This window comes from Mytilus edulis, chromosome 4 (genome assembly GCF_963676685.1).
Source record: "Mytilus edulis chromosome 4, xbMytEdul2.2, whole genome shotgun sequence".
Taxonomy (NCBI): domain Eukaryota; kingdom Metazoa; phylum Mollusca; class Bivalvia; order Mytilida; family Mytilidae; genus Mytilus; species Mytilus edulis.
The window spans coordinates 18926226-19048121 of record NC_092347.1 but is presented as its reverse complement, the minus strand read 5'-3'; the positions used below and the strand labels follow the sequence as shown (position 1 = coordinate 19048121).

Genomic DNA, 121896 nt, shown 5'->3' with positions numbered 1-121896 from the left:
AAATGCTGGACAAAGCCACATCCCACTGAATATAACACAAAACAGGATAGAATGCTTAATAAGGCTTGCCAAGTGTCAATACTAGACAACACCTATCATTGTGCTTGTTAATGCTTTACAAAAACCTGGTCTTCTACCGGTTACTGTTAGACAAAGCCTTGCCTTCTACCTAATACTGCTGGACAAAGCCATACCTTCTTCCTGTTAACACATATTCTCATGTTTATACAATGTAGGTTTATTCTCTATTTTCAGACAGATTTTTTACTTGTCATTAGTTACATGAATGGTGACACTAGATAATCAATAAACAGCTGTGCCACGAGCGCATGATACGCCCGTTGACTTGTGTGTGAAGTTTCATGCAATAATCATAAATATTTTCTGAGATACAGTGACATGTGAAACCCGCCCCCCTCTTTTTTTTTTTTAATAAAAAAACTCAATAACACCCAAATAAAATTTTGAATCATTACCAAAAAGTATACAGATCTTTAGATTAATATAACTATGCAGTGATTAAAGTTTAAAGCAATAATCATAAATCGTTTTTGAGATATGAGGCAACATGTGAAAAAAAACCATACAGATTGTTCGAACATCATAAGAAACAACTATATAAAGTTTCATGAAATTTGGATAAGTTGTTCTCTAGTTGCGGTGCAACATGTTTACGCCAGACAGACAGACGCACGCCGAACATTGGTATACCATAATACGTCACGTCACAATTTTAGACAGGCGTTTAAAAACTGCTTGCTCTTCTAGACCACCTGAATCACCCATCTGTTTAACATTGGGTGCAGCCTAATCGTTTATTTTCTCTGATTTGTTTAAAGAACTTGTTTTTCTGATCCTCTTTTTTTTATTTTAGCACTGGTGTTCTATGTTTTTCCTTTTTTGACTCATGGGTTTTTATGGCCACTTGGAAGTTTTTAAATGGGTGGGGGCAGGTCATAAAATTCATATTGTGTGGGGTTATGCATAGAGTAAAATGCAAATGTATGGGTAATGGTCATAAAAAAAGAGTGCCTTTCATCCCTCTATTGTTTTAACTGGAATAGACTTAAGAAATAACTTTGACTATAGTATTAATCACATTCAATGTGTTGCTTTCCTGATAAACTACTCTTTCAGGTAAGTGAGAAGGTGAAAGAATTTTATTTTTACTATTAAATTTATTCACACCTTTTAGACTAAGAGACAATTATCTATTTTTTACATATTGTCTGTCTATAGAGACCTGTCTAATATTGCCGACTGTATGCTATCCTCAAGATGTCTTTTGGTTATTTTTTTGTTGTTTGGTAGCTATCTTGATGAATACCCAACATCTTCTTTTATCTATAATAGATCAGTATTTGTTGATCCTGCATAAAAGAATATCAGTCTTTTCATTGAGGAAAGTTCTGACATGGAAAAGACAAATATCAGTTGATTTTTTTTTATAAAAAATATTTGTATTATAAACTTATTTTATTAATGCCAAATAGTTAAAATGCAATATTTTAATGGAATGTTTAAGTATTGAAGAAAGACTCAATGGTTCGGATGTCAGTTTTGGTCTTTTGTCTTTTATTTCCTTGCTTTCCTGAAGGTGAATACAACGATCTGAAAAATAATTTGAATCATTATATAATGTGAATATAAATATTTTCGATCTTTCTGTCAAGCAGCATTTTTTTTAAAATTTGGAGACCTTTAGTTTATAAGCAGTTTTCAAAGTTCTTCTACATGTCTTATTTTTTTCAAATATTTTCATATGCCTTAGCTTTAATTTGATTCTCAAAGTATAATTGAAATGGATTGGATAGTAGTCTATATATACATCATGTTTATAATGACAATTCACAATCTAAGGGAAATAACTTATATCAAATTACTTAATAATAAGCATCTCACACAATGCCAGTCATTATCAGATGAATAAATATTTGTGATTTGGTCAAAACATGTCGAGTTCTATTTTGTATCCTGTATGGCATGTATGGTGTGAGATATTTAATTTGTACCTAGGGTTATCCTTGAATATTGTTCCTATTGTTTTTGGCTTTCATTATGTATTTTGTATGTATGCTGTGTTTTCTTTGAGAAAACTGTAGTATTGTTTCAGAAAATTTGTTTTCCCAATTATTGCATCATATTTTCTACCAAATGTAAGTGTGGCATCAATTTTGACACAGTTTTGTTACCAAAGCAAAGGAAGAATGACATATTCAAGTTTTTCTTTCTGTCTTTCATTTTTAAATGGCAAACATGCATTTAATGAGTAATTTGCATGTTTGTTTTCAATTTCCTTTCATCCTTTCCTTTGTGATATTTCAACTGGAACTGTATGTATAGACTCCCTGTAACACATACCTTTTTTGTGAGTTTGACATGATTTTTTTATCACTTTTCTTTGGTTTTAAAGGTGCACTGTTCTCAATTTTAACAACTTTAGAAATCTCATCTTTAGATAAACAGGTATCTACATGTTCATTGAAAATATCCAAATCACATCCTTTCTGTTCCATAAAACATACTGGACAAATCAAGTATTTAGATGAATTTAAGTTCTCCATCTCATCATTGGTTGATTGAGAATTGCTTAATTTAACAGATAACATTGAGTCTGCATCTTCAGAAGGCAAACATGGTCTGTCACTGCAATCGGGGAACGATACTTGACCTAACAGTTTTTGGTCCACTTTGTTTTCTATGTTAGAACTGTCACCTTTAGATGGAGTCTTGTCTTTCTTAGACTGTTTTCCCTTAGTTTTTTGGCTGATACTTCCAGTTTTTATTGTTTTCACTAATACAGGTTTTTCTGAATCATTTTCAGAATCAGAATCAATGTCAACAACCAATCCTTTTGAATTTATATATTTGTTCTCTTCGTCTGGAACTTCCTCCCTTTTTTCAATATTTTGTTTACAAAACTGTGACACCAAGGATGATGAAATTGGGGTAAATTGTAAAGTTTTGTTCTTGGCTTTAGATTTCGGCAAAGATTTAGATTTCTTTCTTGGGGATAATGATTTTTTCAAAGATTTATCCTCATCATTTGCAATCTTTGTACAATCCATTACCACCTTCTTGTTCAAGCAGACATCAATGTGCTGATTAAACATGGTAAGGTCTTTACATTCTATGCATTCCTGACACACAGGACAAACATAACTGTCGAATGCAGTATTTGTAGAAGTTGTACATTCTTGATTATTACAGCTCTTATTACTCAAGTCTTTACTTTCATGAACGCCATTTTTTAATCCTTTTTCTTTCACATTAGCAATGTTTTCCCTAATTCCTTGAATTAATGTACTAGTTTCTTGTAATTTAATATCGTCTTTCTTGCAAGGAATATCATCTCTTTTAAACTGACCTAAATCTTTCTCATTGGTGCACCTTATCATACTTATATCAAAATCTATAGGCCTTTCATCATTTTGTTCACTGTCAGAGGATTCATCCTTGACAGGTTCATCACCATTTTCAACTCGTTCAGAAGAATAGACATGTGACTTTTTCAAATTTTGTTCTGTGACCACACAAGCATGAGACTTTTCTAAGGTTTGTTCCTGATACACAGTGCTCTCTGCATTTTTACTTTCACTTTCACTTTCAGACATAGCACTGTCACTGTATTCCTGTTGTTTCTGTTTGACTGTTCCCATACGTTTGATAAATCCAGTTATAGTATTCTGCTTCTTTTTACACAGGTTTTGATGTAACAAACTTGACATTCTTACTCCTAAAATGATTATTTTAATTAGTAAAAGTAAATAGACAATCTCTATTATCAGTGTTAGGGTACAACACATAGCCAAAGGGCATATTTATCAATGCATGTATAATATATAAAAGATCAAAACAAATGTGTGAATTATTATGTTGGGTATAACACATGATATGGTAACCCTTTACAGCAAGTAATTTTCCCCAAAATGAAATAAAAGCATCAATCACCTATCCACAGAACAATTCAATTTATATAATAAGCAGAAGTGTCACTCATAATCTGTGCAAAATGGGAAATTTGCATAACTTATAACATGAAAAATAGCATGGTGATCCACATTTCTTATAACAGTTTGATAAAAAAGCATGGTAAAATCTACATTTTAAAAAGGTATAAAAACATTCTATCTGAAGAAATATATAGTGATTATTAACTTGCAACCATAGACTGCAGACTCTATGTCAATAAACAAATGAAACTTCTTGTGTAAGAGATTTCAAAGATGTTTTTGCAACAATCCATAAATATATCAAAAGTTTGTGTTATAGGTAGTTTGGCTATATTTCTACTCTATGAACATTAAAAGAATGAGGGGCTTAAGTGCTACACATTATATTTCTACAGGATCAATACATGTATACTTGTAAAATATCTAAGACTGAGAGGTTAAGATGTGTCATTTTGTATTGTACTCTATAAATAACATATATTACCCATAAGTCTAAGCCTAAGAGGGTTAGGTGCTATAGCCTGTATTTCCACCCTTAGTAATTCCTTTGCTGCAGCATAAATTAAATCACTGTCGCTTGTGTAGTCTTTCAAAGTGTGTGCTCTTGTCTTCACTTCAAATTCAACTGTCTTTATCTTTATAGAAACTGTTTTACCCTACAAATTGATAAAAAGAAAATGTTTGTTAAATGTTTCCAGGCACAAAATTTACAAAATCAATTTAAAACCCAAGTGTCTAGAATGTTTACTTGATTTTATCATTTATAAAAGCTGTAACTCAGATATCATGGCAAAGTTCAATTGTTTGTGTGTTTGCAATCTTTGTTTGTGATGGAATAATTGATAGTTGTCTCATAAGTTGTCTCCCAATTTTTATAGTGACTTTATAACACAATCACAAATCTTCATTATTCTTAATGTCTGAGTTCTGAGTGAACCAGTTTTTGGCCATGACTTTGAAATATATATAAAAAAGAAGATGTGGTATGATTGCCGATGAGACAACTCTCCACAAGAGACCAAATGAAACAGAAATTAACAACTATAGGTCATCCTACGGCCTTCAACAAAGCCCATACCACATAGTCAGCTATAAAAGGCCCCGAAATGGCAGTGTAAAACAATTTAAACGAGAAGACTAAAAGCCTTATTCATGTACAAACTAGATGTGTCAAAACGACACAAAGGCCCCCCGTCTTAAAAAGTAAAAAATGTGCAATTTCAACAACCCATGTGGACACAAACATGACGGTAGTCTCACATATAAAAAATCAGCTCAAAATCTGAAGGCATATATATCTATAGGAAAAAAGTCCTGATTTCGGCCCAACCCTGCCTCTAACCTGGGACTGTGGTATAACAGTACAATATAAGAACCACTATAAAAATCAGGCTCAACTCTTCAGATGGATAAAAATACAAAAACAAGCAGACGTGGCAGGGTACTTGTACATCCCAACAACATAAAGATACTAAATTTGTTTTTGTCCCGGCCGATAAAGCTGCTAATAATATTATTATTGTTTGACGTAAATTTTATATTGAGGTTCTGAAAAAAGAAATCACCAATTCACCAACATTCCAACTGACTCCATTTTCAGAAAAGGACATCTGTATCAAACATAAACTTTTAGCTACCGTTTTACAAGCAGAGCCAAATACAATGAATGTCCCAACTATGTACTGGCTTCCGAAGCTACACAAAACACCTTACAAATATAGATTTATTTCGTCTTCAAGCCATTGTTCCACTACTAAATTGTCTATTCTTCTTAACAGCACACTTGGTACAATTAAAAACCTGATAATAAATTGTTCAAATAAGGCCTTCGAAAATAGTGGAATTAATTACTTTTGGAGTGTCAAGAACTCGTTGGAAGTACTTGATAAATTGCATGCTTATATTGGTGATTTTAAATCTGTTCAAAGTTTTGATTTTTCTACCCTGTATACCACATTGCCGCACATTCTCATTAAGAAAAAATTCACACACCTAATTAAATGGGCATTTAAAAAGTCAGAATGTGAATATATATGTTCAAACTCTTTTAGGTCATTTTTTAGTAGCAATAAACAAAACTAAAGGCTCTCAAGAGCCTGTATCGCTCACCTGATTCTACTTGGGTTTTTGAAATCATATAAAAAAATATAAAATTTGGCTAAAAGTGACAACACAACCTCATTTATAAGGAAAGGAACATGTTCAATTTCATTCAAAAGTCCCCCACTGGCGGCCATCTTGGATGACGGATCGGCTACAAAGTAACAACACTTGGTCAGCACCTCATAAGGAACATTCATGCCATGTTTGGTTTTATTCCATTCAGTGGTTCTCTAAAAGAAGTCATTTGTATGCATTTCCTATAGGGTCCTATGTTAAACTAAGTCCCCTGCTGGCGGCCATCTTGGATGATGGATCGGCTACAAAGTAACAACACTTGGTCAGCACCTCATAAGGAACATTCATGCAATGTTTGGTTTTATTCCATTCAGTGGTTCTCTAAAAGAAGTCATTTGTATGCATTTCCCGTAGGGTCCTATGTTAAACTAAGTCCCCCGCTGGCGGCAATCTTGGATAATGGATCAGCTAAAAAGTAACAACACTTGGTCAGCACCACATTAGGAACATTCATGCCATGTTTGATTTCATTCCATTCAGTGGTTCACTAGAAGAAGAGATTTGTATGCATTTCCAATAGGGTCCTACGTTAAACTAAGTCCCCCGCTGGCGGCCTTCTTGGATAATGGATCAGCTACAAAGTAACAACACTTGGTCAGCACTCCAGAAGGAACATTCATGCTATGTTTGGTTTCATTCCATTTAGTGGTTCTCTAGAAGAAGTCATTTGTATGCATTTCCCATAGGGTCCTATGTTAAACTAAGTCCCCTGCTGGCGGCCATCTTGGATGATGGATCAGCTACAAAGTAACAACACTTGGTCAGCATCCCATAAGGAACATTCATGCTATGTTTGGTTTTATTCCATTCAGTGGTTCTCTAAAAGAAGTCATTTGTATGCATTTCCCATAGGGTCCTATGTTAAACTAAGTCCCCGGCTGGTGGCCATCTTGGATAATGGATCAGCAACAAAGTAACAACACTTGGTCAGCACCTCATAAGGAACATTCATGCCATGTTTGGTTTCATTCCATTCAGTGGTTCTCTAAAAGAAGTCATTTGTATGCATTTCCCATAGGGTCCTATGTTAAACTAAGTCCCCCGCTGGCGGCCATCTTGGATGATGGATCAGCTACAAAGTAACAACACTTGGTCAGCACCCCATAAGGAACATTCATGCTATGTTTGGTTTTATTCCATTCAGTGGTTCTCTAAAAGAAGTCATTTGTATGCATTTCCCATAGGGTCCTATATTAAACTAAGTCCCCTGCTGGCGGCCATCTTTGATGATGGATCGGCTACAAAGTAACAACACTTGGTCAGCACCACATAAGGAACATTCATGCCATGTTTGGTTTCATTCCATTCAGTGGTTCACTAGAAGAAGTCATTTGTATGCATTTCCAATAGGGTCCTATGTTAAACTAAGTCCCCGCTGGTGGCCATCTTGGATAATGGATCGGCTACAAAGTAACAACACTTGGTCAGCACTCCATAAGGAACATTCATGCTATGTTTGGTTTCATTCCATTTTGTGGTTCTCTAGAAGAAGTCATTTGTATGCATTTCCCATAGGGTCCTATGTTAAACTAAGTCCCCCGCTGGCGGCCATCTTGGATGATGGATCGGCTACAAAGTAACAACACTTGGTCAGCACCCCATAAGGATAATTCATGCTATGTTTGGTTTTATTCCATTCAGTGGTTCTCTAAAAGAAGTCATTTGTATGCATTTCCCATAGGGTCCTATGTTAAACTAAGTCCCCTGCTGGCGGCCATCTTGGATGATGGATCGGCAACAAAGTAACAACACTTGGTCAGCACCTCATAAGGAACATTCATGCCATGTTTGGTTTCATTCCATTCAATGGTTCTCTAAAAGAAGTCATTTGTATGCATTTCCCATAGCGTCCTATGTTAAACTAAGTCCCCCGCTGGCGGCCATCTTGGATGATGGATCGGCTACAAAGTAACAACACTTGGTCAGCACCTCATAAGGAACATTCATGCCATGTTTGGTTCCATTCCATTCAGTGGTTCTCTAGAAGAAGTTCAAAATGTAAATTGTTAACGACGACGACAACGGACGACGGACGCCAAGTGGTGAGAAAAGCTAAAAACTATGTCAATTGGACATGCTTTGATACTATATATGCCCTTGAATTTTTACTACATAACATTTTTGTTCGCTTTGGGGATTCCGTATATCGTCAGATTATCTGTGCACCACTTATTGCGGACCTGTTTTTGTATTGCTATGAGTTACAATTTATGACAAAAATAAGCAAAGACCCATCGAAACAACATCTGATAAACAAATTTAATAATACTTTTAGATATTTGGATGATATTTTGGCTCTCAATAATGACGACTTCAGTATGTATATTAAAGAAATTTATCCTGTTGAACTTACTTTAAATAAAGCTAATACTAACAATGACCACTGCCCTTTCCTCGATCTTGATATCTATATCACTAATGGAAAGCTGAATACTAAAATTTATGATAAAAGAGATGATTTTTCATTTCCTATCGTTAATTATCCATTTTTAGAGGGTGACGTTCCCTTGTCACCATCTTACGGTGTTTATATATCTCAACTTGTACGATTTGCTCGTGTATGTAACAATGTTTTAGATTTTAACGAGAGAAATTTATGTATTACTGAAAAATTATTACACCAGGGTTTTCGATATCACAAACTAGTCAAAACATTTACTAAATTTTATCATGTCAGTTAACTGCTAGTAGTCTGTTGTTATTTATGTATTATTGTCATTTTGTTTATTTTCTTTGGTTACATCTTCTGACATCAGACTCGGACTTCTCTTGAACTGAATTTTAATGTGCGTATTGTTATGCGTTTACTTTTCTTCATTGGCTAGAGGTATAGGGGGAGGGTTGAGATCTCACAAACATGTTTAACCTCGCTGCATTTTTGCGCCTGTCCCAAGTCAGGAGCCTCTGGCCTTTGTTAGTCTTGTATTATTTTAATTTTAGTTTCTTGTGTACAATTTGGAAATTAGTATGGCGTTCATTATCACTGAACTAGTATATATTTGTTTAGGGCCAGTTGAAGGACGCCTCCGGGTGCGGGAATTTCTCGCTACATTGAAGACCTGTTGGTGACCTTCTGTTGTTTTTTTCTATGGTCGGGTTGTTGTCTCTTTGGCACATTCCCCATTTCCATTCTCAATTTTAAGTACAGATCTAAGAGTACTGTTTATAAACTATTGTAAGTAACCCAAACATTAAAAACAAGTGCCTGTCAAAAGAAAAGTACCATGTCGATGATTATATGGTCTCTATCTTTTTGTAACCTTTCCAAATTTCTGTATTTGCATAAATGTTTTTGATTATATCTATCTAGGTGATTGCAGATTTTACGTTTGCCATTTAGTTTTGACACTTGTTCATTATTGAAGACTGGTATCTGCTGTGTTTACTTCATTTTGTGTTTGCTGTCTTATTGAAGTTAACCCAATATCATCTTTTTTTCCAGCTATGTAAACAAATAATTATGAATTGACCTTTAACTCTTCATCTTTTAAATCTTCTGACAATGCTTCACTTAATTCTTCACATTTAGCAAATAGCTCTACTGGTTTACTTATCTCGTTGAATGTCCTGTAAAAATAATGACAAACATATAACTCTACTGGATTACTTATCTCATTGAATGTTAAAAAAATAACACAAAGTAAAAAAAATCTGGCAAGAATTGTACCTGTGAGAGCACTAACAGAGCCATTTTCCATTAATTCAATATGTCAAAGGGGCATAACTCTTTTACAAGACTCTACTATAGAACTTGTTCAAGATATTGCTGATATTAACCTAGTATAATTTTTACTTTTTACGTTTAGTGTAGGTATACCAACACCCTGTATTTCCATATCCCCTGCAAAGTGTTTAGATGGGGGACAATAAATGCACATATTAATTTTTGAATTTACAGTAACATGATGAGTGGAGTAGACATGAAAGAGACATGGAGTTATATGTAGATTCCATTCACCTACATTAATTATTAGTTATTGTATAACATCCTAACTAGTTTTTAGGCTTCATACGTAATGTGTACAAACCTTTCAGTACTGATGCTTTTTCTTTCACTGTCCCTGAAACAAACAAAACAGTTAATTTAAAACAGTTCAGTACAATAGTCAATGAGCTACCTTAAAAGACAGCAATCTAAAAGAACTTTAACCCTATGTGAAAACATCCAGTCTCTTGAGTTGACGAGTCTATATTCTTACTTCTTGATGGTGCATATTAAGTGGTAACCAGCAGTAACGATTTTAAAGTCTGAGGTTTGACTCAGGCAGATATTTGACTACATCCCATCACAACAACACACACATGGTTCAAAAATACAACTGATGTATGCAGTTATATTTTGAAATTGACATTTATTTTTCATTTATTTCAAACCATATACTTGGAAAGGATAGCAAGTTCATCCAATAAAACATTTTTTGAATCAAAATATAGTCACAGAGATAATTCAATGTGCTTGATGGCATGGTATCCACAAGAACTGTAATAACCCTACCTGAACAGTATGGGAAATTACTGATAGTTGGGACTAATTTGAATTAAACAACTGGGACTTCGAAGTATTGACAAGTCAAGCAACACAACAATTGTGACTTCTTACAAAATTAAAATTACCTCTCAACAAACGTAGAGCCTATACCAAGACATATTCTCATGAAGTAGTTAAATGATATTGGTGAGTACAAGTGATATAGGAGTGCTCTTTGCTCGTACAAATCTTTACATGTGTAAACACCTAGTGCATTTAGCATGGTCTCACTCACTTTACCAATACCACTTATCTGAAAATATAAAGAAAACAAGGAGATGCATTTCTCAGGCTGTTTATGACGTCTCACTTAATATGTTGGATGTGTATTAACTAATAAGGAAAACTTAACATTGACAAAAGAACCATAAAATGAGTCAAAGGTCAGAGGAGCAATGACAAACAGGCATGTTCACATTACAATTAATCTTGGCATTAAATATAGTTGGCATATTGCTTGGACACAGACCATGCCCCCACCTGCATACAACATTATAAAGGGACATACCTCAAGAGCTGTAGAAGTGAAGCTACCAAATTAAAACTGAATCTGTAAAGTGGTAATAAACATTGTGTGAAGGATTCATAATGTTTAGCTAAAGCAAACTCAAGTTAGAGAACAGAAATGAAAAAAAATTCTACAACTTTTTCCATTAGAAAAGAGGCATAACTCTAGAAATAATCAAAGTGATGGAAATCACTCATGGAAAGATTAGAAGAGTAGTTTGAATTATTTCATATTAAATTATGGTGGGGAAAAATAAACATTTATAAAGCACTATTGCTGAAAATTGCATTTACAGCAGGTCTTTAGAAGGAAACTTGCTTTTCCAGTATGAGGATAAAACTTTAATGTGTCAACAACAAAAAAATGAAAAATGGTTTTGGGGCATTTTGTAAGTTGAAACAGAGGTTATATATTGTATTGAAGTTTAAAAGTTTTAGAATGCCTTTTGATCAACTTTTAAAGTATTTTTTCAACACAGAGCATTGAAAATGTACTTTTTCAAGATAAACCAATTAAAAAACTTATCTTATTGATATGTGGATTCTTTCTTGATTGCAAAAATATATATTCACTTCTAATAAAAATTCAAATGACTAAAAAAAGACATAATGATTGATGGGAAATAAACTAATAAACAATGGTTTGTTATAATTAAAAGTTTTTTTGACTGTTTCAAGTCAATTCCTGATAAAAAAAAAAGTGTACTAATTTAATTGTTGATTAATTACAGATGATTATTGGAAATTTATTAAGTAAATTATAGGCCTTACTTGAAAACCTTTTATTTATTCATATCTATATTCATATTTCATTTTTTCTTAGATCTTGTTAATCCATTAATCATTTATCTTTCAGATATAATTTACAGAATCACTTTATGTAATGTAAATCAAAAGTAATTGGCAATAAATAAATCTATTATCCTTATAAATATCAAACATATAATATACACATTTGAATATTCAATTATGAGTTCAAATACTTGTGTATTAAGAATTATATGTATATTGAGTGGTCTGTATAATTATGTAAGACTGAGGTTGATATGTAATGTGGTCAATTTGATTGGCAGTTTAGGAGGTGGGGCATTGTAATTAAAGGTCCACCTTGTCTATGATTACTTAGTGATAATGACAGTTGTGAATCATTCTCAGTGGCATAGCTAGGTCATTTTAACGTGTACGCCCCAACCTTGGCAAGGGGTCTTACGGCCCCAAGTGGGTCCAGATAAAACCACCGGGTGGTAGTGGGCTCGAGGGGGCGAAGCAACCAAAACCTAACGAGTTATTGATAATGAGAAACCTTTCCTGTCTTTAAAAACTCGTCAATAGCAACATACTTAAGAATCTAAATGGTGTATTGTTATGTCCCGTAGGGCATTATATTTTTTACAGTCTGTACGTCATTCCAAATTTCGGGACAATCTATAAAGGTTTATAAAATTATCATGTAAACAAAATATTCCCAGATTTCTGTTAATTGTGTAAATATAAGTTCGTTAGTCAGTATGATACTGAAAAATGAACGAAAAAAATCCTTTTAAAATTTTGCTTCAGACATAAAATAATAAAAAGCTTCTGCCAAAACATAAAATTTGATATAGGTTTGACATAGTAAAAGTACTTGTTAATTACAAAAAGAAATCCTTTTATTCGTAAAATACGTGAAAATTTTACATATAATTCCACCTTATATAATAATGCTGTATTTTTACTTAATAAAGAAATGATATTTTTTATACATTTTTTCTAACAAATTTACCAGTTGAGAGGAGAGAAATTCACTCGTTAAACAGATCTGAAAATTGCTAACCTTTGAACCGGTATGTTTGGCAATTACCCCTTGCAAGCATGATATATTTGTAAAAAAAAAATAATCAGTATGCTCTGGATATTGTTTTGATCATAAACAAACCTCTGTTTAACTTCCGTAAATTTCACGAAAACTTACCAACATACTGAACTAGATATTGACGCCGCCGACAAAATTGAGTATTAATATGTCATAGGTTCAACAAAAGTGCAAACCACATATCAAATCTCAGCAGATAATGAATTGCTTTAAACAAAAGGATTCACAGTAGATTCAGATTTTAACAGAACAATTATATATTATAATACCATTTGGTTAAAAAGTCAATTTCGTCACTTTAATTCGCTATTACGAGCCGTTGAAGAAAGAACTACATGTGCTTTTTTAATCAGATCTTTTTATTCTATATAGATTACATTATTTTTTTTTTATCAAAAATCAAGTGTACGCACGGGCGTTTTGACGTAAACGTAGCTACGCGTCTGATTCTAGTTGAAAAAATACCCAGTTACCTAATCAAAATGGTTTTTTTTAAAAAGCCTGCACATCAACACACCTTCATGACATACATTCTTGAATGAACTGCTCCAATAATATACCAGTTTTTTTTCAGTTTATATGTGTATTATGTGCACATACATGAGAACCATAGGGAACTATTTTCAGTGTGAATACATTTAGTAACAGTAGCTAACCTGTCCTGTTGTTTAAGGAGGCTGGTACCTAAGTTAAGATTTAGAACAAGTTCTAATTTTTCCAAAAAAAGTGAAGCCCCCAGCAATTTTTCCATTTGTAAAGGGGCATAACTGTAGAATGGTAAAATTGACCTATAACTAAAGTTAGAGAAGACATACAGACTCAGTATGGAGGGAAAAGGGTCAAACTTAATGCCCCCTTAACTAAGGTGGAGAAATAAGATGGGGGGCATAATAACCTTAACCACGAGAGAAAAATTGAGGGAAGAAATATCCACCAAATCTACAGAGAAAGACTTAATAAATACAAAATATTGATAAGACATCATCTCTTTATACCTTTCTTGTTGGTAGATCTGTAATAAATTCCATAACTGTATCTCTATCAGGTAAAATTCTGTACTGACCATTTGGCTTGTTTTTGTCAGAACAAACTTTAGCCAACATCGTATTTGGTGCAATACCTATACAAAACAGAGTAAAACTGTATTAATTTGATTTTTAAATTAATATGAATTTCAATTTTTATCATCCCTATTTTGTTGCAATTCAATGAACTAGCTTGCAACTTCCCAATATAATGAATATTCAGCTAGTTTGTTCATAAAAAATAAAGTTTCAACAGCCTTAAAATTTTTAATCATTTCCATCTTGAAATGCTTATGATCTTCACCTTTTTATACAATCCACATATATAACAAGTATGGTGGTAGCTATTTTCAACAAGCTTATAAATTTAAAAGAACTTTTTTTGCTGCCTTTCAATTGAATTTCTTAGGATTCTGGAATATTTTTACAATCCTGATAAACACATAATTTAGCTTTTATGATGACATTTGAATCATCAAATTTGTTCACAATTTTAAATGCATACTGCGAAATATTCTGCTACAGACAACACATTTTTAAAGATAAATCTATCTTTAACTGTATCATAAATTTACTTTTACAAAATTCCATGTCATGAAGAATATCTATCACTTGAAAAAACTGATTCAAATTACCTGCACTGGCTGTCAAACCAGTTTTCTGCTCTATCTTTGCTCTCATTTCATTCACAGAATCATCAGGTGACATACCAAAGGTCACAAGGTCATATGGTGGATAAGGTCTTCCACAAAGAAGACATGTTGTTGTCAACAGTTTTTCACTATGATCAGTTTCACCTGCAGTATCATTTGACAGAGAGCTGTTATGTTTACTGAGTTTATGTTGCAATAGTAAAGGTTTTAATTTCAAGTTTAAATCACAATTACATAAAGTTTTACTACAACCATCAGTTTTCCTGCATACAACTGTCCGTTCATATTCCGACAAATAAAATCGCTTCTCAAAATGCTCTGTCATATCTAAATAGGCTTCATCTAAACTCATTGGAGAGAAGTTAGGATCATATTCAGCTAACACTTCTCGTACTTGTTTACTGATGTCTGTATATCTATCAAAGTGTGTCGGTACAATAATAAGTTCTGGACACAATTTTTTACCAATAAATCCTGGCATGGCTGCTCTCACTCCATACTTCCTAGCATGGTAGTTAGAAGTAGACTGCAATGACACATACATAGAAAAATATGGGCAATGGTAAATCTGCATTTTTCTCTAGTTAGTGATATAACCATAGAATTTTACTTTTATCAGATATATATATAATCTAGATTAAAATTTGTTTTTAAAAATTAGTTGTCTTTGTCAGATTTCAAGCAGTTAACACCAATTTTGTCTTATGAAAGAAATTGGTGCAACTTTTATAATAGTGCTTGTTTTTTTTTTTTACGGCAATACAATGTTGGTAGCTACAATATTGCTTTTGGCCACATGTACCAGCTGTTTGTTTGTTTGTTGTTTTTTTTTTAATTTCTTCTCATTTTTTTTAAATACATATATATACAATATCTTTTTTATGCCTTTCAAAATAAACCTTATTTTCATATTTTTTCTCTATTGTTTTTGTCATTTTTCAAGAAACTTTAATATCAATTAAAAGTTAAAGCTCAACATTAGCTTTAAAGAATAATGACATATAAGAACATTAGATTTAAAGAGTAATAACAGATAAGAACAGATATGTAATTAGGAATTTATTTTGTTTTATAGATCATCATTACATTGCATCAAAGAATGTTTTCAACAAATCTAAATATTGGAATTCAAAGCATAGAAACAATGGATTTACACGAGTATTATGTATAAAATATCAGCCAATGTGAATGTTCCTAATATTAAATATTTAAATCTGTATAGCCTAAACTAAGATATAAAAGTTACAAACCAACATAGACATGCCACCGACAGCCATTGGTTTATCTTTCAGTGCTGGGTTGTCTTTCATCTCCACTGCTGCATAGAAAGCATCCATATCAATGTGAACAATGGTTTTACTTAAATCTCTCGTGTTCTCAAATTCCTCCAGAAGTTTATCTGCCTAAAGAACAATACCATTCATGTTAATTTTTTACCTAAGCTTTTTTCTTTCTATTTGATCCAGAAGCTTCTCTGCCTAAACATTAATAATACTAGTTAGTTCTAGTTAGATAAAAAATATCAAAACTTTGTATTAGTTTTTCCTTAAATCTGTTAGATTTTCATATTTCAGAAAACTCCTTTTGATTGATTGATTGATTAATTGTATTTTTAGGCCACTTTCAATGCTTTTGTTCTATTTCGTGTTGTTTTATTGGTGGAGGAAGTGGTAGTCCCTGGAAAGAATCACTGACCTTTGGTATGAAAACTAAAAATTCTAAAATTAAGATTGGAAATGTGTGCACCTGCTCCAAGCAGGATTTGAACTCACAACCTCAGTGTTGAGATGCTAGTAATACAGTAGTTCACCTTCTTAGACCAATTGGCCATCAAGTTCTCTACACTCCTTTTGAAAATAATAAAGTGTCTTTAAATTTCAAATATAAGTCCATCCATTGCTGTACACATAATCATATTCTACAATGTATCATTTGATTATTTTTACATATTTTTGTAGTGAAGAAAATTAGTGAAACTTTTAATATTGTTCACATACTTCAATTATTCCCTGTTTAAGCTGAATTTCTGTTATCTGTTGTAACTTGATTTTCTGCTCTTCAATTCTTTTATTCATCTGTTGTTCTTTCTTTCTTTCATTTTCATAAAATCTTGATCCTATCATGACAAATATAATTACATTTTGCATAAATTTAATGCTTTGATATCAAATACAAATGCATGAATAATATACCCGATGTTCTTTTATTTTATATGTACTGTTACTAGTATTAATGCATTTATATATGAATGTTCAAATCATTTGCAAATTGAATCATATTTATGATGATTGTTATCTTCTAAAATAGTGTATCATAAAAGTGCTCATTTCTATCTAACTACTGTTAGAAATAATCTAATTACTGTTAGAAATAATCAGATAGAAATCTTCAAGGATTGTGTGATTTTTGAGAAAAGTATCTCATTAATTTTTTGTAGTATCATCCCCTATTTGATATATTCAAGGTTTAAAAAGAAGTGAATTTCCATTTATATTAAGAGTGTAAATTTTATTTTAGGATAAAGGACATTGAGAAAATAATCAAAACAAGAGGCTCATCTGTATCTACCTACATCTTCAACAATGGCCAAATTCAACTCTCATATAATTTATGACCAAACTATAATTTTTGGTGTATAGCAGATCAATTGTTTTTGACATGTTTGTAGATATTTTCTCGTATTAGACACCAGTCAATAAATGATGTCAGGTGATGACATATGATCACATGACCGTTATGACAAGGTGAGCTAAAAATTTAAACTTTATACCCAAAATCAATATAATTGTGATAAAAGGTCTAAAATAGGACAAAGAAGAAAATGTTCCTACAACTGCATACCTGAAATGAAATCCACATAGTTATCTATATAGCTATATTTCAGTTTAACAATTATTAAAACTATTACTCCTTATCATCTTTAATGAATCGGTTACCAAAGTTACAGCTCTATTTTCAGCAATCATTAGCAACAAAAAAATCTTTTATCAGGTATATATATACCTTTTGATGCTTCAAGGATGACTTGATTAATCTTTTCTTTGTCCAATCCATCCATGCCAGCTTTGTTGTCATTTAATCTCATACGATTCATTAGACTGGAATTTTCTCTGGTCTTGCTGTCACTTTCTGATAAGTTTGGGTTGTCTTCTACCTGATTTTCATGTGTTAGCTGCATGTTCACTTTATCTTTGCCTAAATTAAAATAGGCAATAGTCATGGTGCCATTTATAAAAAAAAAAAGTTTCCTGTGAAGTGTGACGAGGTCAACTTGTAATACTTTTACATTTAAAGTTAGCCAGTTACTCTGACTTTGAAAATCAAAAACATTCTTTTTAAATCTCCAAAATACAAAGTATTGGAACAAAACAATTTCCTTCCTGTAAATAAAAAAAACTTTTTTTCACTTAAAATATAATATAACCTTTGAACAGATCAGAAAGTGATATCAATTTAATGTCTAAATGCTTTTTGGTTACTGTGGAATCATTATTATTCATGGGATACCAATGTTCATGTAATTTTTGGTACCTGTTAACCACAAATTTATCTATTCAATTATCGTATAGGGTTGTTTGCAAACTTTGGTGAAACCACAGAATCAAATATCCTCCAACATATATATATTCTTTATTCACTAAAAATGAATCAATCCACAGTATGGGTGTCTTGTGTTGCTGTCTAATTGATGTTTACCTCCTTTCTGCTTACATTCAAATTGACTGTGCATATTCATAAAGGCTATCAAATTCTAATAGAAATTTTCATTCTGTAACAAGGGAAATATAAAAGTACTCACGTGTGACATTCAGGACAGATCTTATTGCATCCATCTTATTTTTCGTTGGACTTTTATCATAAGGATCCGCCCACTTGGTGTCTTCCCAGTCTTCATCATTTTCCTCTTGTGAATCAATATCACTCATCTGAAAAATTCAATTAACAAGCAGTTAAAGCACATGTAAGTCAAATGCATAAAAGATCATTTGGACAGTAAAAAGACCTTTTGCAGGATTCAAACAGATATTTACCTTAATTATGATGCAACCTAGAACTTAAGATTACTCTTTTTAAGTCTGCAGATGGTGATAAAAAAAAACCACAGGAGTTTCATTTCATATAAACAGTTTAAATCACTTATTGTTGTCCAGATATTTATTGTCCATCTATTGTCTTGTTTATCAACACCATTCACTACAATTATTAACAAAGGGGATATATTACTTAGTTAAGTACAAAAATGTATATACTTTACATTTAATATTATACATGTTATAAATGAAAATGCTGCATTTACTATATACTAAAATAGAATTCAATTTCTAGATGAATTATATTGAAAAGTCACCACACTATTCTCTCTCACTCTCTTTCTCTTTCTATCTCTCCCTCTCCGGTGTTCAAACTGCTTTACTCTTTTATCTTATATTTATATATATTTAAAAAAAAAAAAAAAAATTGCTTCTTAATAGAAAGATTTATTGATTAGATAATATATCTATAGATTTATATATTATATATTGCTATTATATTTGTGTATATTATGTTGTAAATTGGAAGTTATAAATAATAACTAGAGGCTCTAAAGAGCCTGTGTCGCTCACCTTGGTCTATGTGCATATTAAACAAAGGACACAAATGGATTCATGACAAAATTGTATTTTGGTGATGGTGATGTGTTTGAAGTTCTTACTTTACTGAACGATTTTGCTTCTTACAATTATATCTATAATGAACTTTGCCCATTAGTAACAGAGAACTATATTTGGTAAAAATTTACATATATTTACCAAATTAATGAAAATTGTTAAAAATTGACTATAAAGGGCAATAACTCCTTAAGGGGTCAATTGACCATTTAGGTCATGTTGACTTATTTGTAGATCTTACTTTGCTGAACATTATTGCTGTTTACAGTTTATCGCTATCTATAATAGTATTCAAGATAACCAAAAACGGCCAAATTTCTTTAAAAATTACCAATTGGAGGGCAGCAACCCAACAACCAGTTGTCCAATTCATCTGAAAAATTCAGGGCAGATAGATATTGACTTGATTAACAATTTAACTTCTTGTCAGATTTGCTCTAGATGCTTTGAATTCATAGTTATAAGCCAAAAACTGCATTTTACCCCTATGTTCTATTTTTAGCCGTGGCGGCCATCTTGGTTGAATGGCCAGGTCATCGGACACATTTTTCAAACTAGATACCCCAAAGATGATTGTGGCCTAGTAGTTTCAGTGGAGATTTTGTAAAAGATTACTTAGATTTATGAAAAATGGTTAAAGATTGACTATAAAGGGCAATAACTCCTAAAGGGGTCAACTGACCATTTTGGTCATGCTGACTTATTTGTAGATCTTACTTTGCTGAACATTATTGCTGTTTACAATTTATCTCTATCTATAATAATATTCAAGATAATAACCAAAAACAGCAAAATTTCCTCCAAATTACCAATTCAGGGGCAGCAACCCAACAACCGATTGACCGATTCATCTGAAAATTTCAGGGCAGATAGATCTTGACCTGATAAACATTTTTATCCCATGTCAGATTTCCTCAAAATGCTTTGGTTTTTGAGTTATAAGCCAAAAACTGCATTTTACCCCTATGTTCTATTTTTAGCGGTGGCGGCCATCTTGGTTGGTTGACCAGGTCACGCCACACATTTTTTAAACTAGATACCCCAAAGATGATTGTGGCCAAGTTTGGATTAATTTGGCCCAGTAGTTTCAGAGGAGAAGATTTTTGTAAAAGATTAATTAAATTTATGAAAAATGGTTAAAATTGACTATAATGGGCAATAACTCCTAAACGGGTCAACTGACCATTTTGGTCATGTTGACTTATTTGTAGATCTTACTTTGCTGAACATTATTGCTGTTTACAGTTTATCTCTATCTATAATAATATTCAAGATAATAACCAAAAACAGCAAAATTTCCTCAAAATTACCAATTCAGGGGCAGCAACCCAACAACCGATTGACTGATTCATCTGAAAATTTCAGGGCAGATAGATCTTGACCTGATTAACATTTTTATCCCGTCAGATTTCCTCAAAATGCTTTGGGTTTTGAGTTATAAGCCAAAAACTGCATTTTACCCCTTTGTTCTATTTTTAGCCGTGGCGGCCATCTTGGTTGGATGACCAGGTCACGCCACAAATTTTTTGAACTAGATACCCCAAAGATGATTGTGGCCAAGTTTGGATTAATTTGGCCCAGTAGTTTCAGAGGAGAAGATTTTTGTAAAAGATTACTTTAATTAACGAAAAATGGTTAAAAATTGACTATAAAGGGCAATAACTCCTAAACGGGTCAACTGACCATTTTGGTCATGTTGACTTATTTGTAGATCTTACTTTGCTGAACATTATTGCTGTTTACAGTTTATCTCTATCTATAATAATATTCAAGATAATAACCAAAAACAGCAAAATTTCCACAAAATTACCAATTCAGGGGCAGCAACCCAACAACCGATTGACCGATTCATCTGAAAATTTCAGGGCAGATAGATCTTGACCTGATAAACATTTTTACCCCATGTCAGATTTGCTCTTAATGCTTTGGTTTTTGAGTTATAAGCCAAAAACTGCATTTTACCCCTATGTTCTATTTTTAGCCGTGGTGGCCATCTTGGTTGGTTGACCGGGTCACGCCACACATTTTTTAAACTAGATACCCCAATGATGATTGTGGCCAAGTTTGGTTTGATTTGGCCCAGTAGTTTCAGAGAAGAAGATTTTTGTAAAAGTTAACGATGACGGACGACGACGACGACGACGGACGACGGACGATGACGGACGACGGACGCCAAGTGATGAGAAAAGCTCACTTGGCCCTTTGGGCCAGGTGAGCTAAAAATTAAAAAAAACCAAAGGGGAACATTTGACCAAACTCATTATGACATCGTACACAGAATTATTTTGAACCGAGTTTTACTGTGTGTATTACGGTGCGTTTCTTTATTTGGCTTGAGGTATAGCGGGTGGATTGAGATCTCATTAAACATAATAAACCTCACCTCATGTGCATCTATCCTAAGTCAGGATAGTCTTGTATATGTTTTTTAATTTTAGTTCATTTAAATGTTTTGGAGTTTAGTATGATGTCAAACTTGAGTAGGTTTAGTTTATTTATACTTTATACAGCTGTTCAATAACACTGGTCACATTTGGTGCTGGGAACCATATCTAAAGTTGACGCCCATACAATACTTCAGTCAATTGAGAATCAAAATACGAAGACGCAATGAAACTAGAGGCTCTAAAGAGCCTGTGTCGCTCACCTTGGTCTATGTGCATATTAAACAAAGGACACAAATGGATTCATGACAAAATTGTATTTTGGTGATGGTGATGTGTTTGAAGTTCTTACTTTACTGAACGATTTTGCTTCTTACAATTATATCTATAATGAACTTTGCCCATTAGTAACAGAGAACTATATTTGGTAAAAATTTACATAAATTTACCAAATTAATGAAAATTGTTAAAAATTGACTATAAAGGGCAATAACTCCTTAAGGGGTCAATTGACCATTTAGGTCATGTTGACTTATTTGTAGATCTTACTTTGCTGAACATTATTGCTGTTTACAGTTTATCGCTATCTATAATAGTATTCAAGATAACCAAAAACGGCCAAATTTCTTTAATCAAAGAGCTGAAAGCTCTGAAGAAAAATGACGCCACTGTCTCTAATATTGGGATAGTTTTTATGCAAGTCTTGATTTTCACATACCGTAATTAGTTTAACAATGCAACATGTATCGTAAGCATATAATTGATTCACGTTTGCGCCCACTCATTTTCACCCCTTTCACTTTCACACCCTACATGTTCGCACCCAATCTTAATTGGTTTTGTGTTTAATAACTATGTAAGCAAGTGTTTTCTTATAAGTATAATTGTTGTCATTGTCTCAAAATAAAGTGAGACAGCAATTTTTTTTTTGTGTTGAATAAATCTTAATTATGTTTTGGATAAGGTATTGCTAAAAATAATAATAATCCTGTCTAAATAAAGTGGTATTTTGTCAACGTTTTATTTTGTGTTGAATAACTCTTAATCATGTTTTGGTTAGTGTATTGCTATAACTTGTTTCATTGACTTGTTTCAAAATGAAGTGAGATTCTGACTATGTTTGTTTCTGCGTGTTGAATAAATTTTATCATGTTTTGGTTATATTAGTGGATTGCTATATTTTGGTTTCTATGTTTTATTGTTTCGTTGTTTCAGATCAATGGGACCAAGCTGTTAAAAACAATTATCTTTTGTGTTTTTTCCTTTAAAATCTTCAATGTTTTACTCATACCAAGCTATAAATACATTCAGTATTTACACCAAAGCAATTTAAAACAACAACCATAATTTTCCAATTATTCAACTTGAATTTGAATTAAAATTGGGCGTGAATGAGTAGAGTGTGAATGTGCGTACGTGTAGGGTGCGAAAATGTATTGGGCACAAACAGACCTGATGCCACACAGTCTGAACCCCCTTCTCCCACAAAATATTAAGTAAACAATCTTTTTGTTACTGCTATCAAAGGTCTAATGAAACTCAGATAGTTTCAAACATTTGTCAAAGAATTCTAGTCAAACTGGCACCTAGTTAAATTGGCACCTGAACGTCGTAGGAAGGCGTCCCAGAAAAATAATAAAATAGCCTTGCCAGACGTCATAATTATTTGGACTAATACATGAGATATTGTGTATTTTTCTGCATTATTTTAACCAGTTGAGCATTTTACAGGATTGTTGGTTTAATGCTGTTTAAACTTTACTGAAAAACAAACACCTTAAATTTGCTAATTATTTGGCATGAAAGTTTGATTTATTGAAAGGGACTCATAGTTTTCCATTTTATTTTAATAATTGACTTGTTTTTACAATTACACAAATTGTCTAATTGTTAAAACAACAGCTTTGGTAAGGGCTTCGTTGTTTACCTTTATACACTACATATTCACTTTCGTTTCGTGGTTTACCAAAATACACAACAACATATTCACTATGTACTTGGTAACAGTAATTAATTAATTGAATAGAAAATATTATATCAAATATTATTGGATGCCGAATTGACGTCGAATAGGTGCCGATTTGACTAGATGCCAATTTAACCAGGTGCCGACTTGACTTGTACGTTTCAATTCCTCTGCGATCGTTTGCGGTATTTTCTTGAGAAAACCTATTTTCCATCATCAAAGAGAAGAAGAAACTGCTTTAAAATGATTCTGGAACGCTTCATGATTGTTAAAATAAGTTTAATTCACTCAAAAACAATTTTAAAACTTGCGATTAAACAGGAAGTTTCCAAAGCACGTGTAAAAGAAGAAATTAACCGGTGAGAGTGGAAATCCGTATATGACAGATATCCCTATAGTACGACTTTGAAAGTAAAACAGTTCAATCCTTTTGTAAAACAATCTTTAATATACCTATCACATTAATGTTTGAATGGTCTTAAGCTTATTCAAACCATATAAGTCGGTATGAAACACCAAAACGGAATGAACAATAACCGATTACGTTTTGTAGTTTACAAATTCTAAAACTGGTTCCCGTCAAACTACAACACTTTGTTCGAGTGTAGTGGAATACAAGCAAAAACCAGTGTAAACTGGGTCCTGGCTGGTTTAATACTACACAATGATGCATAATGATAACACAAGCAGATTCCAGTTTGTTTGGAAAATAGGAAATACGAAACCAAGCGCGGTAGGCAGAGCAATGTAATGAAGTTCAGGTCGGCAGTTATGGAACAATGACTGCGTCATTTTCCAAAAATTACCAATTGGAGGGCAGCAACCCAACAACCAGTTGTCCAATTCATCTGAAAAATTCAGGGCAGATAGATATTGACTTGATTAACAATTTAACTTCTTGTCTGATTTGCTCTAGATGCTTTGGTTTCATAGTTATAAGCCAAAAACTGCATTTTACCCCTATGTTCTATTTTTAGCCGTGGCGGCCATCTTGGTTGAATGGCCAGGTCATCGGACACATTTTTCAAACTAGATACCCCAAAGATGATTGTGGCCTAGTAGTTTCAGTGGAGATTTTGTAAAAGATTACTTAGATTTATGAAAAATGGTTAAAGATTGACTATAAAGGGCAATAACTCCTAAAGGGGTCAACTGACCATTTTGGTCATGTTGACTTATTTGTAGATCTTACTTTGCTGAACATTATTGCTGTTTACAATTTATCTCTATCTATAATAATATTCAAGATAATAACCAAAAACAGCAAAATTTCCTCAAAATTACCAACTCAGGGGCAGCAACCCAACAACCAATTGACCAATTCATCTGAAAATTTCAGGGCAGATAGATCTTGACCTGATAAACATTTTTATCCCATGTCAGATTTCCTCAAAATGCTTTGGTTTTTGAGTTATAAGCCAAAAACTGCATTTTACCCCTTTGTTCTATTTTTAGCCATGGCGGCCATCTTGGTTGGTTGACCAGGTCATGCCACACATTTTTTAAACTAGATACCCCAAAGATGATTGTGGCCAAGTTTGGATTAATTTGGCCCAGTAGTTTCAGAGGAGAAGATTTTTGTAAAAGATTACTTTAATTAACGAAAAATGGTTAAAAATTGACTATAAAGGGCAATAACTCCTAAACGGGTCAACTGACCATTTTGGTCATGTTGACTTATTTGTAGATCTTACTTTGCTGAACATTATTGCTGTTTACAGTTTATCTCTATCTATAATAATATTCAAGATAATAACCAAAAACAGCAAAATTTCCTCAAAATTACCAATTCAGGGGCAGCAACCCAACAACCGATTGACCGATTCATCTGAAAATTTCAGGGCAGATAGATCTTGACCTGATAAACATTTTTACCCCATGTCAGATTTGCTCTAAATGCTTTGGTTTTTGAGTTATAAGCCAAAAACTGCATTTTACCCCTATGTTCTATTTTTAGCCGTGGCGGCCATCTTGGTTGGTTGACCGGGTCACGCCACACATTTTTTAAACTAGATACCCCAATGATGATTGTGGCCAAGTTTGGTTTGATTTGGCCCAGTAGTTTCAGAGGAGAAGATTTTTGTAAAAGCTAACGCCGGACGACGACGGACGACGGACGACGGACGCCGGACGCCGGACGCCGGACGCAAAGTGATGAGAAAAGCTCACTTGGCCCTTTGGGCCAGGTGAGCTAAAAAATTGATTTCTTCTGCAGAAAGACTAAATTTCTTTAAAAGAGCCAGCAGTTTATGAAGAGGTAAGGTAGCAGAAACAAATCATACCCATTGACTTGGAGGTAAATAAAAGTTTGATGAATTATACCCTGTTCACACTATGCCCTTTTAAACCAGGGTCGACCCAATTAATTAATGCGGGTTAAATTTAGGTAGTGTGAACGCCTTAATCTGGGGCGAACCCAGAATAAAATTACCCCTCATTCAAGGTGGAGTTAATGAGGGGCGAACCCAGGTTAAATACTTCACTTCTAAATGTGAATGCAAAGTAAAGTTAATGTGAGGTTGTTGCTATAGTGATGTTTGCTTAAATACGTTTTTAATGTGACGTGACTATTAATTGAGGTCATATATATATCGAATTACCTCAAATTTTGACAGACGTCCAGTTACCATATTTACAATGTCACTAATTATATACCCCATATTAAATTAGCAACAGCAAGAGCAATATATACATGTAAGTGTATAAATCTTTGTTTAAAAAAACCTGCATGTTGACAAAGATCGACAAACGATTAAACCTATATCATCTCCATTGTTTTTTTGGGCGAAAATGGGTGCAATTTGGATAATGTGATGTTATTCAAAAACACGGAAAGTGGTTGATGGATCTTGATGGTGATTGACTCACCAAAGTGACCAACTTGCGTGCTGCAAAAAAAAAATCAGACTTTAAAATAATGCATCTGTGATGAATGACTTTATGTCCTGTGACTTTTTGTCCTGTGACTTTCTGTCCGTTTACCTAGTGATTATACCTTTATAGAGGGATAAAATGACCCCTCTATGGACAGATCTTTTTGTTTAGACTGGATTTTTAGCAAATTAAGGCATATTGGCATTCTATACTTATTATGGCAGTAACCTGCAACATTTGATGCACCAATTGATGTGCTTAGTTTAATATGCATATGCCCAGTTTACTGCTGAACTGACTGAATATACAATCTATTGTTCACCATGATTGAAAGCTGTGATGATCAGGTAAATTCTACTCAGTTATGTCTCACTGAACAGAATTTCTATTGTTAGATTTATCCACAGGAGTTTGAAATCCTATCAATAAGGGGGAAGAAGCTCTACTGTGATAGTCGACTTTGGTATATTTTTACCCCCTTATTGATAGGATTTCAAACTCCTGTGCTCTGACTATAAAAGGATTATCCCTCTAGGCTCTATCCTTATAAAAAAGGTATAAACACCATATACGAGGGGGGATAGGAGGGGTCCTGATCCCGAAATCCCGGGCTTAAAAACACGAAATCCCGAGGTCCCGAATTTAAATAAAGTAAATCCCGACGTCCCGAAATCAGAAAAAAAGTATTCCCGGATCCCGAAAGGGTCAATCCCGAAATCCCGAGCTTAAAAACACCCGATCCCGGAGTCCCGATAAAGGTCCTATCCCCCCTCATATACTGTATAGAGGGTTTGTTCCCAACCTGTTAAATATTTGCTCATTTGTTATGATGAACGTTGTACTTTTAACATTAAAAATTTAATAAAGGGATTCGTCGTTTACCACTGCAATGCACTTGCTGTATTGTAAAGTTGCTGTTGTTGAGGATGGTATAGACCAGTGACCGCGATGTTTACCACATTTTTTTTTGCTGAGTTACATTTCCCGCAATTTTTTACCAAAGAGTAACAGAAAGGGAAGTAACTATCCCACAAGTTCCTAATATGAGCCCTACATTGTTTAAACTTTTCATAAATGATTTACCTGAAATATTTGATTCTAGCTATTGTCCAGTTTTACTAAACAACAGTAGCCTTAACTGTTTAATGTATGCAGATGACCTCATTATGATTTCTGAAACTTCATCTGGATTACAAAATTGTTTAGATAATTAATGGATTATTGTAATAAATGGGGACTAGAAATTAACATGAAAAAAACAAAAGTATTAATTTTTAATAACACAGGAAGAATATCAAAAAAAAATTCACATTTAATGGTCAGCTTATTAATAATGAGAAAAAATATAATTATCTTGGCATGATATTCACTGTATCTGGCAGATTTACACAGATGCTAATAATTAATTAATTAACTTAAGTTTAATCTTTATAACTTATGGTATGATACTAAACCCCTAACGGGAAGGATTGTGCCTGATGTTCATATGATGAAATCATAATCTTTCAGTCAGTTTAATTGAAGTCTGGAGCTGGCATGTCAGTTAACTGCTAGTAGTCTGTTGTTATTTATGTATTATTGTCATTTTGTTTATTTTCTTTGGTTACATCTTCTGACATCAGACTCGGATTTCTCTTGAACTGAATTTTAATGTGCGTATTGTTATGCGTTTACTTTACTACATTGGTTAGAGGTATAGGGGGAGGGTTGAGATCTCACAAACATGTTTAATCCCGCCGCAATTTTGCGCCTGTCCCAAGTCAGGAGCCTCTGGCCTTTGTTAGTCTTGTATGATTTTAAATTTTGGTTTCTTGTGTATAACTCGGAGTTTAGTATGGCGTCCATTGTCACTGTACTATTATGCATATTTTAGGGGCCGGCTGAGGGACACCTACGGGTGCGGGAATTCTCGCTGCATTGAAGACCCATTGGTTGCCTTCGGCTGTTGTTTGCTCTATGGTCGGGTGGTTGTCGCTTTGACATATTCACCATTTCCTTTCTCAATTTTAGTAAAGCATTAAAAGCCTTTTTTAAATAAAAAAGATTTTTCACCCATTTTAAACCTAATATTAAAACACTTTTACATCCAGGGCCGTAACTACATGGAGGCAAATGAGGCAAATGCCTCATGTTGGAAATTTGAAAAAAAAAATTGAAACAAAAGCTTGTCTTCATATCAAATTGTTTTCACGGTGAGTGTCTTGCAAGAAGCAAGTTCTCTTCACTCTCTGATGTCGCCCCTGCATGTTCTCTTCACTATCTGATGTCGCCCCTGCATGTTTTTCGTGATCTATGTTTCTAATTTACTTTTAGTTTTCAGTGTTGATGGTCTTTTGTTTGTAGTTATGTGTCTTATCTGTACCCGGGTTTGTCTTTTGTTCATTTATTGTCCTACTTTATGACTATAGTCTAAGTGATGATTTTCTTTTGTAAATCTAGTAATTTTGTTTAAAACTTGAGTTTTCTTATACTGAAGGACCTTTTGTCTAATTGAAAAAACTACATTCAATTGTAAGAATATTTGAAATTAGATCTACGATGACGGGTGAACGGTTGTATGGTTTTTGGCAATGTTGCATGTCCACCGATGTCCAGACATTGTGCGAGAAAATATTTTAAGAAGATACGATGCTACTGGACACAGAAAAATTGGTCGTTTCTTCATGAAGAATTGAATTTAATATTAAAGAATACAAAACTGGCTCTCTTTTTTGTAGATAAAACTAGATAGCTGACATGGGTTAAATTAAAGTGAGACCACCAATCTCGCGGTATCAAATCATTTGAAAAAAAACCAACAATGTATTGCCATATATGACCTTTTACATTGAAGCGCTTGCAATTAAGTCGTGATCAGACCCTTTAATACAAAATAAAGGAATATGGAGTAAACGTGCACGGGACTTAATCGCACACAGAGTCAATACATAGAAAAAAATACAAATTATCTATGATCAGGGTTTTTATCCCTGTTCTTCATCTTGATAGTCGCTAACCTGAGGGTCTTCAGCAATGAAAGAATCATTAATACCATAAAACAAAGTCAAGATGGTCCCTAATGTCGACTTAAGCGGTACTTAAAGTATAATACTGCACTGTCACTATATCTAAATTCAGTCATATTTTTTTTCTTCCAAAGTCTAAACACAATACAAGACAAGAACAGACAGATCTGGTATCAAAATGATTATGAGAATTACGATTTTTGCTTTATCCTACATATCGGTCTTTTGATGTTGTCCCTTAAACCTAAAAGTTTTTATTTACAATGAATCTATATATTTTGCTTTGAGACCAGAATATTGTCGAAAAAATAGCTAAAAATTTAATTGCGTTTCAGAGTAAGAAAGAGTCCGGGAAACGGTCAGAATGCACGATTTTGCGTCATTTTTTTCAGAGCTTCTGAGGGCCTTGAGCGGCCTCCAGACCCTTCGCCTCGCTTCGCTCGGCGAATATATTTTGTCTGGCGTACTAAATTATAATCCTGGTACCTTTGATAACTATTTTAAAAGAAGCTAGTTACGGCCCTGACATCTTTTTGACCACATACTGAAGCCAATTTTGTTATATGGCTCAGAAATTTGGGGCCAATTCTCTCCAAATAAGTTACAATCTAAAGAAGACAAATATTTTTTCCAAATGTGCAAAGATCTAGTTATCGAAAAATTACATGTTAAATTTTGTAAATATTCTCTACAGGTACCTAGAAGATCAACAAACCTAGCAGTGATGGGAGAGTTGGGGCGCTACCCCCTATCTCTTGAGGTTATTCTTAATATGACTAAATTTTGGCTCAGACTTGCAGAACAAAAGAACTCTCTCATTAAAGAAGCATTTGAAGAGTCCAAAATTTTATCTAAAACATATAAAGACAATTGGTTAGGAAGCATTTATTCATTATTTAAATATCTGAATTTAACCCCAGAATATTTGTTAAGGTGGTATGGGTGTCTTCCTCCATCTTGGATCGTAAAAAACAGAGAACCAAAGGTCTAGATTTTCCATCAAGTTAGCAAAATTTGATGCAGGAATAAAGATATTTAATGTGAATTTTCGTTTATAAGAACTAATTTATAAGAATATAACTTATAAATATCAATATTTTTGTAAATGTACACTATTTTTGGTTGTTTTTAGTTTTTTTTAAATTGGCATTTTAAGGGGAGGTAACTCTAAAACAGTGCATTTTCTGAAGGATTCTACGTGGAATTTTCCTATTTTGTATTTTAGTACTGATTGTGTTCACTCACTCATTATCTTTGAGAATATATACTGTGTTTGTTGTCTCCCTTCTCTTATATAATATAGTTTTTGTTTTATTGTCATGTATTGTAACTTCAATGAAAAAAATCACCACATTTGTACACTTTAATTTAAACTACTAGTATAATTGTACTGCTCCTCGGGGCGTCTTGATTGACAAAATAAAAATTATTGTTGTTGTTGTTCTGTTCTAGTATGTACAATGCACCTCCGTTTATATTAGGAGCACTCCACTTACCAGATGAGCATTTTTTGAAATACTTAACAACAATATATAGAAAAGAAATATTCGTTTGCCCATCTAGGTTTAATTTTCGAAATTTTCCGTTATCTAGCCGATTTCGCTACGAGAGAATCGAGTAAGCACTCCATCACCCCCTTTTTTCCCCCTATTTTACTTTTTCCAAAATAAATTCTTTCCCTGAAGATATGGTTATAATCTCAATCTGAGACTACTATAATGTGTTATAGTAGTCTCAGTCTCAATTCATATTTCTAATGGAGTTTGCAACCATAATTACCCATTCAAAAACAATTTAAACGAGAAAACTAATGGCCTAATTTTTGTACAAAAAATGATCGAAAAACAAATATGTGACACATTTATAACAAACGACAACTACTGAATTACAGGCTCCTGACTTAATGCTTATTTGGGCCCCTTTTTGACCCCTTATTCCTAAACTGTTGAGACCATAACCCCCATAATCACTCCCAACCTTCCTTAGCGGTTATAAACCTTGCGTATACATTTCATGGATTTCTATTTACTGAAGTTAATGTCCGGAAACAAACTGTCTTCGGACGTCGACAACGTGATACCAATATACGACCACAATTTATTTTTGCGTCGTATAAAAATTTTTTCGTTTACTTTCTCTAACTTTAGTTTGTCTCATTCAAATGGTATCATGTTTGAATTTTGGTGGTCTCACTTAAATTGTTATAGAGTTATGGCCCTTTACAAATGGATTTTTTTTTTTTTTTTTTTTTTTTTTTTTTTATATATATGCGGAATTTTTTGTTTTTGTTCTCAAGCAAACATTATGAAACTACAACGCAATGCGTATTACCATAAAAGACAGATTAAGCATGCATTTAGGTAGTTTCACTTTTATCCGATTCTTGAGTTAATATGTATCTTGATAATCCTATATCCAAGCAGGGTCATCATCTGTGTCTAATGGGCACATTCCCCATTTATCTAGATATTTGGTGCCTGTTTACCCATCATTGAAAGTCAAGTTGTGACACTCCCAAGCGTGTCTATCCCCCAAACGTGTCCGATACCCCCAAACGTGTCTATTCTCCATAAACTTGTCCGTAATATTCATTATTGCCCAAACGTGTCCGATTTCGTAACCCCAAACCTGTCCGATAATTGATAATCATAATTGCAAATTTAATCCGTAACTTATGAATTAACTTTTGACTGAAATGCTCATCGTCCAGTTGCAAATATTTCATGCGGATTTAAAGCGAACATACAAATAATTTAAGTACAGTAAAATTATTCGTTTACTGTTTTAATTATTTTGTACTAATAAACTCGGATGATGCGTTTTATATTAATCCGAATATTGCACGGCTGGCTTTCCGCAGAATTGATTTTTTCAACATTTCTGGTACTTTAAAAACCCTTCAAAGCATAAACTGTTTATCAGGTTTTTTAATAGATTTTAGATTTCGAGCATCATTAAAGACACACAAACAAGAGACATAACGTCAAGTGTCAACTATTTCTTCATATAAGAAAAAAAATAACCGTTAATGTTTTTTGTTCTTTTGTTCACTATGATTTTTTTTTTATATAAATTAGTCCGTTAGTTTTTCTCGTTTGTAAATTGTTTAATCACAGTATTTGTCATTTCGAGGGGGGGGGTCTGTTATAGCTGTCGACTATGTGGTATGGGCCAGCTCATTGTTGAAGGCCGTACGGTGACCTAGAGATGTTAATTTCTATGTCATTTGGTCCCTTCTGGAGAGTTGTCTCATAGGCAATCATACCACTTCTTTTTTATATTTATTATTTATGGACAAGACCGGGAAATTTGTCCAAATCTGTAATTTTGCACGAATATTTCTGGACTTTGTGCAACCATATAGCTCGTGAAATAGTTGCAGGTATATTTTTTTAAAACGTGTGAGTACTTCTGAAGCGACTTTTAAGTGACATATTGCTCGAAGAACGCATTTAGTGATGATAGCCATGTTGTTCATATTTAAATACATATCATGACACACTCGTTCATATGATCTTTGCTTAACCAACTCTAAACCGATTTAATTGGTTATAATTCGACAGTAAATCCATATTTCTACATTATCTATATGAAAGTGTTACTTTAAAACACAAAGGGATGTTTACCTTTGAAAATATCACATGCGTTGCAAATGCATCTATTTAAAAAAAAAAACCACTATTTAATCTTTCGGGTACGCAAATACAAAAGCCATATTGTAAATAAATGTTCGATCAATTATTTTCTTCAAACTGTGTTCGAATACGGCATTTCAAAATTTTATGTTTTACAGTGCAAGTGCTCGAACACAGCATGGAAACTATACAGCATGTATATGCAATGCATATAATATTTGTTTGCTGTATCTTCTGTGTGTTAGGAGATAATATATCAACCTAAATGAGGGACCTATATAATTTAGCATTTAAGGAGTTTGATGCGCAGAGATACAACCTACGCCTAGGGACAACGGTACAATTTAACATAAATGTGATGTTCCATTTGTTTGCCTTTAACAGCTTTAAAACAACGAAGTAGATGGTGTAGTGGGAGCTATCAGTTTTTTCTGGACAGATGGATCTCTTATATGGAACAAAACATTGACGGCATACAAAAAATTGCATGTACCACAGTCAAAGGTATGGACCTCGAATGTGATTCTTGTTACAATATGATAAAATATAATTCAAAAATAAAATTGAATAAGGGTTTAAAATGTCTTTGGTGCGTTAAAATAATTAAAAGATACTAACAAAAAAATATTATGTACACAGCACAAATTGCGACAGTACCTTAAGACTTTTGAAAAAGCTTGTCAATGAGTCCCAACGATTATCTTGAGGTAAATGAGGCATAAACTAGCTCACATAAGCATTGTGACCTAGGAATTCTACTGCACGGATTCGAATTCGTCTATCTGACTTTTTCTTTCTTTTTCTCCATTATAGAATAGATTATAGAATAGAATTAAATAAGTTTATTCATAATTAATGGGCACATAAGGACCCACGGCTATATCAGATTAAAAAAACACATAACAAACAAACAAACAATACAAAAAAAAAACCCATAACTGAATGAAAGAATTACTTGATTTATAAACAGAAAAGGACAAATAAAAAAAAAACTTTATTCATGCAATACATTCACTAAATTTTATCATCGGCATAAGGACATCACTCGTAAATATAAATTAACATGTAGAATAATGATTTTTTTTTAGTAAGTCTTACTATACAAATCCTTGTGTAGACATATCTTATACGTTCAGGTATTTCACATCCAATCAAATATGGTAATATTCTTTACAAAGCACAAAACAGTCGACATTCACATCAAAAGCTAACCAAAACTTTAAACAGACTTATTTAGAAGGGGTATAGTTACGATATACTGTTGTCAGATCATTAAAGATGGCATATTTTGGCTTTAATATTGATTCACTTATAGGGTATTTGCATCGGAAATAAACACATTTATTCTAAAACTAGTTGTTGGCACGATACGGGTTATTTTCTTCTCATATATTTTATGATGGTATGATACCAAACCACTAACGGGAGGGATTGTGCTTTATTTTCATATGATGAAGACACCATCTGTCAATCAATTTAATTGAGGTCTGGAGCTGGCATGACATTTAACATGCATAACTGCTAGTAGTCCTTTCTAAATTAATATATCATTGTCAGTTTGCTTAGTTTCTTTAGTTAACTATTCCTGCCTTCGGACTGGGACTTCATTTAAACTGAGTATTACTGTACGTATTGTTGTGTGTTTGTTTTTCTAATATTGGCTAGAGGTATAGGAGGGTTGAGATCTCACACAATATGTTTAACCCCGCCGCATTTTCGTGCGTATCTCAAGTCAGGAGCCTCTAGCCTTTGCTAGTCTTGTATGGTTTTTAATTTTATTTTATTTATATGTTTTGGAGTTAGTATGGTCTCCATTATCACTGAACTTGTACACATTTGTGTATAGTGACTAGCTGAAGCACGCCTCCGGGTTTCGAGATTTTCTTGCTGAGTTGAAAACTTTTTTTAAAACTTTGGTAGGAATGTTGTCTCTTTGACACATTTCCAATTTCCATTCTCAACTTTATGTACAATATCAATAATTATGATTAATTTGTTCTCTACACATTACGACCAGAATCAATTTGCGCCAATTACAGTTTTGAAAAGCAAAGGTATCGATTGCGACACTCTCTATTTGTCTGATGGTGGGGATGATGTGTTGTTTCCTTATTCTAGAGTTTCTTATTGACAACATATTTGTTGAATTTTGAAGTAGTCTTCTTTTTTTAACAAATTGTCGCCTGAAAACGAACTCTTCTTATTTTGGTTTACTCCTGGTTTGCCCACTTTTAATTCTACCAATTATCTAATAGCAAAGAAAGCAAAAAAGACAAAAGGTTTAATGAGCATACAATTGTATAGCCTGTTCCAACCTAAGTATAAAGTTCATCAGTGTTTTTTTACTATATTTAGGTATTTTTTATTTTGTAATACCATTATGATTTTTTAAGAAAAATAATAAACATTTTTTCTCTCAATAATTTGATATCAATTCAATATTATCATCTAAAATGCAACGGTAGACAAAACAATGACATTCAGTCATAAAGGTGTCATCACAATTTATTAGTTTCTGAATGATTTTCATGATATAAATACTGCAATGCAAATTCTCTTTTATTGCAAACATAATTTACATAATATATGAATCAAAGTTTATAAGTGCATTACAAAGGAAAACATGGAGCACCATATGCACTGTATGTACAACAGTTGGAAATATAATAAATTTATATATATTTCAAAAATCCTTGTCTGTCTTTCAGTAGTTGGAATCTGGTGTCTATTACTCTGTATCTTCTTCGTTTAGGGGGAGGGTTCCTCCTGGTACTTACTGGATAACATTACATTCTATTAGTGACTGGGACTGCTGCAGTCACTCAATGATCTCGTAGATGTTAGGATGGGCATGTTGGAGTCTCATCATAATTTTGTTATTTCATAAAAAGCGTTTTCAACCCAGAATTCTGTCACATAATCAGTAAATAATGTTGAAGCAAGTATGTTGTCAGCTTCATCAATGTCCTCTAAACTTTTATGCAAAACATCCTCAACAATTAAGTTGGGATGGAACAAGAGGTTATACTTCGGCTCATCTTTTAAATTAAGTGACGTCTTCATTTTCTTTATAATACGACTGTAGTCAACATTTCTGTGCCTTTCGACAATCCTGGTAAAGAGGAAGATGCAACCTTTAATGGTTACTACTGGGAACATTATCTGTGCTGTGTTGTTTGTTGCTGTCTCATATTTTTTCTGAATGAAGTTGTTGCTGAAGTTGTTGAGCGATCATGTATCATTATTTAGCTGCTGATTTTTTTAAAAGAAGAAAATGCTACCTTGGATACAGATTTACTGTTCAAATTGTGCATTCTATAAGCTGCAGTTGCATTTATATTCTATTTGTTAGGACTAATTGGATTTTGTATATCAAATTTCAGAACAGTGAATTTATTTAAATAATAAAAATATATATATCAATATTTAATTCATTATCTGTCATTTTTGTCTATTTATATTTGTCAATTTCAATACATTTTCCTACAAAAATTATATCAAATAAAAATATCTTTGCACATTTTCCTTGAGTTAATAGCAGGATATAGTATCTTTTATCAAACAAAAATTACTGGTAAAATAAGAGGTGTCTTGTCAAATTCTATACACTTTCCTGCTCACAAATATCAAATTAAAAATATTTTGTGCACATTTTCAAATTATGACTATAATTCAGAAATAAACTATAATTGTTAAAACAACAATTCCCACTATGTTTACATATGCATGTAATTAAAAGTGGACAAACCAGGATGACACCCTTATATTTCACATGAGTCGGAGTTTCTTCAGACACTTGTCAGAACCAAGATGACCATAAGAAAGCCATATCATTTAATTTTACATTGAGATATAATGATGAGGTTCTTTCCATTAAAAATCTAAATTTTTTGATTTGGTTTCAATGATTTCTTAACATTTTTTGATTTGGTTTCAATGATTTCTTAACATATCCTCAAGAATTGGAAAACAACAGACACGGTTTCTTCTCTTTCAAATTTAGACTTTTACCTCGAAATTGACATAAGTGGTCAACTCATTACTGACAATTCAAGATTATGAGACGAATCTAATTTTGAAATTATAAATCCACCCAAATTAGCAGCAATACTATATGTTGTTTCAGTTAAATCGATGTATGACTATTGAACATCGGTATACTACTATTGCCTATAGTTTGCATATGGGATATACAATTCCTTACTCATTCAATATTCAAGAGCTTGCAGCTCAGACTTCATTAACGTCACCAGTGTTTGAGCAGAAAGTTGGTGAGCCAACTTTGAAGTTTATGTCAAAGAACGTCTAGTCGACCCTATTTTTAAAATTCCGATTGAAAGATATGAAGACCTTTTTGGTAAATATTTCGAATCAACTTTACAAATTATATATGATGGTCTTGAAGTAAAGATTCTAGGTACTGGCGTTGTTTATCAACTTAATTATTTGTTAATATGATTTTTAGATGTCCTCGTACATTCTTAACCTTTACTACTTAAAGTCCTTTTTTTTGTAAAATTCTTTTGTCGTAGCTCGGTACTTAAACATCCCGCTAATATGTTATTGTACTATGGTTAATATTGTATTCTTGTCTTCCGTTTTTGCTTATGTACTTTGTCTAAAGATTATCTTTATTCCATTTTGTTTTCTAAGTTGAAATAGATATTTGTTTTTACACTAATTTATCTTATATTGCCATGTTGACTGCTGTACCCCAATTTTTGTCATTTATACCACTTATGTCTGTTTGTTTTGTTTATCTTATATTACCATGTTGACTGCTGTACCCCAGTTTTTGTCATTTATACCACTTATGTCTGTTTGTTTTGCTCAGTCATTGTTGTTAGTATAATGGAATTCCATGCGACTGTCATATATAAGTGAGAGATGTTTAGCTAGCTATAAAACCAGGTTTAATTCGCCATTTCTACATAAGGAAATGTCTATACCTATAGTCGTTTACTATTCGTTTGGTTTAATGTTAAACAAAGCATATTATAGTTTGTTGATTATACTATGTTTCCGAGGATGGTTGCCTATCAGTTCTCATTCCAAAGAACAACACATTTTTTTCATTTATTTTAATTATTCATTTCTGTGGCTTTTGTTTTCCTTCTTATTGCTTTTTGGAACACCCACCTCTGATTCCGATTGCAAAACATCCACCTCATTACTGTGAATTAAGCTATGTTGATTACAATAATACTTAATTTTGTAAATTTTAATTTAATCTGTTTGGTTAAAAGTATATATCAAATGCAATATCCAAATAAAGAACTTTTCACGATTTGCAATTGCTATATGATGAAGTTTTGTTTTCCGAAATTAATTGTAACTGCATGTATGCCATATGTTTTTCTCAGTTTTAAAAAGCGTTGCTCGGTGTATTTGAAAAGAAGTTTTATGTTATAAAGATGAATGGGATTTTCTGTGTGTTATTGTTCATATTTTAAATTTACTTGGATACATTTCGTCCTACATGAAACAAAATTAAGCTGTTGGTCAAATCCTCTATCTAATGATCAGATACATCAATGTATATTAAGATTTTATAGGTTCGTAATTAATACCGCGAATTTATTAATATTTTAAAGTATTTCATGCCGACGGGTTCCATTATATCCCATTATCAGTGTAATAACGATTGTATTGCTAAAGTTTTATGCTTTTCATATTTAAACAACGTACCAAAGGGACGTCGGTAGTCAGTATTTCAGATATTTCAGAATTAAAACTTAGTCAATAGTGGACACAACAAGTGGATAGATTCACTTTCAGGTTCGTTTTATTATAACGCGATTGAATTTATTTTTCAATGAAAAAATACTCTTTAATGTTTTTAACCCTTTTTTCAAAGTATAAATTAATAAGGTATTAGAACTTAAAAGAAGCTCACGTTTTGACAGTTTCGTTCTTTTGCATACCCATATGTGGCCTTTCTAGCTGACAAACATGAGAACAGTATACCAAATTAAACGACATTGACTTTCCATATGGTTTAGCATGGTCGGTAAAAACTTTTTCAGACTACATTTCGTTCCCTATTTTCACAGTGACGTTTGATAATTCAATGACCTTAATTTTTGTATAATTAGTAAATTATAATTAAGTCAATGAGTTTGTTACTACAAATTACTGTTCATATTCAAAAATTATTGCAAGCATTAGGTATTTCTTTTTTGATATGACTAACACAACTTTGAGATTAATGATTTCGATTTCAGGAAATGTTTGTAACCCGGATTTTTTTTTTTTTTTTTTTTTTTTTTTTTTATCTCAATCGATGTATGCCTTGCGAACAGCGGTATACTACTGTTGCCCTTTTCAATTATTTCTGACACCGTAATGTAAGTTCATATTTCATGATACACAGTCGCATTATAAAGGAAAATGTTCATTTATGGCACCATATGGCATACCATATCAGCTTTATCTTAAACACAAAAAGGTCACAATTTGGTTCGTAAACGGGTCTATTTCAAAAGCTTTAATGCTAAATAAATCATTTTTTTCATAAACGTACATTATGTTCTCCAAGTAAGCCCATTTTGGAAATTTTGTCAAAATATAAACTTTAGGAAAACCTTGTCCGTTACCTACGATCCAAAATGTTTTGTAACCAAAAGATTTCAATTTTGTTATAAAATTCAATAATATAAAAGTTTTTTTGGATCGTTTATGGCTGCCAAGGTAAGTATGTAAAAATAATTAAAATTACGGAAAAATTTACCAAAATTGACGTTACAATACAAATGATTATTTAAGGGATCATACCTTAAATCAAAAATTTTAAAGGAAGATGCAAAAAAAAAAATTTTTGTCTTAAGAGTATTATCACAAGTATTTCTATATGAAATGAGTAGTATTTAATCTGATTTAAAAAAAAAAAAAAATCAAAATCTAAGGGCCAATTCTAGCCCTTCGTGAAATCATTCTTTCAATCGATATTTAGGTCGCAATAGTTTACAAATTTACTGTACTAAACAACGTTAAACACATTCTTTAAATAATGATTCCCTATTTTTACAATTTAAGCCTGTTAATTTAATTCTGTTATGTAATTAAACGTAAATTGTCGTTTTAAAGTACACAAAACGATACATCCTGATTTACAACTGTTCATGAATCGCAATATAATTTAGTAGAGGCGTAGTTTTCTCATTTTTAAAAGCATTTGGTTTTTTTTTCATAAAAAATGAAATAAATTTCTGTTTGTTAGTCTTTTAATTTATTGTTAATTAGAAAATAAATGAATATGTTATGTTATACAGCTATGAAAATCTATGATGCCATACATCGTATCGATACTGTGCACTTTTTAACATTGCAGAATGCTTGTCTCACACTGTTTATAACGTATTTATACTGAATCTGTTGGATCTATACTGATTGACTCATATTGTGAAAGAGAACATAATTTATTTATTAGTTAATATACTATTTGTTTTCAGTAACTGCTTAGATCGTTACCTAGTGTCTTTTGTCATTATGTATAGTAGATACAATGGAAAGGCTTTGGTTTGTAAAAACGACTTGTTGAGTCTATTATTTACAATATCCTTCAAACGTCTTTTCAAAAAACATTTCTCTCATAAATTCAGTTATTTTGCACAGTTAAATGTCGATATTGATGACACAGTCTACTCAAATCGTAAAATCCTTTTAGATAAAGTTACTAGACACTTCCATAAAATATTGTTTCCCACATAAAAGAGGTTATAAAGATATTATATTACTGCTATCTTGTATTATTTAGATACAGAGTTGACAAAGACAAAATGTGGAAATATTTCAGCATTATCTTTCTGTTTGGTCAGCATACCTTTGGAAAAATACTGATAGACTCACAGATAGAGAATGTGCTCGAACAATATCATGATACATGCGGGGCTCATTCTTGTTTATCGAATGGTACTCTCAATAACAATGAGTCTTCTTCCATGATTTGTGGACTATGTTCTTGTAACAACAATTGTATAAAGGAGTCAAACTGTTGTCCAGAAGTTATGCTTCATCAACCAAAAAGAATTTGCTTTGATGGAATAATTTATCGCCCATCTATGCAATATGTCAAGGCAAAAACATACAACAAATACAAAACAGTGAGAGAATGTCCTCATTATTCTTCTGCTGATATCAGCATTAAGTGTACGAAGAAAAGAGACGTCACGGAGAGAATTATGACAACTCCTATGACGTCACTAAACACACACCTAACGTATGACAATATTTACTGTGCCCAGTGTAACAATGATGCGCAAAATTTGGAATCATGGTATTTTGATTTCCAATGTAAAATGAAAATTAACTTTAACATTCTAAGCTCAGTTAATGAAATCGCGAAACTGGCTATTCAAAACAACTGTACAATTATTACAAGCCCTGTGGATAACCACAAATCTTTCATCGAATCATGTGAAGATGATCCAAAAGGGATGATATCTAAATGTAACAAAACTGGTACCTGGTTAAATGGAGACAATGCTATACTTAACGCATGTCAATTAGTAGATCAACCGTTTGGAATGTTTAAAAACGTATTCTGTTATATCTGCAATCCTCCTATTGGTCACAAAGAAGTCATTACGTCATGTTCTTCAAACAATCACAATACCAGTCTTTTTCAACTATGTAACAATTCGTTGCCTAATGCAAGCTTGTATCCATACAAAAATAAATTTTGTTATCAGTGCAATTTTAATCAGTCTTTAAATAATGCCATCGATATACTGTATAAACATTTAGGTCTTGAACATGTTTATTATGTTCTACCTCGCTACTGTAACGGACAGTCACAAATGGCGATGTATGGTAATACAACAGCTGTTGTTGTCGACACTCTACAGATGAATGTTACAGATTCACAGAACTCAAATGATGATATTCCTTTCACAAGGCAGTGGCAATATATGATAACCTGTCCAAAGCAGGAAATATTTAGTATGTTTTACAGCGCCAATGATATAATACAGGAATCTTTATTACGCGGGTGCAATAATGCTGAACCTGTTTCAAAGTACAAAATGCAATGTGTCAGTAAGCCACAACTTATACGTGAATGCAGTGAACCTATGTATACAACTGAAACGTTCGATATTTGGAAATCCGCATGCCTGTCATTAGACGATATTAATTTAGTTGCATATAAAGGTTATTATAATATTTTTTGTTACATTTGCAACTTGGAATCTGTGTTTAAGGAAACTCTTTTATGTAGAGACGAATACTTTCTTTCACTGTTTAACATTAAAGACGAACTATGCTATGATTTTACACATTATAACTGGAACGTCCAATTGCTATATTGTCACTTGTGTAACCCTAGTGAACCGATAGGTGCAGGTGGAGCCGGTGGATATCGTTCAATGTTATTGTTGTCATCATATGATCAATCTATAGGTACCTCATTATCTCACAGTTGTTCAAGTCAACAAATCTTTGATTCTTCATTGGTGAGTAAAATACAATTTTGACGGGCAAAACTTTAAATCATCATACCGTTATTACAGAAAACATTAATATATAAATGGCATTTCCAGTGAAATTTTTTTTCTCGGCATAATTGAACATGAATTCAGTGTTGATTTGGGAGGGTATACTAACAAAGACATTATTTCCGTCTTTATTTGAGACATTAAAATTTGCAGTGATTGAAAAGGTAAAACCAGTTATATAAATATTTCATTGTATTTCATAAATTTTTCTATTATAACAAAACTTAAGTTGTATCGCCCTGAATAGTTGTTTATTCCGAGATGGTTTTTACTGTTTTGTGCTGACCTTAATAGTTTGTTTCTGTTAAACATATTAATATTTCAAAACAAATAATGTCTAGAGCAAACCAGAAAACGTAGAGTAATTATTGAAAAGTTTTAATCAATGCGAATAATGTGACTCTGGGAGTATCACAATAATGAGAACTAGCATTATGATAACTTAAACATAGATCTATATGCTGGTTTTTGGAAAACGAAATTGTTAAACTCACATTTTTTGTTCATTCTTGAAATATCGTAATGCAAATTAATGAAATATCTTTTGTTCAATACAAGACAAATAAACAAAACAAAATGTACAAATAGAAACAACTGCCTTTTCTGAATATTAAACTTTCGAATTACAAAAACTCTAATAACATCGTATCTTTTCAACAGCTAAAGTGAATGCCATAAAACATATGTTCAAATTGAACAATTAGTTTTGCTTAAATGTTTAAGTGTGTTTTTGTCCAGTAACCATAACATTCGATTTCATCAAAATAACTTTGATAAATGTTTTGAATTTGATTTTTTTAAAGTTTTATTTTGCCCCACCTACGATAGTTGAGGGGCATTATGTTTTCTTGTCTCTGGGTCCGTTCGTTTGTTCGTCGGTCCGTTCGTCCGTCCGCCTGTCCCGCTTCAGGTTAAAGTTATTGGTCAGGATGTTTGTGATGAAGTTGAAGTCAAATCAACTTGAAACTTAGTACATGTTAATATGATATGATCTTTATACTATAACGCCAAATCAGATTTTCGACCCCAATTCCACGGTACACTGAACATAGAAAACGAGAGTGCCAGTTTCATGTTGAAGTTTTTGATCAAGGTAGTTTTTGATGAAGTTGAAGTCCAAGCAACTTAAAACTTAGTATACATGTTCCCTATGATATGATCTTTCTAATTTAACTGCCAAATGATCCCAATATCACGGTCTACTGAACATAGAAGAGGATAGTGCGAGTGGGGCATCCTTGTACTATGAATACATTCTTGTTAACTCTGATATGTATTGAATAAAACCAATGTTCAGTGGTTTTAATTCGAAAGAAAATTTCAGTTTTCAAATGTTTATGTATATCAACATTAATCATAATTTTCTTCCTTTTTTTCAGAATATTTGTAGAGATTTGAGGTGTATTCCTGGAAAGGTCTTAGCAAACAACACATGTATTCCACTACTGCAAATGACAGCAGATTTATGCTATATTTTTGCAGTTCATTTTGACGCTATAATTTCTGAAAACGCCCATGAGACAGTGGGCATTGATTTGATAAGAACACTTGCCGATGAAGCATTTGATAATTTGAATACAAGGTTAATAAATACACCAATACAAGGTAATATGAAGTATATAATTGCGAACATCTCGTGCAATAACATAAATATCAAAACTTCATTTTCGGGGTACCTATACTTCGATTTCTGTACTTCTGGTATGGTATCAACCCATGACATTGATTCAAATTTGCTACACCTGCTGAATTCAACAGTAACCCTTAATCACAGTGATCTTATAGTGAGGGTGAAATATGAAACTGATTCGGAGGCTTTTAATGTACCTTCATTGGTAGAAAATATAGCGGTTGACGACTTGTGCACATATCAAAACGTGTATTCAATACATGTACCTGGCAAACTTGCTATGTATTACCGTGTAAACAATCTACTGATGTGTACTCAGGTTGAATTGACCACACAAGAATATGCAAAGCAAAGAAATCGGGAAATTAAGATTCATAGTATTGGCCATATCCTAGGGCGTAATGAATATCTTACAGTAAAGAATAATTCTATTAGAGTGTGTTCTGATAGGTACCTTCGGCTCATTTCCGAAGTGCCAAATGAAAATATAAATATGTCTTTGTTTATAGTCAGGGTCATTTGTAATGTTGTATCACTTATATGTTTAATTCTCACATTTATAACATACATTTTATTCAAAAGTTTGAGAACAGTTCCTGGTCAAAATAACATGACACTAGTGTTATGTATGATTTTGAATGAGCTTCTTTTCCATGTTCGATTATACAGTTTAGAAAATGTTTATTTATGTCAGGCAATAGGTGTCCTCCAGCATTATTTCTTTTTGACTGTATTTACATCATTTAACGTGTGTACATTTCATATTTACAGGGTTTTCACCAAAAGTTTTTCAACCACAGCAAACTCAAATATTCATGTTTTATTCAAATACAAGGCTTATATTTTTGGATTTCCGGCTGTCATAGTTACAAGCAATATTCTTGTAACTTTTATTTACCATGATTATCAGGCTATTGGATATGGAGGTGATTTGTGCTTTATTGTTTTTAAATTGGCAGCAATTGTCACATTTTTATGTCCAGTTGGTATTATCTTATTGACAAATGTTTTCATGTTTGCTGCAGCAATCTTTAATATTTGTACCACTCCTCACGTGACATCAGAGAATGTATCACATGAAAAAAAAGACAACATGGTGATATACTTTAAGTTGTTTGCCATAACAGGATGTACTTGGTTATTACAGTTTATTGATGCTTTGTTCCCGGAATCAATGTTCACCGTTTTAATTTCAATGTGTAATTTGTTAACGGGAACATTTATTTTCATGTCATACATTTGTAACAAGCGTGTTTTAGAATTGTACAAATCCAAATTCAAAGGTGGCAAAAAGTATCTCTTTTCATTTAATTCGGCAACAAACCAAACAACATTACATTCCTGACTGATATTAATTTACAAAAAAATCAAAAAGATATACCACAATACATGCACATTGTTATAATATCATATACCAATTCGTCTTTATTTGTTTTTTTTATTTTTTGTTATCTGAATATTTCATTGAAAATGTAATTAATGTAATGCATGATGAACATTGTTTATTAGATAGAACTATTGTGTTGATTGATAAACGTTCTTATTTGGGTGCAGGTTTCATCAGGTTAACTTCACCTGTGTAAGAAGAAAATATTATCAGATTATTACATGGCATTTTTCATATCGCATGTATTATCAGCCCTAGGTTCAATATCAGCCCAAGAGCTGCATCGCTCGAGGGCTGATAATACATACGATATGAAAATTGAAATGTTATAATCTTTTTATCATATGCTTCAACAATGAAGAAAAATGACAGATTCATACATTGATCCTTTTACGTGGTTCCCAAATTAGAAGTTCAAAGAGTGAAAAGTTCACGGACGTCGGACCCCAAGTTTAGTACATTCGATAAGAAATCTTTCTATCATATGAATCAACAGAGAAGAAGAAACACATTTTAATATGGAAGAATCGACAAAAAAAAATAATTCAACAATATACATAATGAACAGTTTGGAAAGGTCAACTTTTTAAAGTAACTTTCTAAATTATGTTTGAAAAAATGCATTTATTTAATATTTTATTTATTTATTCATTATTATTTAACACAATATACTTTCCAGTATTCAAATAATTATTTTGTACACTACTTTGGAATGTTTTTCATTGAAAATGTAGCATTAAGGCGTATTTCTAGAAATTTGCCGAGTCTCACCGGAATGCCATGCGATAACGTTGTGGAAAGGCATGTGATAACAATCGAAGCATATGATAAACTTTTCATATCAGCCCGCTAAGCACTAATTCGAAAAATATGGAATATACGTTAATTTAATGCTATTATCATACGGTAAAAATCATATGCTATTTAGTCTCAGTATATGATAACGGCACATATTTCATTGTAATGTTTAATAAACATGTATCAAAATATATATATATATATATGTGGAAAAATTTCTTTCTTACTTGTGCTGAAAACACGAAACTTTTCATGGGCAAACCTATAGCTATAAGGTCTTAGGACATTGTTTTACTAATGCGATGGTTACTATATTTCCGCTATATAGATGACGTTCTTTCACTAAACAATTCAAAATTTGGTGACTATGTGAAACGCATCTATCCCATCGAATTGGAGATAAAGGATACTACAGATACAGTTAAGTCGGCTTCATATCTTGACTTACATCTAGAAATTGACAATGAGGGTCGGTTGAAAACAAAACATGATTTTCTTGATAGAGGGTTACTGCTCACAAGGAAGCTATTAAACCAAGAGTTCCAAATGGTGAAGTTGAAATCATCCCTTCGGAAACGCATACATATAAGAGGAGAACAACGACACAACACTACAATGTAACTAACACACACAGAAACGGACCAAGCATCACACAAAATCCCACGAGAATAACAAATATAACATCAAGACCAAATACATGAATTTGGGAGAGACAAGTACCGTGTAAAAAAAGTTGGTCAAACACAAGAGTCAACTGACAACGACAGCACTAAAAAAGATGGTCAAACACAAGAGTCAACTGACAACGACAGCACTAAAAAAGATGGTCAAATACAAGAGTTTTTTACTTTGGGTGATCGCATGTGCTACGGAAGGGTAGACAGACCCTGCTTCACATGTGGTGCCAGCGTACCAAAAGATAAAAAAAGTTAGCTTGATTATTTGTTTAAAGGATAAGTTAACGAACCCTTAACCTTTTATTGCCAAATTATTAACCAATATTAAAGATCGTCAAATTAGTATTAGCCTTATAAATATGTTCAATGATGGCATTCATCCTCTTTAGATTCTAGCTAATTCATTCAGTGTATTTTTACGTGGTTGGTTTGGTATTTGTACTAATAAATCTAAGCAACTTTAATTGGCGTAAATGGCCAGTCAACACTTATATCGACCATTTTCGACCTAAGCAACTAAGTTAGAAATATGGCAGTTCTTATCCATCCGTTTGATGTGATGGAGCTTTTGATTTTGACCTTCGATTAGGGACTTTTCGCTATGATTTTTCCACGGCGTTGACAATTTTGTGATTTTACTTTTAACTACGACTAACCTGAGCGAAAGGCCATGCGACATAATCAGTCAAACAAACTCCTACTTTCAAATTTATTTATTAAATCAACTCTTTAAGAAACGATTGCTGCCATTGGTCAATTCAAATCGTCGACCTCAAATAAAATTTCAAAATCCGCCCAAGCAAACCTGCGTAGAAGAAATGCGTTATGTAAACGATCAAAAGTTGAATGAACTGGTCACATACAGGATTGTGTAAGCAATTCTAACTTATTACCATGTACATGGTAATTTTTTTTTAAAATATATTATTCATGATTATAACTTTGTGCAATAATCCTAATATTGTTCTTTGTTTTAAATCTTTAAATTTGATATCAAAAACTCTAAATGGTTTTCACGGAGGAATATTGAATCCAATATGGTGTCTTCTCAAATAAATAGTTCTGGACTAACCCGTGTACCTTTTTTTAAGTGACATAATTAGGAAATATGAATGAAAAGACTCGATGGTGTTGGATATCAAGTGACGTTCAAACTCATTTGTCTGCCAACACCGTTGCTAAAAAATAAAAAAGACAAACAGACAAACAACAGTAGACAAAACACAACATAAAAAACTCTAGACTGAGTAAGACGAACCCGTCATATTAGTACAAACCCGGTAATAAGTCTAACTCGGTAGTAAGACGAACCCGTCATATTAGTACAAACCCGGTAATAAGTCTAACTCGGTAGTAAGGCGAACCCGTCATATTAGTACAAACCCAGTAATAAGTCTAACTCGGTAGTAAGACGAACCCGTCATGTTAGTACAAACCCGATAATAAGTCTAAGTCGGTAGTAAGACGGGCCCGTCATATTAGTACAAACCCTGTAATAAGTCTAACTCGGTAGTAAGACGAGCCCGTCATGTTAGTACAAACCCGGTAATAAGTCTAACTCGGTCGGTCACATTAGACTGAGTAAGACGAGCCCGTCATGTTAGTACAAACCCGGTAATAAGTCTAACTCGGTAGTAAGACGAGCCCGTCATGTTAGTACAAACCCGGTAATAAGTCTAACTCGGTAGTAAGACGAGCCCGTCATGTTAGTACAAACCCGGTAATAAGTCTAACTCGGTCGGTCACATTAGACTGAGTAAGACGAACCCGTCATGTTAGTACAAACCCGGTAATAAGTCTAACTCGGTAGTAAGACGAACCCGTCATATTAGTTCAAACCTGATAATAAGTCTAACTCGGTAGGTCACATTAGACTGAGTAAGACGAACCCGTCATATTAATACAAACTCGGTAATAAGTCTAACTCGGTAGTAAGACAAACCCGTCTTATTAGTACAAACCCGGTAATAAGCCTAATTCGGTAGTAAGACGAACCCGTCATGTTAGTGCAAACCCGGTAATAAGTCTAACTCGGTAGGTCACATTTGAACCCGTCATGTTAGTACAAACCCGGTAATAAGTCTAACTCGGTAGGTCACATTTGGGGAAAAGAGGACGGGATTGTAGTTACAACAATTTGAACATATCTACTGTCATCTTTTAAGCATATCAATAAAAGGCAAGTCTTTCCTTGTACATGTGTCATCCCAAATTTCGTTATTTTGTGTTGAACAGATTATTATACATGAATAATTATGTATTTCATTTTAAATAAACGTTCTATATTATTTTACCTTCTAAGTTATTGTATTTTAATAATATCGTATGTTTCTTGGTAAAATTAGTCTTGTTTTTGGAGAATGACATATCTTTCTAAATTAACTACCAGTATCCGAGATCTGCATCTGCTATTGAAATTTTTTTTTTCAACTACTTCTTGAAAATATTGTGACATGAACATGTTGACCACAGCACATGAAAGCAATTTTATTTTACTCAGTAATAAAATTGAGAATGGAAATTGGGAATGTGTCAGAAGAGACAACAATACACACCAAAACGCACAGTGAAACTCAGTTCAAAGAACTTCTTAGAAATAGTAGAAGCCAATGTAGATTTTTCTATTAATAATTTAATTTTATTCATAATCAATTGGGTTTCTATTTGCACAAACCAACACAGGCTCAAAAGTGTTATTCAAAATTAGTATCGTCTGGTAGTTTCATCTTAATATGAAAAGATAAATTTGCAACCTATCAAAATGTAAAATAACAAAAATACAGAACTCAAAGAAAAAATCCAATCAGAAAGTAAAAAATTAAAAGCTCAAAAACATGAAACGAATAAGAAAACAACTGTCTTTTTTCCTAACATGGTACATGCATTTCCTTATGTCGAAAATAGTGTATTACACCTGGCTTTTCAGCTAGCTTAACCTCTCACTTGTATGACAGTCTCATACAATTCAAGTATATTGACAACAATGCTTGAACGAAGCAGACAGACATAGTTAGGTAAATAAAAGTAAACAAGAAAGGTACATCATTGTGTTATATTCTTAATCCCTATATAAACAAACAAATATGTTAACAAATAAAACCCCCAAAATGACATGTAAACAAAGCACATTAGAATGATCACATCACTTCTCATTGGCGTCGGATGCATAAGTACCAAGCCACGCCTAAAAGATATCACAACAAATGAACTTAACAGTAAAGTTAAATGATTTACAAACACAAATAAAAGAACATTATAACACGTGATAAACTACGTTCTTTGACATAAGCATAGTTCATGATATTTCTGCTAAGATACTAATGACGCTTATGAATTCTGGGTAGCAGCGATATGCTCTAGAATGCCGAATAAGTTGGGTAATGTATTTTCCATATGTATCGCCTATCCTTTATACACACAAACACGCCGTGCATTTTATTTTTCATAATAACCTTGATAGTACATTCCATAAATCGTCAGTTGTTTTTATTCAATTGCACAATACGAATATTTTTGTTTTCTTCATATTCTTTGGGTGAATGAATTGGTCAATCTCTTTTGTTTGTGATATGTTCAAAAAGGAAAGACAAGCTCAAACACGTCACACGAATGGATAAAAACTGTCAGTCATATTTCTGACTTGGTAAAGGAATTTTCGTATGTAGAAAATGGAGGATTAAACATTTGTTTTAAAGCTAGCTAAACCTCTCACTTGTATTACAGTCGGACCAAATATCATTATATTAACAACGAAGATGAACCAAACAAACAGACATAATATGTCAAAAATGTCAAAAATAGGGGTACAACAGTCAGCATTGTGTTAAAGTCTGAATCTCTGTAAAAAAACAAATATAGATCAAGCACATTAGAAAATATGAAGATAAGAATACACAAATTTACCATTGTAAAATAACACAATGACGGGATGGATAAAGCCAGGATTCATCCAACAGTTTCTTTATAAGGAGATGAATGAGCCATTTCAGGAATATGAAAGGTGTTTTTCATTTGTTAACTAGATATAGGAAGATCTGGTATGAGTGCCAATGAGAAACCTTCCATCCAAGTCACAATTTATAAAAGTAAACCATTACATGTCAAGGTACTGTCTTCAACACGGAGCCTTGGCTTACACCAACCAGCAACCAGGGGGCACACAAATTACTATTGTAAAACCATTCAAACTGAAAAAAAAACCATCTCATCTATATGAAAAAACAAGAAATGAGATACACTTATGAACCACATCAACAAACGACAACTACTGAACATCAGATTTTGCAGGTGAATACAATTGCTGCGGGATTAAACGTTTAAATGGTTTCAAACATTCTTCCTTATCTGAACAGTAGTGTAACATCACAACATAGAAAGACACACTATAAATATCAATTGGAATGGCTTTACTCAATAAAAAACGAAGTAACACAAATGGATTTGTTTTTACTTCGTCTCGCCTTTGATATTAAAAATTTCATTTATGGTTTTTCTGATATTTTTATAATGATATTTTTACAGTTGGTTTAGATTTAAATTTATAAAAATATTAAACACATACTAAGTAGTTAATATAACGAGGATGTAAGCAACTATTGTTTACAGTACGGCCTTCATTTAGAAGCAAAACTAATACTATATAATATATGTGGTCGGGATTAAAACATTTGAAAATTAAAAATAAAGTAAAAGAATTTCAATGGAGATCCATGCACAATACTTTATATACTGAAGAAAGATTAAAAAGAATGAAGATATAACATGGAAAATGCCATTTGTCAAAATGACAGTAATATAGAAACCCTGCATTACTAATTTTTCAGTTGTAGTACATCACAGTTAATTTTTAAAAATCTCCAAGAAATACTTATCAAATCAAACATAGGAATGAATAATCCTTTTGTTGAAAAGACCATTATGTTAGGTAAAAACACGGGGGAACTAAAATATGATAATTTTCGAAACATAATTATAATATATTTTAAATGGACACTATGGAAAAATAGGAATTCAATAAAATTTAACAAAACGCCTAAAGCATCGCAAGATATTTATAAAATCTGAAAAAAACTTCAAAAATAATCTTAAATTTGTTCTTCTTTTGAAAGGCGTTGACATCATTGATATAACAAAATTGGAGTCGATTATAATGGAAATTTGAACAGTAAATATAGTATAAGCTTGAGTCAAAGTACATTCTTTTTATGGTTGATCGTATAAGAATATCGATTTTTCGATTTTATCAATTTATACAAACATAAAAAAAAATGATAAAAAAGTATTAACCTATCATGTTTATTGTAGTAAATGCACATCTTTATGGGGTATCTTATTATTTACTTACTATTTGGAAAACAAATTATAGAACATTTAGATGCTTCTACCATTATATGGATACATGTTTTTACACTGAATGTAAATCCAAGGTAAAAAGAGGACTACATGTTTATTGCCTTCTATTTCCTCTGGATAGATGGTTCATATAGTAAACAGAGACCCTTAGTCTGTTCCTGAACGACTAAGGTAATTGTATACAGGAAATATTTAGGAATAAAACGTTTATATGTCTTTAAAAAATACTGCATAATCATCTATAAAGGCCCCTGACATGACAAAAAGTGAAGCAATTTAAACGAGAAAAACAACAACTTTCAACAAATCATTGAACGAAAAACAGAGTTAATAGACAGCAACCAACGACACACACTGAATAACAGGCTTCAAACATAGGACGCTGGTGTAACACAAACTTTACAAATAAGTTGAAAATTGTTTAACTCTTCAGTTCTATACGAAGCAAAATTAATAAACAAAATGAAAAAAGACACAAGATATCAATCTAAGAGTGATCGCAGTAACTGAAAATTGGTTCAAATTAAATTACAATTTCTTAATCAACCTTTCCCCCAATTAAAATAGACAATCAGGACACATGGAATGTCGTCATAAATAGTCTGGTAAAATCCCTTATGCAATGTCGAAATATTATTACACAGTATAAACAGGATATGTTTTCATAATTGTATGGTAAAGCATATTTTGCTATGTTTTCATTCATCACAAACAAAATCGATATAAGTACCGATAAAACGATATGCAATGTTTTTTCATCGTTATATACCATGTAGTGTAAGAATAAATGTATCCAAAGAATTAACAGATTCACATGGATTGTCTTCATATTATCGAGCTCTTTAAATAAACATTTAAAAAGCAATTGATGTTGCTTTTGTAATAAAAACTCTAAATATTCAACTGGTAAACTAAAAAGAAATCATTTACTTGATGCTTTACCAATTATACATACATCATATTCACTGATATCCAAAACGTCACTAAAGTCACGTACATGGCAAACTAGTTTTGAAATCAAACTACCGCAAGAAAGGTTGAGGAAAAAGAATCGTCAAAAGAAAAAAACAAAAAACAAAACAAAACAAATCAATCTAATTAAAGTACAGATACAGTTTCAAAGCTTTTGTAAAAGATCTTACAAACTAACTTAAATTATTTACTAATTTTAAAAACGATCACTATTCATTGAAACTTTTTCCACTCTGAATTATTCGCAATGAAGTAACATGTATGTCTTAAGCTATAGTACGGAGTTTATAATGATCACTTTATAATTTGTTTTAGAATTCAATATGAACAATATAATTTGAATTAAGAAATATTTTCAAAGTTAATAATTGATAGTTATATTTATTATGAAAATAAAAAAATATATATAGTCAATTATAATTTATATTTTCTTATTTATATTTCCATTCGGATTTACCTGTATAATGAATGCGCGCAAATGAAATCAAAAGCTGAGCGTAAACGTACAACATTTTAATCCCCAAATGCGCGCAAACGTAGTGCGCCCACAGGTATGTATCATTACGACAAACCAGGTGGATCTCAAACGGTCTTTCAAACCAATAAAAAAAGAAAGTAAAGGAATTGAGTGTATAAGAAACCTTATATGTGTAGCATAAAGAAACTGTATTCGAATTGAATTGCTAATAAAAGAGAACAAAAATAAGGGTGAGATTGACAAAAGAACGAACCTTCTATGAAAGCATTAAATTTCAGCAATTCAAGCATGATTTCACAGATGAGAAAATATAAAGGAACCCGTTGGGATGAAATACTTACACTTATATCATGTGTAATAATACAATATATTGAAACTTACTGATCCTTCGATAAACATCTGACCAATAGCTTAAATTCGTTGATAAAGAGCAAACTAATTTCACGTTAAATCAAAATATGAACAATGTAAAAACATTTTGTTTTTATAATAAACAAATACCTACATACAGATTGAGCATCTTTTAAAACCTGGTTTAATATGATTGTCTCAAGTTATATGATACTCACCAAAAAAATTGTACTTTTTTAACAAAGCGGACGTGTCATTGGCACTGAGGAAAATACATGATATAGAATAGTCCTTCATTTCGGCCAAAGTTAATTTTCCGGCAAACACTATTTAATTATATTGGGATTTATGAAATGTTGTAAAATCAGGATATTTCATTTCTAAAACATTTCACAAATTGAAATATATTAATATGAACCACAGACTTTAAGTTTACAATCTTGATTAGATTTGCCCTTCATTAAACCGGTCAAATCATCGCTACTTGAATTTCAGCTAGTCAATAACAATTAATTGCAAAGTATTTCAATTAGCAAAGACAAACTTTCATATCGCCTGCAATTGTATATTTATAAATTATCGTTGATCATCTCAAAGAGATTGATTTTCTCGCTTGAGCCGGGACGGCGAAAGCGAGAAAAGCAATCAAGTTGAGTTGACCAATGATAATCTGTGTATCGCTATTTTACCTATGACGACGATGTCAATTTCCTTAGCAACGCCACGTGTCTCCTTTGTTTGTAACGATAATTTCAAATTCAAGAGAGTAGCATGATATGAAAAATTATCACAAAAAAAGATCAAAGGAAAAATGCACAGAATAACGATAATACGCTATCATTTTTAAAAATGAAGAAGCAGTTTGCAATTATTTGTTATTCACTTGCTGAAATTCAAGAAAAGATGATTGAACCATACTATGTAAGACTAACACGAATTAATTAAGTGATACAATGAAGAGTAAATACAAAATTGTGTACACTTCCCGATTGTTATGATGTTTTAACATGAGGAAAACATTAAATTATTAACACAATATTGACTGCTGTTTCTCTATTTTTGATATTTTTACCTATAATGTCTGTTTGTTTTGTTCACACATCGTTGTTAATACAATGAAATGGTATACGACTGTCATTCACGTGCATACATAAAAACATGTCTGTATAACAAAAAAGGAATATGACAGTTGTTGTCCGTTCGTAAGATGTAATTGAGACTTTGATTTTGCAATTTGATCAGGGCACTTTCCGTTTTGAATTTTCTTCGGAGTTTAGTATTCTTGTGATTTTACTTTTTTGTAATATTTAAATGAAACATTACAGGATGGTTTAACATGAACATAAAACATCATATATACCCTAATAATATTTACAGAACATTGGTCAATTACTAAATAGATATATCATATACTGTAACGAAATGTCGGTTCCCTGAAATGGAAAATGTTTCCCCTAAACTTGTGTGATGACGTTGATCCTAATTATACCAATAATTCACTATTCTTAATATATGTTTCTTGAATAACTAGATAATTTAATTTTGGATATAACGCGTCTTCTAATAGTCCATTTGCCAATTACCGATTTGATTCTGTTATTACACACTTTTTAAACAAATTACTTCCCTTTGTCAATTGTAGACTGGTTCCATACCGGACAAAATTGGCTTTTGCCGATGCAAAGTATGATGAATTGAAAGTGATGTATCGGTGGTGTAACTATTTTTTCATGAAAAATAATTTCAGATGTCAAAAGTATTTAGATTAACAACAAATTAATGGAATTAAAAGATTTGAAAACCTTAAAGATTACTCACATTACGCACAGGTAAATTTGCTCGTTCTGTTAGCTCTCCATTATAAATGAAAAATAATGTCCCTCATAAGGGAGACAACTGACAGAGGGATCTCTAATTACAGGGTCAATTACGGGAATTGACAAATAACCTATTGGCTGACAGTGTATAAGCTATAAGCTCATAGACATAACCCGGCTTCGGAAGCTATGAAAAGATTTCAAGACCCCCTGAACATAAAATTGTCCATATTTTGAGTTAGAGCCGATGAAGTTTTCTATAATTTTGATATAATTTGTCCCAAAAGTAGTACATAACACTGTAAAAATATTATTGAGAAAGCGCAGGTGGAATTTTAATTTTTTTTTTTCATTTATTGTCTAAAAGAAATGCACCACGAAATAACTGTGTACTCGGACCTAAGAGGTGAAATCTTGAAAAATAGAATCTGTACTTTGGCAACTTTCCTGAATGATTAAATGGTTTCAATATGTCAAATAGCACGAAAGAAAAGGATTTTAACTTTTATTTGATAGAAATTCTTCAAAAATGACAAATTTTGTGGCATTACATGGTCAAAATGAGCATTTCAAAACTTTTTCATTTTTGATGCACAAGTGGCATTCTGACTTTCTATCTGACAGGTTTTTCACGAGTCGATATTTGTGTTTCTACAATTTAATCCAGTTGTATAACTCATTTGTGAGAAGCTTGGTACATAAAAGTTAAAGTTCATAATAAAGATTTCACTTATAAAAAACACTTTATAATGTCTTTTGTACCTGTTTCATTTCACATAATATCTTTCTTTTCTTCCGTAGGATAGCTAGTGGTTCAAATATAAGCCTATTGCGACTAAAAGTGCATGCAAGTTTTTCACTTAAAATTGAAAAATGTTTTTATCTGACCATACTGTCTGCAAAAAAAGATGAATTCAAGAGTCCTTGTGTGCTCATATCTATTGTGTCATGTAACCTGAGTACAGAAATGATCAAAAGACAAAAACAATTATTACCTATAGCTTCAGTATACATTTTTAAATGTAAATATTTGACACTGAATTATTTTCAGTCTTACTTGGCCTAAGACCATTTTAAACTAATATGATATACTATTTGTAATTTTTCTTTTCCATTTAAGTGGATGCAAGCAATTATAGGCAACCGTTATTGCATTTAACAATGATAATAAAATAACTGATTTCCAATGTCCCACGCGTTCAGATATGATCAATATTTCCTAGGGGCGTAACTTTATTAAAAAATATTTGATTTAAATTAGTCCAATACATTGCTTATTTAAACTTGATTAAAAATTTGATAAAAACCTTGGAACATTGAACCCGTTAAAACACTTACAATGCAATTTTGTATAAGTTGATATTTCCATGGAGCATAACACATTTACATTTGGTAGATTCACTGATTTCGAATTTGTCCGCGTTAATGCCGACCAAAACCTAGCGTTTATCATATGCATAGGAATTTTTAGACAAGGTTTTATTGTTTTGAAATCGATATATTTAAAACTATTTCGGTACTGACACGATTTAACAAACTTTACTAAAATTGTCCGTTTATAAATTTGAATTTAAAGGTTTCGACTCCCTCAGGCAAAGTTGGCTTTATATGAATACAGAAATTTATTTTAGGTATTTTTGACATAAAGCTCTTCAACGGTTTCGGTACTTATACATCTGCGGATTTCAAATGTTTGGATTTGAGCGTTCCTGATGAAGGTAAAACCAGAAAAGCGCTTCGGACGCAAGAAATTATTAAACGTGTTGTTCTCTATTTTTTTTTACATCACTTGGTCGATACCTCTGCCGGTGGACTATCAGTCCCCGAGGGTATCATCAGCTCAGTAGTCAGTACTTCGGTACTGACATGATTTAACAAGCTTTACTAAAATTGTCTGTTTATAAATTTTGAAATTATTAAGAAACTATGGTTTCGACTCCCTCAGGCAAAGTTGGCTTTTGATGAATTTGGCTATTTATTTTAGGTATTTTTGACATATAGCTCTTCAACGGTTTCGGTACTTATACATCTTCGTATTTCAAATGTTTTCTTTCAGCGTTCCGTGTAATGTAAATCCAGAAAAGCGCTCCGGACGCAAGAAATTATTAAACGCGTTGTTCTCAATTTTTTACCTCAGTATGTTTTTTCTATATACAAAAATAATGAAATAGTTGTACTATTTCATTCCACAGACTATTTGCAAGTCAATAGTTTCAAAGACTATTACCCCATTTAATAGTTTTATAATCATATTTCCCGTACTTTTTCATGTTTATTTTTCATTGGACAATAATGATGTCATTAATATTCTGCTTGGATTTGTGTTGTTGGCAAGGTCAAACTTTAATATGATCTGTATGTGTCGATTGTAATTTCACGTACAATAAGCAATTATAAAAGAGAAAGAAAATCTTAGAGCGCATTTTTAAAGATCTAAAATCTAGTACCTTATTCATAATACGGGTCTGGCGTCGTATTTTAAAACTATATTTGCGTTTGGTGTACTTTAGCTAGAATTATTATATACACGGAAAGTTTAGTATAAGTATTTCAAGTTTTGATTGCAAGTAGTGAAATATTTACGAATATAATACAAATTTAAAAAAAAACGTATCGTTCATCTTGTGCATGTCAAGTTATGTTATTTGTGTTTCTTTCCGATTATATATGTACACTTTTAAAAAATTGGTTTATTCAGTATATAAAAACAAACTCAATGACTGTGTTGTTCAGTATAATAAAACAGCTAATGACTGGTTGTACGGGTAATAGCAAGTTTGTTATCCCTTCGCATACCAATTATTGCCCTTGGCTTATCCTCGAGCAATAGTTGGTATCTCAGGGACAACACACTTGCTACTACCTTCACACCGAATCAATAGGTGTATAATATCACACGGACAATAACAACCCCATAGTTCATTTTGTGCATGTTTATGTGACAATTTGACAATGGTGTATGCAAATCTATTTTCTAGAAATTTGTTTTGTTCGGTAAAATAAAACACTAAATGACTTGTTATGAGGGTATTAGAAAGTTTGTTGTCCCATAGATACCAAATATTGCCATGGGCTTCGCCGCTCGCAATAGTTGATATCTAACTAAAAACACAATTGCTATTACCCTCATACAACGAGGACGTCATTTTAGTTTGTACATGAAAGGAAAAGACAACAAAATCAGCTGTTGTGTCTGTTTGTCTGTTCACACATTGTTGTCAATATAAAGGAATTTTATTCGACTGTCATACAAGTGAGAGGTTTAGCTATCTTTAAAACCAGGGTTAATCTACCATTTCCTACACAAAAATGGCTGTCCCAAGTCAGGAATATGACAGTTGTTAACCAGTCATTTGATGTGTTTGAGATTTGCTTTTAACAGTACTAAGGGACTTTCAATTTATAATTCTCCTTAAAGTTCGGTATTTTTGTTATTTTAATTTCCATAAAAAAGAAGATGTGATATGTTTGCCCATGAGATATCTCTGCACAATAGATCAAATGACACAGAAATTTACTACTTAAGGTCACCACCACCTTCAACAATGAGCAAAGCCCATACTGCATAGTCAGCTATAAAAGGCCCACAAATGTCAAGCAATACAAAGGGGAAAACTAACGGCATAATTAATCTGCAAAAAATAAACGAAAAACAAATATGTAACACAGCTACAAACGACAACTGAATAACAGGCTCCAGTGACTTGGGACAGTACATTTCAAAGAACACCACATTTTTGTCATTTACTTTAATAATTCATTACTATGTGTTGTCCCCCTTCGTATTGCATTTTTGCGCAGCCACCTTTGATTCTGATTGCAAAACATCCATCAAATTACTGTGAATTAAGCTATGTTCAACTTGACTACAAGTCTCCTTCAACTTAATTTGTCGTTTTAAAGTAAATGAAATGAAATATCCTGATTTACAACTTTTTGTTTTTGTTTTCCGAAATTAATGGCTACTTTATGCCATATATATATATTTTTCTCTCAATCGATTTATGACTTTCGAACAGCGGTATACTACTGTTGCCTTTATTTCTCAGTTTAAAAAGCGTTGCTCAATTTGTATTTATACAGAAGTTTTATTTAATAAAAATGAATGGAATTTTCGGTGTGTTATTGTTCATATTTTGCCCTACATGGAATGAAGTCAAATCTTTTATCGATAATGAATGTATTGTTTTATCATATATTGATATTTTATAGGTTTGTAATGAATACCACGAATTTATGAATATTTTAAAGTGTTTCATGCCGACGGGTTTCATTATATCCATTATTTGTGTAAAAGCGATTGTATTGCTAAAATTTAATGCTTTTTACATTTAAACAACGTACCATAGGGACGTCATTAGCCAGTATTTCATCTCTTTCAGAATTAAAACTTATCAGTCAATAGTGAACACAACAAGTAGATGGTTAACTTTCAGGTTTGTTTTATGATAACGCGATTGAATTCTTTTTTTTTCAGTGAAAAACTACTCATAAATAGGTTAAACCCTTTTTTCAAACTATAAATTAATAAGGTATAGAACTTAAAAGAAGCTAACGTTTTGACATTTTTGTTCTTTTGCATTCAAATGTAGCCTTTCTAGCTGACAAACTGGAAAACAGTATACCATACTACTACGACGAAGTATAACGACATGGACTTTCCATAGGGTTTAGCATGGTCGGAAAAAACAGTATTTTTTTTAGTCTACTTTTCGTTTTCTATTATTACATGTACAGTGACGTTTGATAATTCAATGACCGTACTATTTGTATAATTGGTAAATTATAATTAAGTCAATGATTTTGTTTCTACAAATTACTGTACATTTTCAGAAATTATTGCAAGCATTTGGTATTTCTTTTTTTTATATGACTAACACAAATTTGAGATTAATTATTGCGATTCCAGGAAATATTAGTAACCCGGAATTGCTTTCTCTCAACCGATTTATGACTTTCGAACAGCGGAATACTGCTGGTGTCTCTTTTCTATAATAGGTATATATATTTATCGCTATTCTGTGTATGTTTCCTTTGATTTTTTTTTTGATAATTTTTCATATCATGCTACTCGTTTGAGATGGAAAATTATCACTAGAAACTAAGGAGGCACGAAGCGTTGCTAACAAAATTGACATGAAATTGACAACGACGTCATTTTGAATATTTTGTCAAAATATGATGATTTTGTGCAATTTTCAAAGTTAAGCGCGTTAGGAAAACATTGTCACAGACCTACGATCGAAAATGTATTGTAACCAAAATATATCAATTTTGTTATAAAATTCATCAGTATAAAAGTTTTTTGGATAGTTTATGGCTGCCAAGGTAAGTTTGTTAAACTAATTGAAATTATGAAAAAAAGTACAAAAAATAGACGTTACAATACATATGTTTATTTAACGAACATAGTTTCATAAATATTCAAGGAAGATGCAAAATAAATGTTAGTGTGTCTTCATAGTATTATCACAAGTATTTCTATGTGAAATGTGAAGTATTTTGATCTGATTACACACAAATCAAAAATCTAAGGTCCAATGCTAGCCCTTCGTGAAATCATTCTTTCAATCGATATTAAGAATGAAATAGTTTAAAAATTACTGTACTAAAGAACGTTAAACAAATTCTTGAAGAGATGATTCTCTATTTCTACAATTTTAACCTATATTAGTTTACTGTAAATTAAATTCTGTTATACTTAAACGTAAATTGTCGTTTTAAAGTATACAAAACGATACATCCTGATTTACAACTGTTCATGAATCGCAATATAATTTAGTAGATACGTATTTTTCTCATTTTTAAAAGCATTGATCGTTTTGTATTTCAACTGATTTTTTTCATAAAAAATAAATAAATTTCTGTGTGTTAGTTTTTAAATTTATTGTTAATTAGAAAATAAATGAATATTTTTTGTAATACAGCTATGAAAATTTATGATGCTATACATTCTATCGATACTGTTTACTTATATTCTAATATTGCAGAGTGCTTGTCTCACACTGATTATAACGTGTTTACACTGAATCTGTTGGATGTATACTGATTGACTCATGTTGTCTATTGGTGACCTTCTGCTGTGTCCGTCCTATGGTCGGGTTGTTGTCTCTTTGACACATTCCCCATTTCCATTCTCAATTTTATGTCAAAGAGAATATCATTTAGTTATTAGTTAATATACTATTTGTTTTCAGTAACTACATAGATCGTTACCTAGTGTCTTTTGTCATTATGTATAGTAGATACTATGGATAGGCTTTGGTTTGTTAAAAAAGATTTGCTGAGTCTATTATATAAACTATCATTCAGACGTCTTTTCAAAAAACATTTCTTTCATTAATTCACTACGAAAGTTATCTTGCACAATTAAATGACGATAGTGATGGCACAGTCTACCCAAATCGTTAAATGTTTTCAGATGAAGTTACTAGACACTTCCATAAAATAGTGTTTCCAACATAAAAGAGGTTATAAAGATATAATAGTACTGCTATCTTATATTATTTAGATACAGAGTTGACAAAGACAAAATGTGGAAATATTTCAGCATTATCTTGCTGTTTGGTAAGAATACCTTTGAAAAAGTACCGATAGACTCACAGATAGAGAATGTGCTCGAAAAATATCATGATACATGTGGGGCTCATTCTTGTTTGAATGGTACTCTCAATGACGATGAGTCTGCTTCCATGATTTGTGGACTATGTTCTTGTAACAACAATTGTATAAAGGAGTCAAACTGTTGTCCAGAAGTTATGCTTCATCAACCAAAAAGAATTTGCTTTGATGGAATAATTTATCGCCCAGCAATGCCATATGTCAAGGCAAAAACATATAACAAATACAAAACCGTGGACGAATGTCCCCATTATTCTCCTGCTGATATCAGCATTAAGTGTACGAAGAAAAGGGACGTCACAGAGAGAATTATGACAACCCCTATGACGTCACTAAACACACACCTAACGTATGACAATATTTACTGTGCCCAGTGTAACAATGATGCGCAAAATTTGGAATCATGGTATTTTGATTTCCAATGTAAAATGAAAATTAACTTTAACATTCTTAGCTCAGTTAATGAGATCGCTAAACTGGCTATTCAAAACAACTGTACAATTATAACACGCCCTGTGTATAACCACAAATCTTTCATCGAATCATGTGAAGATGATCCAAAAGGGATGATATCTGAATGTAACAAAACTGGTACCTGGTTAAATGGAGACAATGCTATACTTAACGCATGTCAATCAGTAGATCAACCGTTTGGAATGTTTAAAAACGTATTCTGTTATATCTGCAATCCTCCGATTGTTCACAAAGAAGTCATTACGTCATGTTCTTCCAACAATCACAATACCAGTCTTTTTCAACTATGTAACAAATCGTTGCCTAATGCAAGCTTGTATCCATACAAAAATAAATTTTGTTATCAGTGTAATTTTAATCAGTCTTTAAATAATGCCATCGATATACTGTATAAACATTTAGGTCTTGAACATGTTTATTATGTTCTACCTCGCTACTGTAACGGACAGTCACAAATGGCGATGTATGGTAATACAACAGCTGTTGTTGACGACACTCTACAGATGAACGTTACAGATTCACAGAACTCAAATGAAGATATTCCTTTCGCAAGGCAGTGGCAATATATGATAACCTGTCAAAGGCAGGAAATATTTAGTATGTTTTTCAGCATCAATGATATAATACAGGAATCTTTATTACGCGGGTGCAATAATACCGAGCCTGTTTCAAAGTACAAAATGCAATGTGTCAGTAAGCCACAACTTATACGTGAATGCAGTGAACCTATGTATACAACTGAAACGTTCGTTATTTTGAAATCCGCATGCCTGTCATTAGAAGATAGTAACTTAGTTGCTTATAAAGGTTACTATAATAGTTTTTGTTACATTTGCAACTTGGAATCTGTGTTTAAGGAACGTCTTTTATGTATAGACGAATACTTTCTTTCACTGTTTAACATTAAAGACGAAATATGCTGTAATTTTACACATTATAACTGGAACATCCAATTGCTATATTGTCACTTGTGTTACTCTAGTTATCCGATAGGTGGAGGCGGAGCCGGTGGATATCGTTCAATGTTATTGTTGTCATCATATGATCAATCTATAGGTACCTCATTATCTCACAGTTGTTCAAGTCAACAAATCTTTGATTCTTCATTGGTGAGTAAAATACAATTTTGACGGCAAAACTTTAAATTATATCGTTATTACAGAAAACATTAATATATATAAATGGCTTTCCAGTGAAAAAATATTTTTTCGACATATTGAATTCAGTGTTAAATTGGGAGGGTATACTAACAAAGACATTATTTCCGTCTTTGTTTGAGACATTAAAATTTGCAGTGATTGAAAAGGTAAAACCAGTTATATTAATATTTCATTGTAATTTATGAATTGTTCTATTGTAACAAAACTTCAGTTGTATCGCCCTAAATACTTGTTTATTCCGAGATGGCTTTTACTGTTCTGTGCTGACCTTAATAGTTTGTTTCTGTTAAATATATTAAGATTTCAAAACAAATAATAGAGCAAACCAGAAAACACAGAGTAATTATTTGAAAGTTTTAATCAATGCGAATAATGTGACTGGGTGAGTATCGCAATAATGAACTAACATTATGATAACTTAAAAATAGATCTGTATGCTGATTTTTTGAAATCGTAATAGTTAAACTCCCATTTTTTGTTCATTCTTGAAATATTGTAATGCAAATTAATGAAATATCTTTTGTTCAATACAAGACAAATGAACAAAACGAAATGTACAAATAGAAACAACTGCCTTTTCTGAAAATTAAACTTTAGAATTAAATCTCTCATAACATCGTATCTTTTCAACCTGAATTCCTTAAAAAAATGATCAAATTGAACAATTACTTGTAATTAAATGTTTAAGTGTGTTTTTGTCCAATAACCATAAAACTCGATTTTATCATAATAATTTTGATAATTTTTTTAATTTGATTTGTTTTTAGTTTTATTTTGCCCCACCTACGATAGTTGAGAGGCATTATGTTTTCTTGTCTGTAGTTCCGTTCGTTTGTTCGTCGGTTCATTCGTCCGTCCATTCGTTCGTCCGTCCGTCTGTCCCGCTTCAGGTTGAAGTTTTTGGTCAAGACGTTTTTGATGAAGTTGAAGTCAAATCAACTTGAAACTTAGTACATACTAATATGATATGATCTTTATATTATAACGCCAAATCAGATTTTTGACCACGGTACATTGAACATAGAAAATGATAGTGCCAGTTTCAGGTTAAAGTTTGTGGTTAAAATTTTTGATCAAGGTAGTTTTTGATGAAGTTGAAGTCCAATCAACTTAAAACTTAGTATACATATCCCCAATATCACGGTCTCCTGAACATAGAAAAGGATGGTGCGAGTGGGGCATCCTTGTACTATGGACAAATTCGTGTTAACTCTGATGTGTATTGAAAAAAAATAATGTTCATTGGTTTTAAATCGAAAGAAAATTTCAGTTTTCAAATGTTTATGTATATCAACATTAATCATAATTTTCTTCCTTTTTTTCAGAATATTTGTAGAGATTTGAGGTGTATTCCTGGAAAGGTCTTAGCAAACAACACATGTATTCCACTACTGCAAATGACAGCAGATTTATGCTATATTTTTGCAGTTCATTTTGACGCTATAATTTCCAAAATCGCCCGTGAGACAGTGGGTATTGATTTGATAAGAAAACTAGCCGATGAAGCATTTGATGATTTGAATACAAGGTTAATAAATACACCAATACAAGGTAATATGAAATATGTAATTCCGAACATCTCGTGCAATAACATTAATATTAAAACTTCATTTTCGGGGTACCTGTACTTCGATTTCTGTACTTTTGGTATGGTATCAAGACATGACATTGATTCAAATTTGCTACACCTGCTGAATTCAACAATAACCCTTAATCAAAGTGATCTTATAGTGAGAGTAAAATATGAAACTGATGCGGAGGCCTTTGATGTACCTTCATTGGTAGAAAATATAGCGGTTGCAGACTTGTGCACATATCAAAACGTGTATTCAATACATGTACCTGGCAAACTTGCTATGTATTACCGTGTAAACAATCTACTGCTGTGTACTCAGGTTGAATTGACCACACACGAATATGCAAAGCAAAGGAATCGGGAAATTAAGCTTCATAGCAGTGGCCATATCCTAGGGCGTAATGAATATCTTACAGTAAAGAATAATTCTATTAGAGTGTGTTCTGATAGGTACCTTCAGCTCATTTCCGAAGTGCCACTTGAAAATATTAATATTTCTATGTTTATAATCAGAGTCATTTGTAATGTTGTATCACTTATATGTTTAATTCTCACATTTATAACATACATTTTATTCAAAAGTTTGAGAACAGTTCCTGGTCAAAATAACATGACACTTGTGTTATGTATAATTTTGAACGAGCTTCTTTTCCATGTTCGATTATACAGTTTAGAAAATGTTTATTTATGTCAGGCAATTGGTGTCCTTCAGCATTATTTCTTTTTGACTGTATTTACATCATTTAACGTGTGTACATTTCATATTTACAGGGTTTTCACCAAAAGTTTTTCAACCACAGCAAACTCAAATATTCAGGTTTTATTCAAATACAAGGCTTATATTTTTGGAATTCCTGCTATTATTGTAACAAGCAATATTCTTGTAACATTTATTTACCATGATTATCAGTCTATTGGATATGGAGGTGATTTGTGCTTTATTGTTTTTAAATTGGCAGCAATTATCACATTTTTATGTCCAGTTGGTATTATCTTATTGACAAATGTTTTCATGTTTGCTGCAGCAATCTTTAATATTTGTACCACTCCTCACGTGACATCAGAGAATGTATCACATGACAAAAAAGACAACATGGTGATATACTTAAAGTTGTTTGCTATAACAGGATGTACTTGGTTATTACAGTTTATTGATGCTTTGTTCCCGGAATCAATGTTCACCGTTTTAATTTCAATGTGTAATTTGTTAACGGGAACATTTATTTTCATGTCATACATTTGTAACAAGCGTGTTTTAGAATTGTACAAATCCAAATTCAAAGGTTGCAAAAAGTATCTCTTTTCATTTAATTCGGCAACAAACCAAACAACATTACATTCCTGACTGATATTAATTTTGTTTTGATTCCCCAAAAAATCAAAAAGATATACCACAATATAAGCACATTGTTATAATATCATATACCAATTCGTCTTTACTTGTTTTTATTTTTTTTATTATCTGAATATTTCATTGAAAATGTAATTAATGTAATGCATGATGAACATTGTTTATTAGATAGAACTATTGTGTTGATTGATATTCGTTCTTATTGGGTGCAGGTTTCATCAGATTAACTTCACCTGTATAAGAAGAAAATATTATCAGATTATTACATTGCATTTTTCATATCGCATGTATTATCAGCCCTAGGCCCAATATCAGCCCAAGACGCGCATCGCTCGGAGCTGATATTGACCGATATTGACCGAGGCCTGATAATACATGCGATATGAAAACTGACATGTTATGATCTTTTTATCATACGCTTCAATAATGGAGAAAAATAACAGATTCATATATTGATATAAAGTTCACGGACGTCGGACCCCAAGTTTAGTACAATCGATAAGAAATCTTTCTATCATATGAATTAACAGAGAAGAAAAACATTTTAATATGGAAGAATCGACAAAAAAATAATTCAACAATATACATAATGAACAGTTTGGAAAAGTCAACTTTTTTAAAGTAACTTTCTAAATTATGTTTGAAACTTTAAAAAAATGCATTTATTTAATATTTTATTTATGTATTTATTATTATTTTACACAATATACTTTTCAGTATCCAATAATTGTTTTGTACACTACTTTGTAATGTTTTTCATTGAAAATGTAGCATTGAGGATCGAGTATCACCGGAATGCCATGCGATAACATTAGAGAAAGGTATGTGATAACAATCGAAGCATGTGATAAACTTTTCACATCAGCCCGCTAAGCACTAATTCGAAAAAAATGGAATATACGTTAATTTAATTCTATTATCGTACGGTAAAAATCATATGTTATTTAGTCTCAGTATATGATAACGGCATATATTTCATTGTAAAGTTAAATAAACATGTATCAAAATATATATATGTAGAAAATTTCTTTCTTACTTGTTCTGAAAACACGAAACCTTTCATGGGCAAAACTATAAGGTCTTAGAACATTGTTTTACTAATGCAATGGTTGCTAAAGAATAGAGAAGAGCCACAGAAACAGAAAAAAATGACTGGAAGAAAAAACGATGAAAAGATAAATTCAAAGAGAGGGATAAAAAGTTCTTCTTTCACTGGTGGCACCCTGTGTGAAGAAGCTAATGGCCAGTCCATTTTCCGTGATAAATAGCAATCGATGAAATCAGAATCTCAGAAAATAAAATGAAATGTATTTACTACATTGAACAGATCCATGCGCATCTGTGACACACGATTTCCAAGACGTTTAATCAATCAAGAATGCGTTGGTACAACGTTTGAAGTAAAACTTCAACTTAACAACTTAGAAAAATTTTTCTAAATGTTTGCTCAATTTAGGGACTTATCATTATTTACCTGGGGAGGGGGGGGGGGCTGGTCATTTTGAAATCAAACGTATAAAATTTTCTTGATCCCCCCATAAAATTGAACTATTTTTATTTGATCCCCCCTGTGAAAACATTTAAAAAATGTGACCCCCCCTCTAATAAACATGCCAAAATTTTAACATGCATAACAATTATATATTATTTCACAGAATTTGAGAAATATTGCAAACATGAAGTATTCTCAGTGGATTGAGTTCAAAACCATATTTGAGGGAAAATTGCCTTGACTATGTGGTATGGGCTTTGCTCATTGTTGAAGGCCGTACGGTGACCTATAGTTGTTAATGTATGTGTCATTTTGGTCTTTTGTGGACAGTTGTCTCATTGGCAATGATACCACATCTTCTTTTTTATATTGACAAAGGACTCTTCCATGAATAGTAATGGGTAGGGCAAGCCAGTGCTTTTGGAAGCTAAATTTTCTGACATTTTTTTCTAATTTCCTTTATCTATTGGGCTAATAAAGAAAACATTTTTAAACAGTAAAGGCACGTTATTTTGCTAAGAGGGATCTATTAAATATCCCTCTCTTTTAGCTGGAACAATTCAATTACTCATTTATTGTCATATTTCATTCATACATGTGTGATAGTAACCCAAAATATTGATTTATCAGCCTAAAAAGTACAAACTTTGAGGGAACGAGAGGTATAAATTGCCCCCGACAGGAATCTGATATAAATGATAACAAAAAGGTACATTAGTGTGTTCCTCATCTCAGAATCATCTTTTGAATCAATATTCAACTGTTTGTATGCAGAATATTTGACCATTTATTGGAGAATTTATTGCTCTACAATATATTCTTTCATGATGCAGCGTGATTTGAATTTTTGCACAAAATTTCGCACAAATCGCTGTAGATTTCATTTTAATTTATACTTAATTTTTTACAAACTTTTAGGCTGATTATAACATAAATTGGAACTAATGATTGTTAATGTAGTGAATGTAGTGAGTGAAATATAACGACTGGATTATTCGGGTTATGAAGCACCTATGCATTCTAAATTGGATAAAATGACCCAAAATGACAGCTTACTACATCACCGAAGTTATGGGATATATCTTACTTAATTGTATATGAATGGTGGTAAAATATATTTCCATTTGACTGTTGTAATGTTCTTCTTGACATTTTGTCTCTTGAAGTACTTAAACTACTTATTTCCATGTGCAAAAAATATTGATCCTCCCACTTTGAATTTATAAAAAAAATTGAACCCCCCTATTCCACAAACTAAAAAAAATGATCCTCCCTGTATTTTGATCAGCCCACCCTCCCAGATAAAAAATGATAAGTCCCTTATACCATTGTCAAATTCTGTATCAAAGCCGGTAAATGAAGGGTTCTTTTTTGTACCTTTGTGTTTACAAGTTGAATGAACTGGTCACGTACAGGATTGTGTAAGCAATTCTAACTTATTACCATGTACATGGTATTTTTTTTATATTATACATGATTATAACTTTGTGCATTATCCTAATATTGTTCTTTGTTTTTAATCTTTAAATTTGATATCAAAACTCTAAATGGTTTTCACGGAGGAATATTGAACCAAATATTGTGTCTTCTCAAATAAACAGTTTTGGACTACCCCGTGTGCCTTTGTTAAGTGAGACATAATTAGGAAATATGAATGAAAAGACTTGATAATGTTAGATATCAAGGGACATTCAAACTCATTTGTCTGGCAACACCGTTGCTAAAAAATAAAAAAGACAAACAGACAAACAACAGTAGACAAAACACAACATAAAAAACTCTAGACTGAGTAAGACGAACTCGTCATATTAGTACAAACCCGGTAATAAGTCTAACTCGGTAGTAAGACGAACCCGTCATATTAGTACAAACCCGGTAATAAGTCTAACTCGGTAACACAAACCCGGTAATAAATCTAACTCGGTAGTACAAACCCGGTAATAAATCAAACTCGGTAGTACAAACCCGGTAATAAATCTAACTCGGTAGTACAAACCCGGTTATAAATCTAACTCGGTAGTACAAACCCGGTACTAAGTCTAACTCGGTAGTGCAAACCCGGTAATAAGTCTAACTCGGTAGTACAAACCCGGTTATAAATCTAACTCGGTAGTACAAACCCGGTACTAAGTCTAACTCGGTAGTGCAAACCCGGTAATAAGTCTAACTCGGTAGGTCACATTTGGTCATATTAGTACAAACCCGGTAATAAGTCTAACTCGGTATAGTACAAACCCGGTAATAAGTCTAACTGGGTAGTACAAACCCGGTACTAAGTCTAACTCGGTAGTGCAAACCCGGTAATAAGTCTAACTCGGTAGGTCACATTTGGTCATATTAGTACAAACCCGGTAATAAGTCTAACTCGGTAGTACAAACCCGGTACTAAGTCTAACTCGGTAGTGCAAACCCGGTAATAAGTCTAACTCGGTAGGTCACATTTGGTCATATTAGTACAAACCCGGTAATAAGTCTAACTCGGTAGTACAAACCCGGTACTAAGTCTAACTCGGTAGTACAAACCCGGTAATAAGTGAAACTCGGTAGGTCACATTTGGTCATGTTAGTACAAACCCGGTAATAAGTCTGACTCGGTAGGTCACATTTGGTCATGTTAGTACAAACCCTGTAATTAGTCTAACTCGGTAGGTCACATTTGGGGAAAAGGGGACGGGACTATTTAAGCATATCAATAAAAGGCAAGTCTTTCCTTGTACATGTGTTGTGTCATCCCAAATTTCTAAATTAACTACCAGTATCCTAGATCTGCAACTGCTATTGAAATATTTTTTTTTCAACTACTTCTTGAAAATATTGTGACATGAACATATTGACCACAACTCATCAACGTAATTTTATTTTACTAAGTAATAAAATTGAGAATGGAAATGGGGACTGTGTCAAGGAGACAACAACACACACCAATACGCACAGTGAAACTCAGTTCAAAGAACTTCTTAGAGATAGTAGAAGACAATGTGGATTTTTATATAAATAATTGTATTTTATTCATAATCAATTATGTATCTATTTGCACAAAACAACACAGGCTCAAACATGTTATTCAAAATTGTTATCGTCTGGTAGTTTCATCTTAATATGAAAAGATAAATTTGCAACCTATCAAAATGTAAAATAACAAAAATACAGAACTCAAAGAAAAAATCCAATCAGAAAGTTTCTTATCAAATGACAAAATTAAAAGCTCAAAAACATGAAACGAATAAGAAAACAACTGTCTTTTTCCTAACATGGTACATGCATTTTCTTATGTATAAAATAGTGGATTAAACCTGTCTTTTCAGCTAGCTTAACCTCACACTTGTATGACAGTCTCATACAATTCAAATGTCACACCATATCTTCCTATATCTATATATTGACAACAATGTGTGAACAAAACAAACAGACATAATTGTGTTATATTCTTAATCCCTATATAAACAAACAAATATGTTAACAAATAAAATCAAAATGACATGTAAACAAAGCACATTAGAATGATCACACCACTTCTCATTGGCGTCGGATGCATAAGTACCAAGTCACGCCTAAAAGATATCACAAAAAATGAACTAAACAGTATAGTCAAATAATTTACAAACACAAATAAAAGAACTTATTACACGAGATAAACTACGTTCTTTGACTTAAGAATAGTTCTTCATCTTTCTGCTAAGATACTAATGACGCTTATGAAGTCTGGGTGGCAGCGATATGCTCTACAATGCCGAATGAGTTAGGAAATGTATTTTCCATATGTATCGCCAATTCTTTATACAGACAAACACGCCGTGCATTTTTTTTCCCATAATAACCTTGATAGTACATTCCATAAAACGTCAGTTGTTTTCATTCAGTTGCACAATACGAATATTTTTGTTTTCTTCATATTCTTTGGGTGAATGAATTGGTCAATCTCTTTCGTTTACTGTCTTTTACTGCTTCTAAAACATGATTGTGCAATATATAATCAAAAGCGGAAGGTTTACTTTTTTTTTTTTAGAAATATGAATTACATAACACTTCTCAGGATTAAAATTCATTTGCCAGTCCTCTTCCCATTGTACTAAACTAGATAAATCTTTTTGAAGTAATTGTGCATCAGAACTATTATTTACATTTCTATACAATAAACAGTCATCTGCAAAAAGTCTTGCATTGCAAGTTACATGTTCGGGTAGGTCATTTATAAAGAGTAAACATAATGTTGGGCCTAAAACTGTTCCCTGAGGGACACCAGAGTCAACAGTTAATTTTGAAGATTTAACACCATTTAATAGTACCTGTTGTTGTCTGTCAGCTAAAAAGTCATTTATCCAATCCTAATACCATAAAAGTCTAATTTCTGAGCTAGTCTTTGATGGGGGACTTTATCGAAAGCTTTGGAAAAATCTAAAAGTATAACATCAATTTGGTTACCATATCCCAATTATTTTGCAAGATCTTGTATACTGAGTTAGGTCTCACAAGACCTTTTACTTCTAAACCCATGTTGACTATCATTTAATATGTTATTAATTGTTAGATGTTTCCTTATGTTGCTTGTTAAAATGTGTTCTAAAATTTTGAAACACATTGCAGTTAATGAAACTGGTCTATAACTAATAGCGTTATGCTTGTCACTTTTTTTTTTTTTAAATATTTGTACAACATTAGCCTGCTTCCAATAAGTTGGGATATTACCAGATTCAATAGATTTTTGGAAAAAGAATGTCAAAAATGGAGACAATTCTTCTGCAAAATTATGTAAAAAATAAGCTGGCAGATTATCAGGTCCAGTGGCTTTGTGTAAATTTAAGTTTTTAAGTAACTTTAATAAACCATTATTACTAATAAATATGTCTGGCGTAGTGGGGTAGGGACGTTTTCCTTTATTTGGCATAGAGGATGTATCTTCGGTAGTAAAAGCCTTTTTAAATTGTTTATTTATGATGTTAGCTTGTGTATTCGGCTCACTATATAATAAACCATCCTTTCCTCTTAATGGTGAAACTCCAGATGTTTCTGTTTTTTTACTTTTTATAAATTGCCAGAAAGATTTAGGTTTTTCTTCTAACTGGGGGGCTAATTATTTCTTGCATGTACGTGCTTTGGGCTCTTCTTATTTCTCTTTGAGCAGTAGCTTTTAACTTTTTATATTTATCTTTATGTTCTTGTTTACCAGTTTTTTTTTAGCTTTGTTGTAAGCTTTACGTTTTTTTTTTTACATAAATGGTCTATATCCCTATTTGCCCAAGGGTTGGTGTACTTAGTTTTAGTTATTTTGCTTGGTACATTATCATCTATTATTTCATTACTACCTTCTTTGAATTTATTCCATAATTGGTCAATATTTAAATTTTCATTAGCCTGAGATAAAAGTTCAGATATAAAATGAGATGTTACGTCTTTTATCTTTTTAATATCAACCTTTTTCCATAAATAAATTTTATGTTGTGATTGTTTAGATCTTTGGGGCTTGCAGATTGCATCCACTAATATAATATCATGGTCAGATATACCTGGTATAGATTTTATTTTTGTTATCAATGCAGGTTGGTTTATGCAGAAAAGGTCAAGGGTATTATCTTTCCTAGTTGGAAAATCAACCATTTGTTCAATGCCTAAGTTGTTCATCATATCTATAAATGCTTCATTCAGCTCCTTAGTAAACAATGAGCCAGGTATATTTTGCTCCGGCCATTTTATGTCTGGAAGTTTAAAGTCACCACTAAGCCAGAAGGTGGAATTTTTAAATTTTAATTTTAAGTTCATTAATTTCAATGATCATTTGTTTGCTTTTATATACTTCTTGGCAAATAATACCTTTTTTAATGGCGATTAATACACCTCCACCTTCTTTTCCGACCCGGTCGTTCCGGAATACATCTTCAAATAGTGTGTTTGAAAAAATTTCAAAGGATAATACATCTTTATTTAGCCAAGTTTCATTACCAATAATAATATCTGGTTTAGATGACGTTAATACATTTTCAATTTGAGGAACTTTATTTTTACAACTTCTGAAATTAATCTGAAGAACTCTTAATGAGTTGTGTCTATTAATATTCTTATTGTTTAATTGCTTTGTCACTGATTGTTTTGGTGATGATGTAGCAACTGGGTCTCCAAAATTTTCATGATTATCATTTATGTTGAAGCTTAAGGAAAAAGCTGAACTATCTGAAAGTACTGAATATGAGTAAGGGTTCAAAATAGAATTACCTGATGAGAGGTATGATTGAAAAATGGTTCTAGAAATAAACTTTAAAACAGTTTTGAAAATAAAAACAATGTCATTAAAAAAAAAAGAATCCATACGCGTATTATAAATCAAACCTAAAAGTGAATTTCTTGTTTTGTCCACTATTAAACTGATAAACTTGAATTCTAAAAGAGTTGAAATAACGGCTAACGACGTTCCTTTGGTACTTTATTTAAATATTTTTAAAGCATTAACTTTCAGCAATTCAAGCATAATTTCACATGATAAACTATGCAGGAACCCGTTGGGAGGAAATACTAAGAAGATTATATGAATTCGTAGTATTTATACCGGACTTATATCATGTGTAATAATACAATATTTTGACACCAACTGATCCGTCGATAAAATATCTGACCAATAGATTGATTTCGTTGATAAAGGGCAAAATAATTTCACGTTTAATCAAAACATGAACAATGTAAAAACAGTTTGTTTTTATAATAAACAAATATCTACATACAAATTAAGCAACTTTTAAAACCTGGTTTAATATGATTGTCTCAAGTTAAATGATGCTTACCAAACAAAATGTACTTTTTGAACAAAGCGGACGTGTCATTGTCACTGAGAAAAATATATGACATAAAATAGTCATTCATTTTGGCCAAAGTTAATTTTCCGCCAAACACTGTTTAATTATATTTGGATTTATGAAATGTTGTAAAATCAGGATATTTCATTTCAAAAACATTTCACAAATTGAAATATATTAGTATGAAGGCCAGACTTTAAGTTTACAAACTTGATTGGATTTTCCCTTCATTAAACCGGTCCAATCAATCCTACTTGAATTTCAGCTAGTGAATAACAATTAATTGCAAAGTATTTCAATTGGCAAAGACAAACTTTCATACCGCCTTCAATTGTATATTACGTTTATCATTTTTATAGATGAAGAAGCCGTTTACAATTATTTGTTATTCACTTGCTGAAATTCAAGAAAAGATGATCGAACCATACTATGTAAGACTTAAATGAATTACTTAAGTGATAAAACGAAGAGTAAATACATAATTGTGTACTCTTCCCGAATGTTGCTTATAATGTTAGTAAATGAAGCAAACATTAAATTATTAACACAATACTGACTGCTGTTTCTCTATTTTTCACATTTTTATCTATTATGTCTGATTGTTTTGTTCACACATCGTTGTCAATTTAATGGAATGGTATGCGGCTGTCATACACGTGAGAGGTTTATCTAGCTTTAAAACCAGGTTTAATCTACCATTTTCTACATGAGAACATGTCTGTATAAAGTCAGGAATATGACAGTTGTTGTTCGTTCGTTTGATGTGATTGAGCTTTTGATTTTGCAATTTGACCAGGGACTTTCCGTTTGAATTTTCTTCGGAGTTTTTTACTTTTTTGTAACATGAAAATGAAACATTAAAGGATGTTGTAACATGAAAATGAAACCTTAAAGGGTGTTGTAACATGAAAATAAAACCTTAAAGGGTGTTGTAACATGAAAATAAGACATCATAGATACCCTAATAATAATTACAGAACATTGGTTAATTACTAAATAGATATATCATATACTGTAACGAAATGTCGGTTCCCTGAAATGGAAGATGTTTCCCCTAAAATTGTGTGATGACGTAGATTTTAATTATACCAATAATTCACTTTTCTTGATATATATTTCTTGAATAACTAGATAATTTAATTTTGGATATAACGCGACAGTGTTTGTTCTATCAGCTCATTGACATAACCCGGCTTCGAAAGCTATCCAAAGATTTCAAGACCCCTGAACATAAAATTGTCCATATTTTGAGTTAGAGCCGATGAAGTTTTCTATAATTTTGATATAATTTGTCCCAAAAGTAGTAAATAACACTGAAAAAATATTATTGAGAAAGCGCAGGTTGGATTTTTTTAATTTCCATTTATTGTCTAAAAGAAATGCACTACGAAATAACTGTACTCGGACCGTGTACCCCATTTTTTCTGTTATTCCTTCAAAGACAGAAAAAATATTACAGTCATTAATTAAATAGATTATGAATATACGATACAATAACGTAAATTCTTTCATCAAAATCAATGCAACACCCACAAATCATTCAATCATAGTTGCTTGTTTTATTTGAATTAAATCCAGTTGGGTTTTGAAATATTGAAACTGGGGACAAAAATCATTTTGAAGCTTTTCGTTGCCAATAAAGGTCTCGAAGCCATAAATTTAGCCAAAATATTGTATCATTGATAAGTCAATTATAAGATATGTCCTTTCTTTTAAAATAAGTCTGTTCCAATCATATTTAACACATTAACTACACCTACTGAATCTTTTTTTTTACTAAAACGCGGTTTACTGAATGTCAATATTAAAAGTTTTAAGTTTAAACCTCCTTACTGCAAGAAAAGCAACTGTAACTGTTGATCATAACATTATGAACACCATTTCTATACGAATTATATTATCCAAAAGTTTATTTCCTCCACCTGTCTTACACTGGAAAAATAACACCAAAGTACAAATAAATCTTTAACGGATTATGACAGGCAACAGCCAACACGTGAAAATAAAGACATGTACACTCTTTATGAAGGGTTAAAGATGTGAGGTCCTCGATACACTTAGAAAAAGAAACTTAATGGGTCTATGTACCTGTCTATGAAACGAAATATCCTCTCTTTTGTCGTAAATTTTATACGAAGATTCTTTCCAATCTGATCAGCTTAGAAAGACAGAGTACGGAATGCAAAAGAACAAAATGACCAAAATGTAATGGTTGAAAATTTGCAAAACAAGTTTGTTAATAAAAAAACAGAACTCCTACACATAATATAAAACCTGAATGCAATTTATCTTATTATTCGACCCTCTTTTAATCAAAGTTGTTTTGTCATCTGTTGACTGGTAAGTTTCATTTCTAAAAGATGCGAGCTAATGGCTATTGACGTCCCTTTAGTACGTTTTTCCAGAATGAAAACCATACAATTTTACAAAATTAATCGCAGTTACAGATAAGGTAATATTAAGGATCCTGTGGGCTTGAATTAATATTAAATTTTCATGAATTGTTTGTATTCCTTACGACACAATAACAATATCAATATATAATAATATATTATATTGCTATCAGTTGATCATTTATTTCGATAAAGTATTTGACCATAAGCCAAATTTCATTTGTAAAATTAAAAATCAAAAGATTTATACTGAATATAGTTTGTTTACAAAATTATCATAAATATATCGTAAGTATTTGTTTTATGAAGAATTAAAACATATTTATATTCGTATATGTCGTGTTTAATATGACTGTCCTTTCTTATTTGAGGTGTCTAGAAAAGAGTCATACGTAACACGTCAGAAGCAGACTTGTCATATTTTAAAGGCATTGAGGAACAATTGTAAATAAAAAATAATGTTCATTCTTTAAAATGGCAAAAGTAAAATAACAAAAATACCGAACTCCAAGGAAACGGTCAGTGTCTTATAAAAACGGTGAAATCAAAAGCTAAAAAAAACATTAAACGAATGGAAAACAATTGTCATAATTCTGACCTGGTACAGGCATTTCCTTATGTAGAAAATGTTGGATTAAATCTGGTTTTATAGCTTGCTACACTTCTCACTTATATGACAGTTGCTTAAAATTCCATCAATTTGGCAACAATGCATGAGTAAAGCAAACAGACATAAATAAACTCATCATAGATACCAGGAATACATTTTATATTTAAGACAGACGCGCATTTCGTCTACAAAAGACTCACCAGTGACGCTCGAATCCAAAAAAAAAATTAAAAAGGTCAAATAAAGTACGAAGTTGAAGAGCATTGAGGACCAAAATTCCTACCAGATGAAAATATAAAAGATTGGTGTACAACAATCAACGTTGTGTTATAATTTAAATCCCTGGTTTAAAAACACTGTATATATAAAAAGCACATCAGCAAAAAAGAAAGATAAAAATACAAAAAAATGTCATAGCACAATAAGACAAAATCGCAATGTATAAATACCGAGCCACGCTAAAAGAATTTTTATTTACAGAAAATAGTAAAGATTAAAAATATAAAAAGACAGCTCGTTAATATGATAAACAGCTTCGGTACCAATAATCTATACTGTAAGAACATCATGTATTATTTGTGAAGTTGATACGGAACATTTATCAACAAGATATTGTTATCTTCCGATGCTTTTTGTTGATAAAAAGAGGACGAGTCGTTCTTTGATATAACCCTGGTTCATCAACTTTGCTCAACATTAATGACGTTTTATAAAGTATTGTAGCAAATTAACTTAAGTTTAAATGTACAAATCATATATCAAATCAACAAAATTTAAAATTTTCAATCAGAGGGTAGAATATATGCAATTATAGCAAAAGAAGCTGAGCAAAAACATAATTCGATTAACTAGGATGGTAGTACGTTAAGAGTTGAGGTGCAGTTTTCTCTTCAACCTCTTGAAAGTCATGGAGATTTCTTTAATTCGAAAGCCAATATTCAGTTGCACATTTGGTAAAAGCTTAAAAAACTATAGTTACTAATGAAGACTTAATTAATATACAATATTATAAATGCAGACAATATTTATAATGATAATATTAGAAACAATGAATCTCAACAATAATAAAACAAGAGTGCGCACGATAAAATGTCGCTCCTGTTTACCAATCGTGATTCATTTGAATCAAAGTTTAAACCAGATGCTCCGCAGGGCGCAGCTTTATACGACCGCAGAGGTTGAACCCTGAACGGTTGGGGCAAGTATGGACACAACATTCAAGCTGGATTCAGCTCTAAATTTGAATTGTGATTAAATAGTTGACACAGCATAGGTTTCTGACACAGAATGAATGTGGTCTAATGAACTTAAAATAATTTTTTTGCCTTTGAGCAATTCACTATGCTGTTGAATATTAATCCTCTCAAAAAAATGTTTGAAGACATTTTCTTGTTATTTATGAAATCTGAAATAAGAAAAATTTAACCCCCCACCTTGCCCGCCAGACAGACTCGTACACCTTTCAGTTCTCCAAAGATAATTGACCTATTGGTTATAAATTCCGAGAAAATGACTTTAACACGAGCAGTTCACATTGACCATTAAACTTTCAAAACTAGATTAAGGGCAGGTTAACTCTGTCAGACAGACATGCAGATCGTATATAATCGTTCCAGACACCTAATATAGTTGACCTACTTCATATAGTATCTAAGATACTCACTTTTTTACGAAAACAAAACATTGTTAAAAGTTATGAATTTAGGTCCAGTTCAGGTCAACCCTCAGCTATCTGACAGACATGTAAACCTTACAAGGATTTGTATACCAAGTAAAGTTATCAAAATGCTTATAATAAGTTAAATTTTAGATTTCTAAGGAGTCGCTGAACTATGAATAGGAAGACAAGGGCACTGACCATAAGAAACGGAACCTTTGAATCGTTAACGTATATATATATAAAGTATTAATCGCCAAGGTACCCTCTGACATACACTGATTTATACAAAACAGTTTCCCTCACCAGCGCCGCCTATGTCATCTAGATTTTTCACATTCTGTGACAAGTATTATAATACATTTAATCTACCAAAAACTCTTGCAGAATATTAGGAACTTCCCTTTTCATAAAGCATTTGTTGACCTTTCATATTTTTTTTATTTTTTCTTCACTTAAAATGTATATCCCCTCAACCTACAAACTATTATGACACTCATAAATTATCATGCCGATTATTAGATAAATGCATTGAAAAGACTTTTCAAGGGTTAAATAATACGATATCTGTTTGTATAGTACAGATACAGCAGTTATAAAATTTATTAATATGTCACAATCTCATTTTTTAAATTAAATAAATTCTTGAAATACATCTAAAACTAATGTAAAAGTAGAAAAAAAACGTGTGGTATGATAAAATGTTTAAATAAGTTTGGATGATATCGTTCAATATTAACAACCATGAAAACAGCACATTTCAATTGGTATCACATGCATGCTGTGCTATGAATCTGGAGACAGACTTCTGTTGTCGTAGGTATGTTCTGCTTTTTCTACAAAAAAAGTTATTTTCAATTTAATGCTTAGTGATAAAAAATACTTAAAAGTTTTAAACACAATTTAACAGATTGGAATCTGATTACAGACTATGTGATGTTTTCTCATCAATATTCTGTAATCAAAAGGGAGCTAACATTACACCACATTCATTGTGTATTCCTGCGTATTTAATGGAAATCATTAATGAATACATCAACTGATTTTTACTACTGTAGGATCGGTACCACTGATGGCGGTCTGGGATTATGCTCATTGTTGAGGGTCTTAAGTTGGTATATAGTTACTCACACTTACGTCATCTCGACACTTGTATTATAAATAAAACCATTATACTGCTGTGATCAAGTGCATTTCAGCGATAAGTTCCAACCGAAATTGATGAAATTAGTGTAGCATTCTCACATGACACATTATGTTTGTGCTGAATTTTATATTCCAAACATTTAACCAAATAAACACTATTAAATATTGAGTTGAAATACTACTGTGATCAAGTGCATTTCAGCGATAAGTTCCAACCGAAATTGATGAAATTAGTGTAGCATTCTCACATGACACATTATGTTTGTGCTGAATTTTATATTCCAAACATTTAACCATATAAACACTATTAAATATTGAGTTGAAATTTTTTACTTAATTAAGATTATTCATGAAAATGTTTTTCCCTGAAGAGAAATACCCTTACCTGTAACAACAGTGTTTTTAATCTCTTTGATTGGTATATCACTAGTAATCTCAACCACTTCTGACCAATGGAATCCTATCAGAAACTGATATAAAAAGGCCCCCAATATGGCTCCTACGTGTGGACCCAAAACAGGTATCCAGAAATATTTGTAGTCGTTATAACTGCAATAAACATAAATATGATTTTCTACATAATATACAGTAGGAGTAATATACTATGTGCAAAGGAAAGTATCAAAAGGACCTAATATATATATCTCATTCAATAGCGTACGTCGTATACCATCTTAGGTATTCAAACGATTGTATCACCCAATAATATAATTAGAAAGTACGAAATATACCTAATCGTGTAAAATGTATCATTAATTATTGTAAGTTCTTCTATGTCCAAAAATGCTTGGAAATACATCATTCATATATATAATGGCATGTTCTGAGAGTTAAAGGACCTTTATTAAGATGGTGAGTCAGAAAAAACTTCTTTTTTGTTGATGATAATTTTTACACAACCGACGAGAATATTAAACGAAAAGAAGAAATATTTGTATTTACCTAAATACTTCCACACCCCATCCTGCAATAGCAGTGAATATTCTAGGACCTAAATCACGCGCAGGATTTATGGCATATCCACAGTTAAGATGGTAGGTCATTCCTATGACAACAACTATCAAACCAATTGAGAACGGTATTAGTCCTTTATGCGTTTCCATATTTCTATCATCTGTTACTGCAAGTACACAACACAGAAGCATCGCTGTTCCTAGTAGCTGTTTAAAAAGCGTGAGCAATTATTGTGTTGTGATTTTTTTTAGTCAATTTCAATATTATGATTTGTCTATTCTTTTTACTTGTTTAGAAGAAACAAACTATAGATTCAGGTAATACGAAATACAAAATATTTTATGTAAAGAATGCCTAATTATGAACATAATTCCTTGATAGCACATATCCACAAAAGAATAACGTTTAAACAATCTCACTACAATAAAGCAAAATATGGTGTTCCAATATATATTATATGCTGCTTTTACATTTTAGTTAAAATTTTGAATAGTTCTTATTTGATTCTACGTTTAACTAAAATTGTACACAAGGTCTGCACGTACACTTATAAAGCTAAAACACATGTAAAAAGTTTTATAACAATGATTGTCAATTATATAAACATTTAACTATCAATCAAAACCAAAAGACATTGTAAAGAGTATAAAGACCTGATCGCCTATACATGTAGCTACTGAGGCAAAATCCTGTGGATATGTTGCCCAGATCCCCGCTGTGCCATTCGGTCCCGATACCATCCTGTTTCCTCCATCAAAACTATTCAGGGCATCTAAAGTTATAGTGAATTATATTAACACTAATTGATTGTTGCTAAAATCATTTCATACTTTTCATGTCTTACACAATCAAATTAATAAGAAGCTTCTCAAAGTAGGTCGTCCTGGATAAATGTAATGACAATATTGAATGCCGCTTGAAAAACGTTTATCTGGAACGTAAATATTTTGCATTAAAAATCATCGTCTATCATAGTCTCTTGAAAAAGTTCCCTTAAACGTTCTTTAACATGAACAAAGAGTGGATATGAAATCAATTTTAAGATTATAAAGAGGTAAACGATAATCCGTAGATTTTTATCGGTACAAATATTGATTATATTATTTATGTTATTATAATACACATTTGTTCATTCACAGTTCTACAATTTTTCGGGACATGGTAATTTTTTTGTCTGACTGTTGATAATGGTTTTGAACTAGCTTCAGTAACTGCGAATACTCTCAGATATGTTACTTTGTGTCTTGTGTTTTTTTGTTAGGGTGTTTAAAAGTGCTTTGTATTGATCCAAAGCGCTTCAGTCGACGGATTTTTATAGCTTGTTCTTCAGTTGCACTGTTACACCGCTGTTTAAAGTTAGGGAGAGGGTTTGGTGCCAGCAGATGTTTTTAGCCCGGTACATTCTGCGTGGGCATGTCTACAGTTAGAAACATGGAATAAAATGTTTGTCGTTTGTTACTGTATGCCGTTTATTTTGCCGTGAGAATTGTTTTACATAAATTTGTTATTTCAGTGCTTTATATAGCTTACTATGTGGCATGGGTTGTGCTCGTAGTTGAAGGCCGTAATTGATGTAACCTAAGTTTGTTAACTTTTATTTCACTTGGTCTCTGTTGAAGAGTTGTCTCTTTGGCATTCATGCCACATATTTTTATTATCATATCTGATTACCAAAACGTACTTATCAAATGACGTTATTTAGGAAAGCCAATTTAAAAATAAGCCAATTTCAAGAACTGTATATGACTTGTTACGTACCGTAATACACAAAATATATCGTAACCGAGGCAACGAAAGCTCCCAAATACTGGCCTAACATATAGAATGGTACCTTCTTCCATGGGACTTTCTTGATACAGGCTAGGGCCACGGTAACAGCTGGATTCAAATGTCCTCCTGAAATGAAATGTACTCTGGTTCTTGTATATAACGGTGGGCTTAAAACACCGACAATTAGAGAAGATGTGGGGTACGTGCCCCGATTACATTAATTTATCCTATCCTCCCAGAAAAAAATCTTGTTTTGCCCCATAGAATAGTCCACGACTATCATTTAATATTTAACCATGATAGATTATCGCTTCCTAAAAGCGACCATGTAGATATTATTATATGCGTTTTTTGTGTCAACGGCTTGCCATCTCATGATACACATCTGCTTTTTATTTCAACTTCACAGGATTTTAAGAGAAAGAAAGTTAAAACTTAAAAAAAACTAGAAAAAAATATTAAATTTGAAGGACACGTTACCATATATTTGCATCTTTTTCTACCCATGCAATGTTGAGTTAGTCTTATTTTACCTGAAATGCCACCAGCTATGTAGACTCCCATTGTAACTCCTATACCCCATGACCAATGTATGGACATGTGATTTCCCACCGTATTCCGACTTAAAACAGCTTGTGCAACAGATCCATCTCCAAATATCTAAATTTTGAAAAGAAACAACAGATTTTTATAGTTTGTTCTTATATCACTGTTCAATGTTAGGATGAAGGTCGCCGCGCCCGCAATCATGTTTTACCCTGCCACGTTCTGTATGTGTCTGTCCCACATCAAAAGGCTGTTCTTCTGTGGTGGTTATTTCTTTTTTTTATTTTATTTTTACATCTCCTTGTTTTATTATCAAGGCTTTTGGAAAATTTACTATTGGTGGGCAAATATTTGTAAATATATATATATATAGTTGAAAGTGTCCAGTGGCGTAGCTTGCATGTATGCTGAGATGCTCAAGCATCCACATCATTTTGACCAAAAAAAAAAAAAAAAATAATAAAAAAATATTTTTATAGGGCTTTGCTAATTGCATATGATCGCATGTTCCCAGCCGATCAACTCGGAGGTCTCCGAGTGTAACAGGTAATGATGTAAGGAAAACGCAAAATATTTTCCGAAGCATGTGCATGGTCGGTCCGTATTGGATCTTCAGTTAGTTTATGTAAACAAGATGGATAAGTCGCAGAAAAGTGTTCTCGATTTTTTTCGTAAAAAACCTACATCGTCGGTTACGGCAAGCACAGAGGATGCTGATTCGCAGACCCGCGATAAAGGTTCGTCTGAAATTGAGCTAAGCGGAGCGATGGCCTCTACATCTGACGCAGCAGCAATATTACCATCAAATAAACCACCATATCCTGATATCGCTTCCTGCGACATGAAAGATGAAATGATTAAAACTCAATATGTGACAGAGTGTGATCATTCCTGGGCTTTTAAATACCCGTTTCCATCTATGTACAATTATTAAATTTTACTTTCAATAAAATATGCCTCTTAAATTTTACCAGATATATATATAAATTTTGTACAAGTACGCACAAACAATGTCGTCGCGGCATTCTTGATTGCCATAACATTTGATGCTCTCATGTGATAATAAGAGCAAAACGACGGGTGCCACATGTGGAGCAGGATTTATTTACTCTACTGGAGCACCTGAGATCACACCCATGCAGTTTTGGTGGGGTTCGTGTTGCTTAGTCTTTAGTTTTTTTCATGTTGTGTCTTGTTATACTGTTATTTGTCTGTTTGTCTTTTTCGTTTATATTTAGTATTATACGGCCGTTAACGGTACATATTATGGCGTATCGTTGTCTGTCCATCCGTCCGTCCTCGCCCGTCTGTCCGTCGTCAACATGTCTGGCATTAACCAGTTTGCATAAAACTTTGGATAATTGTTTATATGAATTGACGTAAGCCCTTTTACCGGTAGACCTTTTCGAGTTTTATTGAAAACGCGACGGTCGTATCATGCGCTCGTGGCGCTGCTGTTTATTAGCCATGGCCATTGTCAAGTTTTTTTTCGATCTATAAGTTTGAATGTCTATCTGGTATCGTTCACCCGGCCTTTTATTCCAAAATTCTGTAAACAGAAGTGCAACTTAGTGTACTGTATTGGACATTTTTTGAGCTGTCAAATATAGGTTTGGTAGAGAAACTTTTACATTAAATATATTTATGAATTGAATGATAGTAGTTTCGAGAAAACAATAAAAATGTAACTGGACATATATGAATTGTTGGTAATATTGAAATTGCTTTGCTTTTTTTAATTTCCAGTCTTCTATGTGTTTGTATTTAAAATACGGAATACAATAAATAATGGTACGATCCATGTTTTAAAGATTTGGTTAAATTGTAGGGTTATCTATGGTCGGGAGAGAAAACTGAATGCATCCTGGTTTAAAGAGCATCCATGGCTAAGATATTCGATATCTACGGACGCACTTTATTGCGGAAGTTGTACCGTCTTCGCGGATAAAGGTGCCAAAGATAAACTGTTCATTAATACGGTTACTGATTGGGTTAATCTTTCTAGATATGTTACTCGTCACGAAAAAGAGGGATCGTGCCATGCCTTGTCGGAAGTTGCGGCCGAAAATTTTAAGAGTGTGAAATCGGGAAAAACTGAATCGGTCATAAGTATGTTATCTTCGTCCAAAAAAGAACAAGTTCTAAGAAATCGTCATATCCTTGATAAAATTATTCGAGCATTACTACTGTGTGGTAAACAGAACATTGCTATTAGGGGTCATACCGAAGAAAGAAGTAATTTCATGGCAATCCTACGTGAATTCGTGGAAGATGATCCATCGTTAAAAGAACCCATTCAGAGTACTCTTGCAAGGTACAAATATACTCCCCCTGACGTTCAGAATGAACTTTTGATAATATGCGCGAAACAGATTTCTGATAAAATAGTCGAAGATTGTAATGAAGCTGGTTTCTTTTCTGTACTTGGCGATGAATGTACGGATAAGTCAACAAAAGAACAAATGTCTATTTGTTTAAGATTTATAGATCCTGGGACCAAAGATGTTAGGGAAGATTTTCTTTGTTTTGTGGAACCCGAAAACACAAAGGGCGAAACAATCGCTAGATGCTTATTAGGCACATTAGAAAAAGAAGGAGTCGTCATCGACAGAATGAGAGGACAAGGTTACGATGGTGCCGCTAACATGTCCGGGAAATTTCGAGGAGTCCAGGCAATAGTCAGGGAACGAGTGTCTACAGCAACATACGTACATTGCAAGGCCCACCAACTTAACCTGGCTCTAATTCATTCTTCAAAAGAACCGTGTGTTCGCAATATGATGGGGACTGTTCAGGATATTGCATTTGCGTTTGACTATTCGGCAGAGAGACTCAATGCCTTCGCAACAGAGCTTAGTAATTGTGATGAAAACGTCAAGGAAGCCATGGAAAAACGATCCAAGCTAACAACGTTATGTGAAACTAGATGGTCAGCTCGGGCAGATTCTTTGTTCACATTTAAGTCGGCCTTCCCCGTGGTTGTTCATGCCTTAGAATATCTCCGTGATAATCGAGATGAAAAAGCTGGTGCTTACTTAGCCGCTATACTTAAATTTGAATTCTTGATAGCGTTGGTTGTAGCGGAGCATATATTAAGCGTGACAGTCGCTCTTAGCAATATTTTTACAAAGTAAGAGTTGCGATCTGATCGAAGCAGTTGGCGAAAGCAAAGTAGTCGTCCAAAGATTGCGTGATGAAAGAAATGACCCGGCTCTGTGTGATGCCTTGTATGGAAAGGCAGTAGAAATTGCCGCTGATTTTGAACTTAATCCTTGTACACCGCGTCGCACCGGGCGCCAAATGCAGAGAGCAAACCACCCTGTACAAGACCCACAAGAGTACTGGAAGGTTTCTCTGTATTACATATTTCTTGACCATCTTGTTCAGGAATTGGAATCACGTTTAATTCAGTCAGAAGACAGGTTCCTTGCAGAGTATTTGGTGCCAGTCAAGCTGCAGGGATTAACACCAGATAATATTGAAAAAATATACAATGCTTACAACGACGATATTGGCACTCTGGAACAACTCCAAGAAGAAATTTCTCGTTGGAAAACCAGATGGAGCATGACTATGTTGGACACGAAACCAAAGACACTCCATGAAACACTGGTCACAACAAACAAAAATCTCTATCCGAACATTTCTACTATAATATCTGTCCTACTAACAATGCCAGCTTCAACAGCCACAGCAGAGAGATCTTTTAGTGCAATGAACAGAATAAAAACATACTTGCGATCCACAATGGGAACAGACCGTCTATCGGGGCTTGCTACGCTGCACATCTATAGAGATGTGGAAATCGATAGACAAAATGTTACAACAAAATTTGCATCAGTTAAGGGAAGAAAGCTGAATTTTTTGTTGTAAATATTCTGAATTGTTAATTTTGTAAATATTTAAATAATAAAATTATCATTGTGACCCTATTCAATACTTTCAAGGCTATTATTTATTGATTTAAAGCAAAAATCTAAGTTGTGTCGAAATCTGGGGTAAGTACAAATTCATTCAAAGAAAAAGACCGAAAAAAATATAATTTTCTGCATAAAAAGGTCCCAAAATTTTTTCGCCTCGCTCCGCTCGGCGAGTTCAGGCATCCACATCTAATTTACCCTGGCTACGCCACTGGTGTCCGTTTTTTTGTTTTTTGTTTTTATAGAACTTAGCATAATGACAATAAGGCATTTGGTCATACTATATACATGTACTTGGAGACCCTACTTAATCATAGTATCACGAAATGCTATCAATATACAATAATTATAATCATGTTTCAAACAGGGACTAAGTTCTCAAGAAATTACGTGGTAAATGAAAACATTTGCAGTTATAGTGCTTGAATTATTTATGACGATATAAAGATAAGTAGATGTGGTATGACATGATCTCTATATATATTTTACATCATGGAGACAAAAATTGGGAATGTTACCAGAATAATGCTATAATAACAGAAACAAGAAGATGTGGTATGAGTTTCAATAAGACAACTCTCCATCCAAGTCACAATGTGTAAAAGTTAACCGTTATAGATCAAAGTACGGTCTTCAACACAGAGCCTTGGCTGACACCAAAAAGCAAGCTATAAAGTGCTCTAAAAATAACTAGTGTAAAACAATTTAAACGGGAAAATCATCGGTCTTATCTATAAAAAAAACCGAGAAACACTTATGAACCACATCAACACACTTCAACTACTGAATATCAGAGTACGGCCTTCAACACGGAACCTTGGTCTACGCCGAAAAGCTGTCTTTAAAGGGTCCAAAAATTTCTAGTATAAAATAATTCATACAGGAAAACCAACGGTCCAATCAATATAAAAAACGAGAATGACAAGGACAGCGAACAAATTGAATTCTGAGTGTGTCTGTGTTTCTATGGTAATAACAAAACAGCACTGTTACTGAATTCATGATATCATCCAACAATGTTGTGTCACCATTTGCCATTTTCCGGTAACATTATATGTTATTCATGTCTTAAGCAGGATATGCACTAGGACATTCCCGGCTTTCATTTTATATTCCCTGAGCCGAAGGCGAAGTCTTGTTTTGAACTTATCAATCGATTTCTAAAATTGTAAATCTATTTTTTTACACCCTTAAATCATGTATTGAAATGGTGTCTAGTAATGGATTCAAATGCAATTTCACAGAAGTCTAGAACCAAATGAAACAATTATTTCTTTGATAGTATTAATAAAAGATTAAAATGGTGAATAGCAACGTATCTGTTGTAGAACTAATCTTTATTCATTAGTCGCACTGTAACATGTGTAATTGACAGAAAACGTCTAAAAAAGTGCACAAATGCTAAAATTGGGAAGATTCCAGTGTGTTGGTATGATTGAATGATGCAAGTACCTGATGCATGTGCATTGTATCGAAAAAAAAGCGGCCCATCTTTACGTAACAAAAGTGTAGATGCTTTCCAATAAAAGGCTAAAAGTTCAAACAAAATTCAAACGTGCTATATTTTAGGGATCAAACAGGGTCTTACCGGGCCTACTCCTAAGGTCATTAGTGTTCTCGTGTGAAGTTTTTGTAGAGTCCTCTTAGAAAAATAGTATGGGTTTTCTAATCGTTTCAAACCGTACGATACTATATACTTTCTTAATTCAATAAATAAATCCAAGAATTTTGAACTCTGGTGGATATTTGTCTGATCCGCAATCATAGGTGTTATCTTATTTCTATATCAAGAGTAAGTCGATATAGTTTGGAGAACGGTTTTGTATAGTCCTTAGTTTCTAAAGCAATAGATAACTGAAGTGTCGCCAAACAGTCGTTATATCGATTAATTGTCGTATTATCCGTCGAAATCAATTTAGTGAATTCAGACTTCATTGCAAACCGGATAAGATCACAGGAAACAGGAACATTTATTAACCTCAATGCACTTTTTATGTACAACATCACGAAGAGAAACACTTATCTATGTTATCAGAAGCTAACAATACATGTAATACATTTTTTATACATATAATGATAAATTGGTTTTACCTACTATTAGAGTAAAGGTTCCTAAAAATTCAGCAAACGTTTCACGAATAATATTATTTCTTATTCTAACTTTACTGGAAAATCCCTCCATTTTGTTGCAGTTTCGAAATTTACACATGCACTACACTGGCTATATCATATCGACAGAACTGGGTCATGTAAATACATAAACGAGATTAAATAATCCATTTTATTCACACACATATACAAGCTTTCAATCATATCTTAGCTGGTAGCCAATCTAAAATCACACTTTCGAGTAGAAGACTTATCAAGTTGACCTATGTTATCTTTACTCTAGGTGAAGTTCTTAACCTTGTCGTGGTTTTCATTCATAAGATTTACTACAGCTACAGTACTATTCACATAGATTATGCACTAAAGGTTTACTTTGGCATAAAAACAAGATGATCCTTGGACGAAAAATGCCTTTTCTCGGTTCACTATTTTACATTTCAAGACAGAATTAATAAATGTTATATATAAAAAAGATAAAAAAAAAAAAAAAAAAAAAAAGAAACCAACAACATAAAACTACAATCACTGAACTGTAATTTATATCATCTTATTATTTTATTATAATTTCAAAGTTCCTATACGGACTACAATATTACAATAATTTACAGCAATATGTTTAGAGCACCTGAAGAATATCTTTGATTATTAGAAGATCGGCGGAATACCCTCAGATCTTGTGGATTTCTAGATCTAGAACACATTCACAACACCCTCAGATCTTAAGGATGATATGGTTTCTTTCCGTGTTCCTGACAGCAAAATTGATGCCTGGTCAAATTGCTTACTTTTCATTTAGTGAAGACAAATTTTGAATGCCATTCGAAGATGCAATACGTTACGGTTGTAAATGCACCATACTTCAAAAGAAATCGTCTGAAAAAGCACAATACATGGAGATTCATAACAAATCCACAAAAGAACCCTAAAAAAAACAAAAACGCCACCAGAAACAGTAAATAATGACAATCTCAAAACAATACAAAACAATAATTTTAACAACAAGTGTAACTATTTATTAATTTTGTGATAAATAGTGATAATTCGCACACACATATACATATGAAAATAAACTTTCAACCACTTAAGAGTATATAAATTTATTGACATGATTTATTTTGTGGTTCTGCATCGTCTGATGGTATTATACATTATGTAATACATTGTAATAGTTATTATATGCTGAACATTATTGTACTTTATGAATCTTGTGAAATGCCTCTGTTGGTGTATACTTCTTTCTCTTTTTCTGTAATAGAAATACTATTTTCTTTGTAAGAGTAAGATAATATAACGACGGCCGAAATCAATTAAACCCCATATTTACCGAAACAAAAGTCAGTAATTGTTTTATTCCCTATTCCGAGAGAAGAACATGTATTTAAGGAATAACATATACCAAAATAAATTTAACATGAAAAATCTAACCATAACGTTGCATGTAAAAGCGCGTGACGTTTAGCGCGGTGAATAACACTTTCTCAGGTGAATATGCTTTTTTATTCAAAATCCAATTCATATAGAGAAACCTACTAAAATAATACCAATATGGAATAACATTAAACATCATCTGCACAACGATGAAAAATAACTTCTGTTCTTGTAGACAACAAGGTTAAGATGAGGTTAAAATCGAGAATGGAATGGGGAATATGTCAAAGAGACAACCCGACTATAGAGCAGACAACAGCCAAATGCCAACAACAGGTTTTCAAAGCAGTGAGAAAATCCTGCACCCGGAGGTTCTCTCCTTCTTAAAGTTTCTAGCGATCCTTCAATTATTGAAGATTATTCGCCGGGCGTCGACTATTAAAATCTATAATTTACACTGTAGCAAGAAGAAATCAAAAATAACAAAATCAAAAAATCAAAATAACGTATGTACATTTGAAAAATAAATTTTGATAAAACTATAAACATTTGATAACAGAATAGTTAGGGATAGAATATGGGGATGAGAGCAGATTCTGCGATCATATTCTTGAATCCCTCTTCTGTACTGCATGATACTATTGGCTGTGGCAGATGATTCCAATTTATAACTGTTCGTGGATAAAATGAATATTTATAACTGTCTTTAGATGTTTTTATTTGCCTAAATGAGTGTGGATTGCTATGTCTGGTTCCTCAGCTGGCCCCTTAATGAAATTATGTACTTCTTCAGTTAAAATGGATGTCACATTAAACCCCAACATATAAATGAACTAAAATTAAAACAACAACCAATTGATATTTTATCGTATGTTTTTCTTTGTTGTGATGTTATGCTATTGTTTCAGAAAAAGGGAGAAGGTTTGGATCCATTAAAACGTTTAATCCCGCTGCAAATGTTTGCACCTGTCCAAAGTCAGGAATCTGATGTACAGTAGTTGTCGTTTGTTTATGTAATATATACGTGTTTCTCGTTTCTCGTTTTGTTTATATAGATTAGACCGTTGGTTTTCCCGTTTGAATGGTTTTACACTAGTAATTTTGGGGCCCTTTATAGCTTGTTGTTCGGTGTGAGCCAAAGCTCCGTGTTGAAGGCCGTACTTTAACCTATAATGGTTTACTTTTTAAATTGTTATTTGTATGGAGAGTTGTCTCATTGGCACTCACACCACATCTTCCTATATCTATTTTAAGACTAACAAAGACCAGGTGCTCCTGAATAGGGACAGGCGCAAAAATGCGGCGGGTCTAAACATTTGTTTTGAGATATAAACCCTTCCTTATACCTCTAGCCAATGTAGAATGGAGAAACACATAGCAAAATGCCTTTGTTGGATATTTGTCTCATAGATATTCATACTTCGTTTCCTTACTTTAAGTTATTAGGTTTTTCGTCACCAGAGTGATTTTTCTACTGCACTTTTCATATATTTTGTTTTTGTTATCACTGCAATATAAAAATCTTATAATAAAAAACCCGCTATAGATCAGTTAAGTGTTTTAAAGATACAACACGAGTCTGGTGAGAGAGATTAATCTTACCTGAGAATTTATCATTCATTTCTTGAATCTGTATATCGCTACTTATTTCAACAACTTCCGGCCAGTGAAATCCTATCAAAATCTGGTACAAAAAAGCCCCAAGTATGGCTCCTACGTGTGGACCCAAAATAGGAATCCAAAAATATTTATAATCATTGTAACTGCAAAATATGAAAATAATTAAATGAACTTAAAAGTATTTTATCAGTGATAAATATTTTACAAACGTTTATTTTTGCGATGGCTGTAAAACAAGTTCTGAGATTGGCATTGCGTCATACTTTCACAGAACTATCCAATATATCATAAATTATCTCGTTTCATTTGTTTCACATTTGATGACGTAGGGACCTCCTATAGATACATTATATGATATGGGGTTTGCTCATTGCTCAAGGTTGAATGGTGAGTGGACTCTGATGGATACTTGTCTCATTGACTATCATATAACTCCTTATTTTTATATTTTTATATGCTTTTATCATTGTTTGCTTATTGTTTTTTCTTCTTCGTGAACTGAGTAAATCAATCAAAAGTATTTTGTCAAAGATGGACATATCAGGCAGATTATGATCATGAACAATGTTTTTATACTCTTATTTGAAATATCAAGATTTTTTGAGATACTGATTCCACTGATGTTGTTTAGTTCACGTCTATAAAATAGTCCATCTATTTCCATTATCGGAAGTGAATTTATCTAAGACAGTTCATCGCCTCTTTATGACTCGTGTAGTTCTACTGACTCTTGCAATCTTACCACATCTCCTTACTTTTATTTTTACTGTTATTCCGCTTATCAATTGGGAAAGATCGAACACAAAAAAAAAAAAACTAGGTAATCTTTGGTATTCTTAATTTATTCCCAACTTGTCTATCACCAGGACGATTCAGAGCTTAAAAACTGGATGGCCTCTGTTGTTTTCGTAAAATAGGGTTGCCTTCTAACAGTCGAAAATTTAATATTCACATTTTAAGAACCAAAAGATATTAAAACAAGAATGTGTCAATAGTACACGGATGCCCCACTCGCACTATCATTTTACATGTTCAGTGGACCGTGAAATTGGGGTCAATACTTTTATTTGGCATTAGAATTAGAAAGATCATATCATAGGGAACATGTGTACTAAATTTCAAGTTAATTGGACTTAAACTTCATCAAAAACTACCTTGACCAAAAACTTTAACCTAAAGCGGGACAGACGGACAAACGGACGGATGGACGAATGAACAGACGGACGGACGAACGAACGGACGCACAGACCAGAAAACATAATGCCCCGCTACTGTCGTAGGTGGGGCATAAAAAAAAGTTCGTTGCTAATTACGATACCTGAATACTCCAACTCCCCATCCAGCAACAGACGTGAATATTCGTGGAGCTAAGTCACGTGCAGGATTTATGGCATATCCACAGTTAAGATGGTAGGTCATTCCAATGACAGTTACTATTAAACCAATGGCAATTGGCATCAGTCCTTTAGGTGTTTCCATATTTCTTTCATCTGTTATTGCCAGTATACAGATTAGTAGCATGCCTGTTGCAAGGAGCTAGATGCAAAGAAAGCTGTACAATTTATTAGTGTAAGTTTGACGTAGTAAACTTCATAAAAAGTAACATATTAATCAAATGAATGGCAAAATCAAAAGCTGAAACACATCAAACGAGTGGATTACAGCTGTCATATTCCTGACTTGGTACAGGTATTTTCTAATGTAGAAAAGAGTGGAATGAACCTGGGTTTATAGCTAGACACAATAGATACTATTATTTTTTATGTGTTAAAAGTTTTCTTGCTTTTGTCAATGTTTCTTTTTTCTACACAAAGTGCTCCAATCTTTCTCTTTTAAAGAGTATTTCGATTTTGTTGTCAATATATATGAATAATCATATTTAATATCCTAAAGATAAATTAATGTGTTGATCGTATTTTTTGTTTTTACAAGAGATATATGATGTAAAAGTAGTATACATATTTTTAAAGTTAAGCGTGAGCGTATCTGAAATTTTGAAATAAAGTTCAAAAAGGTCTTTTCATATTTTTGTCGAAAACATTTTATTTTATTTTTTATGTATACCACTGTTCATAATTATATATTCCTTTTTTATTAGGTAAAACTATCATTTTGACCTAATACAAATACTTGTACCTGATATTCATATGATCAAGACATAATCTTTCAATTAATTTAAGTGAGGCCTCCGGGTGCAGGTGACAGACACATTGGTGGCCTGCGGCTGTTGTCTGCTCTATGGTCGGGTTGTTGTCGCTTTGACACATTCCCCATTTCCATTTTCAATTTTACAGTAAATTCAGAAATTTACAGCGAAGTTTTTTATAATGCGAATAGGTGAGTATCGCAATAATAAAACTTGCATTTTTTTTACGCCCGTCAAAATTTTGACGGGACGTATTATGGTATACAAATGTTCGGCGTCCGTCTGTCCGTCCGTATGTCTGTCCTTCGTAAACATGTCGAACCGTAACTTGAGAACTACTTATCCAAATTTCATGAAACTGAATATAGTTGCTTCTTATGATGGTCAAAACGATCTGTATACTTTTTGGGGAAAATAAGATTAAAACTTTTTGAGTTACGTGACTTTTTAACTAAAACAGGGTTGCGTTTTTTTCACATGTGGCGCCGTATCTCAAAAACGATTTATGATTATTACTTAAAACTTTACACACTTCTTAGTTATATTAATCTAAAGACCTGTATTTTTTTTGATTTTGATTCAAAATTACATTTTAGAGATATTGAGTTTTTTTTTCTTTTTAAAAAGGGGGGAGGGGGGAGGGTTCACATGTCTCGCCGTATCTCAAAAACAATTTATGATTATTGCTCAAATAAAGGCAACAGTAGTATACCGCTATTCAAACTCATAAATCCATGGACAAAAAAACAAAATCGGGGTAACAAACTTAAACTGAGGGAAACGCACCAAACATAAGAGGAGAACAACGACACAACACTACAAATATAACATCAAAACCAAATACATGAATTTGGGATAGACAAGTACCGTGACACGTCTTATCGAAACTTTACACACTTTTTAGTTATATTAATCTAAAAATCTGTATACTTTTTGGGAATGATTCAAAGTTTTATTTTAGATTTATTGAGTTTTTTTTGTTAAAAAAAGGTTGGTTTTCACATGTCGTGCTGTATCACAGAAACTATTTATGATTATTGCATAAAACTTACACACAAGACGACGGGTGTATCATGCGCTCATGGCGCAACTGTTTATTATAACAAAGACATGAAATTGATAGATCTGTATATTTTTCTGAAATCGCAAAAATTAAACTTGCATTATTGTCCATTTTTGAAAAAAACCAACAATTAATACATGCACGCAATAATATCTGAATTTACAGTTACTGTATTTACCTGGTCTCCAAAACAAGTAGCTACGGAAGCAAACTGTTGTGGATAAGTTGACCAGATACCAGCTGTTGCGTTTGGTCCAGATACCATTCTGGTCCCTCCGTCATATTCGTTTAAAGCATCTGAAATAGGTACAGTTTTTACACCAAAATATAATGAGTTACAAAGACTGTACATTAAAATAAATCTTGAAAGTACAAAGTACTTATAATAAGGTCTGGTGATCAACTAGTTGAAAGCATTAGAATTGAGAATGGAAATTAAGAAAATGTAAAAGAGACAAAAATCCGATTAAGAAGAAGCAGATAATAGACGAAAGCCACCAATGGCTCTTCAACGCAGACTTTAAATTAATTTTCTAAATTTTTGCGCCTGTCCCAAGTCAGAAGCCTCTGGCTTTTGTCAGTCTTGTATGGTTTTTAGTTTTAGTTTTTTGTGTATATTTCGGAATTTAGTATGACGTCTATTATCACAGAACTAGTATTCGTTTTTGTGAAGGAGCCAGCTGAAGCATGCCTCTAGGTGCGGGAGTTTCTTGCTGCATTGAAGACCCGTTGGTGGCTATCTGCTGTTGTCTGCTCTTTGGTCGGTATCTTGTATCTTTGACACATTCCCCATTTCCATTCTCAATTTTATGTATACGTAAACATGGAATTGGCAAGTGAAGGACTTTTTGTTTCCTATGAAATCGATGTAAAGTTCTGTTATTTATTGTCTTTCTTTTGATCTCAAAATACTATTACTTGCAAGGACAATGAACACATGTTTAAGTGGGATTTGACTTAATACTAGTTTGGTTTCGACACAAAATACTGACATAAAATTTCATACGTTAGGGAGCGACCATTTGATAATCTAATAGAAGAAGGTGCCGGATGATGGAGTATTTATTTGCACATTTAGCGAGTCTTGCAATTTTTTTTTTTAATTTTGAACACAATTATTTCCCATTTTCATCTTGTTTTAGTCAGTTTTTTTTTATCTTGTCTGGTCAGAAAACTTATTCCCAAAATCTTCCTCAGTACCATCTCCCTCTTTCTCTCTCCAGGAGTATGAGATAATCGTTATTTTGTGGTCCTCAATGCTCTACAACTTCGTACTTATTTGGCATTTTCAACTTTTATTGAGTCGAGAGTCACTGATGAGTCTTTTGAAGATAACACGCGCGTCTGGCGCAAACACTACATTTTATCCTGGTATCTGTGGTGAGTTTATTCACGTACTGATAATACAAAATCTACATTCAATATATTTATTTGAAACCTACCATAATATACAAAATAAATTACAGCTGATGCAACAAAAGATCCCAAATATTGGCCTAACATATACAATGGTACTTTCTTCCATGGGACTTTCTTGATGCAGGCCATGGCAACAGTCACAGCTGGGTTCAGATGACCACCTGTAAATAAACAGATTTTTTTTCTAATTCGATGTCTTTCCTTACAAACATATTTTTACTTTGTCGTTTACTGACGCAGAAGTTTTGCTATTGATTGCTATCACATGTTTGTAAGTTAATAGTTCTTGCTGCTACCGACGAATATAGAATACCGCGAAGGGTGATGCATGCATAAACAAATCTTTATGTCTGGTGTGCATATAACTGTAGTTCATACATTGTTGGATATCATATGAAGGTGCAAACGAGTCGTTTCATATTCTTAACAGCGCATTGGTTGTATTATTAGTTATTAAATATTTCAATATCATAATTAAAAACCTGATTTTGAACTATATCAAACTTATAGAAATTTAACTGTGACGTCACTTTTACCTTAGATGTCATTTTGTAGCTTTTTCCAGTCGGTGACAATTCATGGTTCTTTTGTGCTGTCCTCTTTTGTCGTACGTTTTCGTTTTTATTCTGTGGTTAGTCGCCTCTTCGGTGTTGACATACACATCAATCATGGTCATTTTTATAAATTTACTGTTTGCAAAAGTAAGAATTATTCTAAATACTAAGGATTTTTTTTTATCCCAGGCACAGATAACCTTAGTCGCAATAGGCACAACATTTTAGAATTTTGGATAATCAATGGTCTTCGACTTTTTACTTGTTTGGCTTTCTTTACTTTTCTGATCTGAGCCTCACTGGTGAGTCTTATGTAGATAGTTATCAAAGGTTGCAAGATTATAATTTCAAACACCAGACGCGCGTTTCGCCTTCATAAGACTCATCAGTGACGCTCAGATCAAAATAGTTATAAATCCAAACATGTACAAAGTGGGAGAGCATTGAGGACCAAAAATTCCAAAAAGTTGTGCCATATACGGCGTAGGTAATCTATTCCTGGGATAAATAAAGGCAACAGTAGTATACCGCTGTTCAAAACTCATAAATCCATGGACAAAAAACAAAATAGGGATAACAAACTAAAACCGAGGGAAACGCATTAAATATAAGAGGAGAACAACGACATAACACTAAAATTAACACACATAGACAAAATCCCACGAGAATAACAAATATAACATCAAAACCAAATACATGAATTTGGGATAGACAAGTACCGTGACACGTCTTATCGCAATGTGAATTTACACTCAAAAATAAGAGAAAACAAACGACACAACGTTATAATGTAATACACACAGAAACGAACTATAATATAACAATGACCATATTCCTGACTTGGTACAGGGCATTTTTAAAGGAAAAAATGGTGTGGCATGCCAAACCTCGCACTTTTATGGCCATGTGAAATATAACATCAAAATGACAACACAGGACTACAATATAAATAAATTGGAGAACACAATTGACAAAGAATCACACGAACAACAGCCAACAAAAGGCAACAAGTTCAAAATTTTAATACGCCAGAAGTGTATTTTGTCCACACAAGACCTATGTGTGACGCACAGATACAAAAGTTTGAAAGCCAAAACGAGTACAAAAATGAACAGCATCGAGGACCAAAAGATCAAAAAGGTTGTGCCAAAAACGGCAAGGGTTTTCTGTTAAGTTACCAGAAAATCCCTATAATTAAGAGTAATTTATACTTTTGCAAACAGTAAATTTAATAAAATGAATATTCAAAAGATGTACATGATAAAGCTGAAGTATTAACTAATTACAGGAAACAACTGAAATACATTTACATAACCAGACATTTGAAACACAAAAGTAGACACATCCGAATACGTTTAAACCTCTACGCCAAGTGACGTCCTATTTGAAACTGAAAAATGACGAAAAAATGACGTCATTTGAATTAGTAAAACAGATCATCAAAAAATGAAAAATGACGTCACATAAGAATGAATAAGATAGAATTAGGATTCATTTAAGATTATATATTTGAACTAAATACTGATATTGCATTTAATAACAAAGCACATTTTAATTCTTATTGATATAAAACTGAGGTAGCAATTAACTATATTATAAAACTATGTCCGGTTTGTTATGAATCTAACTTCAAACGTAAAATATCGTACTGATTACGTTGAACGAAGTCAGATCTGATAAATGAAGGCGGTGATTAATTTTCTTTACAATAACAGATAAATATAATAGAAAAGAAGTCAACACATTTGACAAAATCCGATGAGAATTACAAATATAACATTAAACATTTAAACTAAGACAATCCTTAGTTTTTTTTAAAATTCAAAGTTTTGTAACAGGAAATTTATAAAAATGACCATATAATTGATATTCATGTCTACACCGAAGTGCTGACTAGACGAAACGCACATTTGGTGTATCAAATTATAAGCCTGATACCTTTGATAACTATTAGCATGTTGAAATGTCCTGTTGTAATGTTTATTGTGTATTTCTCTGTCCTAAATGTTCTTTAATTTATTTGTAGTCCTGCCATGAAATGTTGTCATTTTAGTGTTATATTTAACATTGCCATTTAAGCGCGAGGTTTAGCTAGCCGCAAAACTAGGTTCAACCCACAATTTTTTCTTAAAATGTCCTGTAAAAAGTCAGAAAAATGGCAGTTGTTAGTTATAGTTCGTTTGTGGGTGTGTTGCATTGTCGTTTTGGTTTTTTGTTGCAATTCAGTGTTTCTGTTGTTTTGTTGTTTTCCTCTTATAGTTATGTGTTTACCTCAGTTTAAGTTTGTAACATGGATTTGTTTTCTCTCAATCGATTTATGACTTTCGAACAGCTGTATACTACTGTTGCCTTTATTTACAGATATTTCAGTATTGATATGACTGGTTTTTTTTATCAATGTACGTGTGCCAAATGGACAGATTAAAGTGCACACAGCCAAAGAAACAAAATCTGTCACAATGTATTCTATTTATAATAGTTTTTACCCGAGATACCACCAGATATGTAAACTCCCATTGTCACTGCTAGTCCCCATGACCAATGTATAGAGGAATGGTTACCAACGCCATCTCGACTTAGAACTGCTTGGGCGACCGAACCATCCCCAAAAACCTAAAAATCAATAAATACAGATTAATTAATTAAGAGATCATTCAGTGCATAAGGCAGAAAAAAATGCTTTGTTTTTGTTGTTGTCTTGAACTATATACAACACGACAATCTCCAATGAAGCAGTAAGGCCAATTTGTCCTCTAATTGTTTCAGTCATAGGGTCAAAATCTAGAAATTGTAAAATCCTACTGAAATTTTGATACGTAAGAGTCTTTATCACATACATAAGATAGTGGTTCCCAATTCTACATATTTCCATCAAATCACAAATCTATTCGGCGCTTAATGCTGCTGTTGAAGGAGAATCGATGCACAATTGTAGGTTTTAAAATAATGATGTATAGTATGATTGCCAATGAGACAAATCTTCATCAGAGACCAAATTCCGTAGAAGTTAACAGCTATTGGTTACTTTACGGCCTTCAATATGTTACATGCTTTTGTTGACGAATATTGAAAATTCAAATTAAAATTTGAATATTGAAACCGAATTTTTGCATGTGGAATAAAAATTGTTTTGGAGAAATTGAATATTGAACAAACATGACATTTGAAAAAGATAAAAGGATCTTCAAAGAAATTTTAACAGAAGAAAGTAAACTGGAGATATTTCAGATACATGTAAGTGTAGCATGGCCACTAGATCAGTAGTTCAATCACATTGTTTAAAACTAAGCAATAAGAATTGTTAGAACTATTAATTGACAGTTGTACTATCAATGTAAGTACAGATTGAAAGTATTTTTTAAAATGAGCTCTTTCCTGAAATAAATGAATAGAAACGAACTATTAGATACCAACTGCAATATACCTGACTTGGTACAGGATATTTTAAGAAAATGGTTTCATCTGCTTAGATCACGAACCAAAATATAACCTCTTTTTTCGAATGTGAAAAAAGTATAACTATATAATACTGATAATAATAACAAAAATAATAGTAATAATAATAACAAAAATAATAATAATATTTTTAAACTAACAAAAATGTAAAAAAATCATTGTCAGAACGGTGTCATATAGTCATTATTCCTCATTCCAATACGCCCCCCTAACATGAATCAGGACTATCCATAACTGGTGACGTGTTGTTATTTTACAACATGGGGAACTAGCGGTAGATTTTATAAATATGAAATATACAGTCCAAACTAAATCAAAGACGCGACTGTACACTAGAGTTGACGTGAACCTTGCCATTCAGTCACAGGACTTCAAATATTTCAATCCTTTATGGGTTGATTTAAAATACATGTATAAGTAAGCAATTAATGTAGCTGTTAAATTTGATAGATGCTTTTTTGGCTTCTATGTTAAATATTTGGTTTTTTTTGGGGTTCTAATTGAGATTGTGACACGGTGATGACTGCTGTACCCAATTTTTCCTATGTCTGTTTTTTCACGCATCGTTGTAAATATCGTGGAATTTGATGCGACTTTCATACAAGTGAGGGGTTTAGCGCTATAAAAGCAGGTTCAACCCACCATTTTCTACATTTGATATATACATTACATAAATCAGTGTTACATTTGAAGTCCATAAAACAAGAACATGTGAAGCTTCATCTCTTATCTCAAAATGACATTAAGTTCTATTTTACTTATTGAACAAGGATTGACAATAAAGTAAAATCACAAAAAAATACTGAACTCCGAGGAAAATTCCAAACGGAAAGTCCCTAGTCAAATGGAAATATCAAATGATAAAGAACACAACAACTGTCATATTCCGTAAAAATATCAAAGCCAGTAAATAGTCGCATCCTGTAGGTCGCATTCGTGAAAAGAGATTGAGATTGTATTTATGACATAGAAACATATCCAATATTATCTGTATAACCGATATTCCATAATGGTCAATAAACTCGTGATGGCGTCCGAAAAAATAACGAAGTGATGATTTCAACTTCACCATTTGAATTTCTGGTCTCACAGTTGAAATCACCTCATTTGTCATAAAGTTTTGTTTTCAACCGACCCTCCTAATCAATTTCTAGATATAAGTCCTTATCAAATTGTAAAATCAAAAGCTCAAACACATCAAACGAATGGATAACAACTGTCATATTCTTAACTTGGTACAGGCATTTTCTTATGTAGACAATGGTGGATTGCACCTTGCTTTAAAGCGCTAAACCTCTCATATGTATGCCACCAAATTCCATTATATATAAAACGATGCGTGAAAAAAACAGACATGATATGTTAAATTGTCAAAATAGGGTTACAGCAGTCATCACCGTGTCACAATCTCAATCAGATTAAAAACAAAAAGAAACAAAAGAAATAATTTTAACAAAGACGCACAAAAAAGAATTTATCAAATTTAACAACCACGTTCATTGCTTACTTATTTTTGTATTTTCAATAATAAACCCATAAAATTTTACAAAAATTTACAGTGAGTTGACTGTTAGTGTTGCTCTCCACCAATTGCAACTCATTCAAAATTTTGACCAAATTGCAATTTGTTTTATTAAACCAAATTATTCAACTGGTCAGAATATTGAACAAATTGTTCAGTCAAAATTTGAAAGTGCAAGGTGATAAAATAAAATATACTTACAATCCTATAAGACTTTAACTCCACTTTAATGATGTTGTGACAAAATTAGTTTATCAGTTTGTATAGTTATATTAATCATTAATATATAAATATAACAGTCAACTCACTGTAACAGTATCAAAAAGTTGAAATGAATTCACAGTTTACACCATGACACTAGTAGTACGAAGAGATCATACCTTTATTGTCGGTGACGTCATTTGGAAAGTAACTATTCATTAAAGGATAGTAACTTTCTTTTAATTATTTAAGCTTACAACCGCACTTCGTATCATATTATAACTCAATATCAGATGACTTATTTATACATATAAGAAACATAGTATGGTGGAGTGAAATCTTTTCCACAGTAAACCATTGGTGTATGTAACGTGACTGTCTTGACGAATAAAAAATGTTGACGCTGATCACATATATGAATGGAGGTATTTTGTATAATTCAAACGGCACCCCTTTATTAAAAGATAAGTTCCAAAATGAAGTATCTGACAACAGACGTCTTAAGTGAAACATGTGTCCACAATATGAACGCAATATGTACATAACATTTTCCTATGCAACCAATTATTACTTTGTATTCCAAAGATCAATTATGATAAGTCCTTAAACATCTATAAAATCAAAAGTTATCAACCAACGGAATGAGTATAAAACAACTGTCAAATACCTGCTTGGTACAGGTATTTGTAGACGAATGTGGTGGTTTAAACCTAATTTATAGCTAGACAAACCTCTCGTTTGTTTATAGTTTCGTGATATTGACAGCATAAGGGGAGCTACTCAAACAGACATAACAGGTTAGTATAATAGTAGTTTGGATGCGGTAAAAACAATCTGAATAAGATGTAGAACTCTGATTTCGTTATACTCTCATATGGAGTATAACGAAATAAGAGTTCGATATTTTTATTAGATTGCAGTCAAAACTGTATAAGCATACATGACAGACATACACAGGTGTTGTAGTTGAAGTAAATTTGACACAAAAGCCAACAAAAAATTGTTTGTACCTGATAGTACATACCGTATTTAATATACACCTTCTCATTAAAGTTCAAATTAAGTAAATATATATATAGATTGTTAAATAAGTTGAAACAACACTATAAAAACCTCTTGCAACCGATTTGCACACAAGGACTCACCTGCACGAGAAACACACACAGTAATAATAAAAAAGATAGCGGGATACATCATATAAACCGCGTCTTGTAGTTTCTAATATTAGTTTCCTTGGATTTCGTTCGCCTCTCTTCTAGATACAGAGAAATAAAATAGAGAGATGGCAGATTTAGCTCTTGGATGTATGATAATAATATTCTATTAATGAGTACGGCATTCATTTAGATGATATTATTATCTTGATATACTATCCTGCCATGGTCCCTTTTGTACATTTTGGTATTCACTTATTTTGCTACTTTTTGCCTTTCAAATATTTGGGTTCGAGCGTCCCTGATGGAGGTAATTACAGGAAAGCGTTTCGGACGCATACATTTTACAAAATGTTACAACCCCATCATTGCACATCACTGTTCGAACTTACAAAGTTCATTTTACTTGTACGAACTAGGTTACGTATACACTAGAGGAATTAAACATTTATATTCAGGCTTTTCAACTATTTTATATTGTCTTGCTGAATAAAAATATTTGGTTTTGAGCGTCCCTGATGGAGGTAAACACCGGAAAGCGTTTCGGACGCATACAGTTTACTAAGTGCTATTTTCATAATTTATATAATACTTACTATCAATGTGAAAGTCCCTAAAAATTCCGCTAGGGTTTCACGAGCAATATTGTTTCTTATCCTTATTTTGCCGCTGAAATCCTTCATTTTGTCACTTCTATTGATAATACGACTATTTAATATTAATGCAGAACGAACATCGTTGTTCGAACGAAAATAGTTAATTTTACTTGTAAGAACAAGGTTATGTAAACACTAGAGGTATTAAACATTTATATTCGGGCTATTCAAGACCAAAGGTTTTCAACTGTATATTGTTTGGCTGAATACATTAAACCACTGTTGAGTAGATATCTATAATACTAAAATAACGAGGTCCAATTTGTCAGCCGTCATGGGGTAAAAACGACAAATTAAAGAATTCAATTTTATATATATCAAATATAGGACATTGGTGTTGATTAAAAATTACACCACTCCAGACCCTTTTGTTTTCCACATAATTAATATTGTCAATAATGAACAAGTTTCGGGTCGAATCCGATACCGATACCAATAGTATATTCACCTGTTACCTACTACATTATCTGTACGTTTCACATCTGACAGGCGCACCACCAAACGGTGTATTTTGGATTTTGCTATATACACGGGTCATAATCACAGGGTTGACACTAATACATTCAACCATTGTCAAATTGTTCCCTATTGTAGTATTTTAAGCAGTAAGCCTTTCTAAGATGACAATACGAATACTAAATTTCGGGACTTAAAATAAGGCGTATAGTTACAGTTTTCAATTTGTTAGCGGGCATGACATAAAACAGCGAATCAAAGAATTCAACTTTATTTATAACTAAATTAATAAATATAGGACAATGCTGTTGATTAAAAAAATACTCCTTTCCAGGACCTTTTGTTTTCCAAATAATTAATATTACCAATAATTAATAAGTTCCAGGTCGACGGGTTCAAACAGAAAGATTTTGAAAGCAGAGAAAACTGTGCATCTTATAATCAGCATGACTTTATCAGATGATAATCCCAATACAAAAATAAGGCTTAGACATAGTTATATACTTTAATTCAGTCACGGACCCGCGATATCACAGGTGTGTTCTAGTAACGTTTATTAAAATCAACGGTTGCATTTCTACGTTCTCAACCTTGTAATAAATGTTTAATACGTGACGAAGCAAGATACTACTACTACTAATAATAATAGTAATAAATAAAAATAATAATTATAATAATTACAAAATACCACGAGAATAACAAATATAACATCTAAACCAAATACATGAATTTGGGATAGACAAGTACCGTGGCACGTCTTATCGCAATGTGAAATTACACTAAAAAATAAGAGAAAACAAACGACGCAACGTTAAAATGTAACACACACAGAAACGAACAATAATATTACAATGGCCATATTCCTGACTTGGGACAGGACATTTTTAAAGGACAAAATGGTGGGTTAAACCTGGTTTTGTGGCATCATGCCAAACCTTGCACTTTAATGGCAATGTTGAATATAACATTGAAATTACAACATAATATTACAGGACTACAATTCAAATAAATAGGCAACGTATTAGACAAAGAAACACATGATTAACGGATAACAAAAAACATCAGGTTTAAAATTCAATACGCCAAAAACGCGCCTTGTCCACACACGACTCACCAGTGACGCCCAGATATAAAAGATCGAAAGTGAAAAAAAGTACAAAGTTGTACAGCACTAAAGATCAAAAGTTGAAAAAAGTTGTGTCAAATACGGCTATGTTTTACAAACCCATCTTCGTATCATTGTACCTTCAATATCAAATGATCTTAAAAAAGTATATTCTAATGTGGTGATCGCTTTCATTCTCCTCCATAAACCATTGGCCTGTGTTACGCTGATCACATATATGAATGAAATACGTTTTTTTTATTACCAAAACAGCACTCCTGTGACAAAATATAAGATACCAACCCCACTACCTGACCCCAGATCTTTTAAGTAACACGTGTGTCGACAAGACGAAAGCAATGTGAATGCAAAATTTCTTTAATGTAACCAAAGTCGAAAAATAGATCATTCCAGAGACCAATCAGTTTCTAAAAAAATACGTAAGTATATGTAATAAATTGGCGGGCACTATTGAAACATATTAATAGTGAAATCCATATTGTTGAAAAAATATAGACACGAGGACAGATGGCGGTATGTAAACTTATTTTCAACCTTTTGTATGGAAAGTATTGCAATGATCCAAAACTTCCCCGGCGGAAAATTGCATGAGGGGTCATTGCTATGTAATACCAGCCTAGATTGATGAAGTAATTCGTACTGTGTTGCAAGTCATAAGTCAGGAGCCTGTATTCCGTGACTGTCGTGTATATATAAGTTGCTGCCTGGTATTTTCATTCTTCGTTTGTTTTTTGTTTAATCATAAATCAGGCTTTTAGAATCTTTTGTTTGGATTGTTTCACTTATTTTTTTACGTGGGTGCATGTGAAAAATGACAATACAATATTTGTTTTGCTCATTGTTGAAGGTGATCTACATTTGCTTAAATACACGTTATTTGGATACTTATCTCATTGAAAATCAATTTGATAAAACTATATTTCTGGTGTTCAAGTGCAAATAAATAGGTGTTGCAAGTGCGAATAAATATATCAACATAAAATTTAGTAATTATAATCATGAATGAGTTGTATTAGAATTGTATAATCGATTTTCACGTCTATTGTATAACTCAGTATGCAAATAACAAGCGCAGTATAATACATGTCATAGTTAAAATATTTTTATTTTTGTGTCGTAAATGTGAATTGTTTGCAGAGTACCTTACACCGATGAAGATTATAATCTCCGTTAACAGTACACTATTTACTTGATATGAAATAAGATATATTTTACGTTATGTTTTTTACGAACTTTACAATCTTGACATTTAATTTTCTAAATCAAATAAAGTTGTACCTTGATCAAATTGAGAGAATTGTAATTTGGTAATTATTTCATTGTAAATTGTGTTTATTTAACCCAAAAAAGTTCTCATTATACAGAGCTTAAACTGTCCACAGAAATGATATACGCAAATTCAAATTATTACGTTCATAAACAATTTGTTTTTGTAGCCATGTACTGTAACAACAAATAAACCGAAGATTAAAGGATCTAATTGCTGGATTTTTTAATCAGCAGAATATTTGTGGATTTTGTTTGTTTGATATATTTACTAACAGTTGGTATTTCAATGGATGCTTAATAACATTAACGGTACCAATTTTCCTGCACCAGATGCGCCTTTCGACAATACATGTCTCTTCAGTGATGCTCGTCTCCAAAATATATGTACACCCGTACTGTGCGACTTGATTTTATCCGTATCTGATGCACAATGCAGACAGGACCCTCTCACAAACAAAACATCTTGCAATTTGTTTTAATTCCCCTCTCAGAATCGGTGTTTTGATGATACCAAGGCCCTCACGAACCTCACGAATTACAGTGAGTGCTTGCATGTCATATTATAATAATTATTGTATTAAATATTTATGTATCTTGCCCGACATGGGTCTTTGATTGGTAAAAAAAATAATGTCTAATTTCTAATATCTTATGTCATATCATCATCTTTAATTTCATCGATACTGACCCAGATTGACTCAAACAAAGATGCTGATTTCAATTGTTCAATTTCAACTTCCCATTTCTCATGACTGACACCATTTTCTACATTTGAAAGTGCCTGTACCTAGTTAGGAATATGACAGTTCTTGTCCAATGCATTCGTTTTTGATGTGTTTTGTCATTAGATTTTGCTATGTGATTATGGACTTTCTGATTTGATTTTCCTCTGAGTTCAGTATTTTTGTGATTTAATTTAATACTCTCTGTCCCATTGTAGGTGTTTATTCATCTCAATTAGTACGTTACACTTGAGCATGTTCCCACTATACGGACTTAATCAACAAAGGTGTGTTCCCTACGCAGAAAATCAAAATGCTCCAACAGAGTTATGAGGAAGAATGACTATAACCCAAATAAAGACAACAGTAGTATACCGCCGTTCAAAACTCGTAAATCGATGGAGAAAAAAAACCCACAAAATCGGGATAACAAACTAAAACTGAGGGAAACGCATTAAATATAAGAGGAGAACAACGACACAACATTAAAATGTAACACACACAGAAACTAACTAAGCATTAGAAAAAATCCAATGAGAATAACAAATATAACATCAAAACCAAATACAAAAGTACAGTGACACGTAATATGAATTCACACTCAAATATAAGAGAGAACAAACGACACAACATTAAAATGTAACACCAACAGAAACAAACTATAATATAACATATTCCTGACTTGGTACAGGACATGTTTAAAAGAAAAATGGTGGGTTGAACCTGGCTTTGTGACATGTCAAACCTCCCGTTGTAATGGCAATGTTAAATACAACATTAAAATGACAACATAACATTACAGGACTAAAATACAAAAAAATAGGAGAATATATTAGACAAAGAATCACACGAATAATAGCTAACAAAAGGCACCAGGTTTAAAATTTAATACGCAAGAAAGTTGTACGGCACTGAGGATCAAAAGTTCAAAAAAGTTGTGCCAAATACGGCTTGGGTTTTATTTGAGTTACATATGAATAATAAACGAACACGAAATGTCTATCGACACATACGTCTGAATCCAAGAGAGTTCGGAAAAGTTCTCTCTAGTAATAAACCGTCTATCAAATAAATAGAGTCAAAAGAATGTCCGGTGATCGTATAGTGTTGGTCAATGGTAATGTTTATATCAGAGGTTCTGTTCTTCGTACACATGGTGGGAAACTAATGTTCTAGATGATAAGTTTTATAGTCAATCAAGGTTCTGGTTTCTTAATAAATCGTTATCAGGGACAATTGGTTTGTATATTATCAAGGCTAGGTAAATGGTCATCTGGCATCTTGGTATTGTCTGATAGCGGGGTTATAACATCTATATAATATTAAGTGCAACATAGGTATATATGCAACTATGTTACACTTTCGCGGTCTAAAATACTCTTACTATGTCGACGCTGTTCAGTTCATGTAATTACTCCGATTTCGTGTTTTGTATGTTTTACCTTGATTTTTATTCACCTCAAAAGCTTACAAGACCTTTAAACAGACTTATTAAGAAGGGATATAGTTACGATACTGTTGTCAAGTCATTAAAGATTGCATATTTTGGCTTTAATATTGATTCATTGATAGGGTCTTTGCATCGGAACCAAACACATTTATTGAAAACAACAGTTGTTGGCATGACACGGGTTATGTTCTTTTCATATATTTTATGATAGTATGATACTAAACACCTGACGGTAGGGATTGTGCCTGATATTCATACGATGAAGACATAATCTTTTAATCAGTGTAATTGAGGTCTGGAGCTGGCATGTCAGTTAAATGCTCGTAGTCTGTTATAATTTATGTATTATTGTCATTTTGTCTATTTTCTTTTGAAACATCTTCTGACATCGGAGTCGGACTTCTCTTGAACTGAATTTTAATGTGCGTATTGGCATGCGTTTATTTTTCTACATTGGCTAGAGGTATAGGGGAGGGTTGAGATCTCATAAACATGTTTAACCCCGCCGCAATTTTGCGCCTGTCCCAAGTCAGGAGCCTCTTGCCTTCGTTAGTCTTGTATGATGTTTAATTTGAAATTCTTGTGTATAATTCGGAGTTTTGTATGACGTCCATTATCACTGTACTAGGATATATATACATATTTTTTATGGGGCCAGCTGAAGGATGCCTACGGGTGCGGGAGTTTTTCGCTACATTGAAGACCCATTGGTGGCCTTCGGCTGTTGTCTGCTCTATGGTCGGGTTGTTGTCGTTTTGACACATTCCCCAATTCCTTTCTCAATTTTATTGTTTTAAATCTGTAATATATTCAATTGGATATGCTGTTGAGAGCGGTGCTGTTGAGAGCGGTGTTGTTAAGAACGATTTGATAACTGTACGATATATTAACGAATCCATGATTGTTGCGATTTATATTTAAAAAAAGTAAAAGTTGTCAAATCATTGGACAAGATTCTACTTCTGTACAAAAAGCAAAAAGTAAAATAACAAAAATACTGAACTCCGAGGAAATTTAAAAATAGAAAGTTTCTAATGAAATGGCAAAATCAAACACATCAAACGAATAGAACTACAGTTCAAAGTACACATTTCATAACATGGATTCGAGCGTCACTGATGAGTCTTCTGTAGACGAAACGCGCGTCTTGCGTAAATACAAAATTTAATCCTGGTATCTATGATGAGTTTATTATATAAAGTCATAACATAGGTTTTTATGAGTCATAATTATTGTAGGTTCATACATATAATAATATTAACGGTATTAATATGTTTTATATCAGATGCACATTTTAACACTTACATTGAATTAATGACTATCCAATGATTCTCGAGGTCGAAATATTTGAAACTTGTAAATATTGACGAGTTGATTAAATCAAAAAGGTCATACACTATATCCAATCCGGACAGCTTATTGAACTTTATTTTATCTGAAAACTGCAAGCACAAATAGACCTTTCAAACGCATGTTCAATTATATTTTCATTTTTGGAATTGTACACAGATAAATTAAATGAAATCATTTTCTCCACAGATCCTTATATACATGCTCACCAAGAAACGAATCATCGCAGAAAATAAAAAAAAACATCATAAACATTACCAAGACAAAATAAGCCATGATGTAAATATTTTCACAAACTAAATCAAAGAATTCAATTTTAATTTCAGGATTACCATTAACTTCGTCCACATTATTAATTATCCAATATTTTCTGTAACTTAAATTGTGTATTGTTTCCGCTGTCACCATAATTTCTCGTTTAAAGCTCCCCTGTAAAGCATGTTTGTATGCTTTGTAAGCATACTCGAGAGCATTTTGAAAGTCTTTATTTATCAAGAAAATTTTTGATTTCGCAATATAGAGACCCCATTTCCAACGGTCAGAAAGTTCTCTATCATTAAGCTTGGATAACAGTTCTTCAGCACTCTCAATGTCTCTACTAGATATTGAAACACCGTCTATATTATTCCCCAAAACACCTATTCCTAAATGAAGATGAATAAGTTTGATAAAAAATATATTATGGAAATCTGATGCAACTTTTTGATACTCCCTACAAAAATGATCGATTGCTTTTTCTGCAGTAGCAAACAAAACCGGTTTTAAACTGCTGTCACGTGTTTGCTCATACTCTAAACACAAAAAGTTATACTTGATATAAAATACAAGTCCGGTTTCACGACAAGCCGGTAAAAGGTCAACATAATGTTCTGCTGTTTCTATATATTTCTTATATACTTCTTCTCGAAGAGCTGGATCTGACATTATCATGGCAGAACCTTTTCGTGCTAAGTACATCATTGATACCAGAACTGGATTTGATGTGAATGGAGTCACTTTTTTAATTTCAGAGAGAACATCTGTACAAAGAAGGTTTATCTCATATTTCAATCTCATATTTTCGCACTGTGCATCCCTAACAAAGAAATATCTATCTGCAAGCTTTACTCGTTCATTTCCCACTAATTTTTCGCTGTACGATTTGTCTGTCCATTTTTTTACAACATCGTTTACTTCTTTGTCAAATGATATTTGGTTCCCTGTCAGAGAATATATTTTAAGTCGATGTCTAAATTCCACTAGTTCTCGTCTATCTTTTGTGAAAAGTTTAATTTTAATGGCATAGTGAACCTCGTCTTTTTTGCTTCTTTGAATTTTTTTTTGAATTTCGTCAATGAGAAATATGTACGCATCTTGATACGAGAAAACCTTGTACACATCATCTAAAGTCAGATAGTTAAGAGCATTTTCTATAAAATAGTACACTTTTTCTTGTCTATAACGGAATGTTCTAAGTTTTGAGCAAACTTGTGTTGGCAAAAGCTTGTATAAACACGGCAAAATATAAAGTGGATCAAAATCCTCAACAATACGTGGTAACATTTCCTTAATAACATCCTGTTCAGTGGCGTCCATTTTGAACTGGTTTATCGACCAGAATGACGAACACATTTGAAGTGATGAATATAGCTAACATGTTATTTACATGATTTATGCACAGATAAAATTCTCCGGAAACACACTAAGTATTTTCACAGTTGCACTTCAGTTATAAATATAATAGTTTACGTCTAGTTTTATGACAAAAGCAATCAGGGTAACCAACTACGAGTGCTTTTGTCCATTCAATTGTTTAAAGGCGCTATGACAGCTTACAGTAAACAAAAATTAACCGATATAGTAAAAAGATAAAGGATTCAAAAGGACAAATGAATCAAACTTTTTTTTTAAATTTAGTAACGTCTTCTTCAATCCAAACATATATCATATTATAATCCTGGTACCTATTCGAAATACTTAAGATTTTCTTATCGCAGTCATAGATTACCTTAGTCGTATTAGGCACACTTTTTGGGAATTGCTCTTCAACTTAATACTGGTTTGGCATTCTAACTATTTTGACCTGAGCGTCACTGATGAGTCTTTTGTAGACAAAACGCACGTCTGGCGTGTCAAATTATAAGCCTGATACTTTTGATAACTATTTACACCCGATGCCTCTTCTGATGGATGTTTCGTCCGCGAGGGTATCACAAGCTCAGTAGTCAGCACTTCGGTGTTGACATGAATATCAATTATATGGTCATTCTTATAAATTTACTGTTTGCAAAAGTATGAAATATTCGAAATACTTAGGATTTTCTTATCCCGGTAGATTTTGGCGGTTTTGGGATTTGGGAGGGGGTTTGTGTGTTATAAATTGTATTTTCTTTTAAAAATCCATTGATACATTACCAGTAGCAGTAGTAAATAAAGATCGTTTGATTATCTTAAACCTTAGAACATAAGAAAATCGATGGCATCACATCAAGTAATCCATGTTACAAAATGTAGATTGTCTTTGATGAGAAAAACGATTAGTGTTTCATATAATTTTCAAATGCATAACAAGTTGCTTTCTTTATGAAATAAAAATCAGTAGGTGAACCCGAGTCAGCTGACAGGTAACAAATAACAGGTCACTGATTTGTTTTGCATTGAATATGAAATAAGTTAATGAATAATATATACTTAAAAATTAAAACCTCTTTATTAGAAACAATCAATTAGCTACATTTTTGGTTTATAGTCGTTAAACAGTGTTAATACTTGCACATTTAATTGAAGGCACTTTTTGTTTTATTTTAGTTGTAAATAGACACGTACAAACAGTTACAAATGAGTTTTTCTTTTTATGCATAGACTTATGAATCTTTATTATTACTTGGAGTTGTATTCGTTTTTAATTTTCCTACATTACAAAGTTCTTATCCTATTGCAAACGGGATGTCCAAAGACAAAGAAATATGCATGCAAGACTAATCTTATTATAACTGAATATATATTAGCATTAACGTTGCATTATATTTTGGATGCATTTGTTATACAGGTCATACCTTCAATTTTGTTTCTTGGAATCTTTTAATAAACTGCAACGTCAGTGTTGGTCGTATACTCTTTGCTTAAGCAGTCTTTGACAACCATACATAATTTATTTTTAAATATCAGTCCTTTGGAGAAGGAATAACAAGACAGTGTTAATGTGTTAAAGTCTGTGCATATCTCATGGCTTAAATACGAGTGTTCGAAGAATTGATTTAAATTCAGGAAAAGTAGAAGAGTTCAACGCGACCTTAAAACACGGTCGTCAGTTGGAGATATTGACACCTAGATTTGTTTATTTTGTTGTTGTTGTGGTTTTGTCATATTTGATTGTGACAAACATATCCTTGCATATAAATTCGTTTTTTAGAGCTTGTTCTGGTTTTTTATAAATCGTCTGAAACCAAGATATTCGTCAAACTAAATTCTAATCCTTATCGTCAAATCTCTATTGGCAATAATACCATTAGGTGCATTAAAAACTCAGCTCTACTGGTTGCGTCTTAACGCAGGGATGTGAAGCTAAAAAACATCAGTAAACAAGACAACTCGGTTGAGAATAAGATTCAGACTTACAATTGACCAAACTGATCACAAATTGATGACAGATTGTTGGACATTGACGTTATTGAACTGCTTTCAGTCATACAGTTCAGTATGCAGTGTAAATAAGATGTGTTGTGATTGCAAATGAGAAAGAAAATAAACTGTTATCACGGAGATATGTCTCGCCTTTTTGTAATTTTGATTATGCAAATGTTGAAATCAAAATAGCAATACTTTAACATCTTACACAAGTTATACAAATATTCAAAGTCAATGAACCATGACTGAGTTACATGGCTAAACAATCTTCATGTAAATGAGCTGTGCCAATGCTAATAATAATGCATACCAAATACCATTGACTTATTATAACTCGTTCCCAAACCTAAATACAAACATTAACTTGTAAACTATGTAAAAGTTTCAATGTCAATGAACCATGAAGAGGGGGTGGGGCTATACCATGGAAACGATACTTGCAAATGCAAATAAATTTGCATACCGACTTACCATTAGAAGTTCATCTTAAACTGATCTAATCACAAACTAATACATGTAAACTAAGATAGGTTTCAAACTCATTAGACTGTGACTGAGGGGCGAGGCCAAATATTTTCCATGTAAATGAGATGTGCCAATGCTTATACAACTGAATACTAATTAGCACTAATGGCTCCCCTTCAACTCACCTAATCACAAACTAATACATGATAACTTTTTTCAAAGTCAATAGACCATGACTTAGAGGGCGGAGCCAAATTATCCATGGAAATGAGATATGTCAATACTTATACAACTGCATACCAAATATCAATGACCTACCACTTGTGGTTCCCCATAAACTGACCTAATCACAAACTAATACATGTAAAATCGGATGAGTCGAACCTCGGATGAGTCGAATACTTTCGTCTGGTCCCTTCGACTTCGACACAACGAGGTTCGACTGTATATATTAACGGTTAAATTTACACTATTGAAAATATTTTAACCACAAATTTTTATTTTTTAAAATTTAAATTCCACTAACTGGTAACAAAACCTGATTAAGGTAGTAAACATGTCTTTTTGCGCATGACAGACTTTTAAGGATATTGATGTTCTTGTAATATTCTTCTTCATCTCCTTGGAACATGACGAAATTCCCATATTTCAACAGTTCTTTGATGATCTACATAACACCATGGCTGTCCTTTCCCGTCTGGATCCCTGCAGTAATTTGTTACATGATCATCTGAATTGATAGGTAAAAGGGGGCGTTTTTGTAGATTCCAAATCATACAGGGTGTTCCACTGACTGAACAGGACACTTTTTCGTTGTATTTAGTGCTATTGAGATACTGATCTTCAACTGAAATCAACGACAGAGATAGATAGTGACTTCTTAATCTGAACTTTGTCTTCCGCTTAAACATGACAAAATGCAAATATTTAACTATGGCAACAGTAGTTCAGGCAAAGTGGAAAGTACGTGATATGACTCTTCTGTTAGTGTCATATTTAATTTGTTTTTTATTGCCTAACGTTGCAGCGTTTTTACGCCTCTGTGCCTTTTAAATGTTCAAATTTGACCTTCCCGGTGAAGGTTAATCCAGAACAGCACTTCATCCGCAATACTTTTCTAATGTCTATCAAAAGATTTAAGACCACGTATAAATGTACTAGTCTCTCGTGTGTTGATCCACGGATGCATCCCAATCATTTGTTTACCAATTCGTTATTGTGGACATAAACCATTGTATCTCAGTCGCACTTCATCCTAACTCTAGACGTTTAATTTTTTTTCGTTTGATTAGATATGAGTTTGTGCAATTACGTTTTTTGCAATGCTGTTGTAAGTTTTCGTTCGACTTATGATACTTTTAGGTCTTCCGCCTCTCTTTCGTTCGGAAAACGTCAGAACGAAGTCAGGAGTAAACCAGTTGTTTTTCAGTCATTCGATTGATTTAGTAGAACTACTGTAAATATAAATGCACCAAAAGTAATATAACAATAAAACCGAACTCAGAGGAAAATTCTTTAGTTGTCAGTTTATTTTCAATCTATGAGTTTGACTGTCCCTTTAATATCTTTCGTCCCTCTTTTAAAGGAAAGTCATAAACTCAAAGACATCAAACGAATATGAAGCAACGGTCATATTCCTGACTTTGTACAAATATTTTCTTAAGTAGAAAATGGTGGATTGAACCTTCTTATTTTAGCAAGCTAAACCGCTCACCTGTATTACACAAGCACGTGTAAAAGTACTTTAATGTTTTTTATTCTAGATCTGTTTGATTGTTTTGTCACAGATTTAAGATATGTTAATCACTGTTTTTTTTTTTTTTTTTTTTTTATCTCATTAGAATACGGATGTCAAGTTGGTTTAACATTCAACATTCAAGATTCAATTTTTTTTCTTTTTTTTTTTCTTGTATCCATTTTCAACATTCAACATTCAACATTCGTTTTCAACATTCGTTTTCAACATTTGTTTTCAACATTCGTTTTCAACATTCGATTTTCAACTTTCAACATTCAACATTCGTTTTCAACATTCGATTTTCAACTCTTAACATTCGTTTTCAGTTTTCAACATTCGTTTTCAGTTTTCAACATTCGTTTTCAACATTCAACATTAGTTTTCAACATTCAACATTCGTTTCAACATTCGATTTTCAATTTTCAACATTCGTTTTCAACATTCGTTTTCAACATTCAACATTTGTTTTCAACATTCGATTTTCAACTTTCAACATTCGTTTTCAACTTTCAACATTCGTTTTCAACATTCAACATTCGTTTTCAACATTCAACATTCGTTTTCAACATTCGATTTTCAACTCTGAACATTCGTTTTCAGCTTTCAACATTCGTTTTCAACATTTAACATTCGATTTCAACATTCAACATTCGTTGAAAATTGAAAATTTGAAACAGAAGATTTTTTTATCCTCTCATGATACTAAATTTTTCACATCTTAAAAACCTCATCTAAAGGAACAATCCCAGTCATTGGATTTTTTTTTAATACTTTGTGGTCTTATTGATAGTATCTGACCTTCAAGAAAATTCTGTCTGAGGAAATATACAGATAATCCACCATAAATAGCGTACCCCGAATAGACAACATGTTTAATCCCTCCGCAATTTTGCGCCTGTCCCAAGTCAGGAGCCTCTGGCCTTTGTTAGTCTTGTATGATTTTTAATTTTAGTTTCTTGTGTATAATTCGGAGTTTAGTATGACGTCCATTATCACTGTACTAGTATATATATACATATTTTTAAGGGGCCAGCTGAAGGACGTCTACGGGTGCTGGAGTTTCTCCCCACACTGAAGACCCATTGGTTGCCTTCGGCTGTTATCTGCTCTATGGTCGGGTTGTTGTCGCTTTGACACATTCCCCATTTCCTTTCTCAATTTTATTGTTTTTAAATCTGTTATATATTCAATTGGATATGCTGTTGAGACCGGTGCTGTTGAGAGCGGTGCTGTTGAGAGCGGTGTTGTTAAGAACGGTGCTGTTGAGAGCGGTGTTGTTAAGAACGATTTGATAACTGTACGTTATATATTACCGAATCCATGATTGTTGCGATTTATATTCAAAAAAAGTAAAAGTTGTCAAATCCTTGGACAAGATTCTACTTCTGTACAAAAAGCAAAAAGTAAAATAACAAAAATACTGAACTCCTATGAAAATTCAAAACGGAAATCTCTAATCGTTTGGCAAAATCAAACACATCAAACGAATAGAACTACGGTTCAAAGTACACATTTCGGGGTACATATCATAACATGGATTCGAGCGTCACTGATGAGTCTTTTGTAGACGAAACGCGCGTCTGGCGTAAATACAAAATTTAATCCTTGTATCTATGATGAGTTTATTATATAAAGTCAAAACATAGGTTTTTATGAGTCATAATTATTGTAGAGGTGTTGTGAAACTAGACTGTTTATACATATAATGATATTAAAGGTATTAATAATTTTTTTTACATCAGATGCAAATTTTAGCACTTACATTGAATTAATGTCTATCCAATGATCTCGAGGTCGAAATATTTGAAACTTGTAAATATTGACGAGTTGATTAAATCAAAAAGGTCATACACTATATCCAATCCGGACAGCTTATTGAACTTTATTTTATCTGAAAACTGCAAGCACAAATAGACCTTTTAAACACATGTTCAATTTATTTTATTTTTTGGAATTGTACACAAATAAATTTAATGAAATCATTTTCACAGATCCTTATATGCATGCTCACCAAGAAAAAAGTAAAATCACAAATTTAAAATACTGAACTTAGAGGAAAATTAATTCGGAAAGTCCATAATCACATGGTAAAATCAAATAACAAAACGCATCAAAAACGAATGGACAAGAACTGTCATATTCCTGACTTGGTACAGGCATTTTCAAATGTAGAAAATGGTGAATTAAACCTGGTTTTATAGCGCTAACCTTCTCACTTTAATAAGTCTCATCAATTTCCGTTATATTTACATTGATGCGTTAACTAAGCAGACACAATAAATAAAATAGTCAGGATATGGATACATCAGTCATCATCGTATAACAATTTTAAAAGGAAAAATTTAACAGAACACAAAAACATCACATTCATTGATTTGTGTGTCTGACGTCAGAAAATTTTATACGTCACATAGATTTGTCGTTTAATGTGCCTACAAACAATTTTAAAATTTACCTAGGCAATGTTAGCACACAGGGTTAAAAATCAAGAGTAAGTAAGAATAAATTTCAGAAATAGACCGATATTTAAACTAGTCCAAACGTTATATATAGAATTTATAAGATTTCACAAATAGTTAATTCCACTACGCGATTGAATGATTTTGACGTTTGTGGTTCAACTTATATTGTAATTCATAATAGAAATATATCATGACATAAAATAGAACAATATCATACTGACGGGATCTTTTAAAGTACAGAGTCACGTTATAAGAACCAGAGAAATACAAAAAGTCGCATATACAAAACACGCCACCAAAAAATGAAAGACAATACAAACACATTGACGAGATGTAACGAATCATCGCAGAAAATAAAGATAAACATCATTAACATTACCAAGACAAAATATGCCATGATGTAAATATTTTCACAAACTAAATCAAAGAATCCAATATTAATTTCATGATTACCATTAACTTCGTCCAAATTATTAATTATCCAATATTGTCTGTAACTTAAATTGTGTATTGTTTCCGCTGTCACCATAATTTCTCGTTTAAAGCTCCCCTTTAAAGCATGTTTGTATGCTTTGTAAGCGTACTCGAAGGCATTTTGAAAGTCTTTATTTATCAAGAAAATTTTTGATTTCGCAATATAGAGACCCCATTTCCAACGGTCAGAAAGTTCTCTATCATTAAGCTTAGATAACAGTTCTTGATCAGCACTCTCAATGTCTCTACTAGTTATTGAAACACCGTCTATATTATTCCCCAAAACACCTATTCCTAAATGAAGATGAGTAAGTTTGATAAAAAATATATTATGGAAATCTGATGCAACTTTTTGATACTCCCTACAAAAATGATCAATAGCTTTTTCTGCAGTAGCAAACAAAATCGGTTTAAACTACTGTCACGTGTTTGCTCATACTCTAAGCACAAAAAGTTATACTTGATATAAAATACAAGTCCGGTTTCACGACACGCCGGTAAATGGTCAACATAATGTTCTGCTGTTTCTATATATTTCTTATATACTTCTTCTCGAAGAGCTGGATCTGACATTATCATGGCAGAACCTTTTCGTGCTAAGTACATCATTGATACCAGAACTGGATTTGATGTGAATGGATTCACTTTTTTAATTTCGGAGAGAACATCTGTACAAAGAAGATTTCTCTCATATTTCAATCTCATATTTTCGCACTGTGCATCCCTAACAAAGAAATATCTATCTGCAAGCTTTACTCGCTCTTTTCCCATTAATTTTTCGCTGTACGATTTGTCTGTCCATTTTTTTACAACATCGTTTACTTCTTTGTCAAATGATATTTGGTTCCCTGTCAGAGAATATATTTTAAGTCGATGTCTAAATTCCACTAGTT

At 32.5% G+C, this 121896-nt stretch overlaps 5 protein-coding genes across 7 annotated transcripts; 1 reads left to right on the top strand and 4 right to left on the bottom strand.

The window, feature by feature from the left end:
• Positions 1–1158: 1158 nt before the first annotated feature.
• On the bottom strand, positions 1159–27590 carry LOC139519138 (DNA polymerase kappa-like). Its single transcript, XM_071310954.1, has 13 exons — positions 27452–27590; positions 18496–18622; positions 17700–17891; positions 16694–16812; positions 15947–16099; positions 14679–15222; positions 14014–14138; positions 10746–10912; positions 10160–10192; positions 9602–9698; positions 4438–4609; positions 2362–3736; positions 1159–1611 (listed from the first exon to the last, which is right to left on the bottom strand). The coding sequence occupies exons 2-13, from the start codon at positions 18620–18622 to the stop codon at positions 1521–1523; spliced, it is 3195 nt and encodes a 1064-aa protein (XP_071167055.1). The 5' UTR covers positions 27452–27590; the 3' UTR covers positions 1159–1520.
• Positions 27591–61096: 33506 nt separating this feature from the next.
• On the top strand, positions 61097–68358 carry LOC139519137 (uncharacterized). Its single transcript, XM_071310953.1, has 3 exons — positions 61097–61163; positions 62677–64369; positions 65746–68358. The coding sequence occupies exons 2-3, from the start codon at positions 62699–62701 to the stop codon at positions 67339–67341; spliced, it is 3267 nt and encodes a 1088-aa protein (XP_071167054.1). The 5' UTR covers positions 61097–61163; positions 62677–62698; the 3' UTR covers positions 67342–68358.
• Positions 68359–80051: 11693 nt separating this feature from the next.
• On the bottom strand, positions 80052–91021 carry LOC139519135 (aquaporin-7-like). Of its 3 annotated transcripts, none has more exons than XM_071310951.1 (7): positions 90709–91021; positions 84685–84811; positions 84213–84277; positions 83035–83153; positions 82370–82587; positions 81813–81976; positions 80052–81117 (listed from the first exon to the last, which is right to left on the bottom strand). In XM_071310951.1, the coding sequence occupies exons 1-7, from the start codon at positions 90824–90826 to the stop codon at positions 81068–81070; spliced, it is 861 nt and encodes a 286-aa protein (XP_071167052.1). In that variant the 5' UTR covers positions 90827–91021; the 3' UTR covers positions 80052–81067. The 3 variants fall into 3 exon arrangements, with proteins under 3 accessions (XP_071167052.1, XP_071167051.1, XP_071167053.1); XM_071310950.1 differs by having other exon boundaries at positions 80056–81117; positions 84140–84277; positions 90713–91010; XM_071310952.1 differs by having other exon boundaries at positions 80057–81117; positions 84140–84277; positions 90709–90995.
• Positions 91022–91822: 801 nt separating this feature from the next.
• Positions 91823–105912, bottom strand: LOC139521281 (aquaporin-10-like). The gene is made up of 7 exons (XM_071314754.1): positions 105826–105912; positions 101383–101509; positions 98366–98503; positions 97102–97220; positions 95033–95250; positions 93697–93857; positions 91823–91972 (listed from the first exon to the last, which is right to left on the bottom strand). The coding sequence occupies exons 1-7, from the start codon at positions 105910–105912 to the stop codon at positions 91923–91925; spliced, it is 900 nt and encodes a 299-aa protein (XP_071170855.1). The 3' UTR covers positions 91823–91922.
• Positions 105913–112076: 6164 nt separating this feature from the next.
• LOC139519134 (uncharacterized) lies at positions 112077–113878 on the bottom strand. Its single transcript, XM_071310949.1, has one exon. It carries the CDS (start codon positions 113867–113869, stop codon positions 112433–112435), a length of 1437 nt encoding a protein of 478 aa, XP_071167050.1. The 5' UTR covers positions 113870–113878; the 3' UTR covers positions 112077–112432.
• Positions 113879–121896: the final 8018 nt, after the last annotated feature.

Coding starts and splice junctions, on each gene's coding strand:
- LOC139519135 (XM_071310950.1), bottom strand. CDS start 90,826: ATGTGTAAATTTCGAAACTGCAACAAAATGGAGGGATTTTCCAGTAAA. Junction 84,812..90,712: donor TAGGAACCTTTACTCTAATA/GTAGGTAAAACC, acceptor TTCAAAATTTAG/ATATTTGGAGATGGATCTGT. Junction 84,278..84,684: donor CATAGCTGGTGGCATTTCAG/GTAAAATAAGAC, acceptor ATTTCATTTCAG/GAGGACATTTGAATCCAGCT.
- LOC139521281 (XM_071314754.1), bottom strand. CDS start 105,912: ATGAAGGATTTCAGCGGCAAAATAAGGATAAGAAACAATATTGCTCGT. Junction 98,504..101,382: donor CATATCTGGTGGTATCTCGG/GTAAAAACTATT, acceptor GTTTATTTACAG/GTGGTCATCTGAACCCAGCT. Junction 93,858..95,032: donor TGGGGAGTTGGAGTATTCAG/GTATCGTAATTA, acceptor CATATTTTGCAG/TTACAATGATTATAAATATT.
- LOC139519137 (XM_071310953.1), top strand. CDS start 62,699: ATGTGGAAATATTTCAGCATTATCTTGCTGTTTGGTAAGAATACCTTT. Junction 64,370..65,745: donor AAATCTTTGATTCTTCATTG/GTGAGTAAAATA, acceptor CCTTTTTTTCAG/AATATTTGTAGAGATTTGAG.
- LOC139519138 (XM_071310954.1), bottom strand. CDS start 18,622: ATGAGTGATATTGATTCACAAGAGGAAAATGATGAAGACTGGGAAGAC. Junction 16,813..17,699: donor CATCCTTGAAGCATCAAAAG/GTATATATATAC, acceptor TTGTCATGATAG/GATCAAGATTTTATGAAAAT. Junction 4,610..9,601: donor TAAAAGATGAAGAGTTAAAG/GTCAATTCATAA, acceptor ATCAATTTGTAG/GGTAAAACAGTTTCTATAAA.
- LOC139519134 (XM_071310949.1), bottom strand. CDS start 113,869: ATGTGTTCGTCATTCTGGTCGATAAACCAGTTCAAAATGGACGCCACT.